At 33.2% G+C, this 144,179-nt stretch overlaps 1 protein-coding gene across 1 annotated transcript; it reads left to right on the forward strand.

The window, feature by feature from the left end:
- Positions 1-48,228: 48,228 nt before the first annotated feature.
- On the forward strand, positions 48,229-95,949 carry LOC129938572 (steroid receptor seven-up, isoforms B/C). The gene is made up of 5 exons (XM_056046211.1): positions 48,229-49,432; positions 69,477-69,626; positions 80,273-80,824; positions 94,424-94,581; positions 94,698-95,949. Exons 1-5 carry the CDS (start codon positions 48,850-48,852, stop codon positions 94,812-94,814), a joined length of 1,560 nt encoding a protein of 519 aa, XP_055902186.1. The 5' UTR covers positions 48,229-48,849; the 3' UTR covers positions 94,815-95,949.
- The last annotated feature ends 48,230 nt before the right edge of the window (positions 95,950-144,179 follow it).

Genomic DNA, 144,179 nt, shown 5'->3' on the forward strand with positions numbered 1-144,179 from the left:
GAATTTAGCACCAAACAATAGAATTGCGTCTTTCAAAATCGACCACAAAAAGAATCATCATCTAATATCTGAAAATTACGAATCTTGTGCAACCAAATGGAACGAAAAATTTAACCAAACCTTGAAAAAGACAAACTGCTCCATCTCGATCTCTCATAAATCCGCAAATAACAATCGAAATACCGTTTAATGAGAATTTTTCAAACAAAAGATATGAATTTTGTTAAAGGTCAAGAAGATACCTTACGTTTTTCGGGTCTTTAGTCTTTTGTATGTTTATTTTCTTTGTTTTGTTGATATTTATCTTGTTTGGAAAACCACCCCCGGTTGTATTGTTTGTATATTGTGGTTTTTTGTATTGTTTCTCAAGGATCTCTTGGCACAAACATTGATCCTTAAGAAGCTATGTCGCTACTGTCTCTGTTGAGATTGCATCAAGATCCTGCAGCGGTGTTTTAGAAACCAAATACAAGAAAAACAATACAAATATTGTGCTGTTTACGATTTGAGACAGATGACATTCGCAGCTAACATCTTGCGTAATTAGGGCAGAAGAAGCATATATTTTCAGGGCAAAATTAAGAAACTTCGTTTGCAGATGTGGTAATATTTAGAAGTAGTGATTTTTAGAGTCGATAAAAGGATTTAAGATATATCAGATAGTTTTTGAGTAAAATGAAAAGGCCAAAATATGTATTGTTAAACTTTATATATTTTTATTCTTTAAAAATTTGTAGTTTAGACAAAAATCCATTTGAATTATTAATAATATTAAAGATAACTTTTACTTTACTTTTTGATTTGTACAAAAGATTTGTTTACAAATCTCTCTGCACAAGCTGTTTATAGGCTTTACAGAACCAATCATTAGGGAGAAGTTGAAAAATTGGCCATTCTGAACGAAGTGGTTCAATACTGATGAAAGAAAGAAAATTTTTAAAATAATTTATATAAGGTTGTGAAGCCTATTGAAAACAGTAGCCACCAAGAAAAATTTCTAAAAAGTCTTATTTAAGATCTAAAGCAGCTGCTAAAGTAGTCTTTGGATAAATATTAAATACAACCTACAACATGTTTTGAAGACCTATGTGTTATAGAGAAAATCCGGCGCATAAGAATAATAAATGCCTTCAAGATGTAAAGAACTTTCAAATGGATTGCAAAAAAGATGATTTTTTTAAACTATCATGGTATTTAGTTAATTCGAAAGATAAGCTTCAAGATACGATGTTTGGCCTATGCCCGCAACGGCTGTCTTACACGTAGTCTAACCTAGAGATCAAATTTTTGATTACTTTTTTCAACGTTTGTTGGCGTATATGTTCAATGATGTGGCGAATTTTTTGCTCCAAGTGTTCGATCGTTTCAGCCTTATCAAAGACTAAAGACTTTATATATCCTCACAGAAAATAGTCAAGTGGCGTTGAATCTCGTGATTTTGGAAGCCAATTCATGGGACCGTAACTATGCGGTTATCAAGCGTTTCCTTCAACGAATTCGATTTGGAACTAGTTGTTGAGTCACCTCGTTAAAACCACAGCACTGCACATCATCGTTGAACTTATTTGTAATATTCCACCATTAAGCACACCAAACAGTCAGTTTTTACGGATAAGTGCGGTGTCTCAATATAAATTTGAGTATTATCATCACTCCTAATACGGAAATTTTGTACGTGGTACTCATGTCTAACAGAACCATGATTTTCAGAATGAAATTGCACCATTTAGAAGCTTTAATCAATCATAAGTCTATTCATGTTGAATGCCAAATCAAGCAAATAATAAAACCCTTGACAGCTGACAAAGTGGCCTCTTATTAGTGTTTGCCAACTTAGAGTTTTCAACCCGTTTAAGCAATAACTTCCAAACTCGACATTGGAAAAAAAGATCCAGAGAAGAAACCGAAATCGACATGGAAGAAAAAGGTCCAGAGAAAAAATTGGTTCCAAAAATTTCACGATATTTCTAAGTTTATTAAGAGAAAGTCTAAAGTTTCTCGGCACAAATTCTGCTAAATTCCTGAGAGTCTTAACTTCCGCGTAAAAGTAAGTGTATACAATCAAATCATATAAAAAAGAAGCTTATCTAACTCTACAACATTTTACTACTCTACACTTACAAAACACAGGTCTTAAAGTTGAACTTTGAAACCATTTACAATTTCTTACAAGTACCTAAACGAGTCTAATACGTTAAACGTAAAAAAAATCAAACTTTCTAGTCATATATAGTTTCTTAATTGGTGATACATGAGTTGTGGGCGTTAAGACATCAATCGAAATGCACAGCAAATTAAGGCTCCCAAAGACCAAGACCTCTCCTTTATTGTTATGATCATTTTGTGGTTAACACAGCTAGGCTCCATCAAATGCTCCATAAGTCATCTCTTACGTATATAGAAGACTCCATATGATATACCTTTATGGAGAGTCTATAGAACCATAGAGAAATGGGTTAATTAGGATCGTCTTACATAGCGATCGCAGACACTGAAGATTGACTGCGCTGCGGCTTAGAAAAGGAACACCATTTACCCTTCGCCCACTGCTAGTTCATTAGTCACAGCAGGTTACACGACTTGTTATGCGTCTGTGCTGAGTTTTTCCGTTGTTTTGTTGTTGTTTTTGTGTTGCCTCAAATGCGAAATCAAATTCTGTGATGATGAATACCCATAAAGCCTCATCTAATGAAGTTGTACGTCAGTTGTTCGTCCAGCCGCATAATACATCCCAGATCACCAACACAAGCTATTTTTTGTTGTTGTACAACAATGAGGAGCAGAGGGGCTCATAACCATTTGACTGCGGTTAACTGGCGGCAAATTCAAAATTCACTCAATTCGAGTGATTAATGATGCCCGAACCTGGCCTGGCTTGCGCAGCGCGCATGGAATTCCTCAAATCAATGATCCACGACCGGAGCATTGAGCAGCATTGTTTACGATCCGATTATGGAAGTATCTGGGTGTCGAATCAAAATAACTTGATTAGGGCTTCATTAGCGCCTTGTTGTGAAATTCAATCGATTAAGCTAAGCCCAACGGGCTAAAGCTGAGTGAAAGACTCCCAGAGACTTTACCTAAAAGGCTTATTATACGGAGGTGTATAACGAGTATGTATGTATAACTGCACTACATTTGGAAAGGAGGATTATGCTAAGTGACCAGGTGTCTTCGGCTTTAGACTTGCTAGTCTGATGGCATGACGCCTGCACAACCTTGGTTAAACTTTTTTTTGTCAAGCGAAAAATAAACCGAAGTGAATATAAAATTACGCGTTGTGGTGTGCTGCTCCCCATTCGCAGGAACATGAACCAAAGAATCGAAGCCAACCCCATATAGCATGCGAAGCGGTAAAAACGTTCCACGCAAACAGTTTACGGCTTCCGGAGAGGTGACTTAAAGGGTCAACGTTTACGTTTATGTTATGCGTGGAGCGACTTGTTTCGGGTTGTCATCATTGTCGTCGTCTTCATCGTAGTCGTTGTCAGGCTGCTTGTGGGATTTTATGCGGTTGATTGTCTCCTTTTCCCCACATATGCGCATTCATTCAGGTGCGGAACTGAAGCGGACACAAGAACGAAATTGAGCTGTTTACCTGGAATTAGCATAATGTGTCATCGTTTTGCATGTCGTTATAAACGAAGAGGAATATAATGAAAATTTGAAATGCTGAAAAAGAAGGAAAAAACAAGGCAATGGCTACGATTCCAGAAGCTATGTGTTAATTTGAAAAATAATGAAATAGATCCCCAATGGAAAAAGTAAGCGTATAGTTAGGAATGAATATGCGTAGTTTTGGAATTAGTAAAAAGGGAACTGAACGTAGTCACTGGAAAGAGTTAAATGTAGAAAAACAACGCCATTTTTCAAACTTGAACTCATATCGGAGTATTGACTTAAATGTTTAACTTAAGCAACATGTGCATATAAAAATATAATTTGTTTAGAGAAAAAAAGGTAAAATGTGGTTATTATAGTAGACAAGCTTCACAACTTCTTCCTTTATTAATTTAAACATTAAATGATCCTTGAGGTATTGAAACTTTGTGTGTCCTAAAATATTATATTTGTAATATCTAAGTTAGTTTCATAACTGACAGTAAAGCCTTCTTCAAAATTAAAACAGTGAACTGAAAATAAGTCAAACTGGCTTTAAATTTTCGAAGACTCCTCTCCGTTAAGAATAAGCTAAGCTAGGTTAGGTTCGCTAAGTGGGCTGATTTTTGGTCTTCCCACCGTTAGGGGCGTGGATGAAATTTCGTAGTCAGGAATTAATAAAAAATGTTAGTCAGCATAATCAAGGCCTAGCGACTTTCAATAATGAACCATTTATGTGTGTATTAATTACAGGGATAGAGGGGACCTTCAATTTTTGTGTCGAATATTTCAACGGCTAATTTGAAAAAATCGATTTTTAAGAAATTCGTCAATAAATTACTCTTAAAAGATTTGTTTATTCCTAGCAATAGGCAGTACCAGTGAAACAAAAACTTAAGGTTGCACAGGCAGGAGTTAAACCCAATACCTCTGGAAAGACAGTTCCACGCACTTACTGTATCGCCACGGGCACTATTTGAAGTTTTGTCAATTGAGCGTTAGACAAAAGCTTTTTCCATCTATTTTGTAGATTTGGTAAGGTATAACAAGCTTATACTTGGAATAGCAAAAAGTTCATCCTGGTCATTGAGTAATTATCTACCGAGGACCCTGTTTTTCAGATGACATAGCTAAGGTGCGTGGAATTGGTAATGAGTATTTTTGCCAAATCATCAGCACTTCCATTTATTAGAAGTTATATGCTGTGTACTAAAAACCATTAACTTTTCGGGACAACACGTTACTAGCTTCGATTTAAATTCGATGATGGAAATTTCTTTCACTTCTTCTGGCTCTCAATGAAAAACGATTGGTGTAGCAGCTTTCGTCACTGCGAAAACGTCAGCTTGGAGGACACTGCTGGAAGTTCTGAATGAGTTTTCTAGTAAAAGGATTTATGAAAAGAAACCTGTACCAATACCAATTTCAATCTTTGAGCCGTGTTGGTGAAGACTGCTATCTTCGTTGGCTCACTGGTAAAATTTTTTGTTTTAGTCAATCCTTGAAAAAAATGGTTTTAAATGGCCTTTAGAAGTTTAAAAGAGTGTTAAGTAGTCAGTCTATACTTTGTATTACTGACTTCCAGTTTATTGCGTTTGGCTCAGCCGAAGTGCGTATTAGCCGTCTTCATGTTCCCTGCGATCCTAATAAGTTACCTTTTCCAATAGACAATGTAAATATTATCTTAGTTCAAGTCTTACTATGACCGTGAACATCAACTTAACAATTCTATAGTTTGCCAACATGTTCTTGTTAGTTATGTCCTTAACGTTAAGACTCCAATTAAATTTATTACCCGAGGTCACAAGAGATCAATGATTCCTGTTTGAGTGTGGGCCCAACATGATTAACCATTGTTTTTTATTTTGTTACTTCTGAAGATTCCAAACTAAAACCAATTGTTTGTGCCTTGTTCTGAGTTGGGCGCCATTTGAGTTTCTTCAGTTATATTTTGATATTTTTGCACCATGAAGTCACACAATTGATTTCCTATGAGGCTCCCAGTTCTTAATAAATATTCTATCAGAAAATAATCAACAATCCACCTGCACAAATTTCTATACAAAAAGACGTATTCAAACATTATCGTTTCCACAAAAAATAAACTTACTTTTCTGTTGGAGGCGTCTTAGGCTGTCATTTAATCTTAATGTGCTAATAAATTTTAAAACACAAAAATTAAATAGCTTCTTGAATTATCCCAAAAATGCAATTAACGCAGATGTCAGTCAGTTTCATTTGATTCGTGAGCTCCCCACTTCAACCGTCAAGGAAAAAAATAAAACTCAAAACATCTTAATTGCCTGATGATGATAAATATGCCCCTTCTTCCATCTGGCCAAACATTCAACATACTGTCATCAAATGATTTTCACTTCTTCGCTCTGCTGCTTCAGCGTATCCCCCCTAAGTGAATATATGAACGGCATGACGACGCGACGCCCACATAAAATATATACATACCTTTACTATATTTTGTCAACATTGCAGACATAGAAAATCAAAAGTGATCGTGGCGCAACAACAACCCCTTCAGCATCTCCCCCTCTTCGATCTTATATCCAAAATAAATCTCTTTATTTGAAGAAGTATCGTGATTTTATTGCCAGCGTGTGCTGTCACTTCAGACTTAAAAACAAACAGACACTCGAAAATACACCCTTCACTTACTCGTAGTAGTCAATGCTATAAGTTAGATTGACAGACAGTAGAAACTCCAGCGGGTAAGTGCTCCACCTCTCCATCTTATTTATAGTTGATGGTACTTAATGGATCGATTTTCGATATCAATTTTATGACGTCATAATTTTCAGCAACCCTCTCGAAGCTGTCAAAATCAATCGTTCCGGTAGTTCTTTTAACTATCCTATTTCTGAAAAAATAAGAAGAAAAATATCAATTTTATTACAAAACTCAATTTAAAAAGTTGCCCAAGGAAGGACATAATCTTTTACATTATTGTTTTTTTTTCAGATAAATGTTTTGCATATGTTGCGTCTGTCCATTTACACCCTTCGCTTCGTTCGATTTGTTTTTGAAGTGAAAACACAAATTCTCAGATTGTTTTTTAATCTAAATTACGTCTCAGAAATTAATGTTTATATGCTTCAATGCCAACGGCCGGGATTAGTCCTTTTTTTTGATGAGTTTTCTTATGAAATAAAAATAAAAACCGTGTGTCCTGCTGGTGATATTATTCAAAAACTGCCCTCGGATCGAGAAAAACGAAAAAGTACTGTGAGCGGTTCTGACGAATTTATCCACTCAAGCGAAAAGGTCAAAAGATCACTGTTTTCATTCGTATAAAAGGACATTTTTATTTTTGTTACAATTTTTGTGTGATTACTTGACCGATCGGAGGTACTTTTTGTAGTACACTACATTATCAAGGACATGGAACGTACCTATACCTGGGTGGTAATTTAATTTCTTGATCCTTTTTTCTATCATTTAGTTGTTTGTCCGAGTTTCTTGGGTCTAAATAACGAGGCGTGAAACTGTCCTCGTTTGGATGATGGGAAATAATTTAATTTGCTTTTTATATTTTTGAGAAATAAATTAAAAATTTGTGTAAATTTTAAACTGATTTTCTTGGGAATTCTTAAGATAAGATATACGTTTTTATGAAGTAAGCAATACATCTGTGAATTGGGTTAGAAATTTAAATTAGGGAGATTTTGAAGGTATTCTTAAGGTGACCGGTGAGTTGACTGAATATAAAAGGGATTTATTGCAAAAGGAAGAATGGACATTTTTTTGGTGAAACGAATCTTAATTTTCTATGCAAAATTTATTCTTTTAACAATTTTCCATACAACAATAATACATTTTCAGCTGATCAAAATGGTGGAAATAGTCTAACTCTTATTAAATAACATTTAATTCGTTTTAAGACGTTTATATACATTCGTCCGGATTAGAATATTTGTATCGGTCAGAACTTTTAATATATGATCTTCTGGGTTAATAATATAAAGAAATTGGTTTAGAAATAATTTCTAAATTAATTATAAATCGCCTGATTTGAAAAATATTTTGTTGGGCGCCAGTTAAGAAATCATTTTTATAAAGTAGCTATAGTCAAAATTAATATAACCAGGATCAAAAAGTTTTTCAACAGCAACTTAAAGGTGGCTCCTGGTCCTTGAGTGTTTGTTTTTTGTTTGGCTCTTAGTTTCCAAAAAAAAACATCTTCTTTTATTAAAAACAGGTATACTACGGTCATTTTAAGACTTTTAAGGACACCAAAGATAAAATATCAGTTTGGATCGCATTAAATAGAAACAATACTTTAGTTTTTACTTTTTAAAGACAATTTTTTCTGAAAAATGATGTTTTCAGTATAGGGTGTTGTTATGAAAAAAGATTATTTTTAAATTGGCATACAATTTACTTTATTCAAAAAATAATCTTCCGGTATTTATAATTAAACATGATTTCTGGCATATTACCGCCACAAAAAGCTAAGACGTTGTGAAATGCAAAGGTCCAATTTTGCATGACTTTTTCCAATATTTGTGGCCGTATATTGACAGTTAGGTTTATCAGCGTATACCAGCGGCCACAGAAAGTAATTAAGTGTTGTTAAACAAAGTGATCTTTCACGGGTCCGTAACATAATCAGCTTTTTTTCAATAAACCAATTATGACACGAGTTGTGTAACATGTTGCGATCTTGTTGAAACCACAGTTTCTGCATATGATTGTTTTGCAATTACTGTCAGTAAAAACAGGCGGGGATGAGACCCACGCTGAAAACTTACCTCTCGTCTATCAATTTGTCAAAAGTTCAACAAAATATCAAAAACAACATTTTGTGTGAGCTGAACAAGTTTGAAGTCAATGTCTTTTTTTGTTCTCACGATACTTGAGTCGAAAACCATTTTTTATCAGTTTTTTGATGTTTTTGTAGGTTTGTGTTTTAAAACCAAAATTGTCCCGCAATTTGTATCAATCATAGCAATATTTTTTGATAGTTTTTTATTTCTTATAAAAACAAATACCGATTCCATTTTTATAAGTCAATGCCTTTAATTATTCAAGAGGTATCGAGAGCTGAACATCATCTTTTAGCAATTCTGGATAGTATTTTTGTAGATCTTAATTTTCATGAATAAGCTGACTTTTAATCTTTTAAAAAAATGTTCAAAACTATACTATGTCTTATAAGATGAAATCAGTTGGAAGCCAACATGTGTATTTAATTTTTGCCAAGACATTCGAGTCGAAAATCAATTTTTACCAACTCTTTTTTAGTTTTTTTTTTTTGTAAGAATGTCAAAATCGATATCCTTCGTTGCAAAAAAATATTTTGTATTAAAAAAATGTTCGTAAAATATTCTAGGTGACAAATTTTTTTTTTAGATTTTTAATTTAAAAAAAGCGTTACTTGATTTTTTATTCAAAATTATAATAATTTGATATTGGGTGCTATAATATATAGAGAAGTCGTTAGAAGAAATATGACGAAAGCCGTTATTGGTTCGTGAGGTATTGTGGTTTAACCAAAATTAACGTTTTTTTTTTTTAATTTCTAAAGTAAAAAAAGAGGATGGAATGCGACCCACACTGATTACTTCTCAGCGCGTCTGTCGATTTGTCTTGCTTAAAAGTTTGAAGGTTTTCGTGTTTGGTTAAAAAAGTTCTTGGTTGAATTATTCTTAAAAATTTTTAAATTACCAACAATATTGCTCATATAAAGAAATAGTTTAGTTTGAAAATCTAGTTTTGTTAAATAGAAAACAAATTATTACCAATTTTAGTAGTATTTCTTAAATCTTGACAAATTGGATGAATGAAATTAATTTGAAGGATACCAAGAACCGAACATCAATTTTTACCAAATTTGCGTACTATTTTTTGTAGATTTTATTTTATTATGAAAAAACAACGGACTGTTGAATTTTTATAGAAATAAAAACTTCTCAATATCGAAAACAATATTTTCTGTGAAATAAAAATAGTTTGAAGACAATATTTTGAATTTTTGAAAAGCTATTTAATTTATAAATTTTTCCCAAGTTTTAGTATTGTTTTTTTTTTGTTAGGTTTTTACTGCTGTTCGTAAAAAACTGTCAATTAGATTTTTTAAAATTTTTAATGAATATTGACAACAATATTATTTGAAAGATAAAAGCAGTTTAAAGCCAATATCTCAAAGTTTTGAAAAGATATTTGAGTCGAAAATAAATTTTTGACAACTTTTATTAATTTTCTTGTTTAGGTTTTTGTTTTTTGTAAAAAAAAACCATTTGTTCGATTTTTCTCAAAATTTTGCTGATTGGTGAAAACAATATTTCTTATAAGTTAAAATTGATTAGACGCCATAATTTCAAATTTTTAAGTTTTAATTTTTCGTTAAAAAAGTGTCAAGTTGATTTTTCTCAAAATCTTAGCAGATGTTAAAAGTGTTATTTCTCATTGTAAAACATTGTTTTAGAGATAAAATCATTGTATATATTTGTAAAATTTTCGTATGACAAATTTTTTTCCAGCTTTTTTTTAATTTATAAAAAAAACCGTTAAATGGATTTTTTTTTAAAATACACTTATTTGGTATCACGTTACAATATATAATATAAAATTTAATTTAAGTCTCTAGCGTTTTTAGTTCATGACGGTGAAACGTCGAGAAATGCCAAATTTTCAATTTGACAAATCGGAACCAATATAAATACTTCCTATGGGAAGTTAAAAATGCCATTCCATTTTTTGGAAACTCTTTTGTGCATTTTTCTGCGTTATTATCTCTACCAGTTCTTTGAAAATTGTCGACGAAAAATGGTGCCCGAACGTACGAAACATACATACATACACACTCACACATAGACATCTCTCTAAAAATCTTAATTTAAGATTCTTTGGAACTTGAAACAACGTGAAATGTCAAAATTTTTAATTCAACAAATTTACAAAATTAAATCACTATTGATTGTATCGTATTTAAAGAAAAGTGGACCAATTATTCCATCAACCCATAAGCCTGGTGAGTTATGTCAGTTTTTTTCAGTGGATGCGACGTTGTCTCAACATGCACTTGGGAATTCTAATCTATTCATGTTGAAATGCCAAACTTAACTTTTAAAAAATTTCTTTGAATAAATTTCACCAAAAACCGTATAAAACGATAGCTTTGTTCATGATTTGTCGTATAAATAAAAATGGAAGAACCCAGAACATTCTTTATTTCTATTAATACTAAGGGTTGAAGCACAGCTTCTTGAATTAAAATAGTTAAACATGTTACCTACTTAGAGGTGAGAATAAAGTTATGTATGTTCCTGCGCCTTAGGTAGATGTAAAAATGTTTGTATATTTTAGCTTGAATAATTTAATCACAAATAATTCTGAATTTTAAAATTATCAATCATATATCAGTCTTTGAGTATTGAAGAAAAAAAGGTCTAAAAATCCGCACAAACAATTTTGATTTAACTTTAAACTTTTACGTCACAATCACTAAACACTAATTTTATTTCAATGTTTTTTTTTATTATAACGTTCTTAGCAAGAGCTACCTTTATAAAACTTATTTAAGTCTGGCAACCTTTTGTATTTAATTTAAATAAAATAACGTCAAAAATTAAATAATAGCCCAAATAACAAAATACTAATTCTGTTTTATTTTAAAAAGAGGTACGCATATCTAAACTTTGAAAGTTCGTTAAAAAAAATAAAGCCAATCAACAAAATTTGAACGACCTCATAAACATTTAGCAAATTACTAGAGTTAAAGTAGTCATTTTGTATTTTAAGTTTAGTCAAATGTTAAAAAATGATAAGATGTTAAAATCGTTTAAAGTTATTAAAATTATCTTTTACCTTAGTTATTTTCTGTAACCATTGTTATTCATTTAAAAGTTCGCCTCATGTTTTTTTTTGTATTTTCTTAAACAAAGCAAATAAATATCATTATCGACTTATTTATTTGGAAATTCTAGAACATTCTGCCAAAAAGCGCGCTAAAAAACAAATATACCCAAAACAAACTAATCCATCTCCACTGCTTTCATGGGCCCAAACATCTGTCAATAACTAGTCCAAACGGCACTCCTCTTTCAATATACATAAATAATATAAGATGTCAGGATTGTGTGTTCCTTGATCAAAATATTAAAAAAAGGCACCCATAACAAATCGCTGGTGGCCACTTCATTTTTTGTTTGACGTTTTTGTTTCCTTTGAAACAATCTCCACAAAGTCCTTCCACATTTCAATACCCGTGTTTCCTTGGTAAAAATAAGGAAACAAAAATAAAAATTATGTTGTAACATCAAAAACCATTGTTCGGTTGTTTAAGGTCATCACAGTCCTAATTAAGGTCATCTTAAAAAAAGAATAAAAATCCATTAAAAAATCGCTCTAATTCTGTTTTGCATCGCCTTGTTTGGGATATAAAATTCAAAAATTTGTATTATATTCAAATCCTTATAAAATTCAATATCAAAAGAAAAATTCCCACACATAACCGATACCTTTCTATATAAGTTATAAGCTGGACAATGGGGTGCTATACCGTCCCGATCGGTCCTGATGATGATCGGATCGCAAGCAAACAAACATAATAAAGGATGACCAACTGCGCCAAGAAGGACTTAGGAGGTATACTGGAAGAGATTTCACCCATATTCCTTTTTTCTGTTGGTGTTCTATAAGAAAAGAAATCCTTGTGCGAAAATCTTTACCCTAAATCTATTACGAAGACAAAAGAAATGCAAAATATCCTTCCATGCAGGATAAGGAAATCAAGAGCAAAAAAAAATGTGTAAATATTTTTGATTATGCATGGTAAGAGGATTTTTGCATTTTTCTCCATAATTCCAAGGGGGAGAATTTGAATATATGTACTTGTATGCGACTAGGATAACAAAAGGATATTATTGAAATTTGTTCTTATACAGATCTTCGTCTTCGTGCGTGAGGATCAAAGGCATTTTACTCATATAATAAATAATCAAGACGTGACTCCTGTTGTAGTATACCAAGAAGAGTGGAACCAGAGCAACCCAAAACTAAAAATATCTAGACTTTTCCTTCAATTCACACTGAAAAATAAAGGATATGCATAAAATATATTTTATAGATTTGTTGTTTCTTTTTTCGTTGACGTTGACAGTTTTTGTGTGATTTTGCTTTCAAATAGTCACGCCTAGTTAGTCCTTTAACAGTTTACAGTTGGTTGCACATATAATATTGTTTGTACGTTTTTATTTTTATACGTGGAGCGCAAATTTAAAATATAATCAAAAATCGTTACAATTTCCACCGAAAAGTTCCACACAAAATAAATATCCTTGCAGCTGCTGCACTGATGGAAAGTCATATAGGAATGATCAGATCATATCCTATGCACACATTTTCAAGCGTATCCTTATTTAGATTTCTCTGACACTACGGTAAGGATGGCGGGCGTATAAGTAAATAAAAATCAAGAAGCCATAAAATTCATATAAATTCACCTGTTCTCGCAAAGAGCGCGAGGAAGTCCTTGTCGAGATAGACAGATACACGAAAGTACCACTAGCAGAAAGGTAGGGTTGAATGTGATTGACAAAAGGATTTTTGTTGTTCACTCAAAGGCAATCAAAAAAAATTAAATGACTCGGTAATTATGACGACTTCTTGTGGTTTTCAATTTGATTGTCAGAATTCTGTCACAACAAAGAACAATATGTATCTACACATTTTCGTGCGAGGGTGAAATATGTTTTTGTTTTGTTGTCCTTTGTATCCTTTTTTCCAGCGAGCGAGGGTGTTTAAATACATTTGTTTGTAGGTAAAGGTACTCTATGGGAATTTTCATTATCCTTGCGAGTTACAATTGAGTTTGACCAGCGATGCGCAACTGAATTGTTTCACACACAGAACTCTGCTCTGCACCCACAAGAGCATGAGCAATAAAATCCTTATACAGGATTGCATGCTGTTCCTGTGATGCAGTGCATGCTGAGAGGGTTGATGTTTTGATTGTTTTGCGGATAGTTAGTTGTTAGTACCTACAAGAGGACCACTTAAGGATATTGCATGAATAAGGAAATACGTGTTCCGGTGGACACTATACCTATGCATGTACAATACTTGAAATAATTAATGCCTTTTTGGTTAGATTTTGAAATGATTTTTTAAACGAGAACATATTGTTTTGTGGTCGTCGTTGTTGTTGTGTTGGGTAGAACTCAACTTATAGTATGAACAGGACTTGGAAATTATTGTTTAAGTATCCTTTTCCTGGAAGTTGCCTATTTGATTTATCAAATAAAACGAGGACGTGGAGTCACGAAATGTGTGCTATAAAAGGTCGTGAGAAAATGTAGTTTATTCTGATTTGCCTGTCCTGAGGGAGAATATCTGGGACTCTTACTTCTTTTGTATAGACATGGGCATGGACATTGAAACTTTCAAATAACTTAGAACTCTCAAAACCTTCTTAGGAATCCCTGACTCAACTCAAGAAAAATTACTGAGCAAATGCAAAACAACTCCTTCATTCTTTTTATGGCAGATAAATATCTATACTTAATAAAAAGCTGAAGAGGTTGTTTGTTTGTTTGTTTGTTTGAACGCGCTAATTTAAAAAAATTCTGGTCCGATTTGGAGCTTCATTCTAGGGTAAGATAGCTCATTTATTGATTAAGGCTATAATATCACGCTAAAACTAATTCAAGAAGAGCATCAATTAAGAATGTTAACAAAGGTTAAAGATCTTCTACAATAATGGGAAACAGAATTGTTCCCAAATAATTGTTCTAAAAAAAAGTCTGTGGATATTAAGACAAACCTTTTTGATAATTTTATGCTTTAAAATTGGTGTTATAAATTGTTTGGAATTAACTTACTTACTTACTTAAGGTGGCGCTACAGTCCGAAGCAGACCTGGGCATCAACCAACATGCGTCTCCAGCCAGCTCGGTCCCTAGCTAGCTGTCTCCAGCTTCGCACGCCAAGTTGGTTGAGGTCCTCTCCCACCTGGGTGCGCCACATGAGTCGCGGTCTTCCTCTACTGCCCCGCCCCTCAGTTTTGGATTCGAAAACTTTCCGGGACGGAGCGTTGATGTCCTTTCTACGGATCTAGCCATCTAAGCCGTTGGACTTTAATTCTGATTACAAGTTCGTCGTTATATCTTCTCCTCTATTCTCCATCTATGCGTACGGGACCGAAAATCACCCAAAGATTTTTTCTCTCGAAGCATTCTAAGACGCTTTCATTTTTCTCTGACAGGGTCCAGGCCTCAGCTCCATAAATGAGAATCGATATGGTGAGTGTCTTATAGACGGTGATTATAAATATTCGAGAGAGGACTCTACTGCTCAATTGCCTTCTAAGTCTAAAAAAGCAGCGATTGTTTGTTATTCTTCGTTTGATTTCAGCGCTGGTTTCGTTGTCTGTGTTAATAGCGGTGCCTAGGTAGACAAAGTCCTTAACTACCTCAAAGTTATAGCAGTCCATGGTGACGTTTTGTCCAAGACGTCGTTGTTCAATATCCTTTTTTGATGACAGCATATAATTGGTCTTGGCCTCATTGACCACTTAACCCATCTTCTTCGCTTCCGTTGCAAAGCTCGACTGACATCACGATTTGATCTTCAAATTATGTCAATATCATCTGCGTATCCGAGTAATTGGATTGACCTTTAACAGATTGTGCCTCTAGTATTGACGGTTGAGTTTTGCACAATTCTTTCCAGAACGATGTTGAAGATGTGCATCGCCTTATTTAAAACCTTTTTTGACACCAAATGCATCGGTAAGATCTTTTCCGACCTTGATAGAGCAGCATGCATTCTTCATTGTCATTCTGTACAAACGGATAAGTTTGACAGGGATTCCAAAACTAGACATTGCTTTGTAGAGCTCTTCTCTATAGATGCTGTCATACGCGGCTTTAAAATCGATAAAGAGATGGTGGTTATCGATTTGTAGTTCCTGGGTTTTTTTCCAAGATCTGCCGTAGTGTGAATATTTGGTCGATAATGGACTTTCCTGGTCTGAAGCCACACTGATAAGGACCAATCAGGTTGTTGATGAACGGCTTCAGACGTTCACATAATACGGCGGAGAGGATTTTATACGCAATGTTAAGGAACTGATGCCTCTGTAGTTGGCGCAATTTAAAGGATCTCTTTTCTTATGTATCGGGCATACTATGCTGAGATTACACTCATGCTTTCTTCCGACCTTATTTTGCAGATGAGTTGGTGCATGCTCCCTAAAAAGTCATCGCCTGCTGCTTTGAATAGCTCGGCAGCGATGCCGTCAGCCCCAGCAGTTTTGTTTGACTTTAGTTTAGATATAGCTATCTTCACTTCGTCGAGGTCGGGTAGGCGGAATTGTTGATCTGGGTCGCCTATGTTGAGTGGTTCTATCTCCCTCTCAGGGAAATACGGTTCGTCATCGCCGTTTTATAATTTGGAGAAGTGGTCTTTCCATATTCTCAACATAGACTGCGGCTCTACAACGATGTTCCCCTGATCGTCTTTACAGGCTTCGGTTCGTGGCTGGTACCCTTGGGAGGTTTTTTTACCTTTTGGTAAAATTTACGAACCTCATTCCTGTTGTGACATCCCTCTATCTCCTCGATCACGCGCTTCTCATGCTTTCTTTTTTTCCATCTAAGAAGTCGGTGTTCCCCTCTCCTCTTCTGCTCGTGGAGCTCGCGAGCAGCTCTGGTCCTTTTGTGCAGCGCCGTTTTGTATGCCTCTTGTTTCGCTGCGTGCGCTTGCCGGCATTCGTCGTCAAACCAGGGGTTTCGCTGTGGTGGCCGTGTGAAACCTAGCACTTCAGAGGCGGCATCTCTGATGGCTGCAAGGCAATGCTGCCACTGGTTTTCAATGCTTAATGCAGGAAGCATAGGACTCCTTAAGAGGTTATTAGAGACTCGATCGGAAAAGGACATGACAGTCTCTTGCGATTGTAGCCGTCTAACGTCGAATCTTCTCACAGTAGTTCCCTGTTATTGGCTTGGATCAGGATATCCGTAGCCGTACATTGGCTCCAACGAGGTAGTGTTGGCCCCTAGGAATGTTCAGATACCCTGTATACTGCAGAAGTGTCGTGCGTCGATCGCAATGTGGTCAATCTTCTCTTCCTAGCTTGGCATTAAAATCAATTTTAATGTCATAGCCAGGGTACTGCTCATATGTTTTGTCCAAGAGCTCGAAGAATATGTCTTTGGTGTCTTTATCTTTCTCTTCTATTGGAACATGAGCGCATATAAGGCTTATGTTGACGAATTTAGCCTCGATGCGAATTGCCGTGATGCGCTCGCTCACATTGTTGAAACTCAAGACTTTTTGCATGAGTCAACAAATCCACACCCAAATAGACGCTGTCTTTGTTCTCGGTATCAGTCGCCGTAGTATACATCGCAGTCTTTTAGTTTGCGTTTGCCCGGTCTATCCCATCGCACTTCTTGGATGGCAGTAATATCTGTCTTGCAGCAGTTTAGGGCTTCCGCTAATTGTTCGGCTGCACGTGGTCTGTTATAGGACCTAACATTCCACGTACAGATGAGAAGTTCGTTGTCCTTATTTCGTTTGGAATTTGGGCACCAAAAAACAATATAGAGGTACGTAAACAGAATCAAATAGCATTTTTTACAAAAAGTTGCACTCTAACATTTAAACGAAAGCAATAGAGGACCTAAAATACACTTGTTATGTCGAAGTAAAAACAAAAAGCAATATTTCGAATAGCAAGATTTCCGAATTATTTAAACTTTTTCTTTGCTATCCTCTATTGGATTTACTTGTTTAATAACACCGAGTCATATGTTCACGTAGGGGTTCTATTCCTGATTTCTTAAAGGTATATGTTTCTACCAATGTCCCAAACAAAACGCCCACAATGCAGTGGTTTTTTGACTTTACCTTAAAATTTTCCCGAACTTCTCAGTATTGAGGTGACTATGAAAAAAAAGAGAATGATTCAAATTGGTTATGACAGTCTTGACATTTTTACAAAGACGCACGCATATTAAGAATTTATTAAAGCGTCCTTCCTTGCTACCGAATCAAGCGTCTCAAATTCAAACTTTAAAAAAAGCATAGTCACATCTTGGACACAACTGTGTTTAAAGGGTGATTTTTTTGAGGTTAGGATTTTCATGCATTAGTATCTGACATATCACGCTGGATTTCAGACATGGTGTCAAAGAAAAAGATGCTCAGTATGCTTTGACATTTCATCATGAATAGACTTACTAACGAGCAACGCTTGCAAATCATTGAATTTTATTACCAAAATCAGTGTTCGGTTCGAAATGTGTTTCGCGCTTTACGTCCGATTTATGGTCTACATAATCGACCAAGTGAGCAAACAATTAATGCGATTGTGACCAAGTTTCGCACTCAGTTTACTTTATTGGACATTAAACCAACCACACGAATGCGTACAGTGCGTACAGAAGAGAATATTGCGTCTGTTTCTGAGAGTGTTGCTGAAGACCGTGAAATGTCGATTCGTCGCCGTTCGCAGCAATTGGGTTTGTGTTATTCGACCACATGGAAGATTTTACGCAAAGATCTTGGTGTAAAACCGTATAAAATACAGCTCGTGCAAGAACTGAAGCCGAACGATCTGCCACAACGTCGAATTTTCAGTGAATGGGCCCTTGAAAAGTCAGAAAATCCGCTTTTTTATCGACAAATTTTGTTCAGCGATGAGGCTCATTTCTGGTTGAATAGCTACGTAAATAAGCAAAATTGCCGCATTTGGAGTGAAGAGCAACCAGAAGCCGTTCAAGAACTGCCCATGCATCCCAAATGCACTGTTTGGTGTGGTTTGTACGCTGGTGGAATCATTGGACCGTATTTTTTCAAAGATGCTGTTGGACGCAACGTTACGGTGAATGGCGATCGCTATCGTTCAATGCTAACAAACTTTTTGTTGCCAAAAATGGAAGAACTGAACTTGGTTGACATGTGGTTTCAACAAGATGGCGCTACATGGTACACAGCTCGCGATTCTATGGCCATTTTGAGGGAAAACTTCGGAGAACAATTCATCTCAAGGAATGGACCGGTAAGTTGGCCACCAAGATCATGCGATTTGACGCCTTTAGACTATTTTTTGTGGGGCTACGTCAAGTTTAAAGTCTACACAAATAAGCCAGCAACTATTCCAGCTTTGGAAGACAACATTTCCGAAGAAAATCGGGCTATTCCGGCCGAAATGCTCGAAAAAGTTACCCAAAATTGGACTTTCCGAATGGACCACCTAAGACGCAGTCGCGGTCAACATTTAAATGAAATTATCTTCAAAAAAAAATGTCATGGACCAATCTAACGTTTCAAATAAAGAATCGATGAGATTTTGCAAATTTTATGCGTTTTTTTTTTTAAAGTTCTCAAGCTCTTAAAAAATCACCGTTTATAAGCATCTCTGAATTTTGAATTCAATATTTTTAATCATCTTTCAACCATTAAAGTAGTAAATATGGACAGTATCATATTTAGTGTCCTTCTAAATACCTATTATCTTGAAAAACTGAATTTTGTCCAAACGAAGTCATTTTAATCATAAATTCAACTCCAAATTGACTCTTAATATTATTTTATCATCCCAGCATATTTAAAATAAAAAACCGTTTAGCGGAAAATGTCGTCCCCTATACACTGAGGTAATCAACTGCGCGCACTCTAATGTCCACTTACATAAAATTCAACAGTTAATTCCCATTAATGAACTCAACTTGACACCTCTGTGAAAAAGTCCATTGCCTTGAATTGCCATCTCCATTAGACGATACCTCCGTACATGCTGCAGATATATGGAACTGCGATACCCGCACAAGCCAAGTGGGTATGTGACCATCAAGACCATGCTCTCTAACGGCCACATTCAATTACCAACTTCTGAAGATTAGGTATCTCTACCTTCTTTACCTTTACCAAGATTCAACCTCCACCGTCCGCACGCTGCTTCATACGAGTATGTGAACGAAAATAACATATAGATACATGTATCCATACTCATGATGCACGCAGCGCACACACATTCCTTCCTCTTCAACCTCTCAATATTTATAAACTAATGTTCGAAGCAATAAAAAGTGTCAACTTGCCCCATAACTACAACTTTAATAGCAGCTCTTGGCTTCATGGAGAGATTCCGGAATGTGATGGCCCTGATGCTCCTCATCTGCGATGCCATTGCCAATAGAGCAAACCAAATAAAACAACTGAAATTGCCATCTAATTGAAATTACTCAACCTTTACGAGCGAGCAACAACAACAACATCAGCAAAATTGAATGTCGAAGATCGCCAAAGGACAAAAGTTCAGAATTAGCCAACACATTATTTACTTTAAGATATTTTTAGATCAAAAATCTTTCTTTCTATTTTGCAATTAAAAAAAATATAAAAAGAAGAAAGAAAAAAGCAAGCTCGCACTTAGGCAGGCAGACGGACAAGACTCATGTTGTTTTCTAGATTAGGAACGAAGGTGGCGACCTCTGCTGGGAGTCTTGGTGCACATCCTACAGTTCTTCGTTAAGGCTTCCAAATGACAGAGATAAGCGCCATCATTTGAAAACAGAGTGGAACTGTCATTATCTTTGGAGATAGGAATTGGCTTAAGTTCATCCAGCTAATTTGTTGGGGTCTTTTCTAGAAGAAGCTTGATGTGAAAATGATGGTTTTTGACAGATGTGTCAGGAGGCATTTCTGTCAATCATGTTTATATACATATTCTTGATGATGAAGAAACTGCAATTTTATTTGATTTTTAGTTTTGTTTCGATTTTAAATAAGAAGATAAAGTGTGGCGTTTATCTGGCAATGAATGAAAATGAAATAAAATTTTATCAAATAAAGAAAACTATTGATACGACACGATAGACCACCATCAGAACTTCACAACAGAATTGAGTATATTTCCGTTGCGCAGAAATAACAAGACACGAAAGTGAATCATTGAAGAGATGAGTCAGTTGTTGTTGATTTGTTTGAAAATGAATCAGAAGCTTTGATGTTAAGTAATTTTGTTCTTCCGTTGGTTTAAGAGACAAAGTAGTCTGTAAGTTCTTGAACTATTTGATTTGTCATATTCTTCAGTTTGATATATTTTAACTAGATTTAATAAATAAGGAAACGTAGGCCATGTGGAAAATCATTATACAAAAAACTCGTAAAAGCTTGTATGATTCCGGGCGAAGAGAAATGCTTCTGTTAAAATATTTTCAAGGAGCTTATCCTTTTTTTCGGAAGAATTTGAATTCAAAACTTTCTCAATTTTATTTAAAAAAAAAAAATATATTTGACGGCGAAGAACAAATTATTTTCCAGCCATAAATTACTATATCAGCCAAATATTATATCGTTTTAATAAAATTTTCTTTGAACGTAATTTGCTCATTTGTGGATTTATTTCCTAGAAACTTCACGAATCGATTGAATCGATTGTGGAATATTAGCAAAGCCCTTATCTTTCACTTGGCTTCATAGAATAAAGTTTTTAAGCAACAAGACCTTGGTGGCAAGTTGTTATCACCTCTTCGAGAGATGACATGGTTCAATTTTTTATTGCAATTGATTTAGAAGCAAAACTAAGAAAATAAATTTAAAATAAGTAAATTACATTTATAATCTTCTAGGAAATATAAACTCCGGCTCAGAAGAACGTCATGATTCCTTTATTTGAAATATGTTTCACATTATATAGATTTCAATTCAATACACAGTGAAGTAATTATCCATTTGAAATATAACAATATTTCAATAATAGAAATTTCGATTTCAGACCTACTTTTTCTCAAATGTACTGATTTTTCTGTAATTGAAGAGTGTAACGCAAACGATTTAAATTGCACAACAGTTTTGTACAGCAATTGTTCGGTTCGTGGTCAATAAAGTGACCTTAAATTTCAAGTACAAATCTGAAGTTCGAGTCGTCATTATTTCGTTTTCTTGGTTAGTCATCAGTAAATCAACTATGTAAATATTTTTACGTGGGAAGTTCAAGTAAATCCAAGGATGTGGAGACGGAAAACCTGTTCTGGCAAACCGAATCTCCTAATATGTCTTAGAAGCCTTATCAGATGTTCACGAAGTACTTCCATTTAACTGGAACTGTAGACACCACTGTTAATTCTATCTTGGGAATTTCTCCGCTTCCGCTTACCCCAGGACCATTTCACTAGGTTTGAAATTCAATCTCTAGTTGAGGTACTAGATACTAGGTACAAGATTTATACCGAGGTGACTTTAGAGAAAAGCCTATGGAAGCTTGTATCCTCTTGGGTTTTGCTCTTCAAGGTCCCATATGAGAACATCGTTAGAGAAGAAATTTACAGATACATGTCTTATTTTGTCATCCCCGTCGAAAAAGTACGTTTGTGTAGAATGACGATGGAGAATCCATGCTGATGCTTTTATGCAAAAAAAGATTTTGGACAACGCGACTTCTTGAACAGCGTTCTGGATTTACCAAGAATATGCTGTCGTCAAGAAAGAACATTGAACAATAACTTTTTGGAAAAAACATTACCAGGAACATCTATAATTTTGAGATAGTTAAGGACTTTGTCCACCTAGGCACCGCTATAAATTTAGACAACGACCCCAGCGCTAAAATCAAACGGAGAACAATCTTGAAAATCCCTGCATGGATTAAGTAGGCTTGGAGATTGTAAAGGGAAGGTGAGAACGAGTTAGGATGCTTGGAGAGAAAAATTCTTCACGTGAACTTTACGAGCTGTACAGCGACAATGATCAAAAGAATAAAAGTCCAACGCCTAAGATGGCTGGATCATGTAGAATGGACAACGCTTCAGCCTGGAAGGTCTTCGAATCCCACCACGAGGGCGGTACACTCAGTAAAGGAAGATCAAGACTCAGGTGTCAACCGCAGGTGGGAAAGGACCGTAACCAACTACTCGTGCAAAGCTGGAGCCATCTAAGGTTAGTGAATAAGTAAGTTTCCCAACTGTTAAACTATCAGAAAAAAAGTATTCGATAAAATTTGACATTATTAAATTTGTGGATTGTAGTCCGCATTCCTATGATTTAACTTAATATAGACATTGGGTTTCAGGAACTTAATAAAAAACGTATGTATTCGTAAGTTCCCGTCTCCACGTGTCATTGCTTTAAAAAACGCCTTCCCCACTATTTTTCAATAAAACCTTCTCTGCCTTTAAATGCTTAATGGATGGTCCATTCAAAGAAAGAAAAGACTCATACATCACAAATTCCTATACCTTTGTGCCTCCTTAACTCCATAGCCCGACACGATTCACGATACGATGCATTAGCAACAGATGTCTATAAATATTAATATTCCAAACTACAAATTTGGGCCAGATTTTTGACCCAAGCATTGACCCGCCAAAAAAACAAAAATAAACAAAAACCAAACTGAAAACTACAAAATTAATGATATATAAAAATAAATAGAAGCGTGTGGATTTTGGAAAACAAAACAAACTTAATACTCAAAACGCGATTACCGAAGATTATAATAATTATTTCATTTGATTCTTGTGAATCCTTAAGTCCCCATCAGACACGTATCCACAATTAATGTTCTTCAAGTTCAGGGGACTTTGTGCAGATACTTTTCCCCCTCAAAATCATCACGTACCATACAATCCCAACGGAGGAGTCCTGAGTATCTTATGAAGCAGAGCTACAAAAACGCATCTAAGAAGGTATAATTATAATAAAAATAAACGACTTGTTTATTTGAATCTTATATAGGTTTATGCACTTTTATTTGATATAAATTTGCCTGACGAGAATGGCTATGCCTACGTTAAGAGACGTGAAGAATTTACGAGCAGAATATTTTTTTTTCTTCAGAATCATCCCAAGACAAAAAATATATATTATCTTATCTTCTGGTGATGGTGGCTTGTCTGATGTGTTTTTCCGGTACATATTTATCTGTATCATTTTTTTAATGGTTTTCGAGATGATTTTTGGTACAAAATAAAATTGTTGACAATTTTTAGTTCATGAGAATAATATACATACTTAAGTTTAATATTTCTCAATGTCTCACCGATAAGGATTTCTCTCGAAGTCCGACGTTGTCGTCGTCATTTAAAAACATGTTTTGACTTTCGAATTGATATCTCTGAATATACTCATAGGTCAAAAACTGATAACCTTAAAATGTACGACTTTTTTAATGTTGTTCGATTTTATATATTTTATTCGAAATAACTTTTTACTGGAAAAAACATAAAAAACTGACTGATATTTTTAGCCTTAAATCCGGGAGGAGATTTGAAAAATTATGATTGCTGCAAAAAAGAGTTGTCGTTTTGCTGTTAATTTAAAGATTTTACAGAATATTTTTGCTTAAAAGAAAATCTTTATTGATGTGGTTAAAGTCAGGCCCTAGATATATACGAGTATATTTTATTTTATTTCTCCTATAGTTTAGGAAATATTTGAAAACGTAACCATCATTATTCGTAATAAGGTGTTGGCAACCCTAAATAAAGTAACGGGTGTTTTGTTTAGATGTATTCAACTTTAAATTTGGCAACAGTATTTAGCTGGCAGCCATTTCGTTGGATGTCAATTTATTTATTTGCCTTTAAGTGACCCTTGAAAATTCTTCCAAATTAAACAATTTTGTTTTACAAACTATCATTGCTAACAATATGATTTTTTGTATATATTATTTAGGGATAAAGCTGACTTTTGGGTCATTGGATATGTAAAAAAAAAACGTGTTTCGAATTATTATGAACTTCAAGTGTATGTTAAGATACCGATACATCGACGAAAATTTACTTTTCTGTGTTCTTGTTGAAAAAATGGTACTTCTTTTAAAACGATGCTGAAAAGAACGTTAAAATCAATGGTGATTGCTATAGATCCATGCTTACTGACGTTTTTGTCTATCAATTAAAACCATGATGTGCAAGACCTTTGGTTTCAACTGTTGGTCATCGCAACATTTGATTTATTGAAGTGTTGTTTCGGAGCAGTAATTGACCTCCAAGATTTATTTTCGCTTCACTATTGTCTGTGAGCATATGTGGACTTCCAGATTAGACTACGTCTGAACCCTGCCATTGTTGTGACATAGCAGAAATTATATACTAAAAATCTTTTAAATAAAGTAAATTTCATATCGTTTTTAGAAATCCTCACAGAAGTGTGACTTTAGAAAGTCTCACCTCTAACTTGGTTAGGTAAAAATATATAGATCATTCCAAACTTCAATTAAATGTTCATATAATTTGAAAATTTATACAACATAAAAATCATGCTGTGGTGTTGTGTTGATCTTAATCTTGTGTAAATCATAGGACACCCTTTAAGAGACTGTTGACTTGGCCTATGCCTATCACCCAATTATTTGCGCAAACTTTATTAATTGTAGTACTTTTTTTTATAATTCGTCTTCTTGTCTGCCCCTACTTAAAATGGTATCTTCAAACTTGTTGCACTATGCATCAAATGTAAATATTATTTTTTTGTTTATAAAAATAAACATGTCAATAATTTATGACATGGAACGACATAAATTCTTAAAGACTCTTAACGCCCCACAATCTCTCATTCCTGCTGTTTTTGGTTTAAGTTTGGAGCAAAGTCCATAAGAACCTATGTGTACATAATATGTTAAGTCGTTAAGAGGGAGCGTTTTGTCCCCACAGCTCCACCTCAATACTTAAAAAACTGATAGATTGAGTTTTTTTTTTGTTTTCAAATCTCAAAACTGGTGATAATCTGCGTGGTAATTAGTTGGCTTATGTTTCTGTGTCATAAAATAAGATTAGAAACATGCGGACAGACACGACTGTTAGTTTAGTTTTTCGTTTTAGGGAAAAATATTTTGTACATGACGCATATGATGCATCCACGAAATAAAAAAAGGTGACAGAAGACTTAAGTGCTGTGAAAGTCACTTAATTGTGGGCGAAAGGAACATTTTAAAAATCATTTTTCGCTTCGTAAAAAAAAATTAAATGAATCGTTTATACGTCTTGCGGGAATGTAGAAAAGATATATGTATTTTGTTTTGAGAAATGTAATTAGTGTCAAATGTGTAAGATGTGATTTGACACGTCATACGTATATTCTATATAAGCGCACTTATTATTGGTAATGAAAGATGGATTTTTGACATTATGAGGTTGTCAAATGATGAGACGAAGTTATATGTAGTTAACATGGAAATGGGAGCTGGCAATTGATTTTATTGGTCTGTCAAAAGTTCCTGTTTTTCAAATTCACTTTTAAACTGTCAATATAACATTAACCCATTCTTAATTTAATTTAGAATTTTCGGTTTTGAGGTTATTGAGCGTTAAAAGAAATAATATTTCTAAGAAATTAATTAGTCTAGAATTAAATTAATATGGAAGAATTTTGTTCATCCTCCAAGAAAAGGTGTTATTTTATTTTTAAAAAATTGAGTTTTTATTATTATTTCGTAAAATGAAATCTTCAATTCAAAATACAATGTGATGTCATTTGTTAAATTCCTAAATTCCAATAAGGAATGCAGAAGCAATATTCACAGTTGTTTTGGATCGACGCTGCCATCTCGGAAGACGAAAAGGATATTTAGTAAAAGAATAGTTTCTGCTTGCCAAGTGTTAAAAAGATGACGGCTTCAAAAGTGAGAGGTGCCCAATAGCGAGACTATTAAAACATTTTTATTTCTGTGAATAGATCTTTGATAGCTTCCTTCTGCTAGGAATCGAAAGGTTGCAGCAAGTTTTTGAATTGAAGGAATCGATGAAGGTAAAAGGTTTTATTTCCTCTAGAACATATAAAACAGGATCTTTGCTTAATCTAAAATTACATTGGAAGCTTTAAAGAGGAAATTAGGAATTTACTTTATTTATCAGAACAATTCTACATAATTTTAATATATAATATTATATATAATAATTACTTTGTGTCAGGTAAATCCAATATATTTGATTTGTATCGCAAAATTCGTCTTCGTATTTGTTGTCTTGAATGCTGCTTCCTTTTTTTACTTAAAATTGACAATAATATTGCCAGCAAAACAGCAAAAAATTAACTTCAGAGATATAATAAAATTGGATGATCCTGACAGTTCTAAGCAATTTCGAAGTTTTCGAAATCGATCGAAGTGAGAACATGCAATTTCATTTCGCGTGAAATTGAAAAGTGATTTCAATTCACTTTGGATCGAAATTCGGAACATGGGCGTATGTCTCAGAAAAAAATCTTTTTTTTTTTAAATCCAAAACAATGATTTTTTAACAACACAAATAAAAAAACTTCGAAGAATTTTTTTATAAATCTTTGTTTTGATAGTTTGCAATTATTTGCAAGGGGAACAATTCTGTAGTACGTATAGTGCGCCTAGTGGAAGCTCTCAAGCTCCCGATTTTGGAATATTCTATATTAGAGCTCCGCTCGTCTTAGGCTTGGCTTTATATTATATGTCCTATTGCCTTACACAAATGAACTATCTAATACTGAACGATTTTTTTAAATCGGACCAGTAGTTCCTGAGATAAGTGCTTCCGAACAAAAAAAAACAAAACAAGCTATTCAGCTTTTTGCTATTATGATAAATTTATCTTTTATAAGCAATTTAATGCAAAAACTGATGTAAGTCCGCTAAGATATTACTTACGTGATTTTTAATATGGAAAAATAAATATGAATTAGGAAAACTTGGAAAATGCAGCGTGTTATTGATTAAAATGTAGCCTATTTAAATAAAACTGCCCTAAAGCCCTTTAGTGATTGCCTTAGTAATGTTTTTATAAAAACTAACTTCCATGACGAAGAGTTTGATATTTACTAAGCACATAAATCAATTTCCAAATAAATTAATTTATAGTGCAATTTCAGTTCCTTCTCTCACATCTTCGTTATTTACTAATGGATAAACTTAAGTCCTTGCAAACTGTCTCTATTTTAATAATAGTACCTTTTTCTCTGCCCATGCCCATATAACAATGCCTAATACCATAAATCTGCTTAAAATTTAAATAATTTCCAAACAGTCCAGCCTTTGGTGTATATCTACTTATATATACACATCAAATCAGCAAAACGCAGAATGTCCTGTCATGTCCTTCTGGTTCTTATACTCGTACACAAATTTTGATTGACAGTTTGTTCTCCTACAAAGCGGATTTCAATCAGGAAAACGACTTTTGATATTTATGTTTGTTTTCCACAGCACAGCATAGCGATTTTGATGTTCATCCTTATTACCTTTTCCTATATAAACGCAAGAAAAAGAAAAGGCGCAAATTTTATAATAAAATCTCATTTCTTGTTCTTTGAAAAAAAACCCGAGATTGGTTTTTCATTCATTCTTTTTTTTTGTGTTAACATTTTGCAATTTTCATTTTTATTTCTGTATGGCATCTTCATCTGCTTTTTCATTTCCTTTGTAACTTAAACGCGAAATGTCCTCTGGTGTAGGTAGGATAGGTAAGGTACCTACCTATCTACTTGTTTGGTTTGTCATCTTAGAGTCAAAACCAAACTCAACTGAGTATAAAGGTGTGTCACACGCCACCGACATGACACCTTTCACTTTATAGAAATACACAAACAAAAATTGCGAAAAAAAGTAAAAATTAAAATCAAAAACGAAAACGAAAATGAAAACGAATAATGCGGATGTCAAAAATTTTGACAGTTCAATTTCTCGCAATGACTATCCTAGCGATAGATCTGTCATAGGAGATCCTTTTGGTGTATATACACCATCATCAGGATAGCATTGCATTATGCCGCAGCCAAAAGTGATGGTTTCATTCTTTTCGAATGTATTATAATGTACTTCAGTAATATTATGTTACGGAATCATTTGTGCGAAGATAACGCACGTCACATATGTCACCCTCGTCTTCATCTCTCTCGCAATATAAGCACCCACTGGTACTGCCACTCGCCATTTGGTGGCACAACCAAAAAGGAATTTTCACTTTAAAATTATTTTTGCGATGTGAAATCAAAGCGGGGGAGAGAGAAAGAAAAGTCCTTGCGCGCATCCGGTATATTACATCATAGTATCATCATAAAAGATGCTACCCCCGATCCTGAGTTGTATGTGATTGCGATACCTTCGGGTCTTTGTGCGATGGATGAGTGCTTGAGCGTATGTAATCATAACGCAGTCAAAGTAATGTCAACGAAATTAAAAAACAAAAACATAGGACTCTCAAAATAAGGCAGAGCAAGACTTCCTTGCAAAGCTTGCACTGCACATTCAGGATAATGAATTACTTCCTCCATCAACACATCGAGCCAAAGGGACTGGCCTTTACAGTTGTATATCCTTTAACATATCAACAATTCGGCCTTGTTGATTTTTTTAATTTCCTTTTTATGATAGATTATGAATGAGATTTCGGGAATTCAAGTATTAGTATTAACAATGGAAACCACGTCAAACAATTTGATATTTGAAGGGCTTTAAGAAATCTCTCAAAAACATTTTTAAAAAATCCTCATTCAAAAAAACCTTAAAGTAAAATGAACAATAGTTAGGTTTTCAAAAATTCTTCCCTCCTTAGTTCACATTCTGAAATGTCTCACAGCGAGACTTGTAAAAGCTTTTAAATAAGGTATTTCCTGATATGTACATTTTTTTACTAGAACCCAATAATCAATTTATTCATGCATCATAAATTATATGTGCCTGTGCTTATTTTACGAATTTTCGGTATACCTTAAAATAATTGTTTTCGAAGCTTATATATTGAAAAAAATTTGTTACGAAACTTTTCGAGTATGTGCGACGAGAAAGAAGATATGTTACATATACAAAATTAAGCAACATTTTGAACTAGAAATATACTGTGACTTTTAAAAAATAGCAAAATTAATAATAATTATAGAGAACTTGATTTGCTACAAGAAAAAACGATTTTCCAAAAAAAAAAAAAAAATGTATGTTTTTTTAGGATCCGGCATTTTACACACTCATTATTTTACCAAAACTCAAATTTTATTTTAAAATGTGTTTTTAGATGTTGTTATTACAAAACCAGTCAAACAAATGAATAACTGTGAAAAAAGTACGAAAAATCATATCAGTCAAGTGTTGTGCACTTTTGTCAAGACATTTCTGCAGGCGTTGTGTGAAGTTTTGCATACTTTTCTGGAGCATACGAAGTGGAACTGCTTGAATGTGTTAAGTTATTTACTCACTTAGAGCTTCGAGATAACGTTGTTTGTTTATGGTTACTCGTATTTTGAAAATTCTTCATGAAAAGTAATCACATATTGACAAATCCGGTAAACGTTTCTTTTCAAAAAAATATTGTTACTCTTGATTTCGACTAATGCCACACCAAACAGTCACTTTGTGTAAGCAATTCTTGGACAATCATTATGTGGTATGAAAAGAAAAATCAAAATGCAAAAAATGGTTTTTTGTAACGAGTTCATACTCATGACAATACGCTTAACCTCAATTCACTTGAACGCCCTATTCAAATCTTCCATACCTCACTGCAGGACGTTCGCCGTTCAGATCAGATTAGAAATAATAATGTTAACAAATTTTGCATGAACTAAATTCGGTTTGTAGCAGAATTCTGTTTTTCAAAATAATTTAAATGGTCTAAACAGAAAAATTGTTTTGAACGATTTTTTTCAGACTATTTACACTATACTTAAAAGTTCAGAATCTTAAAAGTAAAATGTTTTTGAAAATATGGTATTATACGAATTTTTCATTAACTATACTTTGCCAAACATTTTAAAACCAAAACATTTATTGATGTTCCTTGTAAAATCGTGATTTCCTTATGTTCCAAAAAGATGTACGTTTTTATGTTTTAAGTGACTTTTGAACATTTTGAGAATTTTTCTTTATGTATTAAACTCTAAAACAATATTTATTCTGCTTTAACAAAAAAATAATAGTTTAAATCAAGTGCTGTATTTTTTCAATAAATAATTTCATAAAAACTATCAAAAACACACTCTGTAAAAGTATATACAATTTTGTAATGAAATATTCGCGAATACTGTATTATGACGAATAGTGCTTTGTTCATGCAGCATTTTAGTAACAGCGTTCTATGTTTACAGTGTTTTGAAATTCCAAATTTAAAACCACTTTTTCGACACACTTCCCTAATAAAATGGAGATAGAATTTTAAATTATTAAAATGGTCTTTTTTGCACGACTGTCAAGCACAACATTTTTCGAAATATAAAAAGCTAAGTATATAGTTAATTGTAGCCTTTTCTTGTTAATTAGTTGTGAAAAACAAAATTTGTAGCTCGACGATTTTTAAAAAATGTGAAGTGTAGGGCTAGGTTAATGTCAAGTTAGCACTACAATTTTTGATTTTGTTAAAACTAAGTACGCAATTAGTTCACATTTATTTTTTGTAAATTAGTTATGGACAGAAAAAAATTCCAAAAATATTTTTACTTTAATTTTTGTAAAAAAGACTTTGTAGTGAGTGCGTGATGTTAGTCCCCCTTTTTCCGATGTTTCTATTTTTGAAAGTTGTTCTGCACTGTTACAAAGTTTTTTTTTTGAAAAACACCCAACAATGGGGGTCTTAGACCGGTAATCCTGTTTTTGAACTAGCCCCCCTTTTTTCGAAAATCGGTTTTTTGAAAATTATTCCAGGTTGTTTTCTTTCAAAGTTGGATCTCTATGATCACAGTTTCAAAAGATAAAGGCAACATTTTAAAAAAATTCCAAAAACTATAGTCGATTTTTTTTTAATTAATGCCAAATACGTCTATTAATTTTTTTTCAAAGCTTACATTTTAATTACAAAACAAAAACTTGTCTTATAAACTATTATTGACGGTGATGATCTAACTTTCAAAAATTATCCCGATGTCTTTTAACTTTTAGCTTCTCTTTTTGAGAAATCAAAAATTCCAAAATTGTTCCAAGTTAAATTTCCCCCAGTTCGTGTCAAAATTTCGTCCAAAACCATAAGCAAATATAGCTTAAGGTGAACAAAAACGAAAAGAATAATGTTTTCACCCTTAGTGAAAGATTTTAAAATTGTAAGCCAAAGCTGTATTCTTTCAGCAAAACCAAAAGGCCTTTTAATGCAGACTATATGAAATAAATAACGATTATGCCTTTATTCAAAAAAATATCCCCAGCCGCCCCTTTACAAAAACTCACATTAAAACAATATTTGTATATGAACAATCACTCAGATCAAATTGTTCGAAAGATACATTAAAAAATATTCAAAAGAAGAAAAAACACTTTAAGTCGAAAAATCCTGTTATCCTTGTTTTAGAAATTATGCGGAACAAATTAGAAGAACTTTCCAAATTAGAAAAAAAAAAATAAAATGAAGGTAAACAAATTGAAATTTGTTTTCCTTTCCACAATTAATGTAAAACAAATAATTGCCAACTAATTTCGTACTAAGTTTTAACAAAATCAAGTGCCAACTTGACATCAACCTAGCACTAGATAGTACATACCACTTTTTTTAAAAATCGTTGAGCTACAAATTTTATTTTCCACAACTTATTAACAAGAAAAAGCTGCAATTAACTGCATACTCAGTTTTTTTAAATTTCGAAATATGTAGTTCTTACTGGACAGTCGTCTTTTTTCCTGGCACTTAGTTCACTTATTTTAAAGCTTAGAACTTTATCACAAAAATTCCTATCAAACTGACAGTTTTTCAACTCTTTCACCAAAGGAAGTTCAATTCTTACCACCATTTACTGCGATAAATGGCAATTAGAAATCAATACAGAAAAATCAAAAATAATGATCTTTTCGCGATCCAATCGGACTGAAGTTGGAAGTAATTGGAAGTACAACGGAAGAAGTTTGGAGGTGACAAACGAGTATAGATATCTTGGAGTAAACCTCAACCCACGACGGAATTTTAGTAAGCACCTCGACATCAAAGCCAAAACATCACAAAGTCTAATAAACTTAACATGGAGAAAGACCTTCTCGAACAACCTTGTATATTTATCTACCAAATACCAAATTTTTAATTCAGTTGTGAAGTCCACTTTATGTTATGCAGCTCAAGTTTGGGGAATGGAAGAGTATGAGGAAATTGAGAAATTTTAGAGGAGTTTCATCAAACAAATTTTCAACCTACCAATCAACACGCCGAACTATGCGATCTACTTGGAAACGGGCTAACCAAAGTTATTTACAAGCACTTTGAAATTATAAGCGGATTATTATTATCAAAGTCTTAGATTTTCCAGATGAGCGACTGAGCAAAATAATGCTGCTTTACGAAATAAGGAACAAAGACTGGTGGTATGACAAATGGCAACGAATTGCCACTTCATTTGGTGAAGATATGCAAATTAATACAAGTAACATTTTTGATGTTAAGGAAAAAATGCATAAAATTATCCAGCTTAATGAAGACTCGGTTCGGAATCAATGTATAAAAACAGCTATTGAATCAGAAAATCGAATATTATAGAGCCAGTTACAATTTAATCTAAGTAACAGTAACTATTTCAATGAATCTTTAAGCTACAAAGATATTTCTTTAATTTTCAAAGCTATAGATATGAAGTCTTATGTCTCAATATTAGACCATACAATGGGAGTTTAAACCAGTTCTGTACACTCTGCAATAATAAATCCAAAAAAGACTGCTTCCATTTTATAAGCGTATGTCCAATTTCGAAATACAAGAGATTCATATATTTTTAAAAATTCTCTCTTACTCTACAAGAGACAATTCTAATATTGAATGGACCAAATTGAAAAAATCTTGTTAACTATCTGAAGGAAATTTGGAGATTTAGAAAATTGATTATGAGTGAATATGATTAAACTTGTAGATGTATAAATGTATGTAAAAATCAATATATAAATAAAACTGAAATTTAAAACAAAGTTTACCATTGTTATAAAAATTTAAGTTGCTAGTCGAGCTGACGGCAAAGCCAAAGCTTTTAAATTCAAAAACAATTGTTTATGTATTTATTTTAAAAACTGTTAATAAATGAATTATTGACTTACTTACTCTTACCACCAAAGACTTTACATCAGAATCAAAATCAAATCAAATGATATAACAAAAATAATAATAATTTAAATTTCCCGATGTGCTATAAAAATATATGAAAAGAAACTCTTTTCTTGTTTCTTTTTCCGAAGAAAAGAATTGCACCAATAAATTAAGTATCCTCAAAAAGGACGAAAGAATTTTCCAATCAAAAAATTCAAAAACCATAAACAACATAGAGAAACAATTCGACCGCAATGGTTTCGCTTCATTAAAATCGGATTAGTCTTTCTTTCCCTTTTGCATTGTACCTACCTTTGTAAACCAAGACGACCAAGACGATGATGACTGCGATGACTACGACTGAGGCGCTCATAACTTTTTGGGTTGCTTGACCATCGACCACCACTTTGTATAGAGAGTCACACTTTCTCACGGTCACTATATAGAGTCCAAAGTAGTCTAAGATCCAGAGTCGTCCCGTGTTTTGCCCATTTTGCATGCGCGATTCATTGCAATCCTTGTGCTCAGAAATAAAACACGTTCATGGATACGATGATGAGATGGGATATATGCATATACGTTATACATATAGATTGTGATCAAAATTTTCGTCTCATCGGGTCGTCTGCAATGTTATATGTCCTCGTTTCATGGGTTGTCGTCCATCATCTGGACACACCGGACACAGTCCAGGTAGCGCACATTTGATGTCAAAGCCGCATGCGCCCTCTTGCCTCGAAATGAGACAAAATAAAATTTAAGGATGGAAGAGAAAAAAATGTCATTAAAATCCGTAAAAACGTTTTTCGGTTCCTTGTATAGCTTAAAACAACAAAAACAAAAATGTGTCAATCTTTTCCCCCTTTTCTTATAAATAGTACTCCTGGAGGCTGCTATACTCATGTTGCCGTTGATGCTCCTGCTTCTGCTCCTGTTGCATCCCTGATATTTTCTTCCTCCTCGTGTAGTCGTCCTCATTGTCAGCAGCTCCGAAACGATCAAGAAAGAGCAGAGGTTAATTTTTCTTATTTTGTGGGGTCAACATCTTTTGGACAATACCGCTCGGGATCATCGCTTCATCTTGCTGTTTGGATTTGGTTTTGAGTTTTTGAATATCGTCAGTCAACCCTGCTGGAGGCAAGAGCAATCAAGGTTTATTTTTCTTACCTGACAAACAGGAATACCCAACACATCAGAGGTCGATTGTGGTACATAAGAAGAAGCGAAAGCGAGTGATGGTTTGCTGAATGGACGCTGCGCTGGATGGCTGTGGGCATCTGGCTTGATGCTCCTCAAGAGATCTTCTGCTTGAATTCGTGTTTATTTCTTCTGTCAATTTTTTTTGTTTCTGGTGGCAGTCTTCGTGTGTTTGGCCGTTGCTGCTGGAATGACCTTTACGTTGTGCGTACAAGATTTCGTTTTGATACTGCGAAGCTGGTTTGGTCAATTAGGAAACTTCATCCCTGCTAGGCATAGAGGTCAAGTTGTGTGATGTTGTAGTTTTCTTGAAGGCTCTTCTCGCGGTTAATTTTGATAAGATGTTATAGGTTTGCATATGCATATAAATCAAGGTGGCGCTATATGGTCCAAGTATATAATGTTGAAGTAGGTTTGAGATGAATCAAGTTTTTTCTTGGTTATGATCGTTGTTTTTGGTTTAATTTTTGAGAAATTTTGGGTCTTTTCTAAGTCTTTTATCCATAAATATGCTACTTGCTTGCTCTGGTCTTTTTCTTAAAGTTGGGGGTAAGTTGTAATGGATGCTTTTGCGGAGCGTACAATTCTGATAAAAACCCTATACAAGACGAGATAGTACCATAAAAGGGAACTAAACTGTAGACATTCAAAAACAATTACCAAAGTTTTCGTGTACCTTATTATGGGAAACTAAAATTTCTTGCCGTGGTTGAGTACTGAATATTAATAGTTGATGTCTTAAGAGAATTTTGTTTGAAACTCTCAAGAAATTTAAACAATGGAACTGGCGAAAATAAATAGTTGGCCAAAATTAAAGGCCCTAGTATGCATGCATAGCAAAGAAATCACTTTTAAGGTCTTAAACGATTTTCTTAAAAAACAAGTATTTACTAAAACTAAATAGTTTCCAAAGTGACAAAACTGAAAAGACTAGTTCCAGTCCTACCGTTAGAACTTCGTGAATAAAAGGGCTATAAGGCGACCGATTGTTCCTTTTATTACTAATTTTTTTAACAATAATAAAATATATATATTTGTTTTCCCGAATAGCAATAATGTCCCGTTTTTCAGCTGGTAATAAATTGTTTTTGTTTTTTATTATCCGGGCTAGAATTGAAAATAAAATTTTCACAAGATTTTTTCCTGGCCAAAATTAATTTTTAGATTGTACTACTTTTAAATGCTTTTTGCTAAAATAATCGGGACTTTGTATCGCATTCTATAGAAGATGAAGTGAATGTTCAAAAATTCTTTATAAAAAAATTGTTTTAAAAAGTTAGAATGTGCTTCGTTGTATATCAAAAAGTCTAAAAAAAATGAATTAATAATTTGTTTCAAGCCCAACACAGGACAATCTTTGGTCAAGAAAATAATTTTCTTCAATTATTTTCAAAGTCTGTTTTGCAATCTTAAAAAGTTTGCTTGTTTTGGTAGAATTTCTTTTCAGATGGTTTCTCCAGTCCTTAAACCAACAAAATAAAAATTAATGTCGCTTATACAATTTTCTTCTTTACATCAAAATGAATTTCCAAAATGTGATGCCAGGATCAAAACTCGAGAACGACACGACCGATAATTATTTTTTTATTCATGTAGTAGTTGAAGTCAGAAAAATGTTTTTTTTTTATGGAAAACATATTTAGAATCTACACTATTATGTATATAAATATACATACACGTTTGATACTCATTTTCCAAAGTACTTAAGCAATTGCATTACAATTTGCATTCCATTTAGTGAGTGTTAAAACAAAACTATGGGCTTAGAAACGGCACAATCAAAAATTCTCACTTTATTTGTGAACAAATTATTTAAAAAAGAACAATTACATTTCTTAAGGTATTGATGGTTTTTACCATTTCTATCGTGAATGCCATAGTAATAGCAAAATCTCCGAATCCCCAAAAAAAGCTGTAGCCGAATCCCTTCTGAAAAAGAATTATATTTAATTTTTCATTACGTTTCTCATCATGTCTGTGATAGTTTTTCGATAGTAATACTCGTAAGTAGTAACCGTGGCGGTAAGTGCGTTGGACTATAGGGTTTGGGTTCGATCCCTGCCTGTCCACCTAACAAAAAAATAGTTTTCACTTTCTTTTTCAAATTAGTCGTTCGGAAAAGGCACTAAAAATGTAGGTCCCCTACAACCCTGAAATGAGTGAAACACACTAATGGTTAAGAATTGTGCGTAACTATTGTAAAACAATCCAATTGAAAGTTTTCTAAGTAAAGAGGCTACCATCATAAAAGAAAGTCAGATGGGTATGCATGCATCCTCCCTGTTCATCAGTAATGAAAGCTCCAATGGTAGTATAACGATATAAAATTACTTTTAAAGTAGTGCCCGTAGCGTGAATTGTCATTCCAGAGCTCTTGGATTCAATTGCTAACAGTTTTTTTTTTGCGGGAACTGCCTCTTTCGACGAATTGACAATTCTTCAAAAGTAGTTCTTGTCATGAAAACTGCTTTCTCAGATTAGTTATTTGGATTCGGCTATCACTATTACTATCTTTGAAATGGTCCCTTCCATCCCTGAAAACATTACTCATACACAGGAGTTGAGAGTTGTAAGTAACTAGGTCCTAGTTCTCGATGGACTGTTGCTCCACCAAATTTATTTAAGTAGTTAAAATGCTGAATTTTGAAATTTAAGTAAACTTGAAAAATCTGACTCCTGAACAACGCTTACAAATTTTTAAATTCATTTCGTTTAGCGATGAAGCTCAATTCTTGTTGCATGAATACGTCAATAAAGAAAACTGTTCTCGATGGACTGTTGCGCCACCAAATTTATTAAAGTAGTAAAAATGCTGAATTTTGAAATTTAAGTAAACTTGAAAAGTCTGACTCCTGAACAACGCTTACAAATTTTTTGAATTCATTTCGTTTAGCGATGAAGCTCAATTCTTGTTGCATGAATACGTCAATAAAGAAAACTGCAGTAGACACTTTTAAAACCACAAAAAAAGACAGTTTGGTCTCCTTCTTTAAAAATAATGCTGATGTCTAGAACTTTACAGTCAATGTTGATCAATATAACAGCTGGTGCCCTAACATACAGTGATTCCAAAAGTTTTTTTATGGTCGGTTATTTGGTGTACTGATCTTTTAATGTCTCCTTAAAGATTTTCAATGGAAATTGGCCAACATGAACCACATCAATCCGAATTGCATTTTTGATGTGACTTATCCAACTAAGAGTCATATATTTAAGTAATTTATTTTCGAAGTGTGGTAACATGACTTTTCGAAGTTGGTGCATGTTGTTTGTTATGCAAATTTTAGTTTTTAATCATCAGAAATTTAAATAAAAATTAATTTCTCAAGGGAATTTATTTGTATTACCTCTCTTACCTCCTTTCAAACATTTTTAAAAAGGTGTTAATCATTCAACTATCTTATGCATTTTTTTAGGAATGTTCATATGTTTCTTAGCTTCAATGCTTGCAACTTTCAAATTTCGTCGTTATTGTGTTTCTAAACAGGTTTAATATTCTCTCACTCGGCTTTGACACTTTTTCACTTAATTGCCTTTACCTATCCACTTCCAAAAAACACATAGGTACATTAAATGACGAAAAACAATTTTCCCACAAGAGCAAAACTAAAAAATCATTCTTAATCCCTTTCATCAAGAATACCAACCTCATTGCAACAAAAAAGTCTTTGAATAATTCCAACACCTTGTCGATAATTACAAAAAATCCCACGCAGGATTATGCCCTCGCTATAACGGCATCGCATGCGGTTTGTGCCGCCTCTTAGGTTGTGATATAGTTGCGTATTAGCACAGCAGGTGACTCAATACTGATTCAACCACTATGTTATGTTGCCATTGCCACAACCACCACTATTCGTACTCTTATAGGTACGCCTTGACTACCTATGACAAATTTGTTGCAAACAAAATCCTTCATGCTGATTAATTCCTAACCCACTCAAAAAGCCAACAATCAACCACAAATAATGTGCTTCACGAAAAAAGATAAAAAGGTATCTACATGTAGTGAGACTCTTGTTCTGATGTGAGTCTCTTGACGCGCTTCAACGCCTTTTTCGCACATCATCCTCTTCGACAAACACAAACCTCCAGCACCAAATCACACACATCCCGCTTTCGATCCCAATCCATCTACGCATCAACAATCCGCGCGAGATGAATGGACCTAATTCATCACAATCATCTCAGATGGAAGAAGAGCTCTCAATCTTCCTTTGTGTGATATGCGCTCTCCTGATGCTGCTGATGCTTAAAAAATATAATATTGTATTTGTATCTCTTCATTTATGTTTCCTCTATGTGTATACCTTTCCCTGCGTCCATCAGCCGGAGGCACTTGTGTGAAGGAATATCCTTTCAATCGGATTTTCTACATTTATTTATTATTCTTCGACAATTTTAATCCCATGTTTACAGATACTCTCCTGCCAATATTGGATGATGATGAATACCTATTTATCTCCTTGTCCTTACCAATGCGAGTTATAAGGTGTTTTTAGTGAGTATACTCGAGGATGAGAAAGAAAAAGGACGACACACCGCAAATAGGACACAGATTTTTCTCATCTTCCTCTTTTTTTATTCATTTGTTTGTAGCGTTTTTGTTTTGTGTTCATCACCCCTCTTTAAAAAACTATTTCGTACCTATTATCCTTATAATCCTTTCATTGCGCCACTTAAGCCGATCATGCAGAGCAGTCGTTCACAGCTTCCTTCACATACAAACACAGTCAAACAATTAGATCACGACGACGATGATGATGATGCTGTTTATGAGGTCGAAGTTTGCTGTAAATAGGTCCTTTTCACTTTTACCCTTTATTCCTTCCATTATCCTTTTGTTTGATTTTTTTTTTTTTCTTTTTGTTATACATACCCCCGGAGCGTGTGTTGCAGGACGACCTACGTTTATGACGACGTTGGTCGTTGCACTGCACAGGCACACACCGAAGACCAAAGATCCAAATTATCGACCGACCCATAGTTAACCCGAAATGGAAATAGATATTTCGAAGTAGTTTTTTAGATTTTGACAAATATGCGCAGGTAAAGGATAAAAGGGATGAATGAATATACCTTTTCTTATGCGGCTGATTACCTTTTTAAGAGCAAGTTGAAGGGGTTTGTTTAGTTTATTTTTATATTACTTTCCATTGATCTCAAAATGTGGTCCATGATTGTTGGAAAAAAGGTCATTAGGAGAGGTAAGCGGATAAAGATAAAGTGTGGCATAAGACCTTGAAATAAAAATAAACATTCAGTTTGTAGATGATATCAACCTGGAGTTGGTGTTTAATTTTTATTGATCATTGATTAGATGCGTCACCAATTGGACGAAAAAGTGATACTTATTTCTTCCGGGAAAAATTGAAGGCATGATGGGAGGTTCCTGGATTTTGTGTAAGATTAAGTAGAATATTAATTAACAGAATCACTTTTATCGTTGAGGTGCTGCTTTTCTCTTATAACATTCTGCTATTTGCGATTGTGTTAATTTCTTTGAATTAAAGAAGCTGTTTGTATCTAAACTTCTTAAGACATCCTTACTACACCTTTTAAATGTTATCTTTTTAAAGTTGTAAGCTTTAAAATCCTTCCAATGAAACCAAGTATTAGATGTTTAATAGATATAGAGCATGTGCCTTTCATTGATAAGAACAGTGTTCCTTAGAGATGGTTGCTAAAACTACAACAGCTTTTAGTAGGGCATGTGCTCCGACATACGGAAATCCTAACACTTATCTAATAATGATATAGCGTAGAAACCAAAGACCCCTTAAATAAAAAGCATACTGAGGCCCTTTTATTAAACTTAACTGTCATGAAGGACAGTTGCTAAGACCTTATAAATCAGTCTATTTAAGGTGCTAGTGCTTCCATAACGGTGGCCTGATGGTTAATGTGCAGGACTCTCATACCAGCAATAGTGGATTCAATTTCTGCCTGCGCAACATAAAACTTTTCCACGGGTACTTCCTCTTGCGATTAATTGAGAAGTCTTCCGAAAGAAAAGTCAAGAAAAGTTCTTTTATAAAACTATCGGTTCATCTCTGAGAGGTTAGGTTGCATGACCCTGATTCTCTAAGAGCTGTTATGCCAAACACTTCATTTATGTTATTTCTTGTTTAAGGCAAATATGGTGCCGTGAGATAAAGCCAAGTGAAATAAGGCCAACTTTCAGTCACTGGTTAAATTCACAATTATGCTAGGTGCCTTCCCTATGGTAATAAGAAGTTAGGGAAATAAGACAAACTGTTGAAAATCAACAATGAGAATTTCAAATATGTAAAGTTTACCAATAAGGCGATTTTTTAAAATTTGTCTTTATTTCTTGGACACATTTTTAGAAATTTTTTGTATGAAGTAGAATCTTTGAAGCTAGTACTTGAAAAATGTTTGAATGCAGCTCAATACAAGCGTAACTATGTGTCTCTTAGTGTATTTGATACACAATTCTTATCCACTTTTTGAAACGTCCTGCTTTTTAGGGAAATTTAATCATTTAGTTTCTAATTTTTAAAGCATAAACGCTAATTTAGCCTTAACTCCTTCGAGCAATCCCGATAATTGGTCTTCAAAATCTCAAATGGTATGGGCCAAAGCAATAGAACATTCCAAGTTTCTGTCAAGATTTGAAGATTTAAATAAGTACAATCTTTTAACCAAGGTAGTTGGAGGTTTGAATTTTAAAGACTTAAATACTAAGTAAAAACCCACAAAAATTGAACACAGCCAAACTTATATAAATATTTAACGATTCCTTAGGGCTCATTTTCTGTTTTTGACGCAAGTGATTGTGGCAATGGAAAAATAAAATTTATGACCACGGTCAACTGAAAATCCACTTGCCTTACACGGGATGATGTTTATGATGGGAACCTATTATACCTATAGGTAGTATTCCTCCTTGTAACTGTTAATACAAAAAAAATCGAATAAATCATAATGGTTGTAAAAAGTTCCCTTCACTCTGGTCCTGTCCATTGAACTTTTATTGTCCTCCACAAATTCCTTCCAACTAATACCCACCCATCTTCTACCTACATCATCAAAAGCCCACACATAAAACCAGTGAAAGAGAATATACATGTGGATGTGGAGCTCAAGCCAGCGCAGCACCCCCTATTATAACAAAAGAAACAAAAAATAAAAGGCCAACAGCACAACAACACCAGCAAGAACAAAAAACTCCAACAGCATTGCCCATCAGTTTAACCGCGATGACATGGCCTGGACTATGGCTTTTACACTACACTATCACTATCACTGAACCCATCGGTCAGAGAGATGTTGCAAAAAAAAAAAAAATTATCACCCCCAAAACTTTTATGGCAAGGGCATATTCAACAACCCCCCATAAACTATCCATTATGTGGTGGTGGGAAAAAAGTTCTCCTATATACATCCACTTTTTCCTCTCTCGCAGTTTTATTTTTATTTTGTATTTGAGAGAGGAAAAGAAAAATTCTCCTAATGTCACTCCCACCTGCCGATATGCCACGAAAATACTTAGCTGCCACCCACAATCATCATCTTTTATTATTATCATCCGTTACGACCCCTACAACCTAACTGGTTAACTTGGGGTTGCGCGCACTTTCTAACCCTCGCACAAAGTTAATTTCTTTTTTTTCTTCATTTTGCTCTTTCTCTGTCTCTCGCTTTGTCTACTTAGCGAATATTTAGAACGATAGCGCTGCCGACGGAGAAATTGTACCGCAATAAGCGCACAGTTCAGTTAGAAAATCCACTCAACAAGGGTTGAACTTCGAACGGGAATCGTACCTTCCTACGTGTAGGTATATAAAGATTGCAGAGTGAAAAGATACAAATCGAACTCAAGGCGGAGCTATAGGAAAAGATAAACTCAACGAAACTAACACAAAAGCCATAATTTTGAGCACTTTGCTTATGTTTCTCCCACTCATTCTGTCTGTCTCTTTCTTTCTCCCTAAAGTTATCGAGAACACAAATACCAACACAAAGCTTCTCGAGGGGGGAAGGAAGTGTTGAAGAACGCAAGAGAGGAAGAAGAAAAAAAAAAACAATAAACAAGACTGCCACTTGGCACCGAATGTAACTTAGGTCAGTGGGGGTATGAACTGAAAAGTTAAAACCAACCAACCCTGGCCAACTCTGGGTAGCATGTTATATACACACTACCACTAGGTGGTGCTCTCTCTCCACCTATTTTCATTCTATTTATGCCTCTCGCTCGATGCTTTTTGTTGGTTTATTTCTTCTTTTTTCTTCCTTTTATTAAATTTTACTTTGTTTTTAAATGCGAGCGAAAGAGTACGAAGAGTCGTGGCACCATTCACCTACCTATTAGATACACTTCTATCTTATACCTACTCCTAGATAGATGGATCTAGAGAGTTGAGGTTGAGGAGCAGCAATGTAGGTACCCTTTACGACTTTGGGTACGTGCCCCAACAGAGTTGGAGACACGGAAATGTGCACTCGTTTTCACACTAATTTCCAGGGAATGCTTGATTCTGTTGTGATGTTGTGGGGGGTTGGTAGGTGGCTCTTTGGGGAGATCTATGCAGAAAAGATACCCATTTTTTTTAAAGATTTTGTAGAATGTGTGTTTTGAGGAGGGTGATAGCTGAATGTGTATACCTAGGAATGTATTTGAAGTTTTCAACTATAAGACTTCATAAGTTCTGTAGATATTCCTATCTCCATAACTAAATGTTATATGAATGACCGATATATGTACAAACCTAGCTAGATTGGTTTAGATAGCTCGATAGCAATATCTTCGTTATATAGGTTGCTTGGTTGGTAGGTACCTATCTGGCTTTTGCTCTAGCTAAGGTGGCTTTTTTTGTGGGGGTAGCGAATCGAAACTAATAATAATGAGACAAAGAGTATCTGTTTCACTGCTAATTGGATAAAATATATGATGCTAACCAATCAGATGAGGATTAGTAGATGAACGTATCTACATATTATGTACATAGGTATAGGTGCATAAGGTATCAACATAATATAAAGACCTTGTTTATTAAGCTTGGAATTTTAAAAAAGGCAAAGATTAATTTCGCATTAGAAAGTTTAAGTTAATTGGTGGGAAATTCGAGCTCTTATTTGTTTGGTAAGCAAAAGAGGGAATTGTTGTCTGTTACACAATCTTTAATATTGGATTAACTACGAAGTTTGCTTATCCCCTTTTAAATTTAATACAAAAAATAGATAGTGTGATAAATAGCGATCAAATTTTGCTTTTTTTAAATAATTATATAACTTTGCACAAAGCAACTTTACCGTGTTCAAAATATCGTAAAATAGCTTGCAAAAATTCAAGAAAAGGTATCAATTTGGAATCGTAAATCAGTCTGAATCTTGTTGATGAGCTCCACATGATGATGTTAGGTCTCACTTTTTAAATCACTATCTTCCTCCTTCTGGATAAATTAATTTAAATTTATTTTATTTATATATTTTATTTTTATTATAAAAAGTAAAAAATACAAAATTCTCAATGATAAATGAAGTACGCAATGTAGACGAAAAATGCTACGTTCAATGAAAAATTAATTTTTAAGTTATAAGTTCGGCAAAGTTAAAATAGGAAATATTTAGATTTATATATATTAGAAAATTTTAAATAATTTTGCAGTTGCTTGAATTCGAAAAGCGAGTACTTAAAATTGTTTCCAGGCCATAATCTCCTGTCGCAACTTTTTTTTAAATCTTTTAACAATCTTTCAAACCATACAAAAAAAGAAGTTGTAACCATTTATCCATTTATTAAATAAAAGTAAAGTCAGTTAGATTAATATTGGAAAATAGGTACATTGAATATTGAACTTGCCAGACTTAGGCTCTCTAAAGGTCGGCCATACATAGCATCAAAAACACTGACTAACAAAAAATTAAATAATATTAAGATTAAAAAATCAATGAAATAAAAAGTACGAATACGCCTAAGTGCACCAATGATATATTTTTTTCTTTTAATGGGAATATTTTCACTTTAATGAAAGAGACAATACACATAATAGAAATATTTTTACAAAAAAGGACGTGCCTCGGTATCCTAAATCAATTGTAAAGGGTGATTTTTTTGAGGTTAGGATTTTCATGCATTAGTATTTGACAGATCACGCGGGATTTCAGACATGGTGTCAAAGAGAAAGATGCTTAGTATGCTTTGACATTTCATCATGAATAGACTTACTAACGAGCAACGCTTGCAAATCATTGAATTTTATTACCAAAATCAGTGTTCGGTTCGAAATGTGTTTCGCGCTTTACGTCCGATTTATGGTCTACATAATCGACCAAGTGAGCAAACAATTGATGCGATTGTGACCAAGTTTCGCACTCAGTTTACTTTATTGGACATTAAACGTACAGTGCGTACAGAAGAGAATATTGCGTCTGTTTCTGAGAGTGTTGCTGAAGACCGTGAAATGTCGATTCGTCGCCGTTAGCAGCAATTGGGTTTGTGTTATTCGACCACATGGAAGATTTTACGCAAAGATCTTGGTGTAAAACCGTATAAAATACAGCTCGTGCAAGAACTGAAGCCGAACGATCTGCCACAACGTCGAATTTTCAGTGAATGGGCCCTAGAAAAGTTGGCAGAAAATCCGCTTTTTATCGACAAATTTTGTTCAGCGATGAGGCTCATTTCTGGTTGAATGGCTACGTAAATAAGCAAAATTGCCGCATTTGGAGTAAAGAGCAACCAGAAGCTCAAGAACTGCCCATGCATCCCGAAAAATGCACTGTTTGGTGTGGTTTGTACGCTGGTGGAATCATTGGACCGTATTTTTTCAAAGATGCTGTTGGACGCAACGTTACGGTGAATGGCGATCGCTATCGTTCAATGCTAACAAACTTTTTGTTGCCAAAAATGGAAGAACTGAACTTGGTTGACATGTGGTTTCAACAAGATGGCGCTACATGCCACACAGCTCGTGATTCTATGGCCATTTTGAGGGAAAACTTCGGAGAACAATTCATCGCAAGGAATGGACCGGTAAGTTGGCCACCAAGATCATGCGATTTGACTCCTTTAGACTATTTTTTGTGGGGCTACGTCAAGTCTAAAGTCTATGTCATGGACCAATCTAACGTTTCAAATAAAGAATCGATGAGATTTTGCAAATTTTATGCGTTTTTTTTTTAAAAAAAGTTCTCAAGCTCTTAAAAAATCACCGCTTATTTCTTAGATTTTTGCTTAAACATTTAGCAGCAGTTTGCTCTTCAAGTCAATTTTGTAAAGTTTAGTTATAAAACTGACTCATAGAAGGCTCGCATTCATTATGTTAGTGTTTCACATAAAAATGGTGTAAGGAATACAAAAGTCTCAAACTATAAGTAGTTATAAAGTGAAAAAGAGTAAGGGTGGTAATGGTTTCAGTTGAAGTTACAAAATGTTTTAAAAGTTGATTCAGATTTTATTTAAAAACTTAAAGCCTAAATGGTGCAAATTTCTAACTAGTCATTAAATTTTAGTGTCAATAAAATTAATTTACATTTTAAGAAGATATAAAATAGTATTGATTTTATCAGTTTCGAAGAACACTGCCGGAACAACCATCATTACTCATCCTTTGCAGCTCTAAATTCACAATTAAAATAAGAAACAAGGAAAGAAGTAATTTTTAGGAGTAAATTAAAAACATTTCTTACATCACTCATTTGATACACTAGTAACAATTGAAAAAATGGGCTACAAGTATTCAATATTTGCCTGTTAGATGTTACAAAAAAAATATAAATGTTGTACAGAAATGAGCAACAAGTCAACTTTGTTTTTTTTTGTATTTAATTTTATTGGCTTAAATAACTTCATAAATGCATTTGTTAAGAAAAAACAGCATTACGTAATCTTAAAATATTATTATCTTACATTAAAAAAGTAAAAAATGAGAAATGGTTTACGGAGGCGTATACGTACTTTTTTTCAAATTTGTATTTTATAACATAATATTGAAAAAATCGTTCCAGAAATGCAGTAGTTAAGAAAAAAAAAACAACATAACGTACTCTTTGAATGTTATTAACTTATTTAAAAAAAAAATTGAAATGAGACTGAGGCGTATACGTACTTTTTTCAAACATGTATTTTTTTAATTTAATACTGAATTAATCATTCAAGAAATGTAGTAAAAAAAAAAAACCTCTAAATGTCAAGAGTAAAATCCAATTGTTGTAATTTTACTCAAATGTGATAGGAAACGAGTGATGACTAACTGAGGCGTATACGTACTTTTTTTAAATAATTTGTTTAACTTTGTTTGCTTTTCATATTGCTATTTACTAGAATATTAACAAAAATTTAAACCTTTTAAGAACTTCTAATTATACCATACGAATTATGATGTTCATTTTTATTATATAATGCATACATACATACGTTGTTACATAATCAGGTGAATACTAATAACCTGACAAATTATTTCTCAAATACAAACCTATCTACTTCTTAACAGGTAACTAAACTCTTTTCACTCAAAAACCAATAATACAATCTTTCAATCAAATATTCCCATTTTTCCGAATATAAATCACCTACATTGCTTTTTATCGACAAAATGTATCATCTCATCAAAAAGGCAAAAAACTTATTGAATCCAATCATAAAATCCAATATGTGATAACGCCACACAGAAGAGCAGCGGAAAAAATCTTTCCATCCATCATATTTTTTAATAAGAAAAAAATTAAACAAGAATCTATCCATCCATCCATTTTAAATTTTCCAATAAGAATCTATGAGCTATGAGATACATTTATTCCTCGTCGTATGTATAAAAAGATTCAAAACTTCAACTCAAAAGCAAAATTTAATAAGACAGGAGTGTGTGTAGGTTCCCTACTTAAAGCACACACAAAAAAAACACTCTATCTGAACTCGAAATCTTAACGAAAGAATAATTTCTTCAAGTAAATAAGAAAAAAAACCTACAGTAAGAAAAGTATCTCAAAAAAGTATCTCAACATTCCAAAGGGGTGGGAATATTAATTCAAACCAACACCACAAACGGAATATCGAAAAAGAAGAAAAAACATGACGATGATGAATAATCCAACAGAAGAATTTCCTCTCAACTCACTGTGAGTATATTTGTATAGTTCAAGTCATGCCATACTCCTTGCACCCAGAACGACATCGGGCCAAGCAAAAAAAGAGTATCTTTTACCAACACACAAGCACACGATACAATTTGTGTGGTTGTATTGTGACTGAGTGAATATTTGGTTGTGGCTTTGCCTCCATGGGTGCGCAGAGGATAGCGAATAAAAATCCACCTCTACCTTCTCACACAACCCACCACTCTAATTTTCGACCGATTGAGACGGCAGATCTCATTGGTTTTCTATAAGTGAAAAAGAGATGGAGATGTGTATCTAAGGCAGTATTAGTTGAACCAAAAAAGTATCTTTTATATGGAGTTTTGTATCTGTGTCGTCGACGACGACTGTGTGAGGAGAAGATGTGTGATGTGTCGTTAGGTCGAGCAATCGGTCGAGTCGGGTCGGGTCGTGTACCTTTTGCACCGAATGTTTTGCCAGTCAGGCTCTAAAAGGCCTTTCGAACAGCTGAGATTGCCGCATGGCGCATTATCATTTATTTATTATATTACATTCGCTTCTCTGTGATTTTTACCTTTCTTTTTATATCCTTCTTTAAAGTTTTATTAAGAAAATAATAAAATAACTTGGAAAAAATATTCGAATCATTTAATATCTTACTATCATTAAAAAAAGATACAATATCTATCTATCGGAAGGATTTGAATTTTTAAACGCGTTCATTGGATTTTCGTTTGAATACTATTTGTTTTTATTGAATAAATTTTCTGAATAAAAAATCCAATCGTGAATAAAATTAAAATTAAAGCAAAAAAATAAAAGTGAAGTGACGATAATCATGAAGTGTTGGTGATAAAATTTTTCTATCATCACAAAGAGAGAATAAATAATAAAGATAAAGTGATCCTGTGAAGTGATCGTGCTACAACTAAAAAAAACCTATTAAAAAATACTTTTTTTTGAATTTATTCAAAAATAAAAAAATTAAAGACTCCCTAAAAAGGAGTCCTTTTCCATCTCCCCCTGTAACAAAACCGCCAAAATTATTACTCACAATTCGCTAAGTGTGTACGGGGGTGGCGTTATGTGCGCCTCTCCGTCCACAGCAACGGGTTTCTTCAATCCCAGGCCTCAGCCTTCGGGCGAGTTGAGTGCCCTCGAATTGGGATTCCCGCGCAGTATGGCCCTTGTGGCGCCACCACCACCGCCCAGCGCCTGGCATGATCCTAACTTAAGCGGACACTTGCACGGTACGGTGCCGAGTGTTGGTACCGGCGGCTCTACGCCATCCGGCACAACCATCAAAGAGGATATGTCAAATATGTCGGGCAATGGCAATGGCGGCCATCATGGCGGTGGAAACAATGGCAACGGCGGTAATAATAACAATAATAACAACAACAATAACGGCAACAACAGTGGCAATGCAAATAATAACGGCTCATCGGCGAACAACGGCCTGGGGCTGATAAGCAAGGACTACAAAGACTACAAAGACTTCAAAGACTGCCTGCCGTCAAGTGCAACGCCAAATTCACAAGCCAATAGTAGTTCACAGAGCAGTAATGGCGGTGGATCACAAATTGACAGCAAAAATCAAAATATCGAATGTGTGGTTTGTGGTGATAAGAGTTCGGGCAAGCATTATGGACAGTTTACCTGTGAAGGTGAGTGATGTTTTTCTTTTTGTTTTTGTTTTATTTTTATTTCTGATCTGTCACATGTAGAAAATGACATTTCGAAGATTTAGAATAATTTATACTTTAAAATTCATTCGCAATCGTAAGTTAATCGATTCGATCAGGCAAATCATGTTATTTGATCTGCGCACGAGAATCCATTGGGTTAAATGTCAAACTAAAGATGATGATCAAGTTTTATGTTTTTCTTAACGTTATTGTGATCGACCATGAATAACTCAATCACAATAGGTGCAGGCACGCGAATTTTTCTCTCCTCATTTTCTTTTGTTGTTGTTGTTGTTGTTTTATATGTAAGTACATTGGTACAAACATTTCGAGTTACTCGTATCTCGCGCGCCGTATGGAGCACTCTGATGTGCTGCTATTCATTTCTGCAAGTTAAGAAGTGTAGGAGGATTGGTTTTTTGACAGGTCATAAATAAACTGACAGTTTGAATTATGAGAAATAACAATATATCGCTTTTGAAACGCTTGAAACGATGTGTCAGTATAGTTAGTCTTTTTTTATTTTGTTCATTTGAACGAATTGACGGACGGACGGATGGATGGAAGAAATAGATGGATGAATGAATGAATGCGGTTTATTTTACAAATCATCGTGTAGAGGAGATATGTACGAAGGTGTATCATCCTACTGACATTTCTAAAAATTGAACAGGTTTAGGTGCGAAAGTTTGTTCAATATCGATTGACTTAGATGTGTGTAGGTTGAAAGGATGTGAACAAATTCAACAGTGATGAAAATATTTTAAACAATATTTAAAGAACGGTCTATAAACATCATAGACTTTCAGTTTTAAGCTGATATGAATTTTAACTGTCTAAGTTCAATATAAGTACTTATTTAAGAATCGTTTTAATAATTGAGCATTCAAATCTTTGTCAAAAAGATCCGTTTTTGTCTAACTCTAAAAAGCGTGAAAAACTGAAGCCGATCTTCCCGAAATTTTAGAGATGTACACTTTTTATTTTCATATGAGTTTTAATTGTTGCAATGAAACTGCTAAGATAATTTAGTGACAAAAATATAAATCAGTTGGAAATAGTCTAATAGGCAGTTTTCTTGACATTGTAGATCAAAACCATTTTAAAATGTAAACAGGAGAACAAGGACTTCATGTTAATTACCTTTTCCATATTTGCTAGAAGAAAAAACAGATGCTTCATTAATTTTTAAATATGTCTATATTAAATGAAACTTGATCAATATTTGAAAACACTTTTAACTTTAAAGTCACAATTTTCCATTCTATTAAATATTATTCAACTGATTTCAAAATGTAGGCAATATTTTAAAACACAAGTTAAAGTGATTAAAACCTCAATAAAATCAAACTCAGATCTCAGATTAGAAGTTCTTTAGATACTTCTACCAATAATATCAAGCCAAATAATAAATTTGCTCTAAATAAAATTTCGAATTCAAAAATTATGCTTCGAAACCATAGTCTACATCCACCAATATTTTAAAATTGCGTACTGGAAAGAATAAAAAACTACGAATATTTTATATTGACATATTCCTTGACTCCAAAAGTATTCGGAGTTTTTAAACCAATTAACTGATAGAATCTTGAAAACAATTTCACTAGATTTCAAATTAGATTTTGATATCTTCTTTCATAGATTTTTTTCTTTCTAAAGCTCGAAGTTAAAAAACTTTGAATAATTAGATGTGATATCACTGTAGAATGTTCACAAATATTATTCCTGTAATATTAAAGCATGTAAGAATTGTAATAATTTAATTTAAGGATATCGATAAGATATCTGGATTAGATACAAAAGAACACGCATCTCAACGCCCGCAATATAAATCTAATCTATTCTTTTTAAATTTCTAACCCTCATTCACCCATAGTGTTCCAAAAGAATTATTCCTGAATTGACTTAAATAATTCTTCCCGACTAATTTTAATAATTCAATCTTGTAAAGTAAAAAACAACAACTAAATCCAATATCTTTCCATCTTAATTTTCATCTTCATCTTCCTACTACTACACATAGATACATTTATTTTCAAAAATAATGTATCTCAACAATAATTTACGATGTCAAAACAGGCAGTAATGATAAAAATTAAAATGATAATAAAGCCTCTTCTTGTTGTTCTTTTTGTTGTTGTTTCTGGAGTTAGTTATGGTATAATCTTTGTATATCCATAATATGGTAGTTTAATGTGCGAGAGATAGTGTATTTGTTGTTTTCGTTTGTATAAATTCGAGTCGAGTATCTTTTGTGTTGCTGCGATATTTTTGTCGGCATCTCATCATCATGATCGCGCGCATCGTCCGTCGCGGTCATAATGATAAGATTCTTATCATTTTAAGAACGTTATAACAATGAAATAAGATATATAGAAGTAGATGATGATGAGGATGATGACGAAGAATAAGATAGATACATACAATGTGTGTTCTTTTAATGAAAAATTGAATAAAAACATCGAAAGCAACAAAACCAGGAAAGAAAAAAGGTCTCAATAGCGGAAAACCCTTTTGTTTCATGCGTCCGTCGTTGGCATTCTTCTTCTTTCTTTACTCCTTTGGTTATTCCCTTTTGTCTTGATTAGAAACCGATATTGATCTTTTGCACGAAAAATTCATGCTTCTATCTCTCGAGTTATAAGCTCATAGAGGTATAAGACAAGTAAGTCTTGTGTCTTGACCAAAAGAACACATCTTTCCCATATTGCACCAACCAACCAACCGAAATGAAAATTCTTCGTGCTACAATCCGTAGCTTAGATAGGTATATTCACTTTTCCGTAATGCAACAATCGTGCGCCTTCACTATTAAGTTCTTGATGCTGGCTGTGTGTGGAGTCGTTGCATATGGAAGTTTCATCAAAAAGATTAATTGACGCAACAAAATATTGTATCTTTTCTACTCGTATAGTTCCTACCTTCATGTAGAGACATTATGATGAACATCATAAAAGAAATCGAAAGAAAGAGGAAGTAGATGAAGAAGGGATCTACAGTAAAAGCAAAAATATCAGACATCTGGACAAAAGTGCTTTTTTTGTCTTGTCCGTCTTATTCCATTCAGGAATATGAAGAAGAAGAAGAGTATAAGTGAGGAGCAGAACATCATAACATTGGCACATACCAATAATCATGTTCGCGAAGATCATGACGATGTGAAGATGATGATGATCCTTCAAACACGATGACGAGGTCAACAATTTTTCCTGTTTTCTTTCTTAAAAAAAAAAGAAAAAAATATTTAGTAAAGAACCTGATGAGAAAAGTCAAGGGGACTCCTAAAGTGTTGCGTGTGTGTGTCAAGAGGAGGAACGTTCTTCTTCATCTTTATTCTTTAACTAAGCGATTTATTTCTGCTTCGTTAGATCTGATTATTATTTTGATGAGTTGTTGTCGCGGTAGTCCTTGTTTTTTTTTTCCATTTATTCCTTCGTTCCTTTTGAGCCGGGTTTCTTCATCCCGTTCCAGGATGATGGGATGTTTGATGTGTACTTTTTCGTGGACATCATTAATTACGTTTTTTCTTGTGTTTCTTCCTCATCCTCTGGACGTAGTTAAAGAAGTGTCTTATGGAATCGCGGATATTTTAAGTAAGACTTAGCTGATGGGACGTGGGAAATTCTTCCTTTTCATAGCGCATAGGTAACTAATGGATTATTATAGACTTAGTTAATTAAAAGGACACGCTGTGCAAGTTAAGTTAACAAAACATCTTGCCACATATTTTTGTAATTGAATTATTGGTCCTAACGAATCTTTTATAACCATAAAATCTTTCGACAAGAAATCATTCAGGAGTGGCGCCCGGGCGTACAATTTATCTCATGTATAATTCACTCCAATTTACACCTTAATTCATACCGATCGAAATAATAAACAAATTGTAACAAAATTGTTGCGGTTTCTTTCGGATTATTACATTTCTTACAACCGTATTCCTTAACAACTCTTTTACCACACCATCATGATATCTAAATGACTTAACTTCATATCTCAAATAATGTTTTTTTTTTATTATTTCTATAATTCTTTTCATCAAAAAAAATAATGATTCATAAAACAAAATATGTGTGAGAAATTGGGTTTAATTCTTCTAACCTGATATATAAAGTTAACAATTTTTTAAACAAAACAAGAAACACAAAAACGTTGCATGCTACCATACTTTGTATACTTTGTCGTGGGAATCATATTCGCGGTTTATTACACACAAATTAAAAAAAAAAAAGAACGCAAATTCCATTAAAATAAAACGAGACAACAAGCGTATAATATAACTAGTTATCCATGGCGAGGAGAGACCTTCATTTATTATTTTTTTTTATAAAAAGGTGTGTAATCTTCATTTAATTAGTCTTTTCATGCGTCAAAGCTTTTTACACGTTGGAAACATACACAACTTTTTGGAAATATTTTATCTTTGAAGAAAATAAACGCTTTACTTCTGTTGAGAGTTTAAGTGAGATTTATGGAAATAAGTTGAAGAATTTAAAGACTTGAACTTTATTGGAATTTACTTTGGTTACAAATGTAAACTACACAAAAATTCGTAGGGTAACTTGTTCACCAAACAGTTGACAGAAAGTTATTCTGTTCAAGATACTCTAAAGTTACTGTCAAAAAAGGACAGTTTTCAAAAAGAAATTCCAGCCGCTAATTTTCAATAACAATAATCTTTATGGAAATAAGTCGAATAGTTTGAAGATTTGATACTCATTCGAACTTTAAAATACCAAAACACGATGTGACAGCTTGTTTTTTTTAGCGCTTGACATCAAGTTTCTTCAATTGAAGATACTGAAAATGTCTTTCAAAAAGAATCTATTTAAATTTATCTCGGAAACTTTTCTTATGAATTATATGAAAACACAGTTATTTGCGTATATTTCAAATTGTCTGCATTAGTTTTATTTTCAAGTCTCATGTTAACTAATAAAACTTTGTTTTTAATCATTTCCAAATTTGTGGGCATTAAGTTAGATACGCTAAAATATTTTTGATGAAAATAAACCCGCGTCAGAATTGGCAACATTAAACTCGAGGGCTGATCAGAAAGTTCGTATACTTTTTCAATAACTCTCCAACTAAGACCTTAAAAAGAGAAAAGGCAGTTATTTTAGTAAATGGATTTTCTCGTTCCTTAGTTTTGTTCGTGATGGAGGGAAAACAAAAGCAAGGCGTTTGAATCCAAAACTTAAAAGCTTTTGAGGATAAATGTTTGAATCGTTCAAAGTGCCACAACTGCTTTTAAAGGTTCAAGTTCAGACATCAATTCTAAAAGATTCTAGTTCAGGACGCCAACAGTTTTGACTAACGATGTGTATGTTTCCCAAGTAAATGACTTCGTGCGTTCGAATCGACTTTGCTGCAAATCCAATGAAACTAATCAGAATTTGGACCAGGAGACTTTCTGTTTTTCCAAAAGTAAGAAAGGTTTGACGATTTTAAAGCCATTCGAACAAAAATCACCGGACGAAATATCGAAAGCGTTTCGGAGGGAAGACTTACAGAGAGCCTTTCAGCAGTGAACGCGGCGCTTGGGGGAGTGTATTCTCATCAAACTTTCAAGAGCATACAGTTTTTTGAAATTTCAAATTTTAGAAATTAATGTGTGAATTCAAAGCCCCGAAACTTTTGAAAAGCAATTATTGAGTTATGAATTTCAAAAATGCAGCTGAAAATTTGTCCAATCCTATATTTGTTCTTTTATATTTGTTGAAACAATTTTGTCTTCGTCTTTTAGTTTAAACTTTGTCCATTTTATCGAAACATTCTATTTGAAATAAAATATTATTTTGAGTCTGCAACATGTTGTGGCCTTTATTACACTCTGTTTTATTTATATAAATAGAATGACTCAATTGATAGAGATTCTATTTATTTATTTAGCAGTGTAAATTAATGTCCCGATTAACCTCATCTTAACCAATAAAACGCCTTTAATTTACTGTTATTGCTCATGGCAGTATACATAATTTTCTGCTAATTTCTAAAGTCGATTCTTATACCAATATGCATAAACTTTTCATTGCACTTTTTTACGATTCAAAGTCCCGTGATGCTGCTAAAACTTTAAACTTGTTTATGCTAAAATGCAAAACACCAAACCACTGACTTCAAGCCCCATATTGAAAGATGCTATCTAATTCGTATTCTCATAAAATTCCATTTAACAGATAATAATCGAATAGGTTTTTAATTCCTTTCCTGGTGATAAATAAAGGTATGCTCGCATAGGAAATAAATATACTCATATAAGTTGTTTGAATAAGAGTCAGTGATTTTATTGCGCGCTATAGCATCAACTTATCATCCCCCACCCTTTTCTTTAGAGTTAAGTATAAGTACAATATAATAATTCATTGATATTCTCAACATGTTGAAATCAATAACTTGAAAGTAATTCATGACTTACATTCAAATTAGGATTTAATGCGATATAGAACATTCCACACACGAATCACACACGAGTTTTGTACATATACTCAGAGGCGGCGCGGCAGGCGGCCGCCGGCGTACCTTCTTACTTTTTTTTTATTTGTCAGTTGAAGGGGGATGTTGTGACAAATTATGTCTCTTAGCCAAGTCGATAAAAAACGCATTAAACTATACCACAAGTATCAGGTTGTGTTGTTTTTCTATGACAAGTTATTGTGGGGGTTTGATGTTGGAGGGGGAGAGAGTGAGGGTTTTGTGAATTATGGAAAAAATATGCCATCTATTTTCAGCCTCCGACTTTATGATTATATGATAACTAGCAAAAAGTTTTTGTTTTTTGTATTATTTAAGAGAAAAAGATTCAAAGGACAAACTGCACGATTTTTGTCTTAATGTCAAAATGATGCAAACCTCAAGATGATGTGGTGGTTGGGGAAAGGAGGCTATTCAGAATAACAAAATAAAAGACAAAAAATGGGGACATTCTTCAGTTCTTCTTAGACTCATACAGATACAGACGCATAGAAAGTTTTGTTTTTTTCCTCGTTTGTGTCTATGTTGACATCCTTGCTATCTTTGTCGTTGTCGTCGTTAGTTTGTGTCCTGGAAAGATAATATTTCTTTTGGTTTCATATTTTTTTGATATTTTCTTTTTCTTATTTTGTGTGAAACATTATGTTTGTCTATGATTTTATTTTCTGGAAACTGCGTTTGACTTTTTCGTCCCCAAATATGCCAGTTTATATTTCGTTTCTAATTTGTCAAGGATTTATATTTATAATATTTTATCAGTATATAGATATGAATGTATAAAGAAATAATGTCTGGGTGCAAAAAGGTGGACATTTTTCAGTTTTATTGTCTTGAGAAAAACCTGTGCCAAAAAGGCTAAGAAAGCATTTGACTGTAAAAGATGAGACTTTGAACTTTGAATGATTTTGTTTTGTTTTTGAGCCAAGAAAATTTTATGATTATGGAAAACAACCTTAGATACAATTTCCTTTGCCTTTAATAACTATTAACGGTACTAAAATATTTTGAAAATTGCATCTCTTTTATGTGAAATTGTTGGATACATTTTTTATCGCAACATTTTTGTATAGAAACATGTTGTTCACCTGTTTTGAAGTCCCATATTACTCAACATTTTGCCTAAGTTTAGTTCCTTCTTTACTTTACTATCTATAGATCAAATGAATTTAACCTTAGATACAATTTACTTTGCCTTTAATAGCTATTAACGGTAGTAAAATATTTTGAAAATTGCATCTCTTTTATGTGAAATTGTTGGATACATTTTTTATCGCAACATTTTTGTATAGAAACATGTTATTAACCTGTTTTGAAGTCCCATATTACTCAACATTTTGCCTAAGTTTAGTTCCTTCTTTACTTTACTTTCTATAGATCATATGAATTAAAATATTTAGAGCAACATGTTGCCAAAGTCTCACAATGTTTAAAAGCACAATTATAATACAGATCACACTAATACTTTCTTCCATAAGTGAATAAATTGAAGCTTACCTGAATGGCATGTCTTTATTCGAAACAAGGAAACCGTAAAATAGCAATCTGTCTTCACTTAATTTTCCATGTCTCCTAGACACATTATATACGAGTATAAGAAAAGTTACCTATCTGATAAGTATTCCAAGATTCATCTGACAGCTTTAACTCTCAACTGTTTCTATACTTGTTCATAAACCTTCCTGTATACACTCTTATACATATAGTTAATGGATTATCACAGACATATCATATCAAAGTCACCTTTTGTATTCTCTCTCTCTCTTGCAACTTGTTAAAGTTGCTAAGGTTGTATTTTTTAGTTAGCTATAGTGTAGTGAAAAAAAAATAAACTTAAAAAATTCATCTCGCGCTGTGCTGAGTTGATACAAAAATGCACTCAAGCATGTGGAGTAACTATAACTGCAAACTTAAATTATAAAATGAAAATAAGTTCTTCTCATCTAAAGAGCTTGTGGTACCTACGTTTGCGAGTATCTATGCGAGCGCTGTGAGTGCGGCGCGCATGCGCACACTTAACGCCAAAACATTTAAGGAAGTTTCCTCTCTGAAATACAAGGGGCTTGAAAGTGCCAAGAGGAAAGCCTCATAACCAACTAACCTCCCTTCCTTTACCTAAAGTTTGATGATAGTATGGCTTACATTTAAGCGCGAAACAGGTTAAATGTGTATAATAGCCAAGTTAATAAGTGCAAAAAACGAGCTCTGTAACGCTGCGTTACCATGAGATTTTTTCATATCTGCCTGCAACAATTCTGCGCCTCATGGACATGGCGCACATCCACATATACTCTAAACATTGTAGCTGTCATGCAACCGATATAGTTTCGGTTCGGTCAATGATCGACTTGGGATGAAGTTTTTTGTTATTGTTGTTGTTGTTGTTTTGTTGAAACTACTCTCAAAGTAATTAGCTTCATAACATAATTGTCGGAGTGCACAAACACTTGAAAATTGATGGTGATGCAGTCACGGGAAAAGGAAGGAAATGTATAGGAAGGCTTCATATCTGGAAGAAGAGTTATTATGTTAGATAATAATTACAATTTAATGAACGAGCATGAACTTTCTTATAATAAGAATTATAAACTGTAAGCAGACATTGAAAGCACTGAAGGTTGATGGTGTTGGCTTTGGCTATGGCTTCGGCTATAATTTTTACAGTGAGATAGGAATTGGGTCAGTTGCTAAACTTAACTCCGATTAAATTGCAGCACAGACATAGATACAAAACTATCTCGCATGTATACGAGTGTAGACTTAGGAGTAGTTGAATGATTCATGATCGCGTTGTTGGCGGAAGATTCATCGAAAAGATACTTAGAGATACTGCAAGTATGATTCTCAAGAAAAGGGATCTCCTCCAATGATTCTCTTTTTCTCCGCTTGGTGAAATATCTTTTTTTGCAATACTTTGTATCTTATAGATACTTGCAGAGAGTGTAGCAGATTTCAAAAAGAAAAAATTTGTTGGTTGAACTTATGGAGAATACTAGGAATGCCTGCCTGATTGTCTGTTCAGATGGTCGCGCTTCTCAAGTCTTCTTCCTCGCCCCTCATATAAGTGAACCACCACACCATCATCATGAATGGCTATCCTCCCCTCTGCTTGGCAACAATGACGAAGACGACGATAACTACGACCGACGACGAAGATCGGCTTAGTAGACAATTTGAAATGCGCTGCTCTTTTGGAGCAGGCATGGCTATACGGCTAGGCTATTGGGGAGTTAATGTGCATTGCGCATCGGTCTTGACTCTTTTGAGATGCGGTCTGCCTCATCGTGCACCTTAATTCCTTGCGGGATGCCAAATAGAGTTTTTGGTTTTTCACTGTTTTATTTGCTTCTTGTTTCTGCCTGTGTGTAAGTGTGGTGTTGGATAAATAGGGTTTAGGTAGTATTGGTGTGTGTGCTTTATTGAATCTTATTCCATTTCGCTTCCTCTCCCATCAGCAAAGATACGTACGAACGGAGAAAAAAAAAAACAAAAACAGGGCTTAGTTAGCTTTCTTTTGCCTTTGCCTTGCAATTTTTGTCTATTTCAATGGAATATAACGTAATTAATTAAACCGTTACCGGAAAGTTGTGTTTTCGATCACGATTCTCCTTCGAAAGAAGAAAATCAAAAAGAAAAAATCATCAGCAGCCAGCATCAGCAGCAACATCCACAGCAGCAGCAGCAGCAACAGCAACCTCAGACTTTGACTCAGACTCAAACCAAACTAGGGAGCAACATGGTTGGAAACTTAAAATTTTCTTCGCTTATTTTAAAAGAACTACGTGATGGGTGTTTTGTACTTTTTTTCATTTTACAATCTCTGTCGCCTTTTCCACCCCACTGTCGCCCTCTATTTATCTCATGTCAAGATAGTTAGATACTTCGATTCCCTTGTATCCTAATGTCTGCATCAATTGCGATTGAGAATTGCTGCACTGCTGTATCTTTTGTATATTGTAAAGCACATTCATACGAGCTTATTTGTTAAACATTTTTATAAGGATATGAAATATTGTAAACCTTACCTACCCATACCACTACCTATTTGTATTCGAGCCCTCTCATGATTTGATGCTAATATAGTATGTATGCCTTTTCTCTTTCTTATTAACCTCTACAGAGCACAGTTAAGGCTTGGGCTAATTAATTTTGACCTAATGAAACTGTAGCATGTAATTTTTACTACGAGCAGCTCACCGCCAGTTGGTACACCGACCGCTAGCTATAACTGAGCTTACTCTTCCGCTAGGTAGGTATACATAACATCAAATACAAAAAAAACTATCTTTGTGCCTTTGCTAAAAAGTAGGTAGGTAGGCAGTTATATGCCTTGAAGGCAGAGAGTAGCGCAAAATTTGTCATCCAATGTTGTTTATAATCGTGTGACAGGCTCTTTTGAGCATGACATGACACATTATTAACCATACAACCAGAGTGTGGTATAGGAAAAATTAAAAACAAAATAAAGGTTCCGTGTTACATGTTTTGCTTTTGTATCTTTTCTCTTGTATCTTTTTTTCTTTGCTGAACTCTTTGCATTAAAGTATATCAAAGTGAAAAATGGTTATAGCACTTTGCTGAAGATGCATTTCATACAAATATATATATTTTTCGGAATAAATTTCACTATTTTTCTCAAGGATTTATGATGGGGATTGAGTTGGGGGAATATGCATACAGCAAAGCATCACTCTGTTCTCATGATCCAATTAAAAGACTCACAAAAGAGGGTAAGAAGAAATTCTATATACATATATTTTTCTTTATTTTTCAACAATATAACTATACAAAAACTAACAAATTGATGTACCTCTAATAATCTTATACTCTATTATCGGGACGAGGAAGAAAAATTATAATATCCACAACAATTATTAGCTGCATCATAATTTTTGTGGGGAATTGAATTCTTGGAAGTGTAGGTAATTTGCATGCATGTAACCAAATTGTATCCAACTTTAAGAAACCATCTGACTATTTTTAGCTTATTAAATCAAGAGAGATGCATAAAAGTACTTAAAAGTTCAATGAAACATTAGATCAGTGTAGGCATGGGTTTCATTGCTTTGGATTAAGTAATAAGTTTGTCTTTCAGTTAAGAAACGATGCATATTAAAACGTTTATTAAAAATTATATATTGTTCCAATTACAAGACACATGTTGACGAAACACATCTTCAGCTACATCTGTTGCAATAAGGTTTAATTATGTATACACAACTGATTGCCTATAAGTATTTATCAAAATATGTTTAGATACATGTTAAACAAAACTTTGTTTGATGCTCAAAATTTAAAACATTCAATAAATCAACAAAATGTTCAGCATGTGTCTAAACATTTGATGCGTAACCCTTAACTTTTTCTTTGTTATTAATCGTTTAAAACTAATTATTTAGTAAGGTACCCAACAAGTTAACATGTATCTTAACATTTTAGTAAAGAAACATTAGTTAACATATAAAATTACTATAACATCAGATGTTGTGGTTCTATTTGAGTATTATTGAATATTAAGCATTTATTAAAATGTTTCTATAAACATGTGTCTAAACAAAAATCAACATTCTCAAATATTTTCCAATATTTAAACCAGTTCTTCATCATAATTCATCCTTTCCTCCAATGATGGTCCATCTGGTCGATTGAACTTCCTTTTCCAAGTTTTTCACATCTCCTATACATAAATTACACGTTAACAACAACAAACCAAAAACTAAGATTAATATCCACCAACACCCTTTTTCAAATACCAGTCCACAACTGGAAACTGCACTTCACCTAGTTTCTCCCACACCATCAGAACTCAAAATCCTTCTATAGGCATCTATGTGTATATATGGTCAAAGACCACCTCAAGGGTCTTCACTCTAAATTTTTCTTCGTCTTCATCTCTTGGTCTCTTCATCGTAGTAGTCAGTCGTCTCGATCGCAACATCCATAATACTAGACCGCTGTTTGTTCTATAACCTCAAGTAAAGTAACTTTTATAGAAAAGAAAAAATGGATATACATCCAGTTCCCAGCGTATAAAGTTGAATTATGTTTGTGGGGAGATCCCGAACATTTCTCTTGTCCCGCTCCACCCACTTGATGTTATTGTTGTTGTTGTTGTTGGAATTGTTTTTGGTTTTATTATTTTTTATGAAGATCCATTGCAAGACGTTAGCTTAAGGCGTTTAGTTTTATTTTTATTGTGGTTGTTGTTATATTAATAGCAAAAGGATTGGTATAGTAAGGTACCAACCTATAGATACCTCTTCTTGTACAGGTACTTCCTGGGAAATACGCGGTACGTACCGTACTTGTGTTGTATCTGCAACACTTTTCGCTAGTATACACGCATCCAATATGCGTTCTTCTTGTTTTAAAAGATACAATTTTTTGCTGTTCGTAAGTTCTTGGATGTTCTTTTGAAAGAAAGGAATTATTAAAAGAATTCAAGTCTCTGGTGCTATATGGAAGTTTAAATACTATAAGCAGTATGATGAAAAATAAAAAAAAAATTTGAGAATGTTAAGATACATGGAGCCTTATTGTGAGTGCAAGGCGATCCTCTTCAACTTAACTCTGATGAGGTAGGATTTTTACTCTTCGTCTCGCAATTTTTCTTTTTGGTTTTTTTGGTATGTGAAGATTGTATTTTGTTGTTGTTGTTTTTTTTGTTTGAAATACTTTAGCTCGGATAAAGTATCTATATACTGAACTCTCTGTGACTATGACTGCATTCGGTCAAAAGGAAGGATTTAAAGTTAACCCACAACTTAACTTCGTCTTCTTCATTTTCATCGTCTTCGGTATTGTTCAAGTCACGACTTTTTACTTCACATCTTCCGTGGTATATTGTTGCTCATATCTATATACAGAGTGTATGGTAGAATATACCGTATGATATACGAAAAGATACATGTGCTTAGATACAATTATTGAAAGATATCTTTAAGATATCATGTGGCTCAACATTCTATATCAATAAAACCGAAAAAGGGTGGATACTCTCATATACAACAAACTTTTGCAAGGTTCAACCTTCAATAGATAGATATGATGGTAGTTTTGAGTAAAGCATCGCGTACCATCGTACGTTTGCTCGTGTGTTTGAATCTTCTGCTTATTTTTTTTCGTTCTTGTATCTTTTTGAAGAATGATGAAGGATAAATATTGAAGATGCACCAAGTTAGTAAGATTGTAACTCAACAACTAAAACTAAAAAACAACAATAAAAAAACAAAGATAAAGTATCTTTTCTAAGTCCAGTTTGTTGCGATTTTTTTTTGTTTGTTTGTCTTTTGTGATTCTCTTAATTTTATTTTTACTCTCCTCAATTGGGATCAATGGTAGAGGTTGAAAACTATTTAAATTTCATGTAGTAAGCCAGGTTGTCTTGTAAGTTGCTATATCTCTGTGCCCCTACCCAGTTGTTGTTGTTGTTGCTGTTGTCATCGTCCTCTTCAGGAGTTTACAGCAAATGGACAATGATACCAACCATACCTCTATACCGCAACTATACGAACTTATACAAGGGATCGATGAAAAACTATATCGTCGCGCTACGGAACACGATTTTTCGTTCTCTCCATCTTAATATCTACACAACAAACAACAACAAAAAACTATGGGAATCAACTCTTTTGTATTATAAAAGATATTTTTTTTTCTTTTTTGAAGCTTTTCAGGAATAGATAGAGATACTTCTCTACCTGATATTATTCGCATGGACAATATCAATAGGCGATTATGCAATTTAGATGAATTGGTCTATTATTATTTAATTTTTTTTGTGTTGTTGTATTTTTCTTTTTTATAGTCCAACTTCTTTATAAAGTCTTTGGTCATAATGTTCAATGAAGTTTTGAATTTGTTGTTGTTGGTTTTTTGTATCTTTTGAGAGTTGGTAGGACTAACTGATGGTTTTTTGAGTTGGTTGTAGGAGAGAACTTAATTAAATTAAAAGGTAGATTATGTCACGACTTGTATATCTTTTCCAAGAGAGTAAGATATCTATTACGTGAAGTTTAATTAATAAGATGTGATTATTTCCTTCAGTTTTATGATTAATTGGATGAAATAAAAATGAAGTTTTAGCAAAAGTGGAATTGCTTGAAAAAAAGATTTTGACCCCGAATTGTTCTAAGCCAAAGTACAATTTGAATATCATACTCTACATTTGTTTGTATTCTGAGAGCAATCAAAAAAAGAGTTCGGAAAAGGAATAATCATGAAAAAGACATCCCACTTCTGATCAAATGTAGAAAGCCCATAAACTCTATAGAAATAACTAACTGCATTTATTTTCGACTAAAACATTTTCGAGCGAAATGATTGAAAACCTTTCAACTTTATATCAAAAGATATATGCCTTAGTTCAAGAAACCTTTTTTACTATAACCTCAACAGCAGCAATTCTATACAAAATATTAAGAAGCTATTCGGAATGAAAATAAGCTGTCTGGTCTCTTAAAGTCTACTTCTGAATATCACAACAACCACATTTCTATTACATTTATGCAAATTAATTCTTTGTCGTCGGTATAGAGTCTCTTTGGGTTGGGGAGACTTATTTTATTCCCTGTATCTCGTATGTATAATTTTTTCTTTCCTTCGTCTTCAAAACCTATAATTGCTCTGGTGCAATGATCCACGAAGCGATTACAGATTATATCATATGATGCAGAAAAAACCAACAAGAGTAAAGTATAGTTGCTGATGTTTATGCAAGTAAAAGACACACTTCCAATCAGTTAACCAATATATAACAATATGGAAGTAGCCAAGCCGGTTACCAGAACAACTCAATATTATTATTACTGATACGACCGACCAGCCAGTGAGAGTATTAAGGTTTCCTTGTCTCTTTATATTTTTCTATGGTTAGTCATATAAGAAAGGTATACCTAAAGACCATTTATTTTTTTCTGTCTTCAACAGCATGTAAAAAGGATAAGGACTTCACAATCCGACTACATTTTGTTTCTTTGTGGAACACACAAAAAAAACTATCTTCCCGCAAAAAAAGGAGCAAAAAGCTTTCCTTCCGAAAGATTACCTACCTAACGAGGTTAGAAAAGCCAGACGGACTGTGAGGATATACTGTATGTGTACCCGTATATTGTAAAGATTTTACAAAACCCAAGTTGATACTTTACATAGCGAGTTTTTAGATGCTTGCTTAACCGCTTAGAATTAGTAGAGTATTTAAGAGACTTTACAAACGCAATATGGTGGAACAGAAATACCTACATATGTAGAAACAAAACTAACTTACTGTGAGGAATGAACTTTTTTGGTTTCTCCAGAACGGCAGTTGTCAAGATTTAGCTCATTGACTATTTCTTTTTTTGAAATTATTTTTTCCTGCGAACTGAGTCTATAATTGGATTAGAAATTTCTAAAGAATTATTGATATAATTTTTCGGTATAGTGAAAGTGAAAGCATACACCTAAAAGATAGTGGAGTTTCTTTTTTGGTTTATTTATTTTGGAAAAATAAAATAAAAATATGAACAAATCCTTAGGATTTTCATGTTCAAGAGCTTGAGGTTTTGACTACGGATTACAGTGGAGACATGAATACTTGGATAAGGATGGAATTTTCCTGTTTTCTGAGAAAAAGTACAAATACAAGGATATTTGATATTTTTATATGACTGCAATAGTTTATAACAAATATAGTCAAGGTATTTGAAGACAGGGAAAGAGAAAAGTATCAACATTGTAAATTATCCCACTTCTGATCCTTATGTAGAACTCGATAATTCAAATAAATAATAATAATTTCAATAAAACTTTCGTCTATATAAGGTCAACAAATATATGAATTTATACAAATTTTGACACCATTTTTATTTCTTCAAAACAACAGCGGCCCATAAAATTCATTGTTGCTAAATTGAAATATTCCGTTGGGCGCCATTTATTTAATTTTCGTTTTCAACTTGTTTAGGGGATTTCTTTTTGTTGTGGACTTTAAGCAAATATTTTTAAATATCTTTTCATTACTTAAGAATTTCCTAATTTAAGATCTGTTGCTATGCTCTTTAGTCATAGGCATTCATCTACAATCTTGTTCTAAATACATATACTCCTTTCGGTATGTCATAATTAAGCTTAAAAACAAACATTTCCTTCCCAACAGAAATCCATTTGAATTAATAATACACTACTCCATTTTTACGCCTTAATTCCTGACGTAAATTGATTTAATGATATTTTAATTATATTCACATGACGACGTGAGGTTAAGTATAATGTTGACCCTTTATAGCTTATAGCTGATGGGCAAGAGTAAGGTTTTAGTTATTTATTTTTTTATGAATACGTCAAGCCAGGCTACATCTCATCGTGTTGTCGATACAAAATTCGAAGAGCAAATAAATTATATGTATATTTTTTTTTGCAAGGCAAATACAAGTACCTACATACAATTATAGACGAGAAAAAAAAACCGGAAGAAATAAGGAACACCTTGTGGTTTATGGTCTTTTACAGCTTACAACTCCGAGGAATTATTGGATTTGTATAGAAAAAAGAGCAAATAAAAAAATTGTCTGACCATAAGAACATCTCGTAAATTAAAATGCATCGCGCCTTTAAGTTTTTTCAGTATTTTTTTTAGTTTTTTTGATGCACCTCCTTCCACTATTTCGCTGCATAAGTTGTTCTTGTTGGCCATGGCATCCTTATGGCATCATCAGAACCATAGTTAAATCTTGACTTTGAGAGGTGACTCCGACTCCGTGGTATTCTATGATGATGACGAGGTGATGTAGCTATGCTTAGGCCCTGTGTATCTGTCTTTCTTTCTTAGTAAGCCGTGATGCCGACAAAAACAAAAATCAACAGAAATACCTACTTGGGTTTTCCTAGGGGATCGCTCATCTGAAGTTTTAAGTCTGTGTTTCTGCTTTGTTTTTTGGTTATGTTTTCACTGTCCATGGGAGTTTAAATTTATGATATCTTAAAATGTTAATCTTTAACAATTATTTTTTGAACAAAACAAATTAAGCCGAAACCAAGAGAGGCCAGCCAGTGCCGTACCGGATAGTATTAGAATTCCTATAATGTCAACATTAAAAACTTACTATGAGGAGAATCCGTGCTCACCATCACCAAGAGTTATATAAATGAAATCTGCATTTAGTGTTTTGTGCTTAACCGCATTCTTTTTTCCACGGAACTGAAACATTTTACACGGTGCATTAAATTTACGATTACAAAGTGCACGAGTCCAACATTAGGCTTGGCCATTTCGGGGACTATCACATCATAAAACGAATTTGAGAAAAAGAAAAAAAGATGGAAATTAAATTGAAAGCGTGTCTTTTGAGGAGTCTTGAACGCCAAAGAAGTTGGCACCTTTTTATGATGTAATAGGACACCCAATGAGTATATGGAAACGTTTAGAATAACGTTTCACTTTTTTAAGCAATTTTAGACTCACGAGAAATTTACTATATGAAAACAAAAAACTTATACCTTATTTGGAAATCGGTGCTTTTAAAGGCATTAATGCCCCCAGCTGTATCTTAGTCATTTGAAGAGATATTCTTGTCAAATAAAATGGAAAATATTTTTCAATTTAATCTTATTACAAATTTTTAAAATGTTTGAAGTAATGCATACAATCGATGACCCAAAAAGAAATTCTAAGAAAAATTGCTACATTAATGCCCCCTATTGGCACGTGGTTTATCTAAGGAGTATTTTGATACAATAAAATGCAAAATTTTGACCCAAAAATCATTCTCGGTAATAGTTTTATTGAATTTCAAAATTTGTATAACTTATCGTTCATATATACGCGAAACAGCATTCTTGAGGAAGATTGATTTGGTTGCAATTTTTTGTTTAACAAATTGCAGCACAAAAACTTGAATGTCATTTCAATCTAAATTCATTCTGTCTTATCTTTGCATCATCTGCAACTGCTCCACCTCCTTCACCTTCTTGGTTGTCTTTTATTTTTGTTTTGCACTGAAATCAAACCAAATCAATCCACGATGAGCAAAACTAGGGACACGCTTCCACGACACATGTACGACAGCGTTGAATAGCTAAATATCTATCGCTGCAAGAAGACAGAACAAAATTTAAAAAAAAAGGAACAAAAAATGAGCACCCTTGCTCCCACAACATCCAGATAGATGACTTTGACTGGCGACGACGACGGAGACGATGACAACGTCTCCAAAATATACGATGTTCACAAAACTCTTAAAACAGCCAACGGACATAAAGCGCACGACTGACGACGCGACTTCAAATCGTTCGTTGGTTTCCATCTAAGTTGCAACCAATACCGCAACCTCCACCGCCACCGCCAGCCGCCTCGCCGGTCGCCATCTCGTCGCATACTCATAGCTGATGACTTAAAAAAGACAAAATCCCATACCACGACCATTTAAAGCCCAAGCATTAAAAATAAATTCCAGATAAATATCATTTGCTTCCAAATGGGTCTCCCACAAGATATACTCTCGTATACCTATCGTCGTAGTCGTTGCTTTACCGTCTCTGGTATATTTGCACATCAATCCATAAAAACTACAACACATTTCATGTCATTGAACAACTCCAAAGTGCAAACAAAAATCAACAGATAGATACTCCAAGTGAAATCTGAAAAATAAAAAAAATAACAACCAAATTTTCCTTCACGAAAAAGATACATGTCCTTAACGCCTATAAAATTAACTTAATGGGATTCAATTAACAAAGTATCTTTAAGGTTTTGCTTGCTTTTGTTTCAAAGATCTATAGAACCTACCTTCAAGCTAAGCACTTGAGTTATAAAGAAGCCCATCCTAGACAGAGGGGCTTGTACCCGAATATTTATATGTATTTTGGTGTGTTGTGTATGGGCAAACTCGTCCCACAGAACTCAAACCCCACTGCCACTGATATGAGATGATGTGGTTTTTTAACAAAAAAAAAAAAAAACGAAAGCTGAAACATTGGCGGTGTGGCGGCGACTCTGCTATAAGTACATTGGTTTAGAGTATAGCCCGAGTAGACGACGACAACGAAAACGACAACGGCCAGAGAACAGGCCTATCATAATGTCACATCACACAGCACGACATTAAATAGGATAAGTCACCCATTTCCACATCTCCAAGAGATTTTCACAGACTTTTTTTGTCTCGGTTGGGCTTCAAGAGTGCGCTTCAGGATTTTATTTTTAGTTAGGTAAGGCTTTTAAGAGTTTTAAAGGTTTAAGAAGATTTAAACGCAATTTAAATGGGTATATAAAATAAACCATAAAGTTTTGAGTTAAATAGAATCCCCTTGGAGAATGTCCAAAAGAGTTGGTCCAACTAAGGTCTCATAGGGCCCCCATTGAGAAATTTTAAAGAAATTAACTGATAAATTGGATTCATAATGGAAAACCCCTTCTAAAATATTTCTTTTTTCCAAGAATGCATACAAATATCCTTTATAATGAAAAGTATTGGTCTTTATAGTCTTCCTTGTGGTACTCCACCAAAAAAAAAATCATTTATACTCAAAATTGATTTGTACTAATAATTTGTTTTTTATTTTCTATTTTCAGGCTGTAAATCATTTTTCAAACGTTCAGTCCGCCGAAATCTAACATATTCGTGTCGGGGGAGCAGAAATTGTCCAATTGACCAACATCATCGGAATCAATGTCAATATTGTCGATTACGAAAGTGCCTCAAGATGGGTATGCGGCGAGAAGGTAAGTTTCAATTTCTTTTATACCAAAAATTCTTCCGTTCTATAAATTTTTTTTAAAAAACCAAACTAAAAAAAGAAAAATTAACCAAAACTAAAAAAATCCTCAAGACAAGGGTCAATTAAAAGTCATTTCGAAGTGTTAAATCACATTGAATTAGTTCTCGTCACTTATTTGACACTTGACCACATTATTGGTTATTTGACTTGTGGCCAACAAAAAAAAAACAACAAGTGATCTCCTAGTTCTTATAGTTTAGGAAGTTTCACTGAAATTTTAGACGAAAACGACGGCGAAGACGACGGATGACGAACATTTAGAATACCTTGATCTGTCAATGGCTCTTTGATTACATCCAATTGGTTAGTGGAACACAAACTGTTTTTCTTTTTTCGTTTTCAATTGTTCTCAAAAATAGATTAAGTAGATTTTTCGAGGAATACATTGTAATACAATGTGAATAGGTTCAAGACGTAATTAGACTGTGCTTTGATGTGTATAGATTCTTTAACATACTCGTATCATGCAATATTGGTTGACTATTGTTTGGCTGAGGCTCGAGATTTGAGACAAACAAAATTGCTCAATGGGGTTACTTTATTTTTGACAAAGGAATTCACTAAAATGAAGAAGACCAAGACAGAAAGATCCTACATAGTAATCTTCTTATACAGAAGGTACTTGTTTGCATTTTTTGACTTAGCATTTAGCTTATAAATATGCTATAGCATGTGTTAGCTTCTACGGCTGACGACTTTACGATGACGACAAGACGGTGTTTTGCGGAACAATAAAAGGGGGAAGTGGTTAGGACTTTTTGTTTATTTTTTTTTCTGTACTCTTGCATGATCACTAATCCGCGAATTTATGGTTCTGGCTTCAAACATATTCCGTATATATTTTACCCCTCTGTGCGCCTAAATAATCTCATATACAGTTCGTTTTTGTGCTGCTTTGAAGACACAAAATGTGAACCTTGCATGTTTTTGATCAACTCCGAGGTTACAATCATAATCGAACGAAGCATAAAGAACTACAAAAAGTAAAATAATAACGATGAAGGGGTCGTGACCAGGTGTATTATAGATAAATTCTGCAGTCAGCGCGCGCGTTCAATAAATCGAGTTTAGAAGAATAAAACGATTTGGCTAAAAAAATATTATGCAATAAAATACGAAAATATTTATTTTTATATAGCTTTAGCTAATTCTTTCTCTATTTGTGTCTTGTTTAACGTCAATTTAATTGTCATGATTTAGCAATGATGGCTGTGTGGCTTTTTATGAAGCAAGAGCTATGTGGAAAAGTAAAAAATGTGAATGTCATGTTAAAGGACAGGTTTACATGATCTTTGACAAGCTTGAAATTTTACTGGTGGGGAAAAGTATGTACATGTACTATTATGCTGTTTTAACATAAACACTTTTCATTTTTATCAAAAGATTAGTGGCCTTATTTATCGTTATCGTAAGTGGCGCCCGAGTAGGGATTTATTTTTACCAGTTTGTGGATTAGCTCGTTAAGAAAAGGGCACCAGAACATCAAAATTATATGCCAGACTAAATTTCAAACATTTTAAATGGCGCCCAACTGAAAACTTGATATTCAAATATTCAATTTAAAAGCATTATGTAGTATTTTTAAGTATTATCAGAATATGGCAGAAATGAATATCAACATTTTTGATAAATATAAAAAAAAACAACATAAAATTTAAAAGAAAGTTGATTTTTAATACTACTATTTTTAAGTGGCCCCCACATGAATTTGAGTGTTGTATAATTTAACTATTTGATTTGTAAAATTAAATGCTACACGTAGATTAAAGTTGTTTAAAAAAGAATAGAATAAATTACTTTAAACTATTTCTCTAAACTAAAATTGTTTCAAAATTCATTCCAAATGTATCTGATAACTGCAAACAAATATAAGTAGGGCGTAAGGGTTTTTATTGAATACCCAAACTGCTTTAAATATGACTATACAAATAATGCTAAGTGGCGCCCGAGAATAAGACCCTGATAAAAATTCATCTTTCTTAATTCCATAAGCGTATGTCATCGATTTTTATCAATTGACAAATTTCTAAAAATAAACAGCAATCTCTCTTCTTAATCACTTCTTGCAACTCATTTTTCACATAATAATAAAAATCTAATCAAGTTTTAACTTAAAAATTCATCAATTGACTAATTTATTGCATATGAATTATTCAAACACGTGTTTCTTTCAACAACAACAAAAACATACATCCTCCTAAAACCACCTCAGAGAGTCTATTTGTTCCTAATGACTTTTTAGCAAGTTATTGCAACATGAAATCATATTTAATTTTCCGCAACATTATGATTGCAACCAATTTGTTAAACTAGTTATTCACATTTAACATACATACATCAAAACCAATCTATCAACACATCATCCATTTAAAAGACCCTACAGCTCAGTTTCAAACAACGACTGTGCAACGAACTGTGGCGCGGCGCGGTGCGGCGAGTGGCGTGGCGCTGCGGTCGCTTAAACTTCAAACCAAAGTAAATCTCTGTCAAATTAATTACCTCAAATAAAGTCTCTGGCTGCCGATCATTAAGAAATAGGTACATATCTAACTCGACGACTATTTATCCTCGACTACTAGTTTTCTGTTATAAATTCATTCGAATTCATTAAGAAAGATAATGTTTTTTTTTTTCGTTTTAATTATTCTCCTGTAACTTTATTATTTAATTACCGTGATCAATGCACACTCAATTGACTTTTATTTATCTATAAGATTCATGTCTGAGCATTTTTGTAGTCGTCGGGAAACCAATTTTATTGACTTTGACAGAAGACTCGTTTTTGATGTCATATTCACAAATATTTGACCAGAAACTTATCATGAAAATCATTGTAAATATTAATCTCTATCTACAAGCAAACAAAAAATAAGTCTTTAACACATTTAGGTTAAGATCGATTATAATCAAAGACTACAAGTAAAAGATACATGAGCTCCACTAAAAGTATCTTAGCAGTCTACAAATGTTACATGACATGAAGTATGCTATGTGTAAACACATTATATGTATGATTTTTATTTTTTTTGTAATTTTGTGCTGCCCAGAGAGTAATTAAATCAAGCGCGTACTCAATTGTGCTGTTTAGCTTTTTATTTTTCTTTATTACATTTTTCTATGTTAATTATAGATACTTTCATGGGTTCAATATAATTTGCCTGCATCTGCACACACATGCAAGATATCTACAACTTGTTCTTGTTCATAAAAATTGCTCAAAAAAATATAGAAAAAATAGTAATTTAAGTCTTGCCAATGTAAAGTTTAATGATAGAAGATAATATTGAATGTTATAATTGGCTGAGGTGGTAAAAGTCATATTGAAAAATATCTATGCCATAATCGTGTTGATATATGTTTTATTTGTATTTACCTCTATAAGAGTTCAAAATGCTTAATTACATTAACATATAGAAGTTGAAGTTGATTTTTCTATGGATTTTAAGGCAAAGTGATTTTAACAAAATTGTTGCAAAGATAAGATTGAGTATGCAAAAAATTGTGTTTGAAGTTTGAAAGCGCCGAAGGAAATTTTGGTTAAAATCAAAGACTAACTTAATTATGCTTAAATTATTTATTTGTATTTTAAAAAATTTAGAAAAGAGAAGCTTACATGGATAAAGATCCAAAATAAATTCTTGAACAACAACGCCCACTTCTATTACACAATTTTCACCCTTTTTATCGCCATGAGAAAGCTTGAAAGCGGAAGTTATTGGCCTTATATCAAAGGTTAAAGATTAGATATAATTACGAATTCTCAACCCCTTTTCCTCAGCGGAAATAACGAATCAAGGAATTAATTTGAAGAACAAAAAAAAATCGAAGAATAAGTCACTTAATATCATTTATCTCCTTAATCACGCGATCTTCCAACACACTTGACAAAGTTCCAACATTTTTATTTCAAAACTAAGAAAAAACAAACAAGATAACAAATCGTCAGCCTGTCTGTCTTCTTGAACCGGCGAAGAACCCCACATCAGAAAAATCAGAAGAGCAACATCCAAATACATGAGTTATATCCTTAAGCACGTGCCTTTTACATCTTTCACATCGTTTCCTATGCTTTACTTGCATCATCATCATCCTTCGCATCAACTTTATTCACTGATTTCTCCTTCCCTTCAAAGAGGAAGAAAAAAGTGATTCCATTTAAGAAAAAACCCAAAGAATAGGAGTTGAATCAAAATAATAAAAAAAACCTAAACAATCGATTGCGGATGCTGAATTACGCCTGATCTGACCGAAATCTCAAAACCTTAATCACCCCTCTTGGCCTTTTGTCTTTTGTGATTCTTTACTGCTTTGCTCCCTTTACTCAGTGCACTGTCTTCTTCTTTTTATTCATTCATTCTTTTCTTTAAGAATTTGAAAGATAAAAAACCGCATACAGCATCCCGTAAACGGATTTTCTTCCTTCTTGATCCTGTTTTCAGGTTTTTTCCAAATATCTCTATACCTGAGCCACACCATAAAGTCGGAATCAAGGAATTTCGCAAACACACACAAAGTGCTTTATAGTGTCAAAAAAGGATCGTGACCTTTGAAACTAATATAATGATACACATCAACAAAAAAAAATAAAAAACTTTTTTCCCATGGATCATGATTCCTACCTGAAATGGGATATCCTACTATTTTGTGATCCTTAAAAGGGACAAAATCAAAACACAATTACGCAAATGTATTGTGTAAATATTAAACAGAATGACCAGTACGACAAATAGTGTGCGGAGCGGACTGGACACAGGACTTCGGATTTAATTTCTTTTTATTTTGTCCTTCATGATGGACATCGATTAAAGAATTCCTCAATATCCGTTCGTCCATCCAGTCGAATGTGATGGAATCTTGTTTAACTGGTTCCTTATATTTTCGTCCTTCGCACTTTATCAACTTTAAGGCGAGGAAGACAGACAATTTCCTAAAGGGTATATAAGACAATTCTTGACCACCACTGCCTTGTCTATACCTAGTTCCTTAAACTTGACCATTTTTGCATACCTCTAAGATTCTAGATTTATGTATGATGTGACGATGTGGCATGGCACAGAACCGTGTGAAGGGACAAACGTTTAATATTATAAAGGGAGGATTACGCACCTCGGACTTTTTGTTGGTCGTGTTTGAATATTTATGTGTTGGACATTGAAAAGTGATAAATTCTGCGCTGGTCAAGATATCCCAGTGATTTCGATGCATATATGCCAACTGAGGCGAGAAAAATATTCAAGAACAAAAATAATAAAATAAAAACATAACCGGGAAAAATCTCTTCATTGGGGTTACAATTTTTATTTTGTTTCTTTGTTTAACCAAAGACGAAGATATAAACTCGTCGATTATTTATGCAAAGAGATGGTTGCGTTTTTATATTGTTGTGTTGTTTATATGCTGACCAGGTGGTGTTTTCTGGAGGTCTTAACGTAAACGTAAACGTATATTCAGAGATGCATTGTTGTTTTGTCCACCAGGGAAGAAGAAGGTTTCGGTGGCGGCGTCTTCATTCCAGCACTTTGTATAACTTTGGACAGGACACAAGAAAAAGAGACCATGAAAAAAAAGAACTACAGATTTAAGACAATCGAAAAGTAAGATTACGGAAGAAAACGCAAAGATGGGTTGTAAAGGTACCTTTACATAACAATTGAACGCGAGCGTTCTCTTATTGAAGATTTATCGATTTTGAATGAATTTTTAAAATCTCTACGCAAGACGGAAACTCTGGAACTGATGATGGTGGTGGTGCCTTATGGTTTCTTGTCGGTTTTATCATACGAATTGCATCAAACAAATTAAATCACAAAAACGTATTGAGTTTCCTTTTTTTTAACTTTTTGAAGTAAAAGTTCGAGGGCAATGGAACACCGATTGTGATAAGAGATATCAGATATTTTGACTTTTTCAATCGATACCTTGAAGCACATTTCAAATTTAAAACAGTTTTAAGTTAGAGCATTTATCATGGATAAACACAAATTAAACTGCTTTTGATATAAGTTTCACTGGAGAAAATATCCTTTTTGTATTTATATGGAAGCACATTCTAAATATTAAATGCGATGAATATTTTTGTCAAATCCAAAATTGAATATACATTTTTCTACAGCATACAAATTTGTAGCAAACAAAATTAACAAATTTAAAAGAGTAAAAGACATTTGAAATGGAACTTGATGTTATAATACAAAAGAAAAATACTCTCATTGAAGCACATTTTAATTTGAACTAAGAAGAGTTTTTTTCAATACTTTTTAAAACCATATTCAATTATTTCCAGTTTAATTCTGTTATGACAACACTGAAAATAAGTTATACGCAAGAATGGGGGTGAAAACAAATTACATAATTTGTAGCACATTTCAATTTTAACTAGTGGATTTCTGGCAATTCAGGTCAATTAGTCTTCTAGTCGCCTTCCACCTTTTTATTCGCTTCTTTTCCATGACTTGTACCATTTAATTTTAAGCTTTCAAGTTATATATTTATCCATAGAAAAAAGTCGTTATACTCTTTCAAACTCAAGTACTTAACTTATACCTATACCTGCGATTGACCTACCCAACCACGATTAGAAAAAAATGTTTGTATTTATTAATTTTTTTTTCATCATCCGAACCGCATTATCTGCAATACAAAATCAAGTTGTTCAACTAAATATGCAAATTATTTTAAAAATAAACAAGCTGCAGGCTATTGTGTTATTCTTTTCTTTTAAAAAATAAATCAAAAATTCAATGGTCAGTTTTGCAGTTCTATTTGTCTATCTCTCTCTTCCTTAAAAAAAAAACGTTCATGAAAAAGATTGATGAGAAAAAATAATCTTTTTCCGCTCAAAAAACTCGTCCTTATTTTTTGGTTCTGTTTATTTATCGGTGAAAAGATTTAAAAAAAAGTATGCATATCCTTAAATGTGTAGGGAAACAGCATAATTTTACTTTATGACACTTCACCTTAATTGCTTGGCCTTATAAAAATATGTGTATATTAGGTTGCCCTCTTGTTATATGGACATTCAAAATACTTTATAATTCGACCCTTTTTGTTAAAAAATGAATCCAGTTTTTATTATTTCATTACCTTTTTTCAGGTTTTATTCAAATTTAGTTTTTTGGGTTGAATTGAATAGAAAAAAATAGGGATGTTTGAAGAATGTTTGGGAAAGAAAATGTCATGTGAACTCAATTATGACCTTTTGTAATAAGAAATTTGCAAAGTGGTTTTTGAGGATTGTCGGTGCAGTTGTGATTTTTGAGGTCATTACTCACTTATGTATAAATATAGCAATATATGTAGGTACCTTTAATTTTACTTGATTTTGTTTCATAAAGGAAGGTCAACAATTTTCAATGGAGGTCAATATTTGAATTTTCATACAATTCACATTTCGTATGAGTTATTCTAAAATTCTTTTCATTTCAAATGTGTTTATCAAGATTTTGTAGTGCTATTAATTTTTGTATCATTTTCTTTGGAGAAACAATTAATTTAAAATATTAAGATAGTACTAAAGTGTGTTGTAATTTTAGCTTAAGGTCGCAAAAACAACTTTTTTTGAACAAGAAGAATTCAGAAGTTTTTTGTTTTCTTCCCGAACAAAAATTATCTTGTCGTTAAAATTGTTTTATTTTTCTATCACACAACCGAAAACATTTACTGTTTAAAGTTACCCAGAATTCTAATCTAGCCTTAAAATTGTTCTATCACATCTGGTTTTGAAAATATTCCCCTTAGAAAATATTAAAGTTATAAATATATTAAATACTACTTAGTTTCTGAAAATTCTCATTAATTAAGAGTTTAGATTTGGTTTAAATGTGCTTATTTTGAACCCTAACTCTAATTTTAACTATCTGTTCAAATTTTAAAAAATATTTGTATAGTTTTGCTACGTATTTTGTAACCCAGTTTAAAGGACAGATTCCTTAGTAAAATAAAATTACTTTCAAACCGTTTTTCCTTACACACATTTGAAAAACCATCACGAATATTATTGAAGCAAATCCACTTCATGACTTTAAACAGCCTTATGTTTATTTTTTTTTATTTTTTAAGTAAAATCTAGAAAACTTGACGTGATCTAGTGATTTTAGAGTTAGATTCAATTTAAGGCTATCAAAACACATCGACGGAGTGCAATTTTTGTGAATCATTATAATAAAAGAACAATAAAAGAATATTTAATTTTCTCCCGATATTCGAGCACTTAATGCCGATCAAACTTAATTCTCTAACGAAGAATTTTTAAATACTCTAAAAATGTATTTCTTTCTACGACTTTTCAATTTCCAACAAAATATTGCCTCATCCATCATTTTAAAATTACATTACAAAATCTTACACAGAATAAAAGTATCTCTAAGATATTTTCTTAATCTCATCAAAGGATAAAGATATTCTTCTTCTTTTTTCCAGTATAAGTAAACATATATACACTTATTCAACTATTACAAAAATCGAGTATCTATGTGTAAGTATGTGTTTTACTGACTATATGCTGTCTGTATAGGTACATACGACTTACGAGTATGCCTATAGTATAAGAAAATATTCATTGTTATTTTAATTAAACGAAAATACTCGCATTGTAATGCGATGCAAATATTTTCCCTCATTATTTACTTTATCTGTCGTCGGACACATACATATACCTTCATACATATGCAATACCTGATATAGACTGATTTGTAGATATATAGGTTTGTATGAATAAATTTAAAGTCGTACATTTAATCTGTGCGTATCTTATAAGATTTTAACAAAGGGGTTGTTTTAATTATACCACGTAAGAAGTATCTTAAGAAAATCTTATATCTATACACCTTAAGACTGAGTCTTTTCTTCAAAGATTTTAGGTATACCTTCCTCTATACATACCCTTTAAAAGGAAGATACTTCCTGATATCTCCATATTTATATATAAGCGATTACGATATTCATTATAGACAAAGACTTTTTCGAATTACAAAAAGAAAAATGCATGCAAAATAGATATCAGCTTTAAAAATGTAGGTAGCTAGACTACATTTTCAAGAACATTCACAGGTCAATCGCACTTGGCGCGCTTAAGAAGCCACATTCAAGCAATTTATGTACCTATACGTTTAGCCTCACTTTAATAAGTCACTTTAACCCCATTCAAGCTAAGTTGATAGATACACATTGTTTTTTGTTTGCATTATTATATTTAATATTTTTATACTTATGGAGAGTGGAATGACAATAACTAGAACAGCCTTGAAGTTTATTATTGTCTAAATACAAAGACAGAAAAAGAGAGGGAGAAAGATATATGCAGAGAATATTAATTTATTAAAAAGAGTTATATTTATTGTTAAAGTTTTATAAGAATTAAATCACTGCTGCGTAGATACAGATACAATGCGACTTTGTAAGAGTATCTTTGGTATACAATTTTTGTAATTGTTCACTTTACTATTGTTATATTATTATTAATTATAATAATAGATTGTGTGGACTTTTTCTTAGTTTGAACATATTTCAAATATAAAATTAAATATCCACGATTTTTGTATCTGCACTATAGGTATACTCATTTAGCATGTGTATCTTATACGTTATTTGTATCTGAGAAATGCATTAAGTGATTTATAATTGTTAGGTATTTGGAAATGTATAGATATGTGATGTTTTGCTGCTATTTTTTTCTTCAAAAACAAGATGATGAGATTGATTGATGGTTAATGTGTTTACCCAGATACATCTAGGTTTTTTTTTCTTTTTTATGATATATGAGAGTATCACATTGATGATGTATTAATTTGCTTAGATAGTTTGAAGGTAAACAAGGGAATTTATATTGATGATTAGCTGACATTTAAAAATATTTAATACACAAAAAGAAAAAAAACAAATAACAAACAAACGAGAAATAAATTATTGAAGGTTTCTATTATCTGCAAATGTAGATATTTTTTTCCTGAAATGAAAGTTTAAATAACTGCGTTTGACCCCAAAAGGTTTCAATTAATTTATTGTTTAATTTCTTATTTATTACTTATGATAACATCGTTGGATATTTTACTGAGAAATAAAATTTTCAATGGACCCTTGGTTTTCGAATTTTCATTAGGAACAAAGAGAAATTTAGTTGAGACCTCTGAATGTTATACATTGTCACTAGAATGGCATTGTACCAAATAAGACTTCAAATTTTTGTTTTAAGACCTCATTTTTGAAAAAGTATGTTGGTAACTCAAAAAAGGTATGGTCTTAAATTTGAATCAAATTAAAATATGTGCAAATTTTCAAGCAGATTTTTAATCCGGTTTTGAGACCTCTTTTCTCACATAAAGTGAAAAGCTTCGAGTTTCTCAAAAAATGTTTTAATTTTGATCAATATATCAACATTTTCTAGATTAAAGACCTTAAGTAACATTGTTTTTATGAATCAGGGTCTTAAGGTTGGCTAAATTTTTGAATTTGGTTATCAATTTTGTCTTGAGGAAAAAAAAAGTTTTAAAAATATACAAATTTTTAGATTTTTATATTTATTTTTTGATTTTATTTTTTTGAAATACCAAAGCTTATAAATTTTGTTTGCAATTTTTCTTTATCTCATTTCAGCTGTTCAACGTGGTCGCGTTCCGCCCACCCAACCCGGACTAGCTGGCATGCATGGTCAATACCAATTAGCCAATGGCGATCATATGGGCGTGGCCGGTTTCAATGGTCATTCATATCTAAGTTCCTACATTTCACTCCTGCTACGTGCCGAACCATATCCAACATCACGCTATGGCCAATGTATGCAACCCAATAATATAATGGGAATTGATAATATATGTGAATTAGCTGCCCGCCTGCTATTTTCCGCTGTTGAATGGGCGAAAAATATCCCATTCTTCCCGGATCTACAAGTTACGGATCAAGTGGCGCTGCTACGATTAGTGTGGTCTGAGCTGTTCGTCCTCAATGCATCACAGTGTTCAATGCCATTGCATGTGGCACCACTGTTAGCTGCTGCCGGTCTTCATGCATCGCCAATGGCTGCGGATCGTGTCGTGGCCTTTATGGATCACATACGCATCTTCCAGGAGCAAGTCGAGAAATTGAAGGCGCTGCATGTCGATTCAGCGGAGTACTCGTGTCTGAAGGCGATTGTTCTGTTCACCACAGGTAAGCTTCTGGACATCTTGTACAAAGATGTTCCGGCCTTACTAACAAAAGTTTCAGCTAAATTGCAAAGCTCCCATCAGAATAATAGTACTAGCAATAATAGTAGTGGGGGTGGTGTTACCGCGACAGGTGCGAATTCCACTTCTGATGGCTCGTCTGCCGGGGACTCGTCCTCCAACAGTTTGTGTGAGGAGATCATGTTGGTGGTCAGGGACCATCTGGATGATCTAGATCGCGAACATGCGCAGTCGGCTTCATTGGCTCGGTCTTCGCATCTGGCCGCTTTCATGAAAGTTAGTTGTGAGTCCGCTCTGAGTCCAAATACATTAAACACACCTCCATCACACACCACACCATCCACAATCGTGTCGACGTCGTCAGCGGCGGTGGCCGATGTCAAGGGTTCCGGAGTTAGTCACTCCATTGCCAACTGTCTGAGCACATCGACAACCCCCACAACATCGTCCGTATCTACCGCCCTTTTGCCGTCGCTGCAAAGCGCATTTAGCTCTTGCAGCAATAGCACAAATAATAACCAAAGCTCTATGTACTATAACTCGACGGGAGCAATAGCAAGCTCACCAGTGACCTCGACGCAGTCCCACTTCCATCAGAATGGTGGCTCATCTCTAGGCAATATCACCTCATCCCCAATGAGCAATCCCAGCACCGGTAGCATGGGCACATATAATTCACCCTCCTCGGCCTCGGCGGCAGCAGCAGCTGCTGCAGCTATGTTCTATCAAACGCCTCCGAGAACCTTCGGTTCAGCGTTCGATATGTTCCACCATAGCACTCCGTTCGTAAGTCATACGAGTAGTAGTGGGTCGTTTGGTAACTCTAGTTATAGATATTCGCCTTATAACTTTGGCAATAGATGGCAGTTGTAAGAAAAATGATTATTTTAGGACGACCCAAAAATGTGTAAAAATTAAAACGTAGTTTAAATTTTCCTTTCTGTACCTACATCATCGTAGCTATATTTTATTTTTAAGCCTTACCTCTTTAATGTGTAAATTTTCTCGTACCTAATTTCTTAGTTATAACTTTTAGTTTTTAGTCGCTTACTTTTAAAATTCAAACTTAGTGCCTAATTAATTTATTTAACTTATTTAATTTATTTAACTTATTTAATTTATTAAAAAAAGAAAAAACGATAATATATTAAAACTTAATGCTTCTAAATTAAAAAAAAAAACATTGGTGTTTTCATTTGTTCATTTTTCGAATTGCTTTTGATTTGTTCGCGCTTTTAAAGGGTAAAAAATTATTTGGCTTGATTTTGGTTGGCTTTTTTTATTTTTATAAAGCTTATTTCGCTAATTTTTATTTTGTAGTTTTTTTTTTATTTGTATTTTTTTTTTTTGTTTATATTTATTTTTTATTTTTTTGCTTTTTATTGCCTTATTTATTTTTGTAGTTTAATTGCTTAATATTTATTGTTTCATTTCATTTAATTGCTTATTTTCACAGATATTTGAAGGATGGATTCTTAACAAACATTAAAAAAACACTAACTTTGCACTAATAAAAATATAACACCAATTAACACAACGATTATTATTTTATTTATGCACAATTCACAGTTTCCTTTTTGGTTTTCTTTGGTTTTTAAATGATCGCACTTTTCATTTCATTTTCATTTTTTGTTTGGTTGTTTTTTGACGTTTTTTGGGTCAGGTGAAAATCAGGGAAGTTGTTATCTAAATAAGATGTTTAGAAGTGTCTCTTTCAAACCAAACTATGCAAATAAGAGCTATTTAGTTAAAATTCGAAAGGTGTCCTGTAATTGTTTTACTCTACAAGTGTTCAAAAGTGGGATACATAGGCGAAACGATAATGCACGCAATTTTCTAATTTCTCCTTTCGATATTGATAGGTCCTTGAACACAATAGAGTTGATTGTGTGTTTCTTTGATGCTTCACTATTTGTAAAGATTACACTTTTACTTTAGATCAATCACTGTCCAGTTTCCAACACCCGAAAACCACATTTTCATAAGTCACAAAACTCAATTTAACTCAACAGACAATAATTCATAAATCAAATTAAATTCTAAATCGAATCGTCCAAAATGTTAGCACGGCATCAATCTTCTGCCAGCGGGAATCTAAGAAATCAAATCAGATTTCGCTATGAGCTCTTTTCACCACCTGCTGATTTTTGGTTCATAGTGCAAACGTATATAGTCTTGCATTATTTTTTTTTAAATCACACCAACTCCTTCCCCAAGCTTTGCCAACAATCTGTATCGAAGAATCCCGGAACCAAAATCAAATTATCGCATTTGTTTATCTTTGTATACTCGCAGATACTTCGAGGTCATAACCTCATTTCTTTTTATTCCACTTAATTAGGAGGAAAATTCCAAAAGCGTCTCTTAAGCACAACCAAAAACAACAACAACAAAAAGACTCTCCAATTGTTTGTCCAAAAGAAAGACGAAAAGAGAAGACTTTTGGTTTGTTGTTGTTGTTGAAATAATATCCAAATCTGGACACAAAGCATTTAAGCCATCAAATTTACCATATAAACAATTGCCAAAGTCACCACTCTTCTCGGAGGCGAAATTCATAAAAATCCTCGTCATCATTATCAATTCAATTGACTTAAGCTTCTAAAACGAGGCTCTCAGACTCTCGCTTCAAGTCCATGAAATATCCCAAAATATACTTCCATCCATAGGTATACCTTACCTACCGAGTACTGAGTGCCGCGGTGGAGTACCAAGTACCGAGTACCGAGTACCGACCTTTCCTACAAAACAAACGATCGTCATCATTATCATGCCACACACTCCATGGATGGCTTATGGACTATTTGGCATGGGGCTTCCTCCTTCTTTTGCTTTTTGTTGTTGATTTAGTTTTTGGAACAAATGCTAAAGCATCAGGAGGAGATTTGCGAGATTCTCTTAAGATTGTTTTTTTTTTGTTTTTTGGTGTTCGCTCCAAAGACTAGATCGTGACCGAACGACTAAATGGATAATGACCGCGCGCTCATCGTCTTCGTCGAAGACGTCGCAAACGGTACGATCGAAGACAACGACGACGATACGATGCGATACGATACGATACTACACTCGTACAATATGTCCAAATGGGCAGAAATGGTTATAAAGTGCTGCACACCTCAGAAGCACCATTTGGAAGCAGCCAAAGAGACCCATATAGTAGACGACAGCAATGACTGCGATCGAAACGACGCGACGATGAGAAAGACGAGACGGATAGACGTGAAGACGTGCGATGCAGCCGAGAACTGCTGAAAATCTCTCCATGAGCTTGGCAGGCTGCAGCTTATAGTAGTCTCTGATGATGTTGATGTTCGGTACTGCTTCTTTTCCTTCTGATGAGGACGATGATGATGATGATGAAGATGCTGATGATCAAAAGGCACAACAGTTGCAGCGCTGTTTTTTCTTGTGTCTATATGTGGGAATAGGATGTAAGTTCCATGTGTTGGAACTGGGCTGCACTAAGAACTATATAGGCCCCAAAGCGGAACTTCTAGAAGGGAATCCCCGGAAATGAGCTTTTTACTTAGGTTTTTATCAAGGCTTTGCTTTTTCTCCGAATATATTTCTTTCTGGATAATTTTTCAAACTAATATCATAAACAAAATTATTTCAATCTTGATTGGCCTTGAAATATCACAAACTGCTACGTTAAAAATTCTAATTCATAATACTTATACTTCGAAAAACAGCTTGTGGTGGTAAATATTGTCGATTGCTTACATTTTGATTATGGATATCAGAGCTTTCGAATTTCCAGAATTGCAGTAAGTAACAGCAGAACTTTACAAAAGGCTTATCGTAGAAGCCTCTTTCAATATTTCTACCAATGTATCACAATAGCTGCATTACTTACTTAAGTCTTATTTGAAACAAGTTCTTCAAGTCTATGTTTTATATCTTTCTTATATACCAATTTCAGCTTCTTTAATCAAATGCCTTGAAATATAACAGAATCTTATGAATAGTAAATGGTTTAATAGTCGCGACATTTTTTTCTGTAATTTTGGGCCTTATATTTTTTACAATTCCCACCCTGAGTGTGAATTAAAACGGATTCTATCTGATCAAGCCTGGCCTCCTTGTGCAGAAAAAAAAAACCGAAAATTCATCGACTCGATGTGCATCACCAAATCATGCGCGCCTCTGATGGAAAAGGGGCAACCATGTACCACACTAAAGACCCCAAAAGAAGAAAATCTCAACAACTACAAAAATGAACAACAAAAAAATTACAAATAGTGTCTCCCACAATCCTTCTTGCTCCTTATGTCACTCCCCATCTCTCATCTCAGACTTCTCCATCACGAGGAATAAATGAGAAAGCAAAAAAAAAAGAAAGAAATGTGGAAAATCCAAAACCAATGTTACCCATGATAACAGGGAAGATGGCGCACCTCTTTCAAGGCGACACATACAGAAACAGACATATAGAGACGAGATATGAAGAAGAGGCTGATGAGGGAATAGTATGGGCAGAGCGAGAGTGTGAGACGAGGTATCATCGGAAAACGCGAATTTTCAGGTGTGCTAGGCTCACCTTGTTAAACAGTGTTTTCCGTTAGATGTTCGTCTGTCTTTTTAACCACTTTTTAACTTTGTTTTTATTGTATCTTTACATTTTCACATGGTTTCAGTCTTCAGTGTTCCTCTTCATCTTCAGTCTTATATTGAGTCGGCTGAAATGATGATGGCGCACGGTGGCGGTGCAGCGGCGGTGGAGGCGGGCAGTTGCACAGATGCAACATCATTGCTTGAGCATGCAGAGATACAAATGTATCTATGTATCTACTCGTTGTACCTATACCTATCTACGTGTATATCTGAGAGGCCTCTCGGTGTCAGTCAAACGTTTTCCAACACGATTTGAATGCCTGCCCCGGTTGGAATCCGAGAAGATGCGGCTCAAGCTTATATCAAGCTCTCTGTCTTCGACTTGTACTTCTGCTCCGATCCGACATCATCTCTTGCGCGACCTCATAAAAGATACCCAGTGTCAAGCATAGTAATTATTATGATATTTCGTATTGTTCCTCGGAATGGGATGATATTGCGCTTGCGATGCTTCCTCCCTCCCTTCCCCTTCTATAAGTGAATGCGGTTCTTCTGTAAGCCATCATCGTCGTAGTCGTCATCATCATCACCCGCGCGAAGTACCACTCTTTTCGGGGTGATTATTGATGTTGAATGCATTTATTTTATATTCACCGCTCGCCCGCTGTTGAGCGACTGCGACGCGACGGACGATGGAAGACCAACGCGAGACTACAAACCGTGGTGCAGGCAAAAATCGAATGCATTTTAAATTTTGATTGGAGTCTGGTGATTTCTCGAACGTGCCATGGCTTTGGTGTCAATTGTTGGTCTATGTGCGCTTTCTCGTGTCGTCGCGGTCGTAGTATTCGTCGTTATACGATTCGAGTATATGCCTTCCTATCTAGTCTTGGTCGCCCCACATGCCTCCGCCTCTTTCAATTCGCAAATCTTGAAAGTGTGCCTCATCTATGGAATATGATGCTCACCTCAGCCCCACCATCTCAACGGGCCATGCAACTGCAACATATACGGTACGGTACGGATACGCGCGTTAGAATTGAAAACCGATTGAAATGGAGTGATTGTGCGGCATGGAATGTGAATATATGGGTTTTGGTAATAAACGGTTTCACTTTTTCTTCTTCCATCTCCTTCATAAAGCACAGCTAAACTATAAGCTATAAGGCCAAGTCAAGCCAAAGCCAAAGCCAAGCCAAGCTAAGTCAAGTCAAGACGGTTCGGCCATAGTTGGAGCGAATATATTGGAATATTATTACACGACGAGGTCGTGATGATGGTTTCTTGCCAATATGAAGATTACCCAGATATGACCAACGATATATAAAGCAATTTAGTGGAAAATAAAGGAATTGCTTTTTTTTTCGGGTCTATGCCTTACCTATTGTTGACCATCATCTCATCGCGCGGAATAATGTTAAAGGAGCGTTCTCTCTTCTTCGTCGTCGCGTCGTGGTGTGGGGCTTATGATTCTTTTTCTATTGACCTTCCAGGTTAGGATAGGATTGGTGTTGATATCAATAGGTTGACCTATATATAAAATATGGAGACTCTATAGGTATAGATACTCAAAGCCTGAATTTGATCGTGATGTACCTACATACATACCAAGAGAGAAAGAGAGGTGTAAAAGAATATTATTATTATTATTATTGATGATCAATTTTGTGGATTAGGATAACTTATGGGTGTTGAAATGGAGGAGTTTCAATATGTCCATACCTAGGTGGGTTTTCATTTAGGATTCTTATTTTGAATTTATTAATGGGGCATGTCTAGTATCTTTGATTGTTTATTTTTTATCAAAGACGAAGGAGAAAATGCAACTGTTGCAGTTCATTATACTTGTCTCAAATCCAAAACAGGGATGTGAAAACGTATTAAATAAGTCAATACTGTTGATATTGATAAATCAGAACATTTTCAAACCTATCTTATTTAAAGTAGATACTGTTTTTCAAATCAATAAGGTCTCATTTTATACGACTTTTTTTCTATTATCTGTTAAATGTCGATTGACAAAATCTTTTCTAAAAACTTTTGTGTTCAAACATTTGTTTGTCTTAGATCTAAGTTTGCAAACTTAGTCATATTTAAGTAAAAATATTTGCTTAACAAACACACTTCAAACTGGCTAAGTATTATTGTTTTTAGATAAATATAAACTTCTTAAATTTGGAATAACATCTTTCTTCAAACAAACACTTACGGTATACCAGTTTTTAATTTGTTAAAATTATAAATAAAAACATGACACAATGACTAATAACTCAAGAATGTTACTTTAAGACATAAAGATATTAACCTTGTCACTTTTTGAATATTTGCATGGGGTTTGCCTTGTCGCGAAATTTGGATAGGACTTGAAAACCTTAGTCATTTTCATATCGGGGAAACTGTCGTTATAGACTCAGTGTAAAAATTGAGTCTCATTTCTGTCTCGTGAATTTTAAACAAATGTCAGGGCAGTGTTTGTAAAATATTGAAACAAAATGTAAATTACTGTGAAGTAGGTGTCTTCATTTCGAAATAAACAAAAACCTATGTATTCATATCTTAATACGAGATTTGTTAAGGCTTTACAGAAAAACCAGCTCAAGAAATATACCAAAAAATGGCACGGTCTTTCTTTTACTTTTCGATTTCTTTTACTTAAAAATCTTTAAACTTGGACAAAATGTTGGTTATTTTTTGAAGTTATCTAGACATAAAATGAAATTCAAAATTCACATTCGTGGTTAAAGTTTTCACTATGATTAAAGTAGGTAACTATGTTTTTTTTCGTATTAAGCTTGTCTAGCTTAACCCAGAGTGTTTTAAGCTGACTTAACTGATCATCAACTAACAATAATTTCAATCGGAAATGGTTAGCTTTCCATTTCAAACCATCAAATAATTGTATTACATTCGGAGTTTTAATTCTTTAATAAAGCTTACTCAAAACGGGGGTTTTTTAGGCTTACTTAGAACACAAGTTTTAATTAATATGATCATATTGTAGAGTAGAAATCCTTGTCTTTGAGAAACACTTTAAATCATTTTAGTATCTCACTTCTTGAAATTCTGAATCTTCATTTATGAACTTCATATATGAAGTTCAGAGAAATCTTGAATTTGAATCTTTCGTGGTTTTGAAAAAAACTTTTTGGATAAATGTTTTGTTGCTGATATTAAGTCTAAATTTTAACTTTCTGCTCAAATTTAAAAAATAAAAAACAGATAATTTTTGAAATACAGACATTTGCCGTCTGTCCAACATATTTTCAAAACCTTCATTGTTTCGGCGGCACACACAGTGAAAAGGAAACAAATCACCGATTTTGAAATATTCTTTATTGTTGTCTCGAACTTAATATTTAAGCTTTATATTATGTAACCTTATTATATCCTTCCCCAATAAATGGTAACTAAAACTTAAAGAATTCTTGCAATCGAACCAGAAGTTCCTGAGGGTAGCGCGTTCAAACAAGCAAACAAATAAACAAACTCTTCAGCTTTTGAATATTAGTAAAGAAAGAGATTATAAGGAAAATCCTCATGTTGAACAAAATATACTTTAAGCATTTAAATATGTACTTTTTTTAAAAAATAAATACAAGCTATTAAAAAACCTATTTGGAAATGTAATTTGAATGCCTTGACGAAATTTTTCTCGACCAGCGGAATAGAATGGCATTTAAATTAAAATTTCCTGTGAATTCAGACTTAATTTTAGTTGATTAGGACTAAAAATAAAAATATATAAATAGTAAATTAATAAATATTTCCAAACTCTAACTGCTTACGAATTATGATCTTATATTTTTTTTAACTTTTCCACTCTTTTACCATTTAATTTTTATTGTGTCGGCTTTTTTATTCATTCATTCATATTTCATATGCAATATAAATTTAAAGTTCCATGATAATGGTCTTTCGATTCGACGCACCCATTCGGTGCTATGAGATTTATGCAAACACACAAAACGAGAAACTAAATTCGTTTAAGTTTTCATTTTTTTCATTTATTTGCAAAATGATTGTATTCACTCCATAATTCAGTGTTGCAGAATACAGGGGTGCATCTATGTGCTGCTTGGCCTTTAAATGTTTCAAAAAAGGACACGGGTCTACGAATTGGATTATTCTCTCATTTGTAGGCAAGACTTGTAAGAGAATGCAATCTGTAAGGAACACAATCTTGTATGACTTCAATACAAAGATTACGTTCATTGAATTCTCCTAACGACTGGAACTTAAAATTTGGCAATCTTCAACCTTTTGAGACTTCAAGTGAAAGCATGAAGTCTTTGCATTATTTTGAAGTCTCTGCATTCTTTTAAAGTCTCTGAATTTACTTTTGGAGTCTGCAGCTAATGAACCCAATGTACTTTTATTCATTACAAAATGTATGTCAATTAACATTATTAAAAATAAGTAAGGTCTCAAAACCCAGCCACCTTTAATTTTGTAACGTTGATTTATCACGACTTCGTTTTCCATCTTTGGCAAGTCCTAACATTTTTCCAAATATTTTCAGGGCGAATCCGCTCCTGCCAAAAAAATATACACTTCGAGTACAATCCTCTGAAGCTGATGATGTAGGAAAATGGATTTTGTGCATTTCGCAGCTGGGAAATGGGTTTTTCTTTTGCTTTACTATAGTTTTGTTGCTATTTTGTTATTTGCTCTATTTGAATTCTGTTTATTTGAAAATTCAAATTCAAAATTAACAACATGCATACACAACTTCAGATGGAAGAAGTGTGTAGTGTTGTGAGCGCAGAATGGAAATTTGAATTGAAATTGGATTTCGTTGGTGTTTTGGTTTTTTATTATTGTTATTATATTGGGTTTTCTATGATTATGATTAGACCATGTTTTGTTGGGCTTAATTGACTCCGTTTAAAAAGTGCTGCATGATGGTTAATGAGGTTTTCATTCTCATTTTGGATGCAAACACAAATCTGTATTAGGAACAATGATGCAGGAGGGAGTTTATATCGGTTTTTGATATTATTGTGGCAGTTTGAAATATTGTGGAAATATGAATGGACTTTAATTTTCTATAAAAGGAATTAATCCCATGATGGAAACATTAGTCGTTATAATTATCTTCATTCGTTTACTAAAAATAAAAATTCCACCATCAGAAAATAAATAAATTAATTTATTTTTTATAGCTTATTAAGAAAAAAAAATTGATATTTTATTTTCCATAAAAAAAAACACCCTCAATGTTGACCTCAGAGATAAGAAGTTTAATCTTCGTTTCAAAAATAACAGAATATCTGCTCTTATCTTTACAAATATACGTTGATCACATTTTTACATACAAAATGTTTTATTTTCGTTTTTCAATTATAATTTATATATACATTGAATATCAGCCAAAACAATAAATTAATGGCATTAATTAATACTCGTATGTAGCTACCAACAATTCGATTCGATTTGACTATCAATACGGTATATACATAACTTATACCTAATTCGTACATATTGGAATCAAAAACAAAACTAAGACGTAGAATGTTTTATTGGACTTTAAAACCAATTCACTTATGATTATAAAGAGAGTCATGCAAAGCAGAATAAATTCCTTTTGTCTGAAATTAAAAATTCAATTGTGAAATACTTAATTCTGTTATGTACTTGTTGTCACTTAAAAATTGAATGAACATTTTATGCTATTTAATTCATTTAAAGTAAAAAAAATGACATTTACAATAAAAAGAAAATGAAAATGTTGTTGGGGATTGCTTTGTTTTTAAATTAAATAAAATCGGAGTGAAAATAAAGAAATCATTTTTATATATTTTTCATGAATAGAGATAAGTTTGGAAAATTAGTTGAGGTGGAATAGGTTTTTGTATATTAAATTTACTGTCATAAAAACATAATTTACCACATTTTCCACTATCCATAAGATTCACGTAGATTAAGGAAACTTAAAAATTTAAAATTTTCGGTACGTGTATCTCCAAACATCTCGTGTCGAAGGATCAGAAGCGATATGTCGTCAAAAAGTTCGGAAAGATTTTTGCGTTGAAGTCTGATCTGGCTGTCATCTTATTATAAGATAAATAAATAAATTAAAGTGTGTGGCGCAACAGTTCATGAATCCCTCCTCCATTGGATTAGTAACTACCTTTCGAATCGTTCAATACAAGTGGTATTGGATGGATTCAAACCTGAAAACTATAAAATAAATGCTGGTGTGCCCCAGGGCTCTGTTTTATCTCCAACACTCTTTCTCATTTTTATTAATGATCTCTTGTCTGCAACTTCTTATCCAATACATTGTTTCGCTGACGATGGTACTCTTAGTTTTCATATTCGTTTTCAGATTCACACCCTCTTCTTCGGATGTGGAACTTCAACGACAAAATATGATAAGCTCATTAAATTCCGACCTAAACAGCAGTGTACAATGGTGAATAAGAAACCGCGTGGAATTTAATGCTTCGAAAACGCAATGCTGTCTTGTATCGCTAAATCGAAGTATACGCCCCTTGCCATTATCCATTAATGGCACTTGCATCGAGGAAACTGAACATCTCGATATTCTCGGTATGTGTATTATCAACCACTTTTTGTTGAACGATCACATACGCGATGTCGCCAAAAATTCCGCAAGATGTTTTCTAAGGCGATGAAAGAAGTTTTTCTCCCCCTCTGATCTGGCTGTTATTTACAAGACTTAAATACGTCCAAAGCTTGAGTATAACTCTCATATCTGGGCTGGTGCTCCCGCAACTTACTTAAGCCTATTGGATAGTATTGAACGTACATTGATTGGTGATATTACCATCATAAGATCATTTACGTCAATTGAACATCGTCGAAATGTTTCTTGTCTCACCCTCTTCTACCGTCATTTTAATGGTTAATGCTCTAGAGAAATAGCCAGCTACATTCCTCCCCTTAAACAGTTCAACCGTAACATTCCTAGTTTGTTGGTGACGACATAATCGTTGAATCATTTACGTATCTTGTCCAACCGTCTTTTACAGTTATTTTTACGGATCTCATCAAGTAATTCAAACGTAAAACTGTCGTAAATTTGAATGTTCATCAGTACTCCCTCCAACAAACTTCGGTTGTACCCTGAAGTGTAGAGATACGGTCTTTAACCGAACTACACAAATGTTTAATGCTTTGCCTCATTCTTTCTTTAAAATTTAACGATGAAGTCAAAATGATGGAATAAATTTAAACCTATGTTTTCGGCGGGCCCACACTTAGGTCAGGGAACATTATATACTAAAATAATAAACATAATTACACTGGTCGAAAAGGTTTTTGTACTGGCATTCATATTAATTTGATGGCCTTTATTCAAATCTGACTCCAAAATTACTCAGGTTTTTAAGTTATTAGCTACTTATTGAACATCAAAAAATAAAAAACAAACAAAAGCTTTTTGGGGCTATATTATTTTATGATAAAACTCGAAATGGTTTTTTAAGAACATGTTTCAGTTAAATTATTTATAGTATTTCATAAAACTTTCGAAAAATCTGGACCATTTCACCTGTCTCTTGTTGCAAAAATATAAAAATTGTGTTGAAAACGGGTACTTTTTAAATTAATTCAGATTGTTAAAATGCAAAATTATCATTCAGTTAATTGTTTTTAGGATATATTTTGTTTCACCTCGGTCTTTAGAACCCTGTTTTTGGTTGGGTTGAGCATTTTTAAACGGTATTAAGGCAAAATTCGAATTCAGAAAAACACAATCCTTCAAAATAATATTGTTTTGTTTGTGTAATTTAAAAAGTCGTAAATTTGTGAACCCGTAAGAAAAATATTATTTTTTGAAAATGTAACATACGCAAATAATTATTAGGCGGTTTTGACCACGCTTGCCGTGATTTAGGATGTACAATTGGTTTTTAGAAGATACGACGAAAATATTGATAAAACTCGAGGCTACCGACATTTTTTCACCTTGAATTTCTTTCAAACAAGAAATACATTCACGGTCAATAAAAAATAACTATTCATTTACATTAAAATTTAGTTTTCGATGAATTTGTGATTTTTGAATTATACTTTCTGAATTGCCAATGGGAAATTGTGTCTGATTGTTTCTAGCAACTTTTATATTGTATCTGTTTTTAGAGTTTCACTTAAAAATAGGTGCGATCCTCTTCTCCGTTCAAAAATATCAATTTCTAATTCGTGGAGTATTACAATTCACTCAAATTTGCACGGAAATATAAATTCACTGGAATTTGTATTTCCTAACTTTTCCTAATTTCAGAATTTCGTAATTATTAAAAAAAAATACAAGGTAATACAATTTTACATAATACAAAAATACACTCAACAAATAATTTTAGATGCTTTCTCCTAATTATATTCGATCAATTTCATAAATTATTTTGACAAATTAGTTAAAAGGTCTTTAGAATTCTTTCTTGATAAACACAAAGAAAAGATCTGCTTTTCAGTAGGTGTACTAACATTATTAGATTGCATACAAAATATTATAACAAGTCTTTCTTGATTAAGTTTAGTGTTTTTAAAATATAAGTTTAAAATTATGTTTACGGTTTAATTTTAAAGCCTATTTTACTGTTTTTAAATTAAAAGACTAAAATTTAGAAATCTTGAACAAATACTAAATTACAAATAAATTTTTATACTTATTTAAACGTTTGCATTTTTAAAAATTAGTTAAACTTTTTTTTAAATCTAATAAATCTATTTTTTTTTTTTTCAAAAATGTTGTAATTTCAAAAATTACAAAATTTATTTTTCAAACTATTAAAACTATTAAATTTATACATACAATGTATGAGTATTAAGTTTATATACGTTTGGTTATAATTATTTTACTAAAAAAAAAACTGAACAATAGTGATCTTATAATTTTATTCCCTTTTGTGGTTTTTATTTCAATCTCAAAAGGGCTTAAAATTGTGGAAGAAAATAGGAACTTAATTGACAAAGACTTGATTTAAATATAAATTATGTGCAATACAAAATTCAATTCCATTTTTCATTTATTAATTGATGTTTTCGTTTTTCTAATTCACAGATGCATGTGGTTTATCCGATGTAACGCATATAGAAACGCTACAAGAAAAATCACAATGTGCTCTGGAAGAATACTGTCGAACACAATATCCAAATCAGCCCACAAGATTTGGAAAACTCCTGCTAAGATTACCTTCGCTGAGAACTGTTTCGTCACAAGTAAGTATTGAAATGTTTTAATCTAAATTAAGCTTCTATTTTGTTTTCTGTTTTAAATTTGTTACTAAATTGTTTTATTAAAAATTATTTAATTTTTTGTTTTGTTTAAATTGCAGGTCATTGAACAATTGTTTTTTGTACGCCTAGTCGGTAAAACACCCATCGAAACCCTCATCCGTGATATGCTGCTCTCTGGCAATAGTTTCTCTTGGCCGTATTTACCTTCGATGTGACATACAATGTGGCGACAATTGACAACAACTTGATCATCCGCCTCCACAGCCGTTGCTGCTGCAGCAGCTGCCTGTGCCAATGCAGCGACAGCAGCAGCCGATGGCAGTGGTGTTGGAGGAGTATTCCTGGGTCCAGTATCAGCAGCAGCATCAGTATCAGCAACAACAACACCAACCGGAACATCGCCCATGATGACGCCATCATTCGCCCCATCTACCTTTGCCACATCGGCAATGCGTAGAAATTCCCCACTGGCCGCCATGGTGCCTACTTCGTTGTCAAATTACTACGATAGCGCCGCCATGATGGCTGCCGCAGCAGCCGCCGCAATGTCAGTTGACAATGCCAATAATAATATCATGGCAGGTAATAACACCACCAGTTACCACCATCAACATGTCAATAATTTTCATCAACATCACCAGTTGACAAGTAGTGACATTGATATGTCACTGTCAAATTCATCAACAGCAACAACTGCAACGCCATCTAGCGGTGGTAGTGGTGGTAATTTGGGTGCAGGCAAACATGGCAGTGACAGTAGCAGTGGAAGAATGCCATCGCCACCAAGTCTAATCGATATCAGTGAAGTTCCTCTAAATGTGGATGTCAAGTAGGGTTAAAAAAGACAAAAAAAAATATAAAAAATTCTATTAAATAAATTATTAAAAAAAAATAAAAAAAAAAAACTTAAAAACAAATAAAAACAAAAAAATATGTACGAAGAGTTAGGATAATTTTCTTATAGAGTTAGGGTGGTAAAACTTTTAAATATTATTTTAGGTTTTATTTTCATTTTTTGGTTGAAAGAGCGATCAGTGCGGTTATTTTTATTTAAATAGAATTTAATTTTGTATTTCCTTGTAAATAAATGTCTTATAATTAAGTTTTAGGGACAAAAAACAAAAAACAAATACAAACAAACATCAAGCCAAATTTTGATTTTAGTAAATTTAAAAAAAAAATATAAAAACACACAAAAAACTTATAAGAATGAGGCTCTTAAAAAAAAAAGAATTTATATTAAAAATAATCCCAGTTCAAAATTAACTTTTTTCAACTTATTATAAAAATTAAAATTATAAAAGAAAAAATCAAAACAAATCAAATCGTCAAACGAACAAAAACAAAAACTATATCAACTCGAATGGCACTGAAAATACTTAATTTATTATTTTTACAAAATACTCTGTGTCATTGAGTAATCATTCATTTTAATCCTTTAGATTTTATTTTAACACCAATACTTAGTGGCAATCTTTTTTGTTTTTTTGTTTTTAATTTAAGAAAAATATTAAATAAATCTTTTTTTTTCTTTTGCAATGTATTTTAATGATTTTTCCCATTGTTATCTTAAAGATAACATTTTTTGTATATAGACAATTTATATAGATAGATTTATAAACATTTTGCACATTTTGTGTTTTTTATATAAATAATTAAATTTTATTTTTAAGGAAATTTTTATTTAAATATAAAAATAAAAAAATACAAGTGCAAGATTATTTTTTAAGTTTTGTTTTATTGAGAGAAATAAAGAAATTTATATAAACAAATAAAAATAATTTTTTTTAGTTCAAAAAAAGAATTTCTGTTTTATTTTTTTATTAGTTTTTCGTTAGAATTTTGTTTTCTAATCACTTCCACGAAAACTAGATTGCACTGGATGATAAAATGCAGGAACGCTCTTGGACAAAACAAATCAAAAAATTCAATAAAAGTGCTTAAATTTAAAGAGCCTCAAATTGACTTGTCTGCCTACAGTCCGACATGGAACCCTGAACAGCTGCCTCCAAGTCACTCTGAGTTGATTAATTTTATTTTGAATTTTACTAAATCCTTAAGTTGGATTACCAGATAATTTTGTGTACACCCTAACAAAATTAGAAATGTAGCTAGAAATATAATATGCGAAAGCCTAAAAAAAGTAAATAAGGAGTAAACTTTAAAAGTTTATATAATATTGTAAATTTGAAAAAAAATTAATTATAAAAATAAAAATTGTTGTAAAATATTGAGGATAATTAACCCCTTGCAAAACAAAAACACATACAAAATTATTGGTCATTGTTTTTTATTCTTTATTTATAACAATTCTATTGTAAAATATTAAATTTTGTGTAGTTTCTTTTAAAAAAATCAATCTCATAAATTTATAAATAAAAACTACTCGTATGTATACAAGATTTTAAGTAAATTATCTATAAAGTATTATAATGTAAATATTAAATAAAAATATAGTTATTATATTTTTAGTGAGTAAGAATGTAAAATAGAATTATATTAAAAAGAAAAAGAAAAACAATATATAAACAAATTTAATTATAAACATTATAAAATATAAATAAAAAAAAGTAATAAAAATAAATAGAAAATTCCTAAAATTTTGTTTTGTCAATATATTGAAATAATACTCTGGTTATTTATTTTTTATTTAAGTGATAGAAGTTTAAAAAAAAAATAAAAATATTAATTTAATAAACAGAAATTATTAATTATTTATTTGACTTTTCGAGAAATGGTGAATGTGGTAAGTAATCAATAAAGTTTATAAAATTTAAGGAAGACAAGAGGTAAACTGATATGAAAACTTCTTCAGTCTAAATGTGCTTCCATTGGCAAGCGCAAACGAAGTACCTGACTTCATATAAGAAATCGATACTGTTTTTACATTTTTTTTTCTGTTGCACCAGGAGATCAGAATTGCAAGTAGGTTTTTGTTTACGTGGGAAGTAAAATATTTCGGACACTCACACATACTTGTTTTTGTTTTTTGGATACATATATTTTTGATGTATCTCTTTTCATCATTTTGTTTCTTTGTGTGTTCGCCAATATAGGAGGAGCCATTTTAAAAGAAAAAAATATGTATGTAAGTATGTATACCTATGTAGCTCCAAATGTGATTCTTTAATTTCATACAAGTGTACTCTGTTGTACCAGGCGATCAGAATTAAAAGCAAGGGATTTACAGAACTATTTCTTGGAATAGAAGAAAAAGCACAAAACAAAAATTACTAACACATGCTAACAAACCTATTGCTGATGTGGCATGAGTGATAGAGATGGATAATACCTGAGTCGATCTTTGCTCATTAGTTGGATAGAGCAAAACAATGCAAGTTAATTTTTTTGAGCTTTGATATTTTTGTTTTCTTAATTTACTATTGGTCATTGTAACGATCTGCCCTCTAACACCGTTTAGAACACATGTATGCACGAAACTGTAATTAAATATGTGTCTTAGATTAGTGATGTGAAAATTGTCTACATTCGTTACTTAATCAAAGAGCGCTCGATACTTAAAAGTAGTTATTCGTCTTATCGATATAACCAATTCGAGCTATAGTTTTTTTTTCTGATGGGAGAATATCGGTGAAAAAATATTTCCGAAGTATTTCGCTGTCGGAGATATTTTGGAAAACAATTGGAATGAAATTTGTTGCAATCTCCGAATTACTTTTTCGTATGCGAAGAAGATTTAGCTAAAAAATTCATACATTTCGTACAAATCGGAAAAGAAAATGTTGAACCTATCGGTCACCTCGATATAAGTGATTGTTATGCAAAAAATTTGAAGCTATCAAACAAACAAATATATTTTCTGTTCTGTTTTTTTCTAGAAGAAAGACATTTATTAGGTACGTTTTCTATATTTCATGAAACGCAAATTAAAATTAATTAGTGCTTAACCTGATGTCTTTTGGCATTATCCGAAAAATGTTTAGAAATACGCTAAGAAGTTAGGAGAAGCACATTTTAATACTCAATACTTAGCGACATTTTTGTATTATATTTGTTTTTCATTTACCTTTTTAATAACTTTCTCTTTATTATCCTAAAGAAAACAATTTTTTGTATAAAGACAATTTATTTATAGGTATACATTATTTAAAACAATTTTATACATTTTGTGTTTTTTTTTTAATATAAATAATGACAAGTGCAAGAGAGTCTTGAGAGAAATGTATATAAGAAAATAAAAATATTTTTTTTTTGTTAAAAAAAAGTTTTCCTGTTTTATTTTGTATAAGTTTTTCGTTATATTTTTTTTGTATTAAAAGGCTGCTGTTTTCGAATCAATTTTACTAAAAATAAATAGTTCTTGAAGTAGGAAGGGAAATTCTGTGATCGGCTGCCTCCATGTCACTCCGAGTTGATCAATTTTATTTTTAATTTTGTATGAAGTTTAAGATGACTGCAGGTTTTAGACACTCTAAATATTAAAAAAAAGTTGTGAATATATTATGAAGAAAACTAAAACAATCTTAATTACTACTTAAATATAAAAGATTAAACCTTTAGAGTTATAGTATTATTGTAAATTTGACAAAAAAAAATGTTGTAAAATATTAAGGAAAACTATTAAAAAAACACAACAAATTATTAGTTGTCATGTTTTTTTTTCATAAATTTAGAAATAAAAGCTTTGTATACATGCTTATAAGAATCATAAGTAACAAAAACTACTATAAAAATTTTATATTTTAGTGATAGGAGTTTATATTAAATTTAATAAATAGAACAGAAAATAATAGTCATTGATTTATCTTTTCAAGAGATGGAAAACAAAAGCTTAGAGGATACAAAATATTATGAGTGAGGTAAGCAATAAATATTAAAAAGGAATTGTTGGTCTTCTTCGGAAAAAAATTTCAAATGAGCTTCACTATCCCCCTTGCAAACGAAGTTCTCAAATATTTTCATAAAATTTTGTCCTATGCATTAGGAGATCAGAATTGTAAGTAGGTTCATTTTATTCATGTGGGAAGAAAAATATTTCAGTAACTCACACATACTTTATTTATTTTGAACACATGCATTTTAATTGTATTTCTGTTTCTATTTTTTTGTTTCTCATTTTTCGGCAACTAAGGAGGAGCCATTTTGAAAAAAATATATTATAATATAGTATATATTTATATATTATAAGTATGCATGAGATTAAATGCTAGAAAATCGTATTTGGTTGGTTGATCCCCAAGGAACAGAAGAGAAAAACAAGGCAAGTGTAAAAAATACTGCTACTTCCAAAACATTGCTGAGTTGGCAATGAGTGAAAGAGAAGGGTATTAACTGAGTCGATCAATGATCGATAGTTGGAAATAAAGTAATGCAAAAATTAACTTTTTTTTACTCATGGTCGCCTGGTGCATTTTAAAGAATTCGACCCGTTATTGGTTTTAAAAAGATTAAAGAAATTCTTTGTATTCAGGAGTTGATCATGATAGGTAGGTAGTAAGCAAATTATGTTAGTCTTACTTAAGCTTTTTTATTTTTGGTCTCTTACTTAACTCATAGACCAGTTCAAGATCCCCACTTACACCCTTCTATAACCCATGTATGTTGTAGGAACTGTAGTTGATTTAGACTAGTGATGTGAAAATTCTTTACATTCTTTACTTCTCTATAGAGTTTTCGAATAACTGCTTTAAAGTAGTTATTCGTCGGAAGCGTATCGGAATCTCGCGTTTTAAAATGTCGTATAATTTGTTTTTCAATTTCGATTTTGCAATCAAAACTAGTTGTTTAATTTAAAAAAATCGCGCGAAACAACTAGTTATGATTGCAAAATCGGGATAATAAAAAACGGTATTATAAGAAACGGGATTACAAGAAGCGGGATTTTAAAAAATCGGGGTTATAAGAAACGGGATTTTAAATTCGGAATTTTACGAAACGGGAATATAAAAACCGGGATATCGAACACAACCCTTATTCGTGTAATCGATATAACCAATTCGAGAGTTCGGTTTTTTTCTGATGGGAGAAAATATATTTCCGCGTTGGTTTGCTGTTGAAGATACAAAATTCATTAATTTCGTACAAATTAGAGAAAATTCTGAACCTATCGGTTACCTCGATAGAAGTGATTGTTATGCAGACAATTTGCAGCTACAAAATTCAAAATATAGCGTTTTTCTGTTTTGTAAAATGCAAAAATACCACGAAAGTGTTAGAGATTTGCTCTTATATAGTCCCGGGCCTGCAGTATTTATAAGTTGTATGTATTCTTTATTTGATTAAACGCGAATTAAATATGACAGGTGCTTATTTTCAGACAAATGCCCTGAAATATGGTAAAACGTTAGGGAAAGCACATTTCAATACTCAATACTTATACTCTTTTTAATATTTTTTTTTCCCGTGTTATCTAAAAGAAAACAATTTTTTGTATAAAGACAATTTTTATAGATTGATTTAGAAACGTTGTATGCATTTAGTGTTGTTTTATATAAATAATGACATTTTATTTTTAAGAAACTTTTTTTTAATTGTAAAAATAAAAACAAAAATACAAGTGCAAGAGAGTTTTGAGAGGGATAAAATGTAAACAAATACAAATACATTTTTTGATTAGAATACTTTTAGGTTTATTTTGTATTAGTTCTATTTTTTATAAGAAGGCTGCGATTTTCAAACCAATTTTGCAAAAAATAGTTAGGTCTAGAAGCAAAAACCATCAACTGCCTATAAAAACGAACCAACCCAAAAATCATCTGGAGCGTCTAGTTGACTTCAATACATACAGCCCGAAGTAAAATTTTCCTTAAATCCTGAACAGCTGCCTCCAAGTCACTCTAAGTTGACTTAGTTTCCTTTCAATTTTTTATAAAGTTTAATCAAAAGATCCCAGGATAAACAAAATTATGAGTGAGGTAAGCAAAACTATTTAGATATTAGTCTTCTTCCGACAAACATTTCAAATGCGCTTCCATGATCCTTAAATGCAAACGAAGTTGTAATATTATTTTCAAAAAATGTTCTCTAATGCAACGGGAGATCAGAATTGTAAGTAGGTTAATTTTATTTATGTGGGAAGAAAAATATTTCAGTAACTCACACATACTTTATTTATATTTTATGTGTTTAAAAAAAAGTTTGTATGGGATTAAATTCTAGGTAATCGTAGGTGGTTGGTTGATCCCCAAGGGTATAACATTTCTAACATTTCATTAAAGATCTCTCTGTTTTATCAGGCGAATTGTTTCTGCATTTTTCTGGTAAAATTTAGGAAATACCGCTACTAAAAAACACAGTGCTAATGTGGCAATGAGTGAAAGAGATGGGTAGTAACTAAATCGATCTTTGTTCATTAGTGGAATAAGGGATAAAGCAAAATAATACAAGAAGTAACTTACTTCTTTTCATGGCCGCCTGTTGCATATTGTAGAATTCGACCCGTCATTGGTTTTAAACAGATTAAAGAAATTCTTTGTGTTCACCTGTTGATCATGATAAGTAGGCAAATTATCTTAGTCTTACTTGAGCTTTTTATTTTTATTTTCTTTATTTACTGATACTCCAGTTTAAGATCCCCCCTAACACAGCCAGCTAGAACCCATGTCATCATGGAACTGTAGTTGTTTTGGACTCAAATCAAATCAAATGGGGTGGCGCAACAGTCCGTTGTGAACCAGGGCCTAGTGACTTACAACTCTCAACCATTCCTGTGTGCGAGTACTGTTGTCAGGAATGGAAGGGACCTACAATTTAAGGCCGAATCCGAACGGCTAATTTGAGAAAGCACTTTTTCATGACAAGAATTACTCTTGAAGGATTTGTCAATTCCTCGCAAGAGGCAGTACCCGCGAAAATTATTTTTTTTTTAAATTAAGCTGGCACAGGCAGGGATTGAACCCAAGACCCCTTGCATGACAGTCCAACGCACTAACCATCATGCCACGGGTACTACTAGTTGTTTTGGACTAGTGATGTGAAAATTCGTCATTTCTCCAAAGAGTTATCGTTACTTTAAAGTAGTTAAATCGCAACATTTTTTCTGAATGGAAGATATCGAAAAAATAATATTATGTTTTATATATTTTTTGAGTCGGGACAACAGTTGCAATTGTTGTGTCTAATTAGCTACTAATTACAGAGGTCGACATTGTCAACGTATAGCGACATTTTTTTCAAGGGTTTTCCCGTTTTTAGTATTAGATCCGAAGAGGGTTCAGGTGTGACAATCGGAAAAAATCCTCCCCATTTGAGATTAAAAAATTAGCATTGTTCGTTTAGTATTTGGAGACAGTAGTTGAAGTACTATGAGTGCATTTTATTAGTTAATAAAACTAGTATGACGGGTTACACAATTTTGAAGGAGGGTTTATTGTTTGGATAAGAATAGACCTTGAACTTTCTTTTTTTATAATAAACGGGCACTTAAGGGGTTATTAATATCCTTGACATGTATAAAGTTTAAACACAGTGCGAGCTTTTGATTCCATATTGTACAATGTTGTCGAGGTCAGAATTTGATGAGCTTATCATACGCTGCCTTTGCAGTTCCACATCCGAATGACAAGGTTGAGAATCTAAAAACGAATATGAAAAGCTGAGAGTACTGTCATCAGCGAAACAATTTTGTAGATTAGAAGTTTCAAACAAAAGATCATTTATCAAAATAAGGAAGAGCTTCGTAAGCAGAACGGAGCCCTGGGGCACGCCAGCGTTTATTTTTTGAATATCAGATTTGAATCCGTCCAACACTACCAACACTACTTGAATTGAACGGTGCGAAAGGTAATTTCTAACAGAACGAAGAAGGGATTCATCTATACCAATTATTTTACATTTTTACATTTTACATTTTTTTTTAGAATGTAAGACTTAAGGACATTTAAATTGCTATTCAAAAAAGTATTCTTTACACATTTTATTTTAAAAAGTGGCTGGGATGCGACCCACAGTGATAACTTCCCATTCCGTCTGTCGATTTGTCTTGCTTAAAAGCTTGTAGATTTTCGTGTTGGGTTAAAAAAGTTGTCAGTTGAATTGTTCTTAAAAATTTTTACCAACTTTTTTTACCAGATGTTAAATACGTTATTTTTCGTTGCACAAAATTTTTTTGAAAGTAAAATAATTTTTTGTTCGTAAACTATTCGAGGTGACAATTATTTTTGTTTTCAATTTTTTTTTTTGAAAAGTGTGAGTTGATTTTTTTTTCTAAAAATATATTTTTTGGTATCACGTAACAATATTTTATATAAAACTTAATTCAAGTCACTCAAGTCTAGCGTTTTTGTGTTGTGAGATATTCAGGGTTAACCAAAATGTTCACCTTTTTTTTAAACTGCTATTGTAAAAAAAGCAATGACGCAATTTTCTTGAGAGTATTTTCTGCATCTTTCTTGATCATAACAAAATTTGTTTAAAGTCGATAGCAGTAATGGTTCTTGAGATAAGATTTTCCTAAGCTTCATTGTACAAAAAGCTAGACCCGACCACATTTTGTATTTGTGTAATCAGCAACCCAATCAGTATTTCATCAAACTCAACTTTTGTTTATTATTTCACATACAAAAACTTAGTTACGAATTTTGTGTGATAAAGTGAAATCCTCAACTGAATATCTTTCACAATAGTTTGTTTTAAAAGCTGACACAGTTCTCATATTTGCCATTTATTAAAAATAAAATATATTTTTTTAAAGTTGTAAGACCAATTCAATTTACAGAAATACTTATCCATTGAAATTCGTATTGACAAATCAAACTATAAAATAATTAATTTGAAGACAGCAGCTGATTTAACTACCCACATAAACCCAAGAAAAATACAACACAATTGACCACTTAAATATTGCATCAAACCTGCAATGGACTCGCCTGGGCCACTGATTACCGCATAAATCCGGCAACAATTAATGAAAGCAAAGGATCCTGTCACACGCCTCTTGTTTTCCCATTTAAAAACCGTAAGATGTTAGGATACCTAATTCATACCTACTGATTCATTGTCCACCCGCAAACAAGATTTCCCTTAGAGATATTTTGCTAATCCCTAAAACCACACATTGTAATTTTTCGGGACATTATACGTAATTCCCTATAGCTAGAGGCATATTATCATTTTAAAGATCCTTGAATAGTTTATAAGCAAAAGGAAAAAATGAAACCGATTTCTATTGTGCTGCTGCAACTATTGTGGGTTTTGAAATTTGTATCGGCTTTTCAAATCTATTTAACACACAATGGCCCAAGAAGATGACGCACGAAGTGTCGGCTGCTGTCCATTTCTGAAGAGGACACCCGTGCAACAACAATAAAACGCAATACTAAAAACGCGCATCTTGAATCAGCAGCGGTAGCAGCAACAACAACAAACACCATAACGACAAAAATTATGGACCGATAACATTTTCTATGACACTTTCTCTGGTGGGCTACTTAGGAGGAACCTTGTAGAATGCGTGATGCCGTGAGGCCTCTGCGCTGTGCCTAGCCTAGTCAAAGCTATGGTGTGTGCCTTTGAAGACTCTCAGATCCGCATGCGCAGCACATCTCCTTGGGTAGCCAGAGCAGAGTCACTCCAGCCACGTGTTCCTGACCATTGTAAGTAGTTTGCGCTGTGATTATCACCATTACCAAGCCATAGCAACAACAACACCAACATCCCGGAATGGTGGCTTCTGGAATCTGGATGTGGACATTTGCGACACAAGAGTGCGTAGGAATGTGATTTTATGAATTACAAAAAAAAAGAAATTATTGTTTGGATTTATGTGTGGTTTGGGAAGAGGCGCGCACTTATAGATCGAGAAGACGACATCTGTTTTTTCTACGTAGGTACGAGTGTCTTGAGAGATTTTATGCATCATATAAAAGATGGTATAGGAAACCTGGAACATCAGAGGGGACAAGACCGCGATTGAAGATGCTTTAGCGATGATAAAGTGGACATTATGCTGGCGCAGAGAAGATGTTGTTTGGTCCAAGACAAAAACGGTTTTTTCTTCCTCTCTGTTCAAATGCATATTAGATATGGTAATGGCTTTGTGAAAATGTAAGATGCATTTGGTTTCGGATTGGGATTGGGAGTCAGGAACGAACTTAAAACGAATACACAAACAGACGAAACGACGACGATAACGAATGCCGGGATTTATGAGAATTTCCCTTGAGGGTATTTAAATTCTATTAACGCGTTGATGTTTATTTGAAGTTGAAGTTGTGTTGAGTTTTTTTTAATGTCGAGGCGGAAAGACATAAAACGAAAAGTTATGGGAATAGCGTAATTGATTGGTTGAATAATATATATGTAGTATATGTAGTATATGCAATGTAAAGATATTTATTTACTAAATCTCTCAATCCGCAAAAAATTTGTGAGTCAACTTTATAGAGTGTTTTAATGCTTAAACTTTGGGTGAAATCAAAGCTGTATGCTTTATCAAACATTTTTGTCAAAAACGACATTATATCCGAACTTCGTGGAAACATATAACTTTGCGAACAAAAATTACAAATAAACACCTTATTGTTTCACACAAACGATTTAGTCAAATTAACGAAAAAACAAATTAAACATTAATTATAAATGACTTACACGTATGCTTTATGTTTTCAAATATGTCATGATGTAGAACAATTTGAGGCCTTCTTCTTCTGGCAAACAAAGGTTTATATGTCTGAAGACACAACAAAAGACCATTATCAAGACCGAAAAACTTATGTTGGATTTTGAGCATCTCAAAATAGGATTGTTTATATTTAAAAACCCAAATCGAAAACTTTAATCTTCTCTGGTGGCTTCTAATTCTTGAACAATATTAAACAGCAAAAAATTACGGCAAACAAAATAATCAAGAAGATGATATCCAAATTCAAGTAGTTAATTGAGATAAGATTGCTTTTGCACTGGCACATGTTTGTTATCAGTGATAGGTATACGTTTATATACTTTGGTAAGTTTGACACAAAAAGTTCGTATTGAAATTTACATTTAATACTTCAAAACTGTATCATATGCAATTAATTTGAATGATTATGATAAGATTTTTTTTTTGACAGGAGGAAATCTTCAAAAGACACTTGGCAGTTTTCGACACCGAGTAGTGTTGGACTCTTAACAACTAAAACCACCTGTTCGTCAGGACCAATTTTGAAGGATCGACTTCAGATTTTTCTTTCTATACTCTCACTTTGGGGGAAGTTCAAACTTTTAATACTTTCCCATGTTTTTTTAGACCATAATCTCATGAGGCTTGGTTCTTCTTAATCTCCGGACATAGTTTCTTATATTCAAGACGGACTCCATTTCAGAATAATGATTTTGCAGTCTCTGGTTGTGGGATACAGCGTATTTTTAACAACTTCTGCAACCATTTCTATTTGTAAGTCACGATGTAGATTGGTATTTCTTATGTACCAAGGTTCATTAACTATTCCACGAAGGACTTTGTTTTGAAATTTTTGGATGATTTCGGTATTTGTTTTCCTTGTACAACCACATAATTCGATTCCATAGGTCCAAACTGGCTTTACTTCTTGATTATACAGCATTATTTTGTTTTGGATCTATATTTCAAGTTTAGTTCTTCTCTTTTCTTTTTGATGTGCACTTTAGCTTTGCATCCAAAGTTATGCCAAGGTAGTTGGCCGTATTGGCGTAAGGTATAGTTTGATTATTAATGAATATTCGAATTTTGTTTATCTTTTTATTTGTAAAGTTTATATGTGAAGATTTTGTTGCATTGAGTTTGATACGCCATTTTTCGGTCCTCTCACTGTGTCGACAGCATTTTGTAGTCCTACTGCTGCCTTAAATACAAATTTGTCGGGGACCAAAATTGCGGTATCATCTGCAAAAGTGGCCATTATGGTGTGATTACCAACTGGAATATCCCTTATGTATAGTAAATACAGGGTAGGACCTAGGACACTTCCTTGTGGTACACCGGGTTCTATTTTCTTCAATTCCGAGTATTCTTGATCGTATCTTACTCTAAACGATCGGTCTGAGATGTACGATTTTAATATTTCAAAGTACTGCCTGGGAAGATCCCTTTGCAGTTTGTACTCAAGTCACTCATGCCAAACCTTGTCAAAAGCTTGAGCAACGTCTAAGAAAAATGCTGAACATACTTGTATTTCCTCTTATGCTTTTTCTATTACATTCAATATTCTATGAACTTGGTCTATCGTGGAATGTTTATTTCTAAGCCAAACTGATGGTTTGGGATTAACCTTCTTTCTTCTATGATTTTGCTAAGTCTCTTCAGGAGCAGTTTTTCAAAAACGTTTGCCATAATTGGTATAAGCGATATTGGTCTGTAAGCCGTCACTTCTGTAGGTGGTTTACCTTGCTTTGGTATGACAATTACTTCAGCAATTTTCCAATGGTGTGGGACACACCGGTCCTTAAGGCATTCATTTATTATATATTGGAGTTTTATGAAGGCTTTCAATGGCATTTCTTTCATAACCTGAGCAGTAATTAGATGGTAACCTGGTGATTTTTTATTTGGTAGTTGATGTAAACACATACTTTTTATTTCTTTAAGTCTTACAATTGTTATTTCACTTTTATCTATCTTAGCAACAAACTGTAAGCTATTTTCTGCCGCATTTGATGAGTATGGCTTAAAAACGTCTTGATATTTCAAGGGCGAGTTTTGTAACTGCGGTCTTTTCAGGCGCCTGGCTGCTTTCCATAGCGAAAAATTGGTTGAAGCATCAGTCGTTAAATTCCTTAGGAATGTACTGAGTGAATCATTTTTGAATTTGTAAATTTGTTTTTTAAGATTGTTGCTTATACGGTTAAACGTTGTTTTATCATCTGGAAATCTAGAATTTTGCCATTTTCTTCGAGCTCTCCTTTTTCTATTATCAACTGTCTTATCTCTAAAGGATATTTTATTTCATTTTGTCTTCTATTAGAAAATGTTGGAGTACTTTCTTCAGCGGCCTATTGCACATTAGCAATAAATTGTTCCACTTTATGGTCAATTTGCTCGATTGTATCCGTGGGAGATCTTAAATTTATAAAACTTAAAAGCCTTTCTCTAAAATCATTATAGTTTGTTTTCTTACTTACAAGCGTTGGATTACTTTTTTCTAGTACTTCCGATTCACTCAGTGATAGAATCACTGGAGTATGATCTGATGCCAGGTCATAATTACCTTTGACACTAATGTGATTTCGTTTGATACCTTTAGCTACGAAAAAGTCAATTACGTCTGGTATTTTGTTAGTATCGGAAGGCCAGTAAGTTGGCGACCTGGAGGAATAGAATTCGTAATTGTACTTACGGCCTGCTTGGAAAAGTCTTTTGCCTTTTGTTTATATAAGTCTTGAACCCCAATGGATGTGTTTCGCATTGAAGTCTCCGCCAACAAGAAAGTTATGCCCAAGAAGATTAAATAGATCTGTATAGTCATTTTCTGTCGGGGAGCGCCTTGGGGGCAGTATAAAGCTGCTATATTAAACTCTTTCTTTTTCATACAACTAATAGTTGTTACTTGCAATTTTCACTTGTAAACTTGGTTACTTCTTGGTTACTACTTGGTTTTAAGCTTTCTTTTATAAGAATCGCCGATCGACCTCTTGCCTTGTCAGCTGGATGTGGAGCGTGGTAACATGAATATTTTTATATATCGATATGTTCTAGATCTAAAAAGATTTTTAATTCGGATGAATGTTGTATAAGACCGTTTGCATGTAGCAGTTTTAAGTGTCCTGTGCATCATTGTTTTTTAAGAGCGACTTTTTCGCTTAGCAGTTTGATGTTCAAACCCTGTATATCAATCCTTTTATGGAAGTCTCTTCATTTTTCCGCACATTTTTAACAATCTGAGAATAGGCTTTCTTTCCATCGCTTTTACTTTGCAGTTCACATATTTTGCTTTCTGATCTTTGCTCATAATATAATTTTTAGTTGCATGTTTTCCTTCGCAAACTCTCGGTTGCAGTATTTTTGGGTATGACCAAAAGCTTGGCAACGTTTTCACTGCGGAACAACTTTAGATTTTCGGAGTGGTTCAATTTCAACAGCTATGCCCAAGATTGATCTTACTTTATAAATCTCCTAGAGACTTTGTTTGCAGTCAAAAGTAACCATGAATAAAGGCAGTAACTTCTTACTTGTCATCGATTCTTCAGAGGAGTCTTTAATTGTCTCATTCTTAAATAGTTTGACTGCATCAAGGGCTTGGAAGCCTTTTTGTACAAGGTCTTCTACTACTTCCTCGGGAGAGCACGAGGAATAAAGACCACCTCATAATGGGTGGTGGTGTAAGTTTTTTGCTGCCTTCAGCGTGAGATATTGATTTAGCAACAGCTACCACTTTAGTTCCTGTAATCAACTCTTTGATATTTTCGGTTTTAGAGCTTTTCTGATTTCTTAAATGAGTCTCGGGACTACATTTACGTTTCTTTGTGGTATGCTTATTTTTCTATTTCTCAGTTTCAAACAAGAGCTCTTCTTCATCAGTTTGATATTCAGGTTCAATATATTTTGGACTTAACTGAATCGTGGACTCTGAATCTTTCTTATCAAGCAAGAAAACTTTCTCTTCGAGTTTTTTCAATTGCACCTTGAAGACTTTGAACTAGAACTTCAAGTTGTTTTCTTGTGCTATTTCAATTTGCCATTCTTCAAAGTAGTTCTTTGAATTTGATTGGTCTTTCTCTTTTATTTTGTTGGAACTCTGTTGATCTGTGATGTCGATCTCTTCATTGATCTTGGTTCATTTTTCGCTGATTTTTTTAACATCTATAGTATTGTTTGAGGTTGTCGATGATGTAACCCCTGAAGTAAATTTGTTTGGGGAAGTTCTTTGCATCTTTGAACTCAATATTTTTGTAATCAATAATTGGTACTCAACAGAATCCATAGGACCGACCTCGTAAGAGAGTGGATTTACCAGTTTCACTGGAGTGTCACCTGGGGTATTTAATCTAGTCATTTTGTTCATTGCCCTAATTTTGTTAACTTAGTATTCGTTCTATAAATAGGTCAGTTACTTCTATCCATTGTTTATATTCAGCCGCCACACAGCGTACAGACGGTGACCAGTGTGCCGCACAATATGTGTCAGACGCTCTTGGATTTAATCGTGAGCTGGTGCATTCAGAGAGGTATTTCTGTTCTTTTGCTCCTAGTTCCTGAAAAGATAACTCAGGTGACTCAGCTCATGGATCCAACGCTCTTCTTTAGTTGGGTATCCAGCGGGCTTCGCGAATAGGTGACGATGAAAAAAAACACTTATTGCGTTTTTTTTTTAAATCTTGGCCAAATTCAATACAAATAACAAGTACTTAATTAATCATAACTTTTATAAGTCTCTTTTTCGCTGGATTTTGTTTTAATCACATTAAATGAAAAAAATATAAAATATTGAGTTTTTCGAAAACAAATAGACGATTTCCTTTCAAAATATATAAAATATAAATATTTCATTTTGTTTTTTATCTTCAGTGTTTAGTGGCTTCAAAAAATTTGAAATTTCTGATGAATAAACTTTAATCTCCAGTAGGTAGAAAATTTAGAAAAATCGTGTTGATTTTGGAAAACAAAACTTATGGAGTAATAAATCCAAATAAACGTATTTGAATCAGATAGAAATGTTATAAAGAACCTCTAATCAACCATGAAGCTAAGTTCCAAGAAGATAATTCAGACAATCAAGCCTTTATGAAGGGTTTGGCGAAAAATGTATTGGTGTATGTGTGATTGATTGACGAATGGGCTGGATCGCACGAATTTTCTTTAGTATCCAAAGATTCTGTTTAGAAAAAAAAACTTATATTTTAAAATTAAGAAATTAACTTCTTAAATAACAATGCCATAATCTCGATTTATTGATTTTATTTAAAAAATCGGTGTTTTTTTTTAAATCATTTTTTATACATGATATTTTTCAATTTTTTAATATTACGTTTTACATTTGATTTTTGCTATCACATAATGAAACATTTTTGAGATATCAAATAATGAGATTTTTGATCATCAAATATTAGGAATCATATGGCAAGTTTTGCATTAGTAAAAAATTCAGAGTCTACATTTTAATCAAACATGACATTACGATAATATAAAAGTCAAAAAAAGTGAGTTCCCCGATACCGTAGGTCGGTTTGTCTGTTCTTACCTCTATAGCCAAAACCATTATGTCGGTCCAGCTTAAACTTGAAAAATTAAGGTTTTAAACTGATTTAGGTAAAGCTATTTTTTTTAAGTCGAAAACTAACAGTCCCCATAATAATTTCTTACGAAAAAAATCCAAAATTCGATTTTTTTTCCGATTTTGGATATCTCCAAAATGGGTCTTTATTTTTTAATAATACATAAGCTCTTACTGTATAGTACAAATATTTTTAAACTCAATATTAATTTTTAAAAAATGCTTTAAAGAAAAATTAAGATTGTTTTTTGGTTAATGAAATGGCATTTAAGGTTTTAAAAACAATTTTTACTAGCAAGTGCATTTTTAAATCTTAAAATACAAAAACATTTCTAAACAGGCTCTTGGAATACATGTGAAAGTCATTTATTAAGCTATTTTTCATAATCCGGAATAAAAGATTTGAGTAGGAGGTACCAAGAGTTTGGGTATTCTATAATGGTTAGAAAATTGAAACCAATATTCTTTAAGTAAGATCTGCAGCAGGTATCCATGCAAATATAGTATTCTGATTGTGGTATAAACATCTCCTTATAAGAAGATCATTTATTTGTCATCATCTTTATTTTTTCATTTCAAAAATATACAAACTTAAAACTTTAAACTAAAGATTACAAGCATGGATCATGCCGGTGTATTTTTATAAACTAAACATTTTTTGAGAGAAAGTACAAAAATTTAGTTATATAAAGAAAATAGCAATTGAAAAAAGAAAAAGAATAATGCCTGAGGGAAAACAAAAATGGTGGTTTCAATGGTGTAGCTAATTTAATAGATAAATAAATTTAAGAAAGAAATATAAACAAAATCTGATTCGGGCTTTTAGTTTAGCTAAAACAAAATTATTAAGTTTTTTAAAAACAGCTATCATTTAATTATGGCAATATGTGTTAAACAATTGATTCAAATGTTGTAAGGGCTTTTAGTTTGGCTAAAACAAAAGAAAGGATACATAGATCATAAAGAATTTGCTATTTCAAATGCGGTTTGGGTTTTTAGTTTGGCGAAAACGAAAAAAAAGATACCTCAAGGAATTTAATGATTAGCAATTTTTTAACTGTGATTGGCTTTTAGTTTAGCTAAAACAAATTTGTAATAGAATTATTATTCTAGTATATATTAATGTACATGTTTCTATATGAAACTGCACCTAATAAAAACTGAATGAGTAGACGCCAACCGTTATCTTCAATCAGAACACTTAGACATTCTTCAAGTGACAGAAAACTCTTGTTAAAATAAAGCCGACGAATTTCCTGCAAGATTGGGCACAATGCAACAAAGTGGAAAATGTTTTCAACTTGATTAAGGTTGCACAAAGTGCAGTTTGGGTTGTTACCAGTTCTGTGCGGTCTGTGATTAAGCTCTAACATCTCCGTGCGTGCTTTAAATATGATGCTCATTTCCATTACAGTAAATTTATCTCTAAAGCAATTAGAAGACCCGAGTCTGAGGGTAAGTTTACTGTAAATTGATCTCGACAGAGACTCCCTCGCCCTATCTAGATAGCTTTGGAATCAGTGATCATCAATGGTAGATATACAGTCGTAGAGAGCGCTTCTCCACGTATCTAAACTATCAACAAATAGAGACAGATTAAGGTTGTGTGCCCAGGCCAAATCAAAAATATATTCAAATTTTGGTTTTTGAGCAACCCGTTATCATTCTTATTTAAAATTCATAATTATTTTTATCGTGCATAACAAGGCTACAACCTTCTGCCGTTGTGCGAAATGGTTCCAGCAATAAATTTGGTATAGCAATTTTTAAAATTGCTAAAGGATGGAGTTTCCTTCCGCAACAAAAGTTAATACAGCTGGTCACAAGGGCGGATCCAGACTTTTAATGAGAGGGGGTCACAGATAAATTTTCACTCACCGCTTTAAAATGTTCTTAATTATTTGGTAAAGGAGGCTAACATACATTTAGACATTGGAATTGCTAAAGTGACAGTTTTAATTATCAAATTATTTTTGAATACTGTTGTCCAGAAGATATGACCTTACTATTTAATTTGGAGAACGACATATGAACGCATTCCAAAATTCTAACAGTTTTTTAAATATGCCATATTTAAGAGCTACTCGTAAATCACAATGCTTAGACAATAGTTTAGAGTGTTTTTGGTGTTTTTCACGCAGAAATGTAAGAAGTTACTAGGAAACGTAGATTTTATCCCAAACATAGAATATACTTTTTTGTTTAAATTTCTCTAAATGCGAAGAACGCTGCAAAAATTCAAAAATCCAGAAAATGATAGAGGATCTGAAATGAAGTAATATCGTGCTTTTTTTGACGAAGTTTTATTCGAACTCTATTTTCGGGAGTCTATTATTTCTTTCGCTATTAGTCTGCTTACTCATATATTGATCTTAAAGGAATCAACAAAACTTCAAAATTGTAGAGAGAAAAATATTGGGTTCTGGAATTTAAGGAAATAGGTTAATTCAAGTACATTATTTTTCTAAAAAATTACACGTTTCAAAATTTCTTTTCACTTCAAATCTCAAGAGATTCAAAGCTTTTGTATCAATAGATATGCAACGTTTTTTATGTTTTTTATTTAGCCATTAGTTTAAGAAAATTATTATTGAAGTACGTATTTAAATCTCAAGTCTAGAGCACCCAAAGCCAATTCACTTCAAAAGAATATTTATTTGATTGTTTATGATATTTTGTGTCTAACAGAAAATCAATTTTGAAAGACAAAAAATGCACGCCTGGGTCGCTAGAACTTGCTAATTTCTTCCAAAAAGTCTGTTTAAAAATATTTCCTATATTTTAAGGTTTGAAAATGTGCCTACAAAATAAGTTTTTCTCAAAAATTTAAATGCCATTGTTTTTCTTAAAAAATCTAGATTTACTTTTTTTTCGAAAGCCATTTTATATTTTGTCTAAATCTATCGAGTTTTGTAAACAAAATTCAAAATCATGATCAATGTTATCATTGACAAGAGCTTGCACAAAAGAGAAGATAATTAACATCGGTCTATTAGTTCATAAGAAAACTTAAAAACCAAATTAAAAAAATCAAATATTTTAAGCAACAAATTTGTATGGTGACTACTGTTATTTTTCTTATTAATAAAATGAAAAAAAATCGCCTTAATATAATTGTTTAGACTGTAGGGGCCAGTGTTATGACAGACAGTAAGACAGGCAGAATCGGTGTACCGTCTTGTTTCCACCGTCGCAATGTCATGTTGGATTAAAAGGTCTAGTTCGAATTTTTTACGAATGCAAAACTTCCTATATAGTTCCTTTACGTCGAACGTAAAAATATCTTCAATATTCAAAAAAATTAAATATTAAAATTGAAGGCTAGTTTTAGTAATTTAAAGGCAAATTAAAGGCAACTTGAAACTGATGATCTCTTATTCAAGGTTTCTTTTTAAGAACCTGAATATTTGCTCTTTTTCTTAGAAAGAAATTTTATGAAAATAATTTAAAAGATGACTAAAGTTTTTTTCAAATTCTTTATTGAGTGAAAATAAAAAATTTATATTTTTTTTGACAGCAAACCACTTTTTGGTGAATGTCGTTAGACTACTAACAAATCTTTAGATGAAATCTTTACTTAAAAAACTTAACGGTATAAGCTTTATGGCTCAGATGACCCCCCTGGGTCAACATTGATCAAAAGTTGATGAATTTATGCTGTTATATTTAAAATGGACTGAATATCTGATTCATATTATGTTCTTAGCCCAGTCTTCAGTTAAAAGTAGTACTTTTGGCAACAAAGTTTAAGGAAGTAAAATACAAATGAAGTGAATTCCTACGAAAAACAAACAAATTATCTGCCAGGGGGGATCATGACCCCTACGAACCCCCTTCCCAGGGATACACCATTAGCTGGTCAATGCATTTTTACCTCAATAATAATTAAAACGAAAATCGTAACAAAATTGATCCACATAAATAAACCCTGCTTAATCCGTAAAATAAATAGTACTGAAACAATAAGACAATTTTATGAAAGTAAATCTTAAAATGACAAGCAAGTTAAAAAAGCACTCCTTAAAATAAGAAGAGCTACCTATCACTTTTTTAAAAGTAACGAGTATAATTATTTCTTCCATCTCTAGTCACAAGTCATCACTAGTGTGACAACATAAGATTAAACTCCTACACTTGCAATTAAAACTATTTTTAAGCATATATTCTTTACAGTTAAAGGGTGGAGCATAGTTTTGGTTGATTGACGGATAAAAAAAACAAATGAAAGCTAAGCAAAAGTACGAAAATAGTATACCTACTTTTTGAGCATGCCCGCCTGGTGAAGAAAACTGAATTTGGAATTAAATAGTAGTTCATCGTCACAAACAAAGCTTTGCCGAACTCATACGAAATATCTAACCGGGTTGGTATATTTAGAGCTTTTATTTATTTAATTTATTGCTCATCTCATCATAATCGTTTGCTTGTGGAATTTTAATTTGACTACCAAAATATAACACAAATACATATGTCAGTCTGTCTTAGTCGCAAACACAAGAGAGGTACAAAAGGAAAGAGAAGCTAAGGAATGAGTGTGTGTGAAAAAAATTTAATTTTGAAGAAATGACAAAATTATCTGTGCTAGTGTGAGACAGCATGACACCGTAGGTACTTTTGAATGGAACTTTGTGGCGAAAGAATGTAGAAATTCAAGTATGGAGTCAGGTGATATTTGGCAGCACACTGAAAATCGTTTGAATATTTTAGTTTTTGCCGGAGAAATCGTATTAGTTTCTTTAATGTTTATAAAATTGGAATCTTCCTTATTGTTATATTTTGTAGAAAGAGCATTTTAATTAAATCTATGGTCATGATTATGGTCAAAGGGCTTGTAATCATATCATTATATCGGCTGTGATATCTTATGATTTTTTAGATTAATTTTCGTTTAATCTACACCTTTTATGACAACAATTATCACTCTTAGAGGGTTTGTTAATTCTCCGCAAAGAGGCAATACATGTAAGAAAACTTTTAGATGGCACAGACACAGATGAAATCCAAGGCCTTGGCGTGACAGTTTTTTCGCCCTAAACACCTAGTCACGGGTACTACAGATTTTACAAATTCAACTGGTTTGCATTTTCATGATGAAGAATAATTCGAAACATTTTGTTAATTGTCCGTTTTTATTTAATACTTCTAGAGAAGAAATACTTGTATACCATTCTTAATCTGTCTGACGACACAACAAGGACACCATAGAAACTTTTACTGGATTTGGTACACATTACAAAATGTATTAAACTACGAATTCTTGGCTTTTAAGCCGGGATACAAACACAATCCTTAACCCTTAAATCAAAAATAAAATCACAGCGTTCAAAAATTAGAGAAATTCCATGATATTTTTGTTATGAATCATGGGTACTAATTATATAATAATAAATATAATACAAATTTTACACATGGTAGTGAAGTATCCGTTCTATTCTCTTATTAAAGTATCTATGATGCTTTGTTTTAACAAGAGTTTTCTGTCACTTGAAGAATGTCTAGGTGTTCTGAATGGAGATAACGGATGGCGTCTACTCATTCAGTTTTTATCAGATGCAGTTTCATATAGAAACATGTACATCAATATATACTAGAATAATAATTCTATTACAATTTTGTTTTAGCTAAACTAAAAGCCTAAATCACATTTGAAAAATTACTAATTATTAAATTCCTTGAGATATCTTTCTTTTTTTTCGTTTTCGCCAAACTAAAAGCCCAAACCGCATTTGAAATTGCAAATTCTTTATGATCTATGTATTGTTTAACACATAATTGCCATAATTAAATGATTGCTGTTTTTGAAAAACTTAATAATTTTGTTTTAGCTAAACTAAAAGCCCGAATCATTTAAAGGAATATCAGAAGAAAATAAAAAGTTAGAAAGCTGCAGAAATTTACAAAACTAGCACACCTACTTTTCGAGCATTATCGCCTGGCCAAGAAAATAGAATATTTTATGAAATATTAAAAAAAAACCTTGTTTGGAAGAACAATTAAACACTTTACATATGAAAGAAAATACCAAGTGATTACTTGAATAAATGCCCCTCTTTGAAACGGCACAAATATATTTTGGGTCTATTTAGGTAGGAACTGAAAGAAACTGCAGAAATTTCGCTTTTAAAATTGTTGATCAACAATAAGTTTGTAAGTTAACTTTAAACAGAGCATAGATGACCATAACTTACCTGAAAAGAGGGTTTGTTTATAAAGGGTGATTTTTTTGAGGTTAGGATTTTCATGCATTAGTATTTGACAGATCACGCGGGATTTCAGACATGGTGTCAAAGAGAAAGATGCTCAGTATGCTTTGACATTTCATCATGAATAGACTTACTAACGAGCAACGCTTGCAAATCATTGAATTTTATTACCAAAATCAGTGTTCGGTTCGAAATGTGTTTCGCGCTTTACGTCCGATTTATGGTCTACATAATCTAATAATAAGTGAGCAAACAATTACTGCGATTGTGACCAAGTTTCGCACTCAGTTTACTTTATTGGACATTAAACCAACCACACGAATGCGCACAGTGCGTGCAGAAGAGAATATTGCGTCTGTTTCTGAGAGTGTTGCTGAAGACCGTGAAATGTCGATTCGTCGCCGTTCGCAGCAATTGGGTTTGTGTTATTCGACCACATGGAAGATTTTACGCAAAGATCTTGGTGTAAAACCGTATAAAATACAGCTCGTGCAAGAACTGAAGCCGAACGATCTGCCACAACGTCGAATTTTCAGTGAATGGGCCCTAGAAAAGTTGGCAGAAAATCCGCTTTTTTATCGACAAATTTTGTTCAGCGATGAGGCTCATTTCTGGTTGAATGGCTACGTAAATAAGCAAAATTGCCGCATTTGGAGTGAAGAGCAACCAGAAGCCGTTCAAGAACTGCCCATGCATCCCGAAAAATGCACTGTTTGGTGTGGTTTGTACGCTGGTGGAATCATTGGACCGTATTTTTTCAAAGATGCTGTTGGACGCAACGTTACGGTGAATGGCGATCGCTATCGTTCAATGCTAACAAACTTTTTGTTGCCAAAAATGGAAGAACTGAACTTGGTTGACATGTGGTTTCAACAAGATGGCGCTACATGCCACACAGCTCGCGATTCTATGGCCATTTTGAGGGAAAACTTCGGAGAACAATTCATCTCAAGGAATGGACCGGTAAGTTGATCACCAAGATCATGCGATTTGACGCCTTTAGACTATTTTTTGTGAGGCTACGTCAAGTCTAAAGTCTACACAAATAAGCCAGCAACTATTCCAGCTTTGGAAGACAACATTTCCGAAGAAATTCGGGCTATTCCGGCCGAAATGCTCGAAAAAGTTACCCACAATTGGACTTTCCGAATGGACCACCTAAGACGCAGCCGCGGTCAACATTTAAATGAAATTATCTTCAAAAAGTAAATGTTATGGACCAATCTAACGTTTCAAATAAAGAATCGATGAGATTTTGCAAATTTTATGCGTTTTTTTTTTTTAATTTCTCAAGCTCTTAAAAAATCACCGTTTACTTAATTATAGACCTAACGAAAACAAAAATCTTTTATGATGGCGTCTAATTCTTGAGTACAATTAATAATATTAAACTGCCGAAATAACACTTCAATTTGAAAAATCAGGAATATACAAGGATGGTATCCAAATTAAAGTGCTATTACACTAGCTATGGTTTGGAACAAGAAAAGTCGAACTCAGTGATTATAACTATTTATTAGATTCTTCCTCCCTTTGTAAGCTTTCCGTTTTTTCTGATTTAGGTGTTATTCTTGACAGTAAATTAACGTTCTGTGACCATTATAACTTTATAGTTAAAAAAGCTAACAAAATTCTAGGTTTTATTAAACGTTTTTCTCGTGACTTTCGTGACCCATACGTCTTAAAACTTCTTTATGTATCATTTGTAAGGCCAATACTTGAATACGGCTGTGTTATATGGGCACCATACTATTCAGTCCATATTGACAGACTTGAAAGTATCCAAAAAAGATTTATGCGTTTTTGTCTTCGTTTTCTTCCGTTTTCCCAAATATTTACACCACCTCCTTATTCTCAGAGACTTTTGCTAATAAAGCTCCCTACACTTTCACAACATAGACAATATCTCCAATTTTGTTTTATTTTAAAATTAATTAATGGTTCTATTATATCGGCAACAGCTCTGAATCGTCTAAATTTTAGCTATAGCCAAACTAGCATAAGAAGACAGATAGCTTTATGTCCCATCTTTAGCACAACTAACTATGGTATGAATAGCCCTTTAAATCAATTGATTTCAGTCTTCAATAAATTTTATAATTTAATTTCATCTGTTAATGACAATGTTAAAAGTAAACAATTTAAAGAAAGCTTTTTTAATTCGTTATAGTATTTATTTATTTCTATAATAATACAAATTTTAAATTAAAAATTAAAAATTATGTAAATAGCTATAAGTTTATATTAAAGTTTATATTAACGTTAGATAATTAACGGATTAAATAAATAAATGGTTTAAATGGTTTAAATAAACTCTTTTGTGAAATCAAGGACGGAGGCCCAGTAAAAAAAAGCGTCCATTTAATGTTGCAAGTCTTCAAAACTTTGAACTGAATTGGAGAATAATTCGAAGACTTTTATCAATAGTCCGTATGTATTAAAGACTTCTGGTAAATAAAAAGTTGTTGCAGTGCTTCAGGATCAAAAATCTTATGTTGCATTTGAGGTACATAAAGTTAAGTTGGTCAATGCCATAATCCAAGATGAAAATGGTAAAAAATAAAGCACTGAAATGAACTGCTGAAAGCAAAATAAATCGCATTGAAATCATATAAAAAGAAGATAGTAAATTTAAAAATGACTAGCAAGGTCAAAATAATCCATAAAATTGTAAGGAGCGGCTTTTGCTGTAAATATACAAAAAACAACCACTAATATAAAAGTAACGAGTAGATTAATTTTGTCCATCACTAGCCGCAAACACAGTGCCAATTACCCATAATCTGAAGGCACTACACTCATATTAAAATTTATTTTATACATGAATTCTACACAGTTAAAGGGCGGAGCCTCGTTTTCGTTGATTGACAGAAGGAAAAAAAAAAGAAAGCTAAACAAAAGTACGGAAATATTACATTTACCTACTTTTCGAGCATGATCGCCTGGTAAAAAATAGAGAATTTTGTATGTCGTAAACTAAACTGTGCCCAACTTAAAAGACCAGAGATCATACGTAAGTGTTGCTATAATAAATGCTCTGATTTGTATTGCTTATCTCATTCCATTTTTTTTAACAATACATCAAACGTGTGCTTGTGGGATTAGTTTTTTGTTTTGCGTAATAAAAAAAAACAAATGTGCTAATATTTGTATGTGTTGTTAGTGGTCTGTTTCTGTCGCAAACACAAAAAGAAAGAAAAGGGAGAGAAGATAAAGAATGAGTGGAACTGATGTACGAAAAGAGTATAACAGACTTTCTTTGCTGGTGTGGTCATCATAGAGATGATCCTATTTAAATCGAGTATGGAGTCAGGTGATTTTTGTAAGCACATTGAATATTTTTGTTTTGTACCTACAAATCTTATAAGCTTCTTTGATTTTTCTTATGCAAGGATCTTTTTTAGGACTACATTTTATGGAATGAATATTTTAAGTTTGTCCGAAACTTGAAAAGAAAAAAATCTATGTCGAAGTTTATGAATCAAGATTTTGATAATAAAAGTCATTAATCCAGACTAAAATAAGAGGAAATTATAATTCATGTTTTTTTAACACACACTAGACTTAAACTTAAACATTATATCAAAGTTAAAAAAATTGTTTTGCCTGACGATACTTCAGCAAATTTTAAATATTGATATTTCTGAGAAGACATGGAAATAAGTTTGCCCTTAATCTATAAAAAATATAATTTATTTCATATTATATTTATCTAAATAACATTAACGCTTAAAAATGTTAATTTGTTATATAAGGCAAACGTACGTTACAACATAACGCTAACGTAAGTCCTGAGCGGATTTACTCTCGTCAAATAGAAAAACGTTTGGTCAGCACATTTTCTGAAACCACGCTTATGAAATATCTTGAAAATACCAACCTTTACAATAAAAAGTCAGTAAATAATGTCAACTTTAAATCCTTTGATTAACCTAAAAACTGCAACTTCTGTCACAACACACTCGCATATCACGCAACTCGTATGACCTCTTTGTGGTGGTTCTCGAGTGTATCAACTCCAAATATCGACAGATTAAAATTGAATCCAATTAACACTTGCCACCTGGAGGAATATGAAATCTCACACACGGTATTGGGAACACAAACCTTCCTGAAACTCAGTCAACAAAAAAAGTCCATCATCATCACACCCAAACAGCATGAGGTCCAAATTGCCAACTTCACACCAAACGTGCGCTGCACGAATTTTCCCATCCAATAACTTCTACAAGTTTTGACATGATGCCGTATCGGCTGCGGCATCGTTCAGCTCACGAAAGAGTTCAGCAACCCAATAAATTTGGAGCCAATCGAATTGTGACACATCCACACAAAATTGCTGTATGGCAATGTGTAACTCATGTACAAGTCGACCAAGCGATGTCGATGGTGATGTCGAATGGCTATGGCGAGTCTTGGTCTTGGCGTTCCGTTTTTTCGAAATGATAAATTTGCCATAATTCCGAATGGCATTCGATTCACTGTGTGACACATAAATTACGAATTAACGCTTAAAGCCCGTTCGAGGAGCATAATTTTCCGTTTTACAATAAGCGGATGTCATTTTCATTTTGTGCAAATAGCCCTGGTTGGCACAGTGGGTGCTAAAGTGGCCAAGTGGGGAAGAAGAAGATTGTTGCAATCGATGGTAGAGGCAGAGGTAGAGGTATGGGCTTTTAGACTTGCGGGAGAAGATGCAACACGAATTGGACATTTTTCAATCTTTGTCTGTCCGAAAAAAGATTTCGCATTCCTAAGGACTCAGCCGACCGAAGAAGCCCGCCGAAACGACTGACGACGCACGGCACTGCACAACATGTTCAAACTTTGTTCTCGGTTGCATCTTACAAGTTTTGGAGATCTATAGTGCGTTTACACTGATGCACAGATGCAAAATGCAAACTGCTTCTCAAACCTGAAGCGGCTACAGCGGGTGGAGGATCAGGACGCGACACCATTGGTAATCTCATGTTGGGTGGTCAATTTGTTTACGCGACAAGGTGATGGATTTTTCTTAAGCCAAAATGAAAAGACCCCCAGAGACTTGACTTGACTAAAAAGTAAAAAGAAAATAATAATAATATTTTGAATTGTGGTGGATGCAAGATGATGTTTGTGCCGAATGCAATAAATTATCGGATGTGAAGCTGCGATTTGTTGTTTGGTATACGGATACCTTTGCCAATCTTAAGATATGGAGGATTTGGCTGGGCTCGAAGAAGGTGGTTGAAGCAGGTATGGTATAATTTATTTGACCAAACGCGTTAGGTCTAGGTAAGCACTAGGAAGCAAAATGCGTTTTTCAAAATGATTCAAACAAATTAGTTTGTGACTCTTAGGTATAGATTGAGGAAAAAAGGAAGCCATTAGGAGATTAGAAAATTTTGTACTTAGTTTTAGCTTTAGATGCGGTATATTAGTCTGATGCTCGAGGAAGTCATAAATCTTAGTTTCTGCTTAGGTTGCGTAATATTCGGTTGTTGATGGTCTTAACAGAGACATAAGTCCAAAACGGGTTACTCTCAGAGAGATATGGGGTCCAAACTATTATATTCCACAAAAAAAACCACTGGTTTGGAATATATTCATTGTGAGTATTTCAACAAATTTAAATTCTTGCGCTCTACAAAAATATTTTCTTTTACTTTTGAGATAATTTCAAAAACTTACTGAACTGTGCTCATTTCTCCTCCACATTTCGTATATATTCGAGCATACGAAGAAATGTTGCAAAAATTTTAGCTAATTGTATACTTGGCAATTTCGGTGAAGGTTGGAGCTATTGAAACCATTCGCTTTGCATAATTTACGACCGAAACACGAGATCTTTATCGAATTTTTGAAACCCTCAAAAAGCTTCATTAACAAAGCGACTAATAATACGCTTATCAAAAATATGAATAGGTAAACAGCAAGTTTTAGAGGTCTAAATGTTTCAAAATGTAAATTGTAATTGTTTCAAAATGTAAAAATGAACAATTAGAACCGAAAACTATTGCTAAGTCTCATGGCAAAGGTATATTAACGTCCTACTGAAAGAACCGCCTTAGAAGTATTTTACTTCATTGGTATAGTTTCGATAACAACCAAAGCCAAACAGCAGTAAAGGCAGGTGATCACGAATTTGAAGTCCAATCATTCATTTACCTTGGGTCAATAGCCGTAACACAGAAAAAGAAATACGTGGTCTTCTGCTTAAAGCCAACAGAGCCTGCTATATAGCCCATCAACACTCTTTAAATCAAAAAATCTCACCATAAATTCCAAACTGCTGCTGAATAAGATTGTGGTCCTTCCAGTACTCACTTATGGATTCGACATTTGGATGTCAAAAGTCAAAGTCAAAGACTCCCTCAAAAAAGAGTTCGAGAAAAAAATCTTGCGGAGAATAATTAGCCTTATTCGTGAGGAAGAACAATTCGAAAGAGGTATAACTTTGAAATTTACAACGAATCTAATCTAGCAACAAAGAGAAGTCTTAGTAGACTCGGGTGGTGAAAGGATGAGAGGAATGCAAGGAATTTGAAAATAAAAATCACAGCGCCATCCCTATTTACGTTAAGGAAATTAATCTTGCTGCATTGGAAAGCAGAAAAATGCATAACGAACTATAATAGAGGACTTTTCTGTCAAACAGTGCACATTTGTCATGTCTTTCTTTTTTAACAAGAATGATTTTAATACAGTTCCGAAAACGTTTTAATTTGGGCCGTAAAAAAGGAACGCAAATAATTTAACAAAGTTTTGAAAACGTTTTAATGTATGTAAATAAACAAAATCATCGTTACTGGTGTGAAGAAAACCCCTTCTTGATTCATTCGCCGAAGATTACCATTTGGTTTCCAGTAGGAACATAGGGCGTCATAGGTCCTTATTTTTTTTCGACAGAACGGTTTACGGCGAATGCCACATTCAGTAACGCCAGTTTGCTGCCGGAATTAGGTCGATATAAATGCCTACCTTTAAACCTACCAACCATATTTTTTGTTTGTATTGTGCATGCACTCAAGGGGATATGAATACCCCTATAATGATTATACACAGTGCGAGTAATTGGGAAGGGAGGATAGGATTTGAATATAGATATCGATGCACATTGGTTTTGAATACCTGCAAATTGTAATGAGTGTGAAATATTGTGTCTGGTAAAGCATTCTACATTCCTGAAGTGCAACTAAAAAAAGAATCTATGTACTTTACAGTACGACTGAATTTGGGCTCAAAGGTAAACTGATGAGCATTCCTAAAAGAACAAATATTACGGTTGAATTGTTTGAGGGGAGGAATGCAACTGGCTATTTCATTAAAACCTTGCTTATGGAAGTAGCGAACAAATATTGAGAGACATGAAACCGTACGACGGTGCTCGAGAGATACAAAAGTTTCAGTTAGAATTCTGTCCAAGAGACTGAAGTGCTTTATAGGAGAACCTGCCCAAATATGGGAATTGTACTCAAGTTTTGGAAGATCAGATCAAAAGAAAACATGTGATCACTCCACAACAAGTGGTTTGTAATGCAAGTTAACATATCCACATTATATTTAAAATGCCACCCAAAAGTGAGCATTCATCATATTATATCTTTCAACAGAAAAGTATCTATCGATACATCCAGCCCACAGATGTCCATCCGTCGAGCCACCGTCGTCGCCAATCGAAGATATATCGATTTCATGCATTTCATGCACTTTATGCACCTACGCAATATTATAATAGATAAGATTTAATAATGCAATTATTTGAAGATCAACATTTGTAAGATCAATATTTCTAAGTTTAGTTTTTAACCATAACCCAACTAGAACACTTCAGTTCATAATAAAACCGTTTAAGATTAAAATAAAAGAATTGTTTTATTAAATTAAAAGTTCTTTTTAAAAACATCTTCCGGTATATAATAATATTAATTGGCGCCCAACGTGGGGCATGGTAATAAAAACTCAAAACAGTTGAATATAACTATTTTAAAAGTCGAAACAATTGTATCTATAAAAAAAAACGTGCGAATTAAAAAGGAAAATTCTTTTTTTGAATAAATAAATATAAGCTGTAAAATTGGTGGTTTTTATTAATTTAAATAAACAATTGTCCTTATATTGCGAAAATTTTAATTAAGTTATAAAAAATAATTTATTGTTATGGACAGTTTACCCTCCCAAACGCGTGCGGCCTTGAGAGCAATTTACGGAAATAGGGACGAGCCAATACCGAATACGCGGGAATTTAGTATCAAAGAATTAAAAAACATCACTAACGAAAGAATAAAAAGGGGACACATAAATGATTTAAATAGATTACGCAGTGAAGAACATTGTGAAGGTGGTCAAGTGAGTACTGAAACGTACTTGAATTTAGTGGATTAAAAAAAAAAAGAAAAAAAGTGTTAAAAATATTTAAAAAAAAAAAAAAATTACAAAAAGAAAAATATTAACTGTAGCAGAATATAAAAATATAAAAGGAAAAAGTGAAAGATAAATACAGAAACAACAGAAAGACAATAACAAAAGGAAAAAAGGGTGAAGCAGTCAACAAGCAGAATATCGATAGAAGCAGCATATTTTTATTTTTTTCAAGAGTAAGAACAACATAATTAACATTTTTTATATTATATTGAAAATTTAAAAAAAAAATATTTTTCGAATTTAAACCAAATTTATTGAAATTATTAAGTGAAAAATAAAAATAATTGTGAATAAAAATAATAAGTACTGTGAAAAAAAAAAATAACAAAAAAAATTAAAAACCTGGAAGAAATAATTATAAAATTCAGCAAAATGGCGACACACAATGAAGAATTGATCTCTCGAATTGTAGTCGAAGCTACAACTTCTTTGCGAGATGAAATCGAAAGTTTGAGAAATCAACTTTCTGTCTTAACGACAAATTCAAATGTGACGGAACATAAACCGGAAACGATAAACGATAGCATAAACTGTGTCGAGTCACTCGACGTTATCAAGTCCTTGCCTGAATTCGCTGGTGACGAAAATTCGTATGTTAGTTGGCGAGAAGCTGCTAACAATTCAATGACTCTTTACACGAGAGGAAGTAGGAGATATTTCGCAGCATTGACAATTTTGCGAAATAAAATTGTTAATAATGCTAACGACATTCTAACGAATCATGGAACAGTCTTAAATTTTGATGCAATTTTGAATCGTCTCGATTTTGCCTATGCGGACAAACGTCCAATACACATGATCGAACAGGAGTTAAGTGTCCTTAGACAGGGATCTTCATCCCTAATAGAATATTATAATATAGTCAACAAAAAGTTGACATTGTTGATAAATAAAACAATTATGACCCATGGTCAGGAAAGCTTAACAAAAGAGCTAAATGAAGCTCATAGGAGAAATGCTCTTAGAATATTTATTACGGGCCTGAACGGTTCCTTAAGTAGCATATTATTTTCACTAAATCCTAGTGACCTCCCTAGTGCTTTAGCTAAGGCCCAAGAATTGGAATCCAATAATCAAAGGGCTCAATTCGCACTTCATTTTAATAAAAATACTTCTTCAAGTTCTAAAAATGATTACTCAAATAATAATAACAATTTAAGATTTCCAAAAAGATCGGTTTGGGAACCGAATAAAAATAACAATCGCCCTCAAAACTATCAACCCCAACCAATGGTGCTAGGTAGTGATAATACTAGAATGCCAAACCAAAGGCAAAATTATAACAACTATTGGAAACCTCATAATTCTAATTTTAATAATAATAAAAATAGAAATAACCCGTTTAGAACAAATACTAATAGAAACACATACGTGGATAAGAGGCCACATAGCTCACAAAACAGTGCTCAACCACCCATTAAAAATCAGAGAATAAACAATATCAATGAAGAGGCTTTTTTAGACAGTCGCCGTGTCAATTGCCCTTCATTTACAGAAACTTATCAGGTACGCAACTAAAAATTTTAATTGACACGGGAGCAACAAGTTGCTATTGTAGACCCAATGTTCTACAAGAAAGGAAAAAATTATCTATAAATAAAAGAATCCGTACCGTCAATGGGGATTCAATAATAACGCATTATTATATAGTTTACATTTTTGATAGAGATGTTGTATTCTACGAAATACAAAATCTAGAAAGTGACTTATTAATAGGATACAGACTACTAAAAGAAGCTTCCATAAAATTGGACTTTGAAAATGGTGTCTTAATCTATAAAAATAGGAGAGAGAAAATATTCTTATCTGTAGATAAAAATGAAAAAAAATCTGAAAAAAATATAAATATTATAAATAATACAAAGGAATTAGAAGATTCCGACAATATCTTGAATAATGCGGATATTGAAAAATTAAATGATGAAATAATAAAAAAAATTGAAAAAATTCATTCAAATATAGATTTAAATTCATTGCTTAGAACGGATGTAAGGGCAGATATTAGGACAACAGTCGAAACTCCTATATGGAGTAGACAATATCCTTATCCACTGTCAGTTAACACATTTGTTAATAAGGAAATAAAAAATTTACTGGAAAATGGTATAATACGCCAAAGCAAAAGTCCGTACAACTCTCCCATTTGGGTTGTACCAAAAAAAGGATTAAATGAAGACGGTAGCCCAAAATTAAGAATGGTTATCGATTATAAAAAATTGAATGAAAAGACAATATCGGATAAATATCCAATACCAGAAAGTAGCGTAATATTGTCAAACTTAGGGAAAGCTGAATACTTCTCTACAATAGATTTAGAATCAGGCTTCCATCAAATACTGATGAAAGAATCAGATATTGAAAAAACAGCCTTTAGTATAAATAACGGAAAATATGAATTTTTAAGAATGCCTTTTGGTTTGAAGAATGCTCCGAGTATTTTTCAAAGGGCAATGGATGATATCCTACGGGATTATATTGGGAAAATATGTCATGTCTATATGGATGACATAATTATTTATTCTAAAAGTTTGAGGGAGCATACAATGCATCTCAATGAAATTATAAATATTTTAAAAAATGCTAACATGAAGATTTCCTTGGAGAAATCCAAATTTTATAAAAAAGAAACTGAATTTTTAGGGTATATAGTTGCCCACAATATTATAAAAACTGATCCGAAAAAGATCGAGACTATACAAGACTTTCCTTTACCAAACACTCTAAGACAATTAAGAAGTTTTTTAGGTATGACGGGTTATTACCGTAAATTTATTAAAAACTATGCTTTAGTTACCAAGCCCTTAACTAAATACTTAGCCGGAGAGAACGGCAGAATATGTAAAAATGTATCTAAAAAAACGAATATAACTTTAGATGAGGAAGCTATTTCAGCTTGTAAGACTTTGAAAAATCAATTGATTAACCAAATTGAACTGGTTCAACCAGATTTTAATAAAACATTTATACTGACAACTGACGCTTCTAATAATGCAATAGCAGGAGTTTTAAGTCAAGAAGGTAAACCAATAACCTTTATTTCAAAAACATTAAATACAACTGAACAAAATTACGCCACGAATGAAAAAGAATTATATGCAATAGTGTGGTCATTAAAAAATTTAAGAAATTACCTTTACGGAGTTACAAATCTTGAGATCCATACGGATCACCAACCGCTTACGTTTGCAGTATCTGTACGTAATCCTAACGCAAAAATGAAACGATGGCACGCATTTATTGAGGAATTCGCTCCAAAAATAATTTATAAGCCAGGCACTACTAATGTAGTTGCTGATGCCCTTTCAAGGCAATATCTTAACCACATTTCAGATGAAGACTCTTCTAGTACGGCTACGCAGCACTCTGCCGAGAGCAGCGACAATATTGATATAAAAGAAACTCCAAAACCTCTTAATCAATTTAAGCAGCAAATTCTTTTAACTCAAGGACGATTCACTGCACACGAACAAATACGTAATTTTAACCGAACAAGACATTTAATTGAGTATGACACTCCTGACAATCTAATTATTATTTTGAAACAATATTTACAACCTGGAACTGTTGCAATTCATTGCACTCCTGAAGATTTGTATAACATTAAACAAAAATTAAAAGAAACATTCAATAATAAATTTCTTTACACGAAAAATTTCCCTATTGACATTACAAACGAACAGGACCAACAAATTATTATACAACAAACACATGTAAGAGCTCACCGTAGCTATCAAGAAAATTTAAAACAAATTTACTCAGCATATTATTGGCCAAATATGACCAAACAATTTAAAGAATTTGTAAGAAATTGCGAAATTTGTAACCGCAACAAATACGAAAGACATCCTTTTAAGGCTCCAATTGGCGAGGCTCCAATTGCTAAGAAAGAGGGGGAACAATTACATTTAGATATTTTTTTCGCCCAAAAATTAAAATTTTTAACATGTATAGATTCATATTCGAAGTTTTTAATTGTCAAACAAATAGAAGACAGAACGAAGTTAGACGAGAAAGTACTTGAACTTTTACAAAGCTTTCCAGAAGCCAAAAACCTATGTGTCGATAACGAACCTGGTTTTTCAACACCCCAATTCAAAACATTAATGCAAAGATTGGGAATAAAAATGTTTTTCTGTGATCCAAAACACAGTACATCAAATGGACAAGTAGAGCGAGTTCACTCAACTCTTATTGAAATAGCTAGATGCTTAAAGGAAGAATTTCATTTAATTAGTGATTTGGAATCAATTTTTAGGGCAGTTGGACAATATAACAAAACCATTCATTCTGTAACAAATAAAAGACCCTTTGAAGTCTTATTTAATAAATTAGAGCACGAAGACTTGCAACCAAAACTTTTAATGGCGCAAGAAAAAATGTTAAAAAGAAATAAACCAAATATAACGGTAAAGACATACAAAGAAAACGATATAGTTTATGAAAAAATTATAGGAGTTAGAAATAAACTTCAACCTAGATATAGGAAACAAAAAGTAAAGGAAGACTTAGGAAACAAAATAAGAATTTATAAAAATGACCGAATAATTCATAAAGATAACATTAAAATTTGAACTTTTTTCAGAAAATGATTCTACAAACAATATTTACTTTGGTACTTCTGACCCAAGTACACTTTGGACAAGGACAAAAACTTGAAATACAATATTTAAAAGACGGTCAGGGATTTATTTTAATTAAAAGCGAAGAGCTTCAAGTAATAGAAAACTATAGAAAAATACTTTATACAGTAGACTTAAATGCATGGAATAATAATTTAGATTTAATAAGAAACAATATAGCAAACTTTAGTATCTGCAACCATTATCCTACTATGTTACATAATTTTAACGCACTAGAGGAAGAAATAAATAATCTTCTACCGCATCATGTAAGAGTAAAAAGGGGGTTATTCAATATTTTAGGAAAAGGATTAAAATTTATTGCAGGCACAATGGATGCCGATGACGAAATTGAAATTAAACAAAAATTAGAAGTTAATCAACAAAACAATAAAAACATAATACAAGGTCTTAACGACCAAGTAAAAATAAATGATCAATTTAACGCTGCAATGAAAACAGTGACTGAGCATATTAATAAACAGCAAAAGCAAATAAGTAACTACTTATCAAATCTTGGAAGAACATCGAGAGATGTTACCATAGATCATATGCAACACATTTTTCAAATTCAATATGATATTCAACTTCTTAGGGAACAAGTCCGAAAAGTTAAAGAAAATTTAATGATGTGCAGATTAGGCATATTAGGAAGAGATATTTTAACCCCACATGATTTTAAAACGCATAACATTACATTAAGAGATTTAATGTTCATTCAAAGTTCCGCTATTTTGCATTATGACAACATAATTTTTATAATAATGATACCAAATTTCTGTAACAAAACGTATCATAAAATGTTATTGGAACCAATTCCAAATAAAAATAATTTAGAATTAGATATACCATATAGAGAATTAATATTGAGTAATGACATTTGGTACGAATACACATATAAACAAATTTTATTAAAAAAGGGATTAAAGAAAATTAATGACGAATGTATAAATAATTTATTGAAAGAAAACCCAACTTGTAACTTTTTAATCAACAAAGCAACCGAAATAAAACAATTAAGTAATAATTTTGTAATTACGAAAAATATCCCAAAAACTAAACTCACACATAATTGTGACACATATGAAATTGTATTATTTGGCAATAACTTAATTAATTTTGAAAATTGTAAACTCAATATTAATAATAATGTTTATGAAAATATAATAATAAACGAAAACTTTGTAATACCTACTTTTAAAGACGTAAAGGTAAAAAATATAAATTTAAACATGAGTTTACCAGAGCTTCATTTTGAAAATATTCAAAATAGAAAAATTCTTGAAGAAATCAAAACCAATCACTTTGTATCAAATAGTTTAACCTTCAGTACAATTGTAATAATAATAATTGCATTATCAGCATTATACTTTTGCTTCCTTTCGAAACAAAAAACAATAAACAATATTATAAACGAAGAAATCAATATAGATAAAATAAACAAAAATATTCAACGTCTCACCGAGGAAACACAAGATGCGGGACGCATCATTTAAGAAAGAGGGGAGTTAACATATCCACATTATATTTAAAATGCCACCCAAAAGTGAGCATTCATCATATTATATCTTTCAACAGAAAAGTATCTATCGATACATCCAGCCCACAGATGTCCATCCGTCGAGCCACCGTCGTCGCCAATCGAAGATATATCGATTTCATGCATTTCATGCACTTTATGCACCTACGCAATATTATAATAGATAAGATTTAATAATGCAATTATTTGAAGATCAACATTTGTAAGATCAATATTTCTAAGTTTAGTTTTTAACCATAACCCAACTAGAACACTTCAGTTCATAATAAAACCGTTTAAGATTAAAATAAAAGAATTGTTTTATTAAATTAAAAGTTCTTTTTAAAAACATCTTCCGGTATATAATAATATTAATTTGCACATACCTGGACTGGTAGCTGTTCAGTCTCCTCTATGCAAGTACCGTCATGGATAGTGGTATTGGGGGAGGGTGGCGCTATTGCGACAGAAGACAGCATTAAGTTTTCGAAACACTAAATTCTACACGGGTGTTTGTTTCCCCATTGTAAATTGCTGTCAATCATCAATCAGAATTTATTGAGCTGTGTTTATTTTGTGGATATCAGATTTGAATCCTCAATACTGCTTGAACTAAACGGTCCAAAAGGTAATTTCTAACAAAACGAAGAAGGAATTCATCAATACCAAATGCACGCATTTTCGATAAGAGAGCTTGGTGCTTAACTTTATGAAACGCCTTTGAAACATCTAGTGCAATAATCTTAATTTCTCCAAGACGATGTAAATATTTGTTCCACTGTTCGGTAAGACAAACCATGAGATCAATAGCGGACCTATTCCAACGAAAGCCATACTGCCGGTCATTAAAAAGCTTCCGTTCTTCAAGATATTTCTTAAGCTGAGAATTGATCAGCGTTTCCATGACCTTGGAAAGAAGAGATGTAAGTGCAATTAGAGGATTCGGCATTTTAGGGATAGGCTGGACAATTGCAGATTTCCATCTACTCGGAAAGAGACCTGTAGAATAGGACAGATGAAAAAGCTAACGCAGTTGTTTTGCCAGCGTTGAAGAACACCTCTTCAGAACAATAGCGGAATACTATACGTGCCAGCGGATTTGTGAATGTACAGATTTTTAAGTACTCTAGTAACTGAATGAGTGCGAAAGAAGATTAGATTTTGGGCCGATCTACCCAAGCTATTAATAGCTGCTTCCAACTCTATAACACACAATCATCATACATTATGCTACATCCCACAATCAATCGGTTTTTAAAAAAGTGGGTAAGGTACTTTCTTGATTTTGCTGAAGGCATTATAGTAATAGTCGCTACAAGGCCAAAAGTTTATCAACGATTTATGCTCATTATCTTCCACGATGTGGTTAATTTAGATTAAAGTGGCTGTGATACCACATGGATCTTAAGATCTATCTTACTACTTAAACAAATTGGTACCTACTAGCTATGAAGCTTTTGTGACAATAAATGTGTTAATTTTCAGATCACTAGAATTATTGTACATGAAGCCCCCTTAGTGGTGTCTTCGTCTTTGTGATAGGGCAGGACATGAACATTGAATGTCAGACACTGTCTTTTTTCCTTCATCTATGCAGCTTCTCCAAAGATCGTTTGCAGGAGCTTAAAATCGAAAAGCATGCATCTATGACGGATCTAATGTGAAATCTAGGCACAGAAATGAGTTTATGACCAAAAATTGGCCAAATTAGTTTAGTTAACAGCCAGTGATGGTATTAGATCATCGCTGGTTCGTTTTCTGTATGGTACCATTAGCTTATATCACAAAACTGAATAAATGGTCTGAAAATTATTATGGAACTCATTTTCTTCCAATTCTACGTTTAGTAGAATTTTTCTCAGAGAAAATTTATTTATAAACCCAATAAACATTCCCACGAGACAGTAATAAACTTACGATCACAATGCAAATCTATGCGATTAAGTCCAACAGTTCTACATAGCTATCCTAGTTTTTCACACCTAATCTTTTCGATCACATCAATTCACCAGTATTTTTGATATCAAATAATATAAAAGGCACGATCGGTGAGATAAACGCAGATGTAAAAAGAGAAGAAGATGAACAAAATCCCGCAAAATCACATTAACTCATCTCATCTCATCATCTCTCAAAAAGATATCTGATGATGATGGTAAAAGATTTTTCAAGGCATTCCGCCAAAAACAATTGCCCAACGTAATCAAATCGACACCTTTTGTTAAGAAATATTTATTTCCTTCACCTTGCTGCGCCTCCGTTCTTTTTCTCCCCGATCAACCTTAATCGATCTGCCATAGCAGATTTGTATATCTTATTTTGCCTACCTTATTCGAACAAAAAAGATTATCCTAACCACAAAATTGATCCATCATCGCGGCATATAACGATCGGTCATGAATTTCGAAGAATCTCGCGATCTGATGTCGATGCCACCACCATTAGGTTGATGATGATTCTCTATTCTGCTACGGTACCTACATATCTCCATTGGAGCACCGAAGGAGAACTTGCAGCTTCCCGAAGTCTAAAGTCTAATTTGTCATTTAAAAGATCGATTCCGTGTGAATTACTATATGGCTCATTATCTGTCCAGGACAAAACCGCAAGATCACCGCGCACGGCGCGTTACCACATTATTCTTTTCGGTAACCGATCGCGTTCCTTGTCCTGTCTCATTACCGCCAATTGAGGCCCAAATTACCAATTCTGTCCCCCACTGAGTGTTGTATGGACTACGGATATAGATATACAGATCGGTGCAGTAATTTGTGCTGCTCTTGTGAAACACCTTCCTCGTCAGGTCGTCTCGTCTCGTCGCTGATCGTGCATAGTACCATTTTGCACGCGATCCTATTTCGTGTGCTGATTTACCTAAACCAGCGCAGTGTTGGATGCACAAAAAAATAAAACTAAGCAGAACTTCAGGAGAACCTTCTCGTTTCGGTTTGGGCCATCGCGATCACTGATGATCAGATCGCATTCGCAAGTGCATGTTTGGCGACGTGATCGTATTTTTTTCTCTTCGCTCCTGTCCGTCCGTTCGTCGCATCGCTTCATCTTATAGCTATGGTTACATAGCAGTAGACGGACGTCGAGCCGTCTGTGTTATTCGCAATCTCAAATGAACGAATTAAAATTCAGAACAATATGCAATGCTGATCATGGCGGCAAACCAAAGACGAGATCAAGGAATATTCAGTGACAGTTCTATATGTGCGCGCTGTCAGGCTCTGGAGTGAGTGGACTTTGCTTAGGCATGCGCAAAGACATAAATATGACCTGCATTTTGAGGGTTTCTGACATAAGTCAACGTTTGGAGAAAATGAAGAACACGAAGAAGAATACGATTTGAATGATTTGCATCTTTTTGACTTTGATGCTTGTGATCTTGAAAAGAATTTTTCTATATGGAACGTGATGACAGTTGGAAAACGGTGCTTTGGCCTGCATCCTGGTGACATTTTAATACTTCTGCGAAGTGCTAGATAAGATGCGATATAATTTTTCATGGGCGAACGTAAGATGATTTATTAAGGAATAAGTGATATTAAATAACTTTGTAAAGAAATCCGCAATGGGGAAACTATAACCACAAGGCGGGCCTAGACATTTTTTTTATTATGTATATAATATAAGGATCACATTTGGTTGAGTGTTTATGTGTAGTCTTTTCATACTATGTAAATAACTTGCTGACTCTTTTCGTGCACTTACCTAATTCGCAATAAGGATCACCTATAAGCACATCACTGTTATCTATAGTTTTTTTTTAAACAGAATATCCCGTTCTCCATTTTATGATAGTCACTTGGTTTAAGGAGTCAAGGACTACCCTTTGGAATGCAAAATCAGTTTTCCTTTCAGAGTTTCCTATCAAGTAAGGACGACCAACATTTGAAGGAAACTTAATAAGCATCAACTCATGTCGATTACAGAATTCTAGGAATTCAACTCCAGTCAGTTAGCATTGTAGTAAAACTTAATTATGACAATTGCCGAATGAACTACATTGTCGACTCCCAAGACTACCATCTCATAGTTGAAATTGCCAAACGACGCTATCAGTTTCTGAAAACTAAATGTCGTTCAATCAAATAAACAAAGAAACAGATTATAGGAAGAAATATGGAGTGCAAAAGGGATGCGATTTCAGTAATGTCAGAAAAGTAAAACAAGACTTCCGTCAGTGGTGCAGGGCATTTGTTCAAGTTTCTTTCGTCGGATTTGGCAATAGCAAACATTTTAGTGTTGTTTTTGACATTTATATCAGTTTAGGCAAATAAATTAAACAAAGGTTTTACCATATTAAGTTCTACATCAAAACCATGACGTTCTTTAACCATATATACTGTCTTGTGTTCACACTGAATGAATTCATTAACCTGTAAAGGTCATATTTGATTCCTGGTCACAGAACCAATAAACATAGGCATAAGTATTATTCTTTTTTATGAAGGCTGTAACAATACAAATAAGTCTAGAAATCAGTGTCCTGTTATCGATTACAGATTTTAACTTTCAAAGTTTAAGAAAGCGAAATACCACTAAAATCGATTCACACTATCTGCACAATAAATTTCTTTATTTGAGAGGGTGATGGAAGCTAATGTTATACCCTCCTCCCACATCCTCTTAGATTCTTCTTCCATTTGTCAACGAGGAACAGTTTTTTTCCTTTCTTTCGATTACTTGCTGACATGACAGTTGACATGACATATATTGATGGGGATTCTACTTGTCATTTTTGCAGTCACGAATATATTTTAACGAATGAAAAATTGCGTCACGCACAAGTTTTCCATGGAAGAAAATTCTTTTCAAAAATCTTCACAAATACAGCTTTATCCCATTGGGACATAGAATAGATCACATACAATCAAGAAGTAAAAGCCCACATCCTTTAGCAAAAAAGTGAACAAAAAACACAGAAAAAAATTCACTTGTGTGAATTATAAAATTAACGCATCCCCATACACAGACACATTCATTCACATGTCCTCATCCATCAAAATATCTCCCTTTCATCTGAAGTAATATTAAAAAAAATTTGTTCAACCTCAAATCCACGTGTATTCATAGAGTCTGTGGGTTACATAGGGGTTTGTTTTTTATGCTTTGTTCTTAAATGGCGCCCGGGTGAAGCCATATTTTTTTTTTACAAAAATGCTAATTTTTCTATAACTCCCTCACTATTGTCACAGCAGCAGGTCACACCTTCACACTGAAATTTATACTCTGAAAAATTAAAATAAGAAATCCCTGGTCGTTAGCCCGTTGGCTGTGACATAGGCCCAATTAACGCTACGAAATTCTTCGACGACACGACGCGGCAATGGGTAATTTAATCCTTTTTCCGAGGTTTTGTGGGTTCCATTGTAAGCACAAAGATAAATGAAATTTGGACTTCTACCCCTTGTTTCGGGGTATATAACATGTAGACAAGATGCGATGACGTTATCCTGCCATAGAGAACATCAAATCACTGCAAACATGCAGACACACAAACAAATACACATCACCACCGGACGCTTCCAATTAGGGTTAAACATTTTCGGTTTCATCCTTCGTTGTAAATGTAAAATAGACTTGAAAAGACTCTTACAATTGAGCTTAATCCTTATGATATGGTGTCCAGTTTCAGTTTTATGAATACAAACTGTACGTTGGTTTTTTGATGTTTATACAAAATAAACTCAAGCAGACCTGTCACTTGAATATGCGCATATCAACATTGCAAGGATTTCTACATATAAACAAATGTGTCGCAAAAGGATGTTGTTTAGTATTATGGCAGCGTATAGTTACATATAGATAGTATGGATTGCTGTGTGGCCTTCTAATTTTCTTACGGATGAATTAATTAGACATAATTATTCAATTTCAGATAAAATTGGGATACGAGGGGACATCACATGTTTTTTTGAATATCTCAAAAATTGAAAAACGGACGAAAAATATGATGTGTGTTTAAAGGGTTGGAATTTAAAACTTAAAAGAATATATTCCTTGGAATCGTAAAAAAGGAATACACACAACAAAAATGATATATAAATGAGTGGATATTTGTTAAACATATATTTCAATATTAAATGAAAAATTTAATTCAGTTTATGCTCATTAAGCTCTTAACTTGAAAATGACAAACATCTCGGTTTTAAGGTTCAAAATGGGTTTGGCTGGATGCTGAAGCTGAACTTAAACATTTGGCTAACATTTTGATGCCAATATTAACTTCCCATAGGAAGTTATTGTAATGGGCCCGTTTTGTCAAATTGAAAGTTTTGACATTTCTCGACGTTTCAAGGTCCCTAGAGTCAAAATAAAAGATTTCTCTTGCAGCGTGATTTCGACAAGATTCAGCGATATTGCGACGACTGGAAACTGAAAATAAATGTCCAGAAGTCGGAGACAATTCTGTTCCGGACTCCGTTGGCTAGGGCCACGAGGGATACGTGCAAGAATTGGCGCAAGATGGTCATCGTTGATCTTCACCGTCAGCCATTAGAGAACAAAAGTGTAGTGAAGTACCTCGGTATCTGGTTACATCAGTATTTATATTTCGACAGACATATAAATGCTGCTCTGACCAGGGCCAGAGGAGCCTTCGCTCTGATGAAACGGCTGTTTTTTAGCAGTCGGCTTGACCCCAGAGTTAAGGTAATTTGCTACATGGCCCTCATACGGCCAATGATCGTGTATGGTTGTCCTGTGTGGTTCAACGTTGCTCCTTCCCAGATGGAGAAGTTCCGGGTGTTCGAGCGGCAGTGTTTACGACGCTGTACCGGCTTATATCGAACAGCCGAATCTTCTTATGTGCATTACTATTCCAACGAGGTCCTATACAACGGGGCTCGAATCAACAGAATGGACAATTTCGTGATAAAACTCGTTCGAGGTCACATTGCAAGAGCTATGTCTTCGACCAACAATTTAATTTTCGGGGCGTTTTATCCGAACGACGAGTATTTTGAGAGTGCACGCTTGAGCGGGTTCATTCCACCAGAGGCATTCCTCTTTTTAGACAAATGCGGTCTGATACAGGATAGATTGGCAGTCCCGTTAATCTACCACGTCAGACGAAGAACCGTGGATAGGCGACTCCCGTACAGTCGGGACGTCATGGCACAAGGCGGAGCGGAGCTCCTTCGGTTCAGTAGGGCTGTGTCCGAACGGGACCGAACTGATAGGGTGAAGCAGGAGAACCAGTTTTGGTGGCTTCAATCGGCACTTGATAATGGGTAGGTCGGGATGGGGTTTAAGCCTTGGCCGGCTTACATACTTGTTTTATAGTTTTAGGGTTTAGTTTTAAGTAGAATAGGCATGGTGGCACAAAAAAAAAATAAAAAAAAAAAATTAAAAAATAAAAAGAAAAAAAAAAAAAACAAAAAAAAAATTAAAAAACAAAAAAATCAAAGAAAAAAAACATGGAATAAAAAAAAAAAAAACAAAAAACATACAAAAAAGACAGTAAAATATAAAAACAAAACACGTTAGATTTGCTGCTGTGGTTGTTCTAGTTTTAAGTAGTTTATAGGTAGAATAGGTAGTTTAAGTTAGTTTTAAGTTTTATTTAAGGACCTAACTTTAAGTAGTTTGTAATGTAAAAATAAATAAAAAAAAGGATATTGATATTAGTTTTTTGTTCAAATTTTCTAATAAATACAAAAATAAATGAAATAAAATTTAAATGAAGTAAAATAGATCGTAGGGCCGAAAGGCATTAGTATTAAGTGTTATAGTTTAACTTAGAGTGTCCGTATGGCCATTATGACCATTAAGTTAGTTGTAAGTTATGGATAATTAGGCTAGTTTTATGAATTTTTGTCTAGCTTTAAGATAGGTTTAAGAATGAATTAATAAAAATGAATTTAAAAAAAAAAAAAAAAAAGTGCGATGGATTGTCGTGCGAGAGGTCTTGGGTTCGATCCCCGCATATGCCACCTAAAGTTCTTTTCACGGGTACTGCCTCTTGCGAGGAATTGACAAATTCTCCAAGAGTAATTCTTGTCATGAAAAGTGCTTTCTCATATTTGCCATTCGGATTCTGTTTAAAACTGTAGGTCCCTTCCATCCCTGACAAAAGTAATGGCACACAGGAATGGTTGAGAGTTGTCAGTCACTAGGCTCTAGTTCTCAATCGGACTGTTGCGCCATCCAATTTTTTTTAAATTTCTATACATGGAAAAAAAAAAAAATTGGTAATTTTAAAATTTATAAGAATTCAACTGACAACTTTTTTAACCCAACACGGAAACCTACAAACTTTTAAGCAAGACAAATCGACAGACGGGATGGGAAGCTATCAGTGTGGGTCGCATCCCATCCCATCCTCTTTTACATTACATTACATTACATTTCACACTACTATGCACATAAATGTGCAGAGTAGAGAACACATCACCTTGAGCAACTAAGGCTATGTAAGGTGATAACAACACAAGACATTAATACAAGACAGAAGGACAGAAGAAAAAGAACAACAGAAAGAAAGAACACATGACAACAGCACGCGGTAGGTTTCGAGACGGTCCCCCATCTTTCTACTAACCACGCTCACTGATGCTTGATTTCGGTGATCGATGGGAACCGAAGCTTTATCAGTGACTAGGCCGTTGCCTGCATCCTCTTTTAGTATTTACATTTATTTAAAAATCTGTTGTTGATTTCATTTTTAATTAATACTAATTGTGTGTGAAATTAATAAATTAATTAAAATTTGCAATTTGGAAAAATTATTTAAGTAAACGCAACTTTTTGCGATGCTGAAAATAAAACAACGGTGTCAAATCCTATGATCAATTGACTTTAGTCGCCAAAACAGTTTTCACGCAATATAGTAAAAACTGGTCGTGCTATTTGGCTTGATTCCACGTCTAATTGAAATCACATAGAGCCCAAATATCTTGATTTTCAATAGAATGCCAAACAAATCAATACGACACTTTCAACGGCTGATAAATTGCTAGCGCAAGCAACACTTGCGGCAGCAAGTGTAAAGAATAACGTGCTTTACGATTATTTACAGTCCTTACGCTACATCAGAAACGCATGCACTGTCTTCAAACTTCAATTTTACAGTGCGGCTACGTTTTAATCACCACTTTTGTAGTTGGTAAGTTTTAATAAATTTAACGCTTTCTTTGACTGCTAAGCGAGCCATCATCGGAATTGGTAAACATAGTAAAAATATTATAGAACCCTTTCCGCCAAATTTGAGTTAGGGCCAACAGAAACTTTTATTACATATCAAAACTGTATAGCGGATCCATGAAACAATATATGCATGAAGTCATTATTGGAAATTATTAACTGCACTTAAACCAAATTTAGGTACACAATAAGCCCTTCTAACAATAAAATTTGTTGAGTTTAAAATGTATGTGAAATTGACCTACATAAATATATACTCTTATTAATAAACGATACATTTTATGGCTTAAATATAACAGTCGACTCTTAACAATGAAACATTTATGGTTTAAAATTTTTGGTTAATTATTTTTGATCCTAGCAATATATAGTAATTTATCTCAGATTTTCAAGTCTACTCTAAATTTGATTATTGGTAGACTCCAATAGGTTTTCATGTTAACTTCATGTATTAAGAAACATTTCAAAAGTAGAGAAACATTCTAAAATGTTTTGCTTTTAGTATGGGAGCTAGCGAAACATTTCTTTAATGTTTTTAAAATGTTTCTCTGTTTCCCATTCCAAATCGGAATGGATGTAAACATAAATATAAAATGTAGTAAAAAATGTAAAGCAACGAGAATTGGATCCAATTGATAAAAATATGTGAAATAGATTAGCAACAGTTTTGTGGAATCCACTTATAGAAAGTTTTAAAAATAAAAACAAAAAAAAATTATAATTTGTCTGGAATTTCCGAAAATATAGGGTGGTTTTTTAGCTATTATCTTTTTGGCAACACTGGTTTAAACAGCTGACGCACGTTTCGTGATTTATTTCACTGTCAAACATCTTCAATTTGGTCTAATATTTAACCATGAATTGTCTTACAAACGAACAACGCTTGCAAATTATTGAATTTTGTTATCAAAATGCGCGATCTGTTAAGAAAGTTCATCGCACGCTTCTTCCACTTTATGGTCAGTCAGAATTCACCCACTGAAGCAGCTTTTCGGGCTATTGTGACTAAATTTCGCATCAAATTTACATTGTTAGACATTAAACCACCAACACGCTTACGTAGAGTGCGAACTGAAGAAAATAACGCAGCTGCATCGACCAGTGTTAATGATGACTGTCATCGTCGCCGACGTCGTTACTAAACAACGTGGACAATTTTGCGAAAGGATTTAGGTGTGATGCCTTCAAAATGCAGCAGGTGCAGGAATTGAAGCCAAACGACCTTCTACAACGTACACATTTTGGGGAATGAACTCTTGGAAAGTAGGCTGAAGATCCACTTTTTTACCGAAAAATGTGTTCAGCGACGAAGACCATTTTTGGCTCAATGGGTACGTAAAAAAGCAGAATTGTCGATTTTGGAGTGAATATCAGTCAAAAGCATTGCAAAAGCTACCAATGCATCCAGAAAAAGTCACAGTTTGGTGCGGTATATGGGCTGGTGGCATCATTGGACCGTAGCTACTTCTTTAAAGATGATGCGCATCGTAACGTAACTGTTACCTTGAGGTGATATCCAACTTTTTTTGCCCAAAATGCAAGAGCTTGACTTGCATGACATGTTGTTTCAACAAGACGGTACCACACAGCGCGAGCAACAATGGATTTATTGAGAGGCGAGTTCGGTGAACATTTTATTTCAAGTTCGGGACTGGTCAATTGGCCGCCTAGATCGTACGATTTAACGCTTTAAGACTATTTTTTGTGGGGCAAGCTTGCTTCAATTGACGCATTGGAAGGCAACATTGAAGCATTAATTCGTAAGATACCGGGCGAAACTTTGGAAAGAGTATGCCAAAACTATACTAAGCGGGTGGGCCATTTGGGGTGCAGTCAAGGTCAACATGTGCTTGAAATAATCTTCAAACATTAAATTGTATGGACCGTATTGTATGTTTTTTCTTTTATAAACTTTCGTATTGCTTTCAAAAAATCTACCTTTATAAATTGAGAAAAAGATAAAGTTGGAAACAAATGCATGATGATAAAACGCGATACTCTATTAGGCTACTTATTTATTAGTCGACTTTTACGCACAACACCTACAGGGTACACAAATAGGAAACAAACACATACATACATATTTCAGAAATGATCAATGTTAATGTTTCTTTTCTTTATAAACAAATTTTGTCAATAAATGTTTTTTTGTTCACTATGAAATTGCGAAAAGGATGGCAGAAGACCAGAAATTAATTCCTCTGTACAAACAAAAAGGTAGTCAAGACAATATCTCCATTAAGCAGATTTATTTTCGTATTTGCAAATTAGGGAACATTTAAATGCAGTAGCGTCTAAAAAGAAAGACTTCTATCAGGAAACTGGTAAGGTCGATAGACTATTTAACACTAAATTCAAAATATTTAAATGAAAAATGGAAAGAAGTTAAACCATTTAAGTCAATGGTGCATAATTAATAACTATGTAATAAGGTAACCGTTTTTAGAAATCTACTAAGTTAAAAAGATGATTTAGATAATTTTAAACGATTTTAACATCTTGCTATTTCTTAATATTTTGCTAAAGTTAAAATTATGAAATTCTTGTGATATCTGTC

Source organism: Eupeodes corollae, chromosome 1 (assembly GCF_945859685.1).
Source record: "Eupeodes corollae chromosome 1, idEupCoro1.1, whole genome shotgun sequence".
In the NCBI taxonomy this organism is placed as follows: Eukaryota; Metazoa; Arthropoda; class Insecta; order Diptera; family Syrphidae; genus Eupeodes; species Eupeodes corollae.

What these genes read in the sequence shown, in the direction of transcription:
- LOC129938572 (XM_056046211.1), top strand. Translation starts at nt 48,850, where the DNA reads ATGTGCGCCTCTCCGTCCACAGCAACGGGTTTCTTCAATCCCAGGCCT. An exon ending in TGGACAGTTTACCTGTGAAG is followed by an intron (nt 49,433 to 69,476) that starts GTGAGTGATGTT and finishes TTCTATTTTCAG; the next exon opens with GCTGTAAATCATTTTTCAAA. An exon ending in GATTGTTCTGTTCACCACAG is followed by an intron (nt 80,825 to 94,423) that starts GTAAGCTTCTGG and finishes TCTAATTCACAG; the next exon opens with ATGCATGTGGTTTATCCGAT.